The 104,391-nt window shown below is 58.5% G+C and overlaps 11 protein-coding genes, 1 long non-coding RNA gene and 3 other non-coding genes across 20 annotated transcripts; 8 read left to right on the top strand and 7 right to left on the bottom strand.

The window, feature by feature from the left end:
• Nucleotides 1–635: 635 nt before the first annotated feature.
• ZNF598 (zinc finger protein 598, E3 ubiquitin ligase) lies at nt 636–11,626 on the top strand. 2 transcript variants are annotated; one of them, XM_069570533.1, is made up of 12 exons: nt 636–960; nt 5,796–5,908; nt 6,433–6,562; nt 6,729–6,940; nt 7,044–7,261; nt 7,686–7,794; nt 8,393–8,583; nt 8,754–8,838; nt 8,972–9,741; nt 10,201–10,345; nt 10,444–10,594; nt 10,683–11,626. In XM_069570533.1, the coding sequence occupies exons 1-12, from the start codon at nt 733–735 to the stop codon at nt 11,034–11,036; spliced, it is 2,706 nt and encodes a 901-aa protein (XP_069426634.1). In that variant the 5' UTR covers nt 636–732; the 3' UTR covers nt 11,037–11,626. The 2 variants fall into 2 exon arrangements, with proteins under 2 accessions (XP_069426634.1, XP_069426633.1); XM_069570532.1 differs by having other exon boundaries at nt 7,686–7,803.
• Nucleotides 11,627–13,318: 1,692 nt separating this feature from the next.
• On the bottom strand, nt 13,319–17,678 carry SYNGR3 (synaptogyrin 3). The gene is made up of 4 exons (XM_069570531.1): nt 17,418–17,678; nt 15,327–15,564; nt 14,875–15,017; nt 13,319–14,788 (listed from the first exon to the last, which is right to left on the bottom strand). The coding sequence occupies exons 1-4, from the start codon at nt 17,514–17,516 to the stop codon at nt 14,579–14,581; spliced, it is 690 nt and encodes a 229-aa protein (XP_069426632.1). The 5' UTR covers nt 17,517–17,678; the 3' UTR covers nt 13,319–14,578.
• A 2,541-nt stretch (nt 17,679–20,219) lies between these two features.
• On the bottom strand, nt 20,220–23,191 carry GFER (growth factor, augmenter of liver regeneration). The gene is made up of 3 exons (XM_069570530.1): nt 22,265–23,191; nt 21,801–21,997; nt 20,220–20,911 (listed from the first exon to the last, which is right to left on the bottom strand). The coding sequence occupies exons 1-3, from the start codon at nt 22,514–22,516 to the stop codon at nt 20,749–20,751; spliced, it is 612 nt and encodes a 203-aa protein (XP_069426631.1). The 5' UTR covers nt 22,517–23,191; the 3' UTR covers nt 20,220–20,748.
• A 1,286-nt stretch (nt 23,192–24,477) lies between these two features.
• Nucleotides 24,478–27,490, top strand: NOXO1 (NADPH oxidase organizer 1). Of its 2 annotated transcripts, none has more exons than XM_069570529.1 (8): nt 24,478–25,418; nt 25,510–25,590; nt 25,750–25,825; nt 25,921–26,101; nt 26,225–26,406; nt 26,524–26,637; nt 26,834–26,951; nt 27,051–27,490. In XM_069570529.1, exons 1-8 carry the CDS (start codon nt 25,353–25,355, stop codon nt 27,301–27,303), a joined length of 1,071 nt encoding a protein of 356 aa, XP_069426630.1. In that variant the 5' UTR covers nt 24,478–25,352; the 3' UTR covers nt 27,304–27,490. The 2 variants fall into 2 exon arrangements, with proteins under 2 accessions (XP_069426630.1, XP_069426629.1); XM_069570528.1 differs by having other exon boundaries at nt 25,020–25,418; nt 25,507–25,590.
• Nucleotides 27,491–27,581: 91 nt separating this feature from the next.
• TBL3 (transducin beta like 3) lies at nt 27,582–33,774 on the bottom strand. Its single transcript, XM_069570527.1, has 22 exons — nt 33,583–33,774; nt 31,978–32,029; nt 31,788–31,883; nt 31,654–31,701; nt 31,405–31,546; nt 31,235–31,319; nt 30,980–31,150; nt 30,822–30,897; nt 30,644–30,737; nt 30,386–30,567; nt 30,139–30,280; nt 29,984–30,042; nt 29,799–29,902; nt 29,306–29,453; nt 28,990–29,220; nt 28,828–28,898; nt 28,598–28,754; nt 28,455–28,513; nt 28,206–28,309; nt 28,043–28,114; nt 27,801–27,959; nt 27,582–27,722 (listed from the first exon to the last, which is right to left on the bottom strand). The coding sequence occupies exons 1-22, from the start codon at nt 33,660–33,662 to the stop codon at nt 27,613–27,615; spliced, it is 2,442 nt and encodes an 813-aa protein (XP_069426628.1). The 5' UTR covers nt 33,663–33,774; the 3' UTR covers nt 27,582–27,612.
• Nucleotides 33,775–35,249: 1,475 nt separating this feature from the next.
• On the bottom strand, nt 35,250–39,492 carry RNF151 (ring finger protein 151). The gene is made up of 4 exons (XM_069571462.1): nt 39,451–39,492; nt 38,677–38,822; nt 38,281–38,377; nt 35,250–35,723 (listed from the first exon to the last, which is right to left on the bottom strand). Exons 1-4 carry the CDS (start codon nt 39,490–39,492, stop codon nt 35,250–35,252), a joined length of 759 nt encoding a protein of 252 aa, XP_069427563.1.
• A 744-nt stretch (nt 39,493–40,236) lies between these two features.
• LOC138429243 (uncharacterized) lies at nt 40,237–41,544 on the bottom strand. The gene is made up of 2 exons (XR_011252751.1): nt 40,619–41,544; nt 40,237–40,340 (listed from the first exon to the last, which is right to left on the bottom strand). It is a non-coding gene; the product is annotated as an uncharacterized lncRNA (long non-coding RNA).
• On the bottom strand, nt 40,416–40,542 carry LOC138429832 (small nucleolar RNA ACA64). The gene has a single exon (XR_011252920.1). It is a non-coding gene; the product is annotated as a small nucleolar RNA ACA64 (small nucleolar RNA).
• RPS2 (ribosomal protein S2) lies at nt 40,688–43,009 on the top strand. Its single transcript, XM_069570524.1, has 8 exons — nt 40,688–40,865; nt 41,021–41,200; nt 41,284–41,373; nt 41,718–41,825; nt 42,081–42,254; nt 42,341–42,500; nt 42,721–42,812; nt 42,893–43,009. The coding sequence occupies exons 2-8, from the start codon at nt 41,024–41,026 to the stop codon at nt 42,971–42,973; spliced, it is 882 nt and encodes a 293-aa protein (XP_069426625.1). The 5' UTR covers nt 40,688–40,865; nt 41,021–41,023; the 3' UTR covers nt 42,974–43,009.
• On the top strand, nt 41,878–42,011 carry LOC138429820 (small nucleolar RNA SNORA64/SNORA10 family). Its single transcript, XR_011252908.1, has one exon. It is a non-coding gene; the product is annotated as a small nucleolar RNA SNORA64/SNORA10 family (small nucleolar RNA).
• LOC138429821 (small nucleolar RNA SNORA64/SNORA10 family) lies at nt 42,527–42,654 on the top strand. Its single transcript, XR_011252909.1, has one exon. It is a non-coding gene; the product is annotated as a small nucleolar RNA SNORA64/SNORA10 family (small nucleolar RNA).
• A 188-nt stretch (nt 43,010–43,197) lies between the features above and the next one.
• On the bottom strand, nt 43,198–45,766 carry NDUFB10 (NADH:ubiquinone oxidoreductase subunit B10). Its single transcript, XM_069570525.1, has 4 exons — nt 45,291–45,766; nt 43,930–44,068; nt 43,596–43,735; nt 43,198–43,358 (listed from the first exon to the last, which is right to left on the bottom strand). Exons 1-4 carry the CDS (start codon nt 45,436–45,438, stop codon nt 43,255–43,257), a joined length of 531 nt encoding a protein of 176 aa, XP_069426626.1. The 5' UTR covers nt 45,439–45,766; the 3' UTR covers nt 43,198–43,254.
• Nucleotides 45,767–47,422: 1,656 nt separating this feature from the next.
• On the top strand, nt 47,423–54,636 carry RPL3L (ribosomal protein L3 like). Of its 3 annotated transcripts, none has more exons than XM_069570521.1 (10): nt 47,423–47,620; nt 48,349–48,541; nt 49,917–50,085; nt 51,199–51,334; nt 52,574–52,760; nt 52,855–53,015; nt 53,205–53,306; nt 53,790–53,885; nt 54,126–54,245; nt 54,498–54,636. In XM_069570521.1, the coding sequence occupies exons 2-10, from the start codon at nt 48,502–48,504 to the stop codon at nt 54,552–54,554; spliced, it is 1,068 nt and encodes a 355-aa protein (XP_069426622.1). In that variant the 5' UTR covers nt 47,423–47,620; nt 48,349–48,501; the 3' UTR covers nt 54,555–54,636. The 3 variants fall into 3 exon arrangements, 2 of the variants coding, with proteins under 2 accessions (XP_069426622.1, XP_069426621.1); XM_069570520.1 differs by lacking the exon at nt 47,423–47,620 and adding an exon at nt 47,645–47,879; XR_011252750.1 differs by lacking the exon at nt 47,423–47,620 and adding an exon at nt 47,800–47,879 and having other exon boundaries at nt 53,744–53,885.
• A 193-nt stretch (nt 54,637–54,829) lies between these two features.
• Nucleotides 54,830–59,624, top strand: MSRB1 (methionine sulfoxide reductase B1). The gene is made up of 4 exons (XM_069570526.1): nt 54,830–55,200; nt 56,896–57,044; nt 57,359–57,473; nt 58,762–59,624. Exons 1-4 carry the CDS (start codon nt 55,146–55,148, stop codon nt 58,791–58,793), a joined length of 351 nt encoding a protein of 116 aa, XP_069426627.1. The 5' UTR covers nt 54,830–55,145; the 3' UTR covers nt 58,794–59,624.
• Nucleotides 59,625–70,462: 10,838 nt separating this feature from the next.
• Nucleotides 70,463–76,619, top strand: HS3ST6 (heparan sulfate-glucosamine 3-sulfotransferase 6). 2 transcript variants are annotated; one of them, XM_069570522.1, is made up of 2 exons: nt 70,463–71,007; nt 75,868–76,619. In XM_069570522.1, the coding sequence occupies exons 1-2, from the start codon at nt 70,595–70,597 to the stop codon at nt 76,481–76,483; spliced, it is 1,029 nt and encodes a 342-aa protein (XP_069426623.1). In that variant the 5' UTR covers nt 70,463–70,594; the 3' UTR covers nt 76,484–76,619. The 2 variants fall into 2 exon arrangements, with proteins under 2 accessions (XP_069426623.1, XP_069426624.1); XM_069570523.1 differs by having other exon boundaries at nt 70,475–70,977.
• The last annotated feature ends 27,772 nt before the right edge of the window (nt 76,620–104,391 follow it).

Raw genomic sequence — 104,391 nt, 5'->3', positions numbered from 1 at the left:
CCTCTCCAATGGACTCTGAACTCTGTGTTCAGTGCCTATGGAAACGACAACAGAAGGCGAAAACTCCCTCTGGACAGGCCATAAATTTTTCCATACCTATCGGAGTGTAACCTCAGGCTTATTGATTATCGGCCAACTGTTTAACTCCTTGAGCACATAACACGTGAATGATGGGGTTATTGGGATTGTATTTACCCTTCCTTTGTTTATGTAAGTCTCAAGGAATTTGAAATGATGGGTTCAGACAAGTGCACATGGGATATAAAAGATTTTCACAAATGCTGGTCCAGGTCCTTGGCCAAGAGGAGACTCCACCTTGGGCCCGCTGGTGTAATAAACTGCACTTCACTATGTGCATTGTCCTTCTGAGTGAGTTTGTTTCCCAGAACACGTGGCTACAACAGTATGACCTATCAATATTTGGGTCATAGGTTGCTCCGAGAAGAGAGGGCGGGCCCAGGACAGAGGCCTAGGCGGAGAAGCCGGATGTCCGCAGCCTGGCGCGGGGACAGCGGCAGGCCTCCAAATCGGTCGCCTCCGCCTAGAGCGCCCAGGGCGAAGTCGCCGCTCTAGCTCGCACCTCGCTGAGGCGGAAGTCGCGCACGCACTTCCGCCGGGCGGGCCCGTTGCTGGGCGGGGCGGTGACGTCGCCCCCGGAAGGGGCGGGCCCGCCGGGAGCCAGGCTGTGCGGTGCGGTGCCGCGCCGGCCGGGAGGGGGCCGGATCCCGGACCATGGCGGCGGCTGTGGCGGCGGGCCCGGAGGGGCGGCGCGCGGCCCAGGAGGCGGCGGCGGCGGCAGCACCTGAGCGGGGCGGCGGGAGTTGCGTACTGTGCTGCGGGGACCTGGAGGCCACGGCGCTGGGCCGCTGCGACCACCCGGTGTGCTACCGCTGCTCCACCAAGATGCGGGTGCTGTGCGAGCAGCGGTACTGCGCCGTGTGCCGCGAGGAGCTGCGCCAGGTAAGCCGCGCCGGCGGGCAGCGTGTCGGGACTCCCGGGCGGGCGCGGCCCGGCGGGACGACGGGGCACCCGGCGGCCGGAAGGGGACTTTGCCTTCCTGGTGTCCGGCCGCAGGCCTGGTGGCGCCGGCTTCCGAGAGAGAGGCCCGGCGCGGCTGCCTGTCGTGGAGAGAGGGGGGTCCCCATCGTTGGTCCAGCTGTGGGCCGTCTGGGCGCGGGAGGCAGGCGGTAGTCGAGGTCCCTGTGGGCCCAGAGCCTGCGGGCTTTCCTGTTGACCCCTAGGACTCTTGCCAGGCCGCTGGAAGGGGCATGGTCAGAGCCGGTGCTCCCCGACTCGCTCGGCTTTGGGGGTTTATTCCTCAGGGGTCTCCATCCCGGTGAAGGCAGCAGGGAAAGTGGGCACCTTCAGAGGCGACCTATCCCGGGAGCAGAGGGTCAGTCTGGGCGTTTCCAGGTTAGCCGTGTGTCTGGGTCTCTCTGGGTGACGCTGAGAGAACTCCTTCTGAGACTGGCATTTTCATCTACTAAGTGACTTGTACTCAGACCTGCCACCCAAGGGGAAAGCGAAACCACTGAGGTCTCCTCAGGGTGCCTGGTGAGTGGGGATAAAAGTGTTAGAAGCTTTCATCCTCCTTGCCAGTTTCAGCTGGGAGGGGGGGGGGCTCGGCTCCAGAGTGGAGGGTCGGGAGTTTCTGACTGTCCAGACTTGGAAGTCCCAGTGAGGTCAGAGGGCATCATCTCTGCACCGGCCCCCGCCGGCCCCACAACCCTCCTTGCAATGCCTGCTGCTTGGGGGCACTTAGCTGGAACTCCCTGGGTTTGCTGTGCTTTGAAATTTGTTTGCTTCCAGAGTTGTGAAACTCTCCTGGGATGTGAATGGAAAGCTTGGGGTGGTGATACCTGTCAGGGAATCTAACTTTCTTTCTACAAGTGATGCAGAAACGACATCCTTTTTTCATTTTTTTTTTTTAAGTAGACTTTTATGTTAAAGGAGCCAAGCAAATGCTGTAATCCCATGAGCTCTGTGGGCATATCCTGTACCCTACCTGAAGAAGACATTGGGAGATGCTGTCAGTCTGTGATGGGGTGGAGCAAGACAGACTCGGATCTGGGAGAGGTCTAGGGTGCAGGAGCAGTCGGTGAAACTGTGGATCTGTGTCTTAGTCAGAAGGCTCCTCCCAACTACGCCAGAGCCTGCCTTGCAGGCCAGGCTTGCGTGACGTGACGTAACTCTTGAATGACCAGGTTTCCCAGCACACGTGTAGCTTCCTGGCAGTCAGGCAGGTAGGCAGGCAGGCGCAGCGGAGTCTCCATCCCTGGGCATTGCACGTCTCATTGAGAAAGTAAAGTGTTAGTCGCTCAGTTGGGTCCAACTCTGTGAGACCCCATGGACTGTAGCCCTCCAGGCTCCTCTGTCCATGAGATTCTCCAGGTGAGAATACTGGAGTGGGGAGGAAGTAAGCAGACACCTATATATGGCTCTCATAGCTAGCATCTGGCCTCTGTCATTCCTTGTGGGTCCCACACCCTTCAGGTGCTCTGTGGCAAGGGGGCGTGGACATGAGCTGTCCGGCTGGGGTGTGGTTTGGCATCAGGTACCCCAGCCAAGCCGCCTTCTACCAGGCCTGCTCCAAGTTGCTTGGCAGCAGGAGGAGGTTCTGGGCAGTTTGGGAAGATGATGCTCCTCTCTGTGCATCCGGCTTCCTCCCATGCTTGGACTTGAAATCCACCCCACCCCACCCCCATGCTTCCCTGGTTGAGTCCTGCACTGTCCTCTGAATTCATCCTGTGTCCCATGCCTGCTCAGAAACTTCTGAACCCTGCCTCTCTTCTACCTCTTCTATGGGACTAAGCCTCTAAAAAATTGGGAGGAAAGCACGCCAAGATGCTTTGTGGGACAGGGCAGCTTTGTTCGCTTAATTCCTGCATCTTCACCTGGCGCCTCCCTTGGCTGACCCGGGGGACAGCCCTGCAACTGCTGCTCAGACGAGGAGCCAGATGAGTCAGGATTGCCCAGCAGGTGCTCATGGTGGAGGCCTAGGCTCCTTCCTAGCTGGTGGGCAGTGGCAGCACCGGGCCGCTGACTGAGACTGATGTCAGGTCCCGGGGTCCTGCCCCCTCTTGCCTGATCCTGTCTTTCCCACTGGCCACGTTCTTCTGAAAGACAAGTCTCGTCTTGCTTTCCACCTGGCCCTGATCCCGGGGATGTCAGAAAGGCTTGACGGGGCTGCTGTACAAAGTGGGATGTGTCTGAGCCAGGAGGGACCTTGCAGACAGCCTGGTGCAGCCCCTCTGCCCCATTTCATAGGCAGGAACTGGGAGGGAGGCCAAACCTGCTGACTCTGGTCGTGCTCCCTGTTGTCCTGGCTCCTCTTCCCCAGGGGGCCGCTCTCACCCTGGTCACGGCGGACACCATTGTCTTCTGCGCTCACTCTCCGTGAGTGCTCCCTGCTCGCTGGGAGTGGGGAGCAGCAAGGCCCTGGGCAGACACTCCCCTGGGTGGGGAGTCCAAGAAGGCTTTCGCCCCTCTCTCCCTCTCATCAGGGCCTCATCCTTTTGGGGCCCACCCAGGGGCACTCTTTCCCACTTGATCATTTACTGCTTGGCCCACCCAGGGGCTGCCCGGAATGGCCCATCCTCAAGTGTCTAGGCCTGGCCTGTACTCTATCCTGGGACCCCTCCCATCCCCGGAGTGGGGGGTCTCAGGCCCCCATACCCTCCTCCTTGTGCAGCTATCCGTTCTTGCTGCTCGCCTCACCCTCTCTTGAGGCAGGGACACTGGCTGCTCCCGCCCGTCATCTGGCCCAGTCCTGGGGGCCCTGTGCTGCTCCCAGGCTGTGTGCGAGGGGCAGTCAGTGTTGCCCCGTCCCACCTGCCAGCCTGCTCACCTCATTCTCAAACGAACATGGCCTGAGCCTGCACGCCCACGGCCACGTTCCCTTCCTAAGCCTCTTCTGTACTCCAGTCCCTTCCTGAGCCTGCCCAGTGTCCCCCTTTGGCCTGGCTCAGTTGCGCCCAGCCCGGACTGTCCCACCAGACTGCTCCGGAGGGACAGACCCCCCCTAAGCTGATGGTCACCCGGTCCAGTGAGGGTACTCACATCCAGGGACAGACTCCACCTGTGGTGGATCGAAGCGGCACTCTGAGTGGAGGGGCCTCCCCACACCGGTGTTTCTGGGGAGGGATATCATTTCTCTGCTGTCTGCCAGCCCGGGACACTTTGGAAGCTTCGGGGCGTCCCTCGAGGGCTGGTCATGGGAGCTCGGTGTCCTGGAGGCTGGCTCCTGTGCTCTGCAGCGCCAGCAGGTCTTAACAGTTTGGGGCCCTGCACCTGCGGGCACCTGTCCCCGGGCACGAATGGGGGATCTGTTCTGGAAAAGCACCCCTGGGAGTGGAGGCAAGGCAGGGCTGGGCGTGGGCTTGCTCTTGGAGTGCAGATTCCACGAGAAGAGGCCAGTGTGTGGCCCGGGCCTTTCCCACGTCCCTTCTGGACCTGTCGGGAGATCCTGGGCAGAGGGTATAGGGTGAGCCTTGGAGGCAGAGCAAGATTCCACTGTGAAGACAGGCCACAGGAGTGCGGCTGGTGTAGCTGGGGCCACAGCCCCCACGTCCCTCTGCCTGGCTTGCCAGCGTGGTGATGGGAAGAAAGGTCTGCGGGGCCTGTCATCCCCCCACCCCTGGACCCTCAGGTCGGGCGTGGCTGGACTGGGACAATTCCTTTGGGGCGGGAGGGGGCAAGGCTTGGCTGCCCCCAAACAATGGGGCATGTCCTCAGAAGTGGAGGCTAAGCTCCCCATCTCCCCCCGCCCCGCACCACCAGAGCCCCCAGGAACCGGTTTTCACCACCTTGCTCTGGTGGCCGGCATAACCACTCAGTCTCTCCAGCCAGTCCTCCGTTCCCCCAATTTCATGGCTGTTCTGGTTTTAGACATCCTCTGTAGCTGGGCCTAAATATAACAGGGGTGACCCTGACGTGGCCTTTCCCAAGGTGAGGATGTCCCCTGGGTGTGCTGGCGCAGACGCTGAGCTGAGGCGAGTAGCCAGCTCCAGGCCGGGGGCAGTGGCAGATCAGAAAGGCGCTGAGCAAAGAGGTGGGCCCATGTGGTCTTGGTGGTAGGGTGGGGAGGATGGGGGGGCCGGAGAATGGGGACCCCTGCAGGGAGCAGGGCCCTTGTCAGCTCAGGGGGACCTGCGCCTGCAGGAGGGCCCTGGGGGCCAGGCTGGGGTGACCTTGTCCCGCGTCATGGTCTGGCCCAGCAGCTTTACTGAGTGCTAGAGACCCTGAGAAGCGGCCAGCTGCAGAGTTTCATGTCCATCATACCAGCTCAGCCGTGTGGCACCCCCAGACCGAGCAATTAATGGGGAGGAAGCTGGCCAAGAACAGCGGGGCCATGACCAAGTCCTGGGGGGGCACCCCCTCCCGTGACATCACAGAAGCCTCATGGGAGAGGAGGGCGGCCAGGTCTGATGCACTGTCGCCTGATACAGCCTGGCGGGCGGCAGCCACTCTTTCCTCAGCTGCTCCTTGGAGTGTCTCTTCTTCCTCCTGAGCCTGTTGTCCTGTGCTCAGCACCCGTGTGATTGAGCCCCCGGTGGCCGTCTGTCTGATCCGTCACTGTCCCCGGGCAGCCTGTCTGTCTAGGGTGGGTGGGGTCACTGCCCCCTGGAGGCGTGGCCGGCTGTTGCCTCTCTGTCCCGGCCGCCCTCGGGGGGTCTGGCTGGGTGTGGGGAGGGGCTCCAGGAGGGGCCCTCAGTGCCCCCTTTGCTTTCGGCCTGACGGCGCCCTGCAGTGGGTGTCCGCAGCCTGCCCAGTGGTCCCTTTGGGTCTGGTTTCAGGTGGTCTTCGGGAGGACACTGCCTGCCTTTGCCACCATCCCTCTTCACCAGCTGCAGCACGAGAAAAAGTATGACATCTACTTTACAGATGGAAGAGTGTTCGCCCTCTACAGGTGAGAGCGGACTTCCTAGCCGGGGTCCTGTGGGGCTGCGGGCGCACTGCATCCCGCCTGTGCTCCTCGCTTCCCTCGGGGGTGCAACGTCAGGGCCTGGCGGCTGGTTCCTGTCCGCGGGCTCTCCTGGGCTCTCCTGGAACGGGGATGCTCACAGCCCCCTCCTGCGGTGGTGGTGGAGGTGGGGGGTGTGGCGGGGGAGTTCCAGGGTTCTGTGAGGTGCGCCAGAGCTGGTGCGAGTCAGGTTCTTCACCTGTAGAGGAAAAACGCCATAAGGGGTACGGTCGTCTTGGGGGTAGCCCCCGTCTTCCAGGTGGGGGTCCATCCCCTTGGCCGGGGCCTTGTCTGGCTCAGGCCCCGGCGCTGTCTGATGCAGCAGTCCGAGTGCCCGCCCTCCTGGCCCTCGCTCCCGGGGTACCTGCAGGGCCGCGGGGGGGCGGGGGGGGCGTGGGGTTCTCGTGCTCCCTGGGGCTGGTGGTGCTGAGTGTCTGGGGGGCGGGGGGGCTGGCCGGGTGTCTCCCCAGGCAGCTGCTGCAGCACGAGTGCCCACGCTGTCCTGAGCGGCCGCCCTTCAGCCTCTTCGGGGACCTGGAGCAGCACATGCGGAAGCAGCATGAGCTGTTCTGCTGCAAGCTGTGCCTCAGGCACCTGCAGGTGAGCCCGCCTCCCGGAGCCCCGCCGCCCCTCACTTCGCGGGCCACCAGGTGGAAGGGCCTGGGCCGCACTGAGGCCACTAGAGGCTCTCTGCGCCGTGGGGCCGGGGAGGGGCGGGAGGCCTGGGAGCCCGCCCACTCCCGCGCCCAGCGCCCCTTCCCTGCAGATCTTCACGCATGAGCGGAAGTGGTACTCGCGCAAGGACCTGGCTCGGCACCGCATGCAGGGGGACCCCGACGACACGTCGCACCGCGGACACCCCCTCTGCAAGTTCTGTGACGAGCGCTACCTGGACAACGACGAGCTGCTCAAGCACCTGCGTCGTGACCACTACTTCTGCCACTTCTGCGACGCGGATGGGGCTCAGGACTACTACAGGTGGGCACGGCGGGGCCCGGGGTGCCACAGGTGGGTGTGGGTACATGGGGACTCCTGGACCAGGCGGGCCGGCGCAGGCCCTGCTGACGCCCGGTCCCCGCAGTGACTATGCATATCTGCGCGAGCACTTCCGCGAGAAGCACTTCCTGTGCGAGGAGGGCCGCTGCAGCACCGAGCAGTTCACTCACGCCTTCCGCACGGAGATCGACCTGAAGGCCCACAGGACGGCCTGCCACAGCCGCAGCCGCGCCGAGGCCCGCCAGAACCGCCAGATCGACCTGCAGTTCAGCTATGCACCGCGGCACTCACGCCGGAGCGAGGGTGAGCGGGGTCCCCGCCATTTGCGCGCCCTGCAGGCCTCAGACCCAGGCCCTGACCCGACCCCTCAGCGTCAGCAGGGACGAGGGACACAGCCGTGAGCACGTGCGGACGGGAGCTCTTCATGCGGCCTGGCTCCCAGAGGGCCTCGGCTCTGCTGTGCGGAGGTCCCTGGGCCTCTTCTCTGGGTCAGGAGGATTACTGAGTGCCTGCTGCGTGGGAGTCCCTCCTGGGACGGTGGGGCCAGGACCCCCAGGCCCCTCTCTCATCCCAGTTCCTGCTTGATCTGGTGTGCGGGCCGTAGGGGCCCGGGGCCACTGTGACCCCTGAGAGGCGTCTGTGCCTGCCCCTCGGGTCCACGCTATGATGCACAGGGAGGTCTCTGCAGGGTCCGGCCTGGGCCTGACTGGCTGTGTGCTGGCTGCAGGGGTCATCGGCGGCGAGGACTATGAGGAACTGGACAGGTACAACCGCCAGGGCCGCACAGGCCGGGCCAGCGGCCGCGGAGCCCAGCAGAGCCGCCGAGGAAGCTGGAGGTACAAGAGGTGGGAGGATTTGCGAGTCGCCAGGACCTCTGTCCACCTGGCCTCACCAGAGGCTGGGGCATTGTGGACAGCTGGGCTGAGACAGGCGCTGGATCAGGGAGCTTGGCCTTCTGGTCTCTGTGTCCCAGGCATGGCAACAGGGCCACTTAGTGTCCTGAGTGGGGTGTTCTCCTTTCTCCGCTCATTTAACCAGGGATGCCACGACCCTACAGACGGGGGTGTGAGGGGCCCCAGTCTCGGAGGTGCAGTGCAGGTGTGCCAGGAGGCCCTGGCGTGGCGGACACATGCTCTGGCTGGGCTGCCCCCGTGTCCGGCTGGACCGAGGCATCTGTGGTACCCAGGCGCTGCCCCAGAGAACTGGGCTGGGTGTTTCCCGGGCGCTGGAGCCCGAGGTTGGCGGGGAGGTGGTCCTGCTGTCCCCACAGCGCCCTCGCCTGGCCAGGGAGGCCGGGCTGGCACCTGTTCCGCTGGCTGCTGGCAGGCTGGCCTCTGAGGTCCCGGCTTCCTGGGGTGAGGCCCCTCCCTAGCCCTTTCCATTGCGTCGCTGTAGTCCTGGGCCTGGCCCAGCCTGAAGGCCTCCCCATCCCAGGGAAGAAGAGGACCGAGAAGTGGCAGCCGCCATCCGGGCCTCGGTGGCCACCCAGCAGCAGCAGCAGGAGACGCGCAGGACTGAGGACCGGGAAGAGGGCGGCAGGCCCAAGAAGGAGGAAGTGGGGCTGCGGGGTCCCGAGGAGGCCCGCGGCCCCCGGCGCCCAGCCCGGACTCCAGGCGAGGGCCCAGGTGAGCAGCTCCCCCGCAGGCAGGCCCACCCTGGCCCAACAGGCGGGATGTGGGCTCCTGACCACAAGGTCAGTGAGAAGCCACTGCTCTCCAGTTGGTCACCCCGCCAGGCCTGATCCTGCCCCCTCGACACTGTTCAGCTCTGACAAGGGTTCTTGTGTGTCTCGCAGGTCCCAAGGAAGCCTCCGCCAACGGTCCTATCAGCCAGGAGGCCTTTTCCACCACTGGCCCAGCTGCAGGAGCCACACTCCCAAAGTACACGCGTGTGGGGCTGGGGCTTCTACGGAGGGTTGGGAGGGTGGGTGTGGACGCCAGGGCTCCTGCAGAGGCAGGGGCCGGGGCAGGCCAGAGCCCACAGGCTGCTGACCCCTGTCCGCTTTCTGCACAGCGCTCTCCCACCCCCCACTTCGAAGCTCAAGGATGAAGACTTCCCCAGCCTCTGTGCCTCCGCTTCATCCTCGAGCTCTGCGGCAGCCGCCCCAGGCCCTGTGGGGCTGGCGCTGGCTTACCCTGTGCCCGCCAGAGGCAGGACCACCTTCCAGGAGGAAGACTTCCCTGCCCTGGTGCCCTCTGCCTCCAAGCCTAGCAGCGCCCCCACCAGCCTCATCTCTGCCTGGAACAGTGGGGCCAGCAAGAAGGTGGCGCATCCTGCCCCAGGGTCCCAGTCCACCAGTGGGGCCAGCCAGCCCCCCAGGAAGTCTGGCAAGGGGGGAAAGGGGGGCAAAAAGGGTGGGCCGCTGCCCGCAGAGGAGGTGGAGGAGGATGGCCGTGCAGGCCTCACGGCCCAGGAGCTGCGGAGCGTGCCCACGACGGTCGCCGTCTCCTCCCTGCTGGCCGGGGCTGCCACCCAGACCTTTACCAAGGTCAGCAAGAAGAAGAAGATGGGCTCCGAGAAGTCGGGTACCGCGTCGCCCCCACCCCCTGACAGAGAGGGGCCCCCTGGGGCCGAGCTGGCCCCCACGGCTGCCCCTGGCAGAGCTGAGGGGCCTGCCACCGTCATCGTCAATGGACACTCAGAGGGGCCGGCCCCGGCTCGGAGCACCCCCAAGGAGCCCCCTGGGCTCCCAAGGCCCCTGGGGCCACCCCCCTGCCCCACGCCCCAGGAAGACTTCCCAGCGCTCTGTGGCTCCTGCCCACCCAGGATGCCCCCACCTCCAGGTAGGTGTGCTGGGCCCAGGCCTGCTACGGGGCCCTGGGAAGGGGCCGCGGTAGTAGAATGAGGCTCAGGGTGGCGCAGGCAGGCAGGGAGGCCGTGTAGGCCCTTCCCACTGCCTCTTAGCCTGGTAGCCAGATCTGGATGCAGGCGGCAGGCCTGTGATCCCGTGGCCATGGTCTGCCGTATGGCTCCCCTGCGCCCTTTCTTCCTGCAAGTCGGGGAGTCCTGGCACCCTCTGGAGATGAGGACAGAGCAGTTAACTCAGGCCAGGGTTTGCCATGAGGAGCACAACACGCGTGCTGGCCCTTGGCAGCGTCAGCGTCAGCAGGCCCTGGACCCACTCTGTGGGGACGGGCTGCTCTATGGGGAGGGGCGGCGTGGGAAGTGGGGACCAGGGCCTGCCTGTGCCTGACCAGTGAGGTCACGTCCTGGGACCTTCCCATGCACCCCACGCCCCGCAGGCTTCAACGCCGTGGTGCTCCTGAAGGGCACCCCACCTCCGCCGGGCCTGGCGCCCCCCGTCAGCAAGCCACCCCCCGGCTTCTCCGGCCTTCCGTCTAGCCCCCACACGGCCTGTGTCCCCAGCACTACGACCACCACGAAAGCGTAAGTGTGGGCGGGCCCCTGGCCCCGTGCCCCCAGGGGAGAGTGCCCTCACCTTGGGCCTCCCCAAAGGCAGAAGCCTCCACCTCCTTCCGATTCAGACCCAGGCCAACGCCTGTGCCCCGGGCCTACCTGGTCCCCGAGAACTTCCGGGAGAGGAACCTGCAGCTCATCCAGTCCATCAGGGACTTCCTGCAGAGTGACGAGGCCCGCTTCAGCAAGTTCAAGAGCTACTCGGGGGAGTTCAGACAGGTCAGGCAGGCAGGGGTGCAGGGGGCTGGCCCGGCCACCGGGGCCCAGGCCGGGGCCGGGCGTGACTGGGTCTGGCTCTGGCTGGCAGGGCGTGATCTCTGCAGCCCAGTATTACAAGAGTTGCCGGGACCTGCTGGGGGAGAACTTCGAGAAGATCTTCAACGAGCTGCTGGTGCTGCTGCCCGATACAGCCAAGCAGCAGGAGCTGCTGTTGGCTCACACGGACTTCCGCGGCCGCGAGAAGCCTCCCGGCACGAAGGCCAAGAAGAACAGGAAGAGCGCGTGGCAGGCCAGCACCCGGCAGGTGGGCCTGGACTGCTGTGTGTGCCCCACTTGCCAGCAGGTGCTGGCGCACGGCGATGTGGGCAGCCACCAGGCGCTGCACGCCGCCCGGGACGATGACTTCCCCTCCCTGCAGGCCCTCGCCAGGATCCTCACGTAGCTCCGATGTAGCTCCCGCCAGCGCAGGCAGGAGCCACCGCACCCACAGGCCTCCTTTCTCCCCGTCCCCACCCCCAGGCAGCCCGTGAGGCCACCTGCTCAGGCCCCTCAGCTGGCCGGCTCTCCGGGATCGCCGGGAAGGCCCGCCATGACTTGCTGGCACACCCTTGTGGGGGATCCCTCTGGATTCCTCCTGGAAACTAGAGAGACCCCTGCCGCAGCAGCAGGCTGCTCTGGGTTTACGTTCTCATGCGCTGGAGGGCACCGGGGAGGGAAGGGCCAGGTGCCGGGACCTGTGTGTGCTCTCAGGGCTGGTGGCCACAGTGGCCCCTTCCTGGAGCCCCGGAGCCCTAGCGCTGCAGCATCGCGGTCCCTGAGCTAGGGTCCATGGGTGCTGGAGTCAGATATTGAGTGTGTTGTGTAAACAGTTGGCTGTTTCGTGACTAAAGAACGTTCAGGATTAAAAGACACAAAATTGTGCTACTTGAAGTTGAATCTTTTTATGAGACTAGCTGAATCTGGGATCTCCAATTGTCTCTGAACTTTTATAAGACAGTTTATCTTCAAATAAATTTATTTTGCAATAATGCACATAGCTGGTGTTCTCAGCTTCTCTGCATTCTGGGGTCACCCCACTCAGAGTGGTCAGACACTATAGCTTAGGTGGTCTCAGTGAGTACTGTGGGCCAGGGGTGCGAGGCCTGTGGGGAGAGGGGGGCAGCCAGGCTCTGCTCACAGGCAGAAGCAGCTGACCCCGGGCCTGGGTCTTGGAGGTAAGCACAGCCCAAGCCCTCCAGGAGCAGAGCCAGCCATGCTTGACCTACACTGTGTACCCAGTAAAACTGTCCTTCCAGAACCCAGGAGTCACACAGACCCAAGGTTTACATCCACGGGCCACTGAGAGAGCTTCTAAAGTAAACTCCAGCAGGAACCATTTAGAAACGGATCCAGTATTCTGGAAACGAACCAGGCATGTGCTAAGATCTCCCCATTCTGCCACAAATACATATAAATAGTAGGAATCAAGAGCTAAACACATAGCCACCTCCAGATGAGGCAACATCCTTACTTGAGAAGAAATGGAGATGTCTTTCTGAAAGAAGCAGAAGTGGGTGGGCACTGCCTGTCTGAACCTGAGGGCCTACCTACTTATGCTGAGACTGGAGCAAGCTTCTGGGTGATGGCTGAGCTTCGGCGCCTGCTAGGAAGCAGAGCCGTCACCCTCTTCGCTCTCCATAGGGCTGCTAGGAGGCCACCTGCGTTCCCTATCACACAGGAGAAGCCCCCCGTAGCTGATGCCCTCTGAAGACAGCACAAGCCAACATCCGCAAAGAGTAACCTAGAAGCTGGGCTATCTCACTCATGATACTAAAAACGCCGATTCTTAAAGAACCAAGAACCATAACAATACCAAGCAACAAAGCCTGATGACAAGCACCACCCTGAGTAGTTTATGTTAACAAGTTCATGTTAACACCTACTGCACCTTAGCAGCTACTACACTTACTGCAAGGAGATCGAAACAGTCCATCCTAAAGGAAATCAATCCTGAATATTCATTGGAAGGACTGATGCTGAAGCTGAAATTCCAATACTCGCCCACCTGATGAGAACTGACTCACGGGAAAAGACCCTGATGCTGGGAAAGACTGAAGGCGGGAGGAAAAGGGGACGACAGAGGATGAGATGGTTGGATAGCATCACCGACTCGATGGACATGAGTTTGAGTAAGCTCCGAGAGTTGGAGATGGACAGGGAGGCCTGGTGTGTTGTAATCCATGGGGTATCAAAGCGTCGGACACGACTGAGCAACTGAACTGAACTGCACCTTTGACCATGGGAACTGCTCTTCTCTGGAAGGGTACAAGTTGAGACCAAGCTTGAACATGGCCAAGCCAGAAAGAACCCCAGCCCTAGGTCCTGCCTGCTTCCTTGAATCAACTAGAAGGTTAACCAGTAAGAAATGAAAAAGTAACTGAAATAAAACTCCCAAAAGATGAATTCAAAAGTCAGCAAGACCAAGCTGGGGATGTCTCCGAAGGGGAGCTGGCCATGGAACGTGGCTCTGGACACTGCATGGTACACAGGGCAGGGGTCTCAGGAACAGGAGGTGGTAAGAAGGGGCCATCTGGAGAAATCGCAACGGTTTTCCCTAGCACTCTCCAGAACAGGGGCATCAGCCTGGTCTCTACCTCCAGGCCCCCTTCTGGATTCTGGGCCCTGGTGCTCTTTGGGTCCCAATATCCGGTACTGGAGGGGCAGGAGTGGAAAGGTCACAGTAAACTCATTTACCATCTTTATTGTAAAGAAGTTGCAGTTGGAACATGGGACACTGAAAATACACAATCACGGATTGTTCTTTCAGAAGAGGGAAGGAGAGATCCATATATACAAAAATTGTAAACATGTTCACTTAAATATCCACAAATAATCGGTCTATGCTACAATGTACAGGGTTGTCACTCAACTGCAACTCCTGAGAGAGGCATCTGTCTGTAAGAATGAACGTGGCAACCGCATTTGGTATTGACTTAATGTGAAAAGCCAGCTTCGAGCAATGCATGAGTACTCAGCTATGCAGAGGGACTCCCCCCCACCTCGGGCTGGGCCTTAAAGTGGGGTGCAGTGTGGGGAGCTGGACTAGTCGAGGAGGCCTAGGTAAAGGGGTTTGCAAGGAATGGCCATCTCCAGGGCATGGTGGGCAGGTGGAGCCTCGAGACCTCTCCTCGTGGGGGGCGTGTCCTGCAGGCATCCAGTGTCTGGAGCTTCCCTGGGGCAAGGTCTTACTGAAAGGCTGCGCGAGAGGGCTGATGCTCAGGCCTACAGCCATGTTGTGCTTTCCTGGCCAGAGCTGCCCGCAGCCCAGCAGGGGCCTGGGCTGAGGCAGGTAAGGGCTGGAGCTGGGACCACAGACAGAGGGGCTGCTTGTGGGGAACTACAAGGTGAAACCTTTAGACTTGACCACAATCACAACATCCACAGGGCCGGGCTACTCTAGTGCACCTGTGAGAGGAAACGGGGGCAGCTCCAGGCAGAGCAGGGGGCCCCGCAGGGTGAGACACCAGGGCAGAGTGAGGACCACCACTATCCACGGGGACAGGGGATGGGGAACTGGCCACGCTTGCCGGGCCACAGGGTGAGGGCAGTGTCCCTTCCCCCAGGCACCCCAAGTCCAGGGCAGCCCCCGCATCCGGCTATGGAGGGCAGCTGAACCTCTGACCCCGGAGTGGGCAGGTGAGCCCTGGCTGGCTCACGAGGGGAATGGCTCCCTGCCAGGCTGGCCCATTTGAGGCTGGAGGACACGTGCCCAGGGCCATGATATTCCCTCCTCAGGACCTTTGGCCCTGAGCTGGGGACTAAAGGGACCGGAGGAACTTGGGGGGCACAGCCAAGGCACCCTGGAGGCCACTTTCTCTTGGCCCCAGATGACCCACAGCATCCACTCCCAGCTGCTGGGTCGGGAGGACCTGAGGGAGGCCCCAGGAGGCCTTGGACCCTGCATGGGTGGGACAGCCTTTGCGCCTCGTCTTGGCCTGCTGGCCTCTAGTAGGCAGGGACCTGGTACCCTTTGGGGCTGGTGTCCAGGGTCTCGGTGAAGGGCGGGCTCTGATAGGTCTCCGTGCCTTCCACACCGCTGCCCACCGGGTAGCCCGGGTAGGTCTGGCCTGCCCCAGCACCCAGCTGCTCGGTGGCAAAGAGCGACATGTCGGTGCCCAGACGGAACCGCTGCAGGGCCTTCACGGTAAGCGCCACCTGAGGGGGAGGCCGGGGTCAGCCAGGGCTGACCCTGCCCGGACCCTGCCCGAGCCCCAGCCCCGCCGCCAGCCGGCCGCACTCACCCAGCTGAGGATGGAGAAGAAGCTGAAGGTGATGACGGCGCGCGCCGCGTCCCCTGCCTGCGCCGTGCCCGGCCCGGGCGCCGTGCGCTGCCACTGGTTGGTGAGGAAACAAAAGCCCACGAACCACAGGAAGGACCAGAGGCCTGCGGGACGGCGGACTGACAGGTCGGGGGGCGCTCCACGCAGGCGCCGGGCCCAAACAGGAAAGAGACCCCGCCCCTGGGCCTGTCCCTGCCCACTCGATGAGAACCGCGCCCCCGGCCCCGCCCCGCCCGCCCCCGCCCGCCCCGCCCCGCCCGCCCCACCCCGCCCCGCCCGCCCCACCCCGCCCCGCCCGCCCCACCCCGCCCCGCCCGCCCCACCCCGCCCCGCCCGCCCCACCCCGCCCCGCCCGCCCCACCCGGCCCCGCCCGCCCCACCCGGCCCCGCCCGCCCCACCCGGCCCCGCCCACCTGAGAAGCCGAGGTCGAGCAGCACGGCGCGCCGCCGGTCGCGGACGCTGCTGATCTGCTGGAAGCGCACGTCGAGCAGCAGGAAGCTGGCGCAGGCGAGGAAGGCCCCGAGGCCGAGCGCGACTCCGAAGCGGCAGGCGCCCGCGTTGCCGTTGAAGACGCAGCGTAGCTCTGGGCCGCTGTCGGCGTTCACGTAGCCCTCGTTGACTATGGGCCCGAAGACGGCGATGGAGAACACCTGCGGGCGGCGGCGGGAGGCGCTCAGGGCCCTGCGGTACCCCTTAGGTCTCCTAGCCCACCGTGAGCGCCCATGTGCCCCTGAAGCCCAGGATCCATCTCGGAGGGGGGCGGTGTCTTCAGGGACCCCTCCCTTAATACCTACCTCAGGTGTAGTAACTGTAGACACAGCCTTTAGTGAGGATCTACTGTGCACTGTACTTAAAATGGCTACATGCCTTATTAGTGCATGGAATTCTCCGAAACAACCGCGAAGGTGCCACGGTTCTTATCTGCTTTGTAGATAGGGAGTTCGGGGCTCCAGCAGGTGAAGTGACTTGTCCAGGGGTCACATGGTTGGTAAGAGCCAGGGCTGGCATTCGAGCTGTGTCCTCTGTACCTTGTGGAGCCCGAAGTGTCTCCCATGGCCCACTCCAGAGCGTGGGGACTGGATCTGTGACCCCCAGGCTTGAGTCAGCAGGGTTGGGAGAGTAGATGTGGAGTGGGGAGAGAGGGGGCATGGGGCACACAGCAGAGGGACAGCTGCACAGAGTTGTCAGCCAGGACCTGAGTGCACCCTGCCTTCAGCATGCCCGAGCTGTGCAGTCTTGTTTCCCAGCATGCCAAATGTAGCAGGCACGACTCATGGGGTGGCTGTGTTAGAAATAATGCCCACCCAGCATCCTGCACTTTGTGGGCACTCCGGTCTGGGATTAATCATCAATACCAGCCATAAGTTCTGGGGTTCAGTCATACCTCAGTGCCCTGTGGCTGGAAGGCAAGGGAGGTGGTGTTAAGTGTTAGTCCCTCAGTCATGGCTGACTCTTTGTGACCCCATGGACTGTAGCCACAGTCCTTTTAAACTGGATGCTGCTCTTGGAGCCTTGGGCAGCCATCTGTTTCTAAAAAAAGAAAAGACCTCCAATTTCAACTTCATTTTTCTCCTTTCCTGCCCAGCTCCTAGAGACTAAGAGGGAAACCAAAGTGCAAGATACTGACATGTACCTCCCAACTGGTCCACCAGTTGGGTCAGAGCTGGAACCAGAACGTAGGGTCCCTACTATCTGGTCTAGCCAGAGTCACTCCACCCCAGGGCCCCTGCCCTACCCTGAGCACCACCCTCCTGGAAGACAGGTGAGTAGATGCCAGCACCAGCTGCCAGCAGGTGGGCACAACCCAGAACTTGGCATTCCACGTTCCGTGTCTCCTGCCTGAACGGATGGGAAGGAAGAACAGGCCACTGGACCTAGGGTTGCTCCAGTAGGCTAGCCTGCACCAAATCTGCCCCTCCCACACCACCTCCAGGAAGCCCTCCCAGTGCAGAGCCCCTTCCAGCTGCCCCAGGCAGAGGAATCCCGAAGCACCTCCACCCCCAACTCAACGGTTGCAACCGGGGGGTCCTGGGAAGGGCCAGTTTCCTTCGAAGGAGCCTGGAGGATGTGCGCGCAGGAGAAGCAAGGGGGAGCCTCGGCCAGATTCTCTCGGTTCCGGTAGCCTCTCCTAGTGCTGAGGCTGAGCGCCCAAGCCCTCCGCGAATCCCGTCCCCACCCCTGTGCCCGTTTCCAAGCGTGAACACAGGAAAAACGGAGCGAGGGCTGAGGAAGGGCACTGAGTTAGACCTAAGGAAGAACTGGGAGGTGGGTGCGGCGGGTGGTGACCCCTCAAGGTCCCCGGCTGTCGCCGCCGGCCCCTCCCCCGCCGGCAGGTGGGCGCACCCAGCCCGGTGACGTCACCCTAACCTGCGGCCGGCGGGGGAAGGGCCGGCGTGGATGGGGAAGGGGCGAAGGGCAGGGGCAAGGCAGAGGTGATCGGGGTGCGGTTGGCGAGGCGAGGTGGGAGGGGGTATCGGGGCGGGGGCTGGGGCCGGCCACTCACCCAGGATGCGACCCGCAGCAGGGTCTGGGGCCGCCGCGCGAAGCTCACAGGGTCCAGGGCTGCCCCCGCGCGTCCCGCGCCGAACGAGCCTCCCTCCATGGCCAGCCTGGGCGGACCGCGCGCACCCGGGGCCCTCTGTCCGCCTGTCCGTCGGGCCGGCCCCACCCGAGGCCGCCCGGGGATGCTGCGAGTGCTGATGCTGCCGGTGCGGCCAGTGCTGCTGCCGCCGCCGCCGCCGCCTTTCGGGAGCGCGCGCCCGCTGCGGCGGGGATGCGCGGGGCGGCACCGAGCCCGCGCCCCCCCCCACCCCCGGTCCACGCGCGCAGGGCTGGAGACCTCACCTCCCTCCGCCCCGCCCACTTTCCACCCCCGGTTGGCACCGCAGGACCACCCCACCCGCCAGGAGACCACTCTACCCGCCAGTCCCCACCAGGAGGCAAGGTCAAGGGGCCGAGTGCCCCCACCCCAAAAATAGTCCGGAGTCAGCAGGGCCCGCAGACACTGGGCTCAGCCTTTGCGGTAGCCACACGGATAGACGGACGGTCGTGACCCTGCTCCTCTGAACAGGGCCCGTTGCTGAGTATATAAGGAAGTAACAAACCCAGGGTTCCAGTGTCTCTCCCCAGCCCTCAGGGAAAGAGAACCCAGCTTCCATGAGTCCCCCTTCTCCTTCAGAGGATTCCAGCCTCCCTAACCGCATGGGGCACTTCTGCCCTCAGGGCACTGCCCAGGCAGGCAGAGCCCAGAGGCCTTCCGGGTTGGAGGTGGGGCGCCTCTGCTCTTATCCTGTGGCTGGAAGTGGTCCTGCGGCGGGTGCCCACTGAGCCCCCTCCACACTCCTGGGTCTCCCCAACTGACTTTTGGCAGTGGGGAGTTTGGCAGAGCGGGTGCCTGGCTCCGTTGCACACCTGCTGGGTTTCTTCCAGAGATCACCCAGCTTGGGGTTGGACAGGGTCCCTTCCTTCATGGTCCTTCCAGGGCGCTGGGCAGGGGCCCAGGTGACGCTTGTTCCTGTCCAGGACATTTGAGGAAAGTCCACATTCCTTGAGCATTGGCAGGGCCTAGCATTCCACCACCCTCTGTGGAGAAGGGGACTCTTTTTACCCCCTTTCTTCAGATGGTAAACAGCCAGTCCGGGAGTTCCCTGGCAGTCCAGTGGTTAGGACTCGGCACTTTCTCTGCCAAGGCCGGGTTTGATCCCTGGTCAGGGAACTAGTAAGATCGCGTAAGCTATACAACGTGACCAAGTTTGTTTGTTTGTTTTTTAAAAAGTCTGGTTTAGTTCCTTGATCCCAGAAAGTGAAGAGCCGGGATTGAAACCCAGGTCACTACCATGCCAGGACAGATGACGCCAGTTTCTATCCAGGACATTGAGTAAAGGTGTGACCTGGTTGACTTGATGCTTCATGCATCTGGTCCCACACCTCTCACCTGCCAGCAACAGTTCCGTCTCATCCATCATTCATTTCCCCTTTTACTTGATTGGTTACATCGGTGCCTAAACCTGCTACTCCCTTCCACTCCTGAACCCACTTCCCTCCAGCTGTCACTGCTCCTTTTAGTCCCAGGGGCAATTCAGGCACTGCCATCCTTTTCCAATCCTCCTGGGCACACTCTGACGTCACCCTCTCCTCCTGTTCCTCCTACTTCATGGCCCCTTTTCTTGTCTCTTCCTGTGACCTTTGAGCTTAGGAGTCCCCGTGTCTGGTCCTGGGGCTCTTCTCCCTGCTCTGTGCTCACTCTCTTGGTCTCCATGCTCACAGCTTGAGCCAGGACTTTCCCTTGAACTTGAGTCCCTCTTGTTGTAGCCTGGAAATCAGTCTGCTGCAAAGTTAAGAGTTTTATTGGGAGGTGAAACTTTGAGGAAGCCAGAGTTAGGGAAGAAGGGAAGTGAGGAGAGCCAGCATGGAAGGCGTGAGCTGACCATAGCCCTGCTGGCTCCCAGCACGAAGGTCCCCCTGTGCTGGGGGCGTCCATCTGGTGTACCAAAGAATAGCGACTTCTCCGCTGGTTGCCCCTATTTCTTTGTGTCACCTGGCCCCTCTGGGTAGCCCCTGTGGAAGCCAGCACCCCTGTGGAGCCAGTGTGGTGAAGATGCCGAGGAGAGGCTGTGCTAAAGGCTGGCTCTTGCCCAGGAAGGGGCTGAGACATGCTAGGGAGAGGTGACCAGAGCTTTATGACCACAGGGGTGGGGCACACTCTTGCTGGGCCATCCCAGCTGGGAACCAAACCCTGGGAATGGGTGTGGTTGAGAGGATCTGGGAAGGCCCTAAAGCTGGGTCTAGGTCACCCCCAAACCTGCACCACTCATAGCCTTCTCATCTCACTGACACACTGGGCAACTCCCTCCTTCCAGTGGCTTGGGCCAGAAGCCTGTAGTCACCTTGGACTCCACCTTCAGAATGTATCCAGTGATGTCTGCCACCCACCCTGGGGTGAGCTTCCCTCTCAGCTGCTGTGGAGTAGGTGTTCCTCCCTACTCTCGGCCACCTCCGCCACATTCCAGCTCAAGTCACACCTTGCCGTCCCTCCGCTCCAGATCCTCCACGATGCATGTTTGGTCAGAGCTGGGTGTCAGAACCACATCCTTACTGGGGCCTTGAGGACCTTCTGTCATTCAACCTCCCCTCCTCTGATCCACTCTCCCTCGGCTCCAGCAACTCAGCCTCCTGTTCCTGAATATCCTAGCCCACCCTGGCCTTGGAAAGGCCCCCTTCTCCTGGGGAGCCAGAACCCAGATAAGGAAGCAGCAGGCCTGTCCGCTGTTGCAAGTCCCAGCACAAAATACGCTGAAGCCAGGGCTTCGGTCATTTCTCCAGCATTTTATTTTGGTCTTGAGTTCCACGGAACCTGTAAGGCCAGAGGCCGGATTGGAGGTGAGCAGCAGAGTTCGGCCCATAAGCCTCTTTCCTGATGTGCAAACAGCGCACAGCCTCCGGGGCTACAGTCACTATCCCACGCTGTCCCTCACTACAAGGTGGGGAGACACTGGCCAGGCCTGAGGGGCGAGATGGTGGTGCCCAGCCAGGCCTGTGGGCTTCCTGTGTGGAGAAGGTGGCAGGGTGGGTGAGCAGGAGGCCAAATCCTGAAGGGAAGGGACGTCCTGGGCTGCCCCTGCCTCCCGTCGATAGCCTCACAGGCCCACAGTGAGGAGGCCACCACTGAGGTGCCTGCATCGGGCTCCTCCACTTCTCCTCCGAACCGGAGAGGGAGAGGGTTCCCAGGGCAGGGTCTGGGGACCACCCAACGGAGACACCACCGGCTCTGTGTGTGATGGCACTTTAATGAGCCCCGCCCCCTCTGGCCGGGCCTCCCCAGGCTCAGCCGCTGGCTAGTCACAGGAGCCATCCTTCCAGCCGTCGCGCCAGCGCTCGTCCACCAGTGAGCAGTCGAAGTCTGGCTTGCCCAGCTTCCGGTTCACCTCGTTGTGCAGACGGCAGAGCCACTGGGTGAAGCTCACCCGAGTGCGCGTGTCTGGCTGGTCCCTGTATATCCTGCGTGAGGGGGAGCACGTGCAGGAGGGGGCAGGCTGTGCTCCCAGCATGCCCGCCCCACCATCTTCCTGGCTTGCCCAATCCAGGGAAGAGAGCTGGGGCCTAGATTTAGGGGTGCCCTCATGCTCTGAGGAATTCCCAGAAGGGAGCTGACCCTCCAGCCTCAAGTCCCAGTTGACTCTTAGGCCTGCTCCAACCCCTACCTAGGGCACGTGGCAAACCCTGACAAGAGCCCCGGGCAAGACATTAAGGCACAAGGTCTCCGCTTTACAGCCTGATAACAATCAGGAGGCCTCACCCCAGCGTCCCTGGCCCCAGGCAGCGTGTGGAGGGGCAGGGCTGGAATAAAGGCCTACCTGAAAACCAGGTCTGCTTCTTCACACCTTTGGCCCTGCCACACCACCTCAGCAAGAGACCTCGTATAAATAAATGCCCAGGCTCCAAACAGCAAGGGCTGCCCTTTTTACCCCACAGCCAGCCCAGAAATGCTTATGGCTGCCAAACAACAGTTCTTGGGCTCCCCAAAAAGGTGGCTCTTGGAAGCAAAAGCAGTGAGTTCCCAAGGCCTTGAAACTGAAGGTCCTGCTCCAGAAGCTAGACAGAGTGGAGTCCCTGGAAACCTGCCAGAGTCTTCATCAGTGCTAAGCAAGGGATCTCATGAGAGTAGCCCTCCCGGGGAGGGAGCTCCGTGGTTGCAGAAAGCAGCAGCCCCCAGCAGCAGCCCCAGGCCTGGCCTTTAAGGAGAAAGGCGATGGCTCCAGAATCCCTCCGCTGTTGGTGGTCCCTAGACAACCCGCTGCCACGACGGCCTCTACTTCTCTAGGCTCCCCTTTATGACATCTGCCAGGGGCCCCAGACCCAGGCTGCACACTCTGCAGACACGACTCACCTTTTCCTTATGTCTTCGGCACACTCTTCACACGGGTAAAACTTGGAAAATAAATGTATGAACTGGGCCATATCCTGCTGTTGCTCTGGGGTGGGCAGGTCGGGGTAGTAGGCAGCCAGGGTATGGAGGACAGCCCAGCTGTTGCGGCCCAGTTCCTCGCGATCCTGAGGGCAATCCTCCCTAAACTTGCTGTCCCGCTGTGGAAGGAGGCCGACCAAGGGTCAGTTCGGTTTTCCCCGACCAGAAACCTACAAAGTTCCCTATTTTTTTTTTTTCCGCCCCAGCCGGAGACCCACTGACCGGAGAAAAAGTCCTGGGGCCGATCCAGCCCACACATGGCCAAGAGCCAAAAGGCTGGGCCTACCTTGGGGGCACGGTTAGGAAGCGCCGACCCCCGGGGAGGGGGCGGGGAGCCTGTCCAGGGTGCCCGAGGACAAGGTGTGGGGGCCCCCCTACGCCTGCACCTTCTGCTGCGTGCGCATCCACGACTTGAAGTCCACGCAGGCCCGGCAGGGCCACCGCGGGGAGGCGAGCTCGGAGGCCGGAGGGTCGGACGCCGGCCCCGCGGATGGCGCCCGGGCCGAAGCAGCGGCTTTTCTCCCACCTGCGCCGCGGCCGCGCGCGTCCGTCACCAGGTCGTCCGTCACCTCGGAGCGCGCGCCGCCAGGAAGGAAGATCCCAGTGCCGAAGCGGCCGCGCTCGCTGGGCGCCGCCATGCCGCCCGCGCAGTGCCTGCCGGGCCAGCGCAGCCGCCACGACCGCAACCAGGCGGGCTCCAGGCCAGCGCGCGCGCCGCCGCCGCCAGAGCGCGACCGCAGAAGCCGGGCGCGCGCGCAGCGGACGCGGAGCTGGGCCCGGGGGCGGGGCCCGGTGCGGGGGCGCGGCTGGCGGCCCGGGTCCGCGCCCCGGGAGATGCAGGAGTGCGAACTGGGGACGCGCCGGAGGCCCGAGCCGCGGTTTGCGCGGCGCCGGAGCGCCGAGCCTTAGTCTTGCGCCTGGGCCTCGTTCCACCGCCCGAGCCGGTCTTGTGTCGGCCGTAGCACAGCTCCCGCTTCCTCGAGTATATCACTGTGTTGTGGATGACGACCCATGGGAGCGACGCGGCTTCGGGCTGCGGCCTTCTGGACCTCCGTGTTGAGGCCCGCGACGGCCTCATCGCTCCGCTCCGACCTTCTCGCGTGCCTGCGGCTTGGCTCTGTGCCCTCCGCTGGGGGCGCGCCCGGGACCGGTGCTTGGCGCCTGGGCAATGCGGGGCGGGGCTGTGAGCGCACAAAGGGCGGTGCAGCTGAGGGTTCGGCGAGTCCGCCTAGGCGACCGGCGCCATCGCCATGGGTTCCCGCCTAGGCTGGGCGGGTCGAGCCTGCAAAGGAGGAGGTGCGTCTCTGGACTCCGGGGAGCACTGAGCAGCCCCTCTCCTCTCTGCTCAGCCCCACAGCCTACCTGAAGGGGTTAAACCCAGGTGGGGCGTGGTCTCAGGGATACCACTGCTTCCATAGGTACTTTAATTCCACATGTACATTAATATGCACATTAATTGATTCTGCAAATACCTGTGTAGTGCCTGATCTGTCTTTAGCACTGCTCTAGGCTCTCGACAGGGCCAGGAGCAAGATTCGTTCCTCCCTGACCTCCTCAGTCTAGTGGTCAAGACGGAAAAAACAAGAGTCACACTAATAAGTGTTTAGATACAAGCTGTGATGGAGGCTATGAACAGGGTGTGTTAAATCTAGGAGGCCTCCTTGAGGAGTTGACCTTTAGGCAGAGAGGCCTGAAGAATGAGAAATCAGCTGAGGAAGGTTGTCAGAGCCAACGTAGGAGGGAGGAGGAGCTTGACTTCCTGCTTGGGCAGAAAGGCCAGTGTGGGACAGGACCTGGGAAGGGTGGTGTGAGCAGAGGTCCTGAGGTGGCCAGGAGCCCACTGAGGACACCATCAACTGACCCAGGAGCTGGGGATGTGTGCTGAGGACCCTGGGACAGTGTTGGGAAGTTTGGGGGAGGGTACCCTGGCCTGATCCCATTTCGGTTTTGCATAGATTCTTCTGGAGAGTGGATTTCACGACAGCAAGTGAGGACCACAGGCTTTGAGGGGGGAGCATGGAGCTGTTGTAGTGGTCCAGGTGAGAGGTGAGGGAGGGAATGTGGAGAGTGTGGAGAGCATCTCAGTTGGGGGGGGGGTGGGGAACATGGGTCAGCCATGCAGGGAGGGGCTGCAGCGTCCTTCTAGGTCCCTGGCTGTGAGCACACTGGCCCTTCAACTTCTCTGTCTTCCAAGGGAGCAGGAGCCGTCCCACTCTGTACCCTACCAGGCCAGCGGCCCCCACTGAGATTGCCAAGAGTGTGACAGCTGGACTGAAGGCACTTTGTAAAAATTAGGCCTGTGTCCACAGGTGTTCATTGCCTGGGCCAAGACCAGGGGAGGTTTGAAGGCTTCAGAGAGCGCCTCTGGCTGGACAGATGCACAAAGGCCTTTTGTCAGGCCGGGGTGGCTTCCTGACCCCTCCCTCCCTCCAGGGCTTGGGTGGAGGAGCTGGGACTGAGGCCCACCTGCCAGAGTGTGACTGAGGGAGGAGGGGAAGGGCCGTCAGAGTGCCGCCAGGCTGGCCGCCCCTCCCAGCTCTCAGAGGTGTGGGCGGGGGTAAGGAAGAACCCCTGCGCGCCAGGTTTGGATGGGCTCTCGGCTCCCCTGTAAGGCGGTGGTCCCGAGATGTGGCCCCCGGGCGCAACGTCTGGGGATTCTAGGGCCTTCCCTTCAACGCCCCAGCCAGTTGGGGGAGGGTCACTCCTGACCTCAGAGGTTGTGTCTGCAGCGCACTGATAAATCATGAATTCAGAGGTGATTCTCAGAACAGTCCTAGCCATTCCCAATTCCACCTCACCATTCCCAATGCTAGTGACTACAGATGGACCCTCTTCATCCTGCTGCAAGCCCCTCCACCACAGCAGGACCTGTGGGGTGGGCCTGTGAGGTCTGCCTCTCCCCAGCAGATGAAGAAACCCTGACAATATATGTTTAACACAAATTTCCTCCTCTGCCATTTGGGGACATTAAGAGACCTTTCCTCCAATGTGAGGATTAAGCCAAACAAAGCACTTAAGAGCCTTTAATATTTTCCTGGTGACGACTACAGTCAGCTCAGGGACAGAGCCAGGGGCACACCAGGCCACTGGGCGGCTCTGCCCAGCCTGGGCACCAGCAGAGCGTGGCGAGCCGGGAGGGGTGGCCTGGCGGTGCTCTAATGGCCCTTCCTTCCCCTCCTCCCCCCACGCTCACACTCTGGCAGGAACCGCCCCCCCACCGTCACTGCTTCCCCTCCTACCCGGGGAGCCCCATGCCCCTGCCTCCCCAGGTGAGGGGTGCGGCAAGGAAGCGGGGAAGGCCCCAGTCAAGGGCAGGGTGGTGCAGCCAGGACTGGGGCACTGCTGGGGAATTCCAGCCTTCCGGGTGCCCAAGGCCTTCCCTCCTACCCCCATGGGCAGGGAGGTAGTGGGACCCGGGGTCACGCCCAGCAGACTCCCAGAAGTCCCTCACGGAGATCTGGGGAGGTCACCAGGATGGCGGGAGCCCGGCACCCGGTGTGTGTGAGTGGGGCAGCTCTGGTGCAGACAGACAGGCTCCAGGTAGGAGCCCATGGGACCCCTGCCAGCCCCAGAGGAGGTGGGGGAGCTCCTGGCCCAGCGCCTCCAAGATGCCGCCAACCTTCCCCAGCAGGCGTTCGCCTTCTCCGTGTGCTGGTCCGATGGCAGCGACAGCTTCGTGCGCAGAAGCTGGGAGGACTTCAGGAGACTCCACGTGAGTCAGCCACCCGACTTCCCCAGCAGCCTGACCCACGGGAGACCACCCACACCCTGCCCTTGTGCCCACTCAGGCTTTCAGCCAAGGGACCCCTGCCTGCCCTCCCAGGGGAACCTAGTGGGCCCTCGGAGACCAATGATGCCTGTTCTCGCTCAGAAAACCCTCAAGGAGACCTTCCCGGTGGAGGCAGGCCTGCTGCGGAGATCTGATCGCGTTCTCCCCAAGCTCCCAGGTCAGGCCAGCAGGGATCCAGGAGGGTGGGGGCGGCAGCAGTGGGATGTGAGGAGCCTGGGCGGGGCTCCCACAGCTGCCCCGTCCTGCCCGCAGCCGATGCACCCTGGCTGGTGCTCCGAGGCCGCACCGGCCGAGGCCTGGCCCGCCTGCAGCTGCTGGAGGCCTACCTGAGGGCGCTGCTGGTGGCCAGGGAGCGCGTGTCCCGCAGCCCAGTGCTCACTGGCTTCTTCGAGCCACAACCTCCGGACTTGGAGCCTATGCTGCCACCCGGCAGGTGCCTGCCCCGAGGACGGGGGAGGAGTGGTGGGGAAGAGCCCACAAGTGGGGAGGCTTGGAGGCTGGACGGGCCTGTGGGAGACACCTGACACCTCTCCCCTGCACCCTGGGCCCTCACCAGCCTGGTGATCCTGCCCAACCCGCAAGAGCCCCCGCCAGGCCCCCCATGCAGCCCTGCCATCCGCACCCTGGAGGCCCAGAGCCTGCGCTGCCTGCAGCCCTTCAGCACGCAGGACACTCGGGGCCAGCCCTTCCGCGCTCAGGCCCACGAGGCCCTGGATGTGCTGCTACGACACCCCTCAGGTGGGCTGATGCCCCGCAGGTGGGCTGGTGGCAGTCAGAGGGACAGGCCCTTCAGCCCCTGGGATCCCAGCGGGCTGCAGGAACTGAAGACCCTGCCCATCCCCCTCTCGGGCACAGGCTGGTGGCTAGTGGCAAACGAGGACCAGCAGACGGCGTGGTTTCCTGCTCCCTACCTGGAGGAGGCGGCCCCACACCAGGGACAGGATGGGGGACAGCCCCTGGGGTTAAGTGGTGAGACTGACCCTCCTCCCCACACCCCCGCCGTCATGGGGCAGTGTCCAGCGCACGCTGGGGGAGAGGCGCCACGGGATGGCGGGGGTGACGGTGGCCCTGCAGTGTCTGCTTGGTCCCACTGGGCTTTAGAAGGGGTCTCTGGTATTGAGAGACCTCTGAAGCCCCATGGTGACCACCCAGCGTCTACCCCCAGGGTCCCAGTTCTGTGCTGTCTGCGCCTATGAGAGCAGCCGGGCTGATGAGCTGTCCGTGCCCGCAGGGGCACGCGTGCATGTGCTGGAAGCCTCTGACCGAGGCTGGTGGCTGTGCAGGTGTGTGGGCTGGGGCTCTAGCAGCCGGTCTGGTGCGGCGGGGCGGGGCGGGGTGGGGTGGGGCGGGGCCCAGAGCCAACCAAACTCTTCGTCCTACAGGTTCCGAGGCTGCACCGGTCTTCTCCCAGCTGTGACACTGCAGCATGATGGGCTGGGCACCCTCCTCAGCGGGCCGTGGCTCCACCATGGGGCTGATGGTGCAGAGGGCGGGGAGGGCAAGGCCCATGGCTCCCCCAGGTCCCCCCAGGCCGTGATGCTTCCGCCTCCTGTGCCTGCTCGGCCACCTCTGAGCGCCATTCAGAGCCGCTGCTGCACCATCACCCGTAAGGCACTACAGCAGGGAGCCCCCTGAGAGAGTGTGGCTTATCGTGGAGGGCGGTGCTGTGCACCCCAGACCCCAGGGATCACCCCAGGCTCCAGAGCCCAGGGATGACGGCTAACAGCCACCTCAGCCTCAGGGCCGTGGGAGGAGCGGTGGAGGTGGGGCTTGCTGGGCCGCATGCCCCTGGTGTGCCCTGAGTAAAGCTCTCCTGACTGACCGTGCCGTGTCTGTGTTGAAGGGCAGGTCTGGGGGTGGGCCACCTGTGGCCCAGGACCGGGGGTGAGATGAAGTCAAGACAGACACAAGGAGCCAAGACAGCAGAGTCCGTGTTTCTGTGTTTCAGAGGGCCGCGGGGGCCGCGGGGAGGGTGGGCAGCTTCATGTTGTGCCATAGGAAGTCCAGGAAGGTGGCTGCCTGCAGCGTCCGGCTGAGCCGCTGGAAGTGCCGCTCTGGGGGAGGATCGCAGGCTGTCAGGGGTGGCCGAGTGTGGCAGACGGCCCTGCCTGCCCCCCGGCCGGCCCACTCACCAGTGTAGGGCAGCAGGCCCTCCAGCGAGGCCCGTACACCATCGTAGGCCAGCAGCTCGTCCGGGGCCTCATGCCGCAGCAGCACGCCCAGCACTGCCTGGGCCTCGTGGCAGTGCCGCGAGTTGGTGTTCCACGTGACGCAGAAGCGCAGCAAGGCCTCTGTGGACAACGGGCACAGTCACACCTGCCCCCATGCCCCCAGCCTCACGAGGCCCCATCCGGCCCCCCTGCCCGCCCCAGACCTTTCTGGTCACGCCGCAGTTGGAGCACCGTGGTCTCTAGCTTCTCGCAGGACTCGGGGTCCCTTCGGATGGCTGCGGGGGGAGGGGAGGTTGAGCCCTAGGAAAGGGGCAGCACAGACCCCAAGAGACCCCCCCACCCTGTGCAGCCCGAGGCAGCACCAACCCTGGATGACGGTCAGCACGGTGTGGGGCCGGTCCAGGGAGATGGCCAGGCCCAGCGCCCGCAGGTAGCGCTTCTCGTGGAGCAGGTTGTCGAGCTCTTGCTGCCTGGAGGGCAAGGAGGGGACAGGGCACAGGGCCCCTGGGGAACCTGGCCAGACCTGACCCCCGCCGGGGGCGAGCAGGGTGGCTGCTCCAGAGAGGAGGGACCAGCGTGCTGACTCCAAGCTGGGGGTGGGGAGACCCTACTTACTTGACCACCTGCTCTTCTCTCTTGGCCTGCTCCTCCGCCTGCTCCGCCTCGGTCACGTCCTAGGGTCAGACCGGGGTCACACTGGGCTCAGACTGGCCCCCACACTGCCCTGCCCACTGCGATGCCCTCCCTGGCCCACACACCTTCCAGAGGACGACGCGGGAGTCACTGGCACCAGTGAGGGCGCGGTCATCTAGCCGGCTGCAGTGCAGCCCCCAGACCTTGTCCTCGTGAGCATCCAGTGTCCGCACACACTCGTTGTTCTTAATGGTCCAGAGCTTCAAGAGCCCGTCAGAGCCGCTGGGGTGGGGGTAGGAAGGGGTTCAGCCTGGGCCCACCCAGCACACCCCGGCCCTGCCCACCCCCCACTCACCTGGACAGCAGCTGCGTGCCGCGGCTTACGAAGGCCACCTTCAGCACAGAAGCGTCATGCCCCTCGAAAGTCTGTGGGCGGGGTGGAGGGGGGGGTGAGGCGGGGGGTGGGGGACGGGTCTGGGGTGGAGGGGGTGCCAGGCCTGGGCCAGGGGTGGCTCACCTTGAGGCAGCTGAAGTCCTGCAGGGCCCAGAGCTTGATGGTGCCGTCGGCCGAGGCTGTGGCCAGTACCTGGTCCATGGGCGAGAACTGGACGCACCAGAGGCCGCGCCGGTGGCCCGAGAAGGTGCCCAGCAACTGGCACTGTGGCAGGGCCCAGAGTTTGGCCGTGCGGTCCTGTGAGCCCGTAGCCAGCAGCTTGTCGTTGGGGGCGACAGCCACACTGTTGATGTCCTGGTAGCGAGAGCAGGCAGCCGCTCAGACCCCTGACCTGGTGAGGGCCTGGCCACAACCCCACCCGGGTGCTGCGTGCGGTCACCTTGTCGTGGCAGCGCTGTGTGGCCTGGGCCTGCAGGAGGACAGGGCCACCCTTGGGGCCTGTGCCCTTGGACAGCAGGGCTTCAGGGAGGGGCCAGAGCTTCACAGTGCAGTCCTGGCTGCCCGTCACCAGGAACGTCTCCTTCAGCCTGCAGCCGGATTTAGGGGAGGGGAGACACCTGCTCAGCCCTGCAGCAGAGCCCCATGGCTCAGGCCTGCCAGACCTCAGGCCAGAACGGGAAGCCTGCCCCACGACTGGAACTGCTACGTGGCCCCCACCCCGGCACCCCTGGTGACTCAGTCCAACAGTGGGACCCCTCCCCCGGGCATCGCTCAGTGTCCTTTTACCCACCAACCTCAAGGCTACTTCTAAGGAACCGCAGCCCCTTGGGGTGCCCTGCCCCAGCCTCTGTTCCACACCCCTGGGCTGGAGACTCAGAGAGCAAGGCGAGAGCCGCCTCTGCCTCTGCGACACCCCTGGCCCTGACCGCTACCTGGAGCAGCAGATTGTGCCCACGCTGTGTGTGTGCCCAGAGCCCTGAGCCACACAAGCCACCTCGCCAGCCTTGTTCATCCTCCAGACGCGGATGCTCTGATCCTGGGGATGCGAATGGTGAGGGGGCGGCTGGGCAGGGCTTCCCCAACCAGTCCCTGCCCCCCAGCTTCTGTGGTGTCTCACCTTGGCACAGCTAGCAAAGAGCCGCCCCTTCCGGAACACATCTAGGGCCAGGACAATGTCTGGAAGAAAATGGAGTGGCCGTGGCTAGAGGTCAACTGAGGCCGGGCCGGGCACTCCATCCAGGTAAGGGCCTAGGGCCTGGTTTGTGCCCTCACCTGTGTGGCTGTGGAGAATCTGGCAGGCTGAGGTCTGTAGATCAAACACCTTCAGGCAGGGGCTGTTAGAGGCCACGACAACGTGGGAGTCTTCGGGCCCAAGGAACCGGACATCCAGCACCTCCTCGCTGTACCCGGCGAACTGTGGGGCAGGAGGGACACGTGGCAGGCTGGGTGAGTGATGGCGGGGGAGGGGGCGGGGGTTTGGCGCTGGGGCCAGGGCCTAGCAGGGGCAGCGCCCGCGCACCTGTTTCTGCAGCCGCAGGGAGCGAGCATCGTAGAGCAGAAGATTGTGGTCCGCAGTGACGCTGAGGAGCAGGCTGGCGGCGCGGGCCAGGGCGCAGTGGGTCAGCTCTCGCCCCGGGCCCGGCAGCCGCTGCTGTGCATGGACACACCGCCCAGAGGCCGCCTCCCACACGCGCAGCACACCTGTGCAGGCACAAGGCCACTGGGACATAGGGTCCACGGGCCCCCGCCCCCTCCTGCCCGTGCCCGGCCCACACACCTTGGTCGCCGGCCGTCAGGAAGTGCAGGCCCGTGGACTTCACACCCAGCTCCGGTGCCGGCTCCTCCGGCAGCAGCACCGCGGCCTCCAGGCTCTGAGGACAAGCAGGTCAGAGATGGAGCCCCCAGCCCCGTCGCCCCTCCCCTCCCACCGCCCTCACTGGCCCTGGCACCCCCACCTCAAACACCGGCACGGTCCTTGTGGCCTGGAGGCTCCGCAGATCCCAGACGACGCAGATCTTGTCCCGGCCCGAGCTGGGGGGGACACCCGCCTCAGTGCCCGGGCTGCGGCTATGGCCCTCCCTTCCCTGCCAAGGCGGGGGCGCTGGGCTCTGACCTGAGCATGGTGTGGCCGTCGGCGCTGAAGGTCAGAGACGTGATGGCACTGTAGTGGGCAGTCAGCACGGCCAGGCACGACCGCTCCTGCAGTGACCACACGCGGACGCTGGTGTCTGTGGCCGAGGAGAAGAGCAGCAGGCGAGTAGGGTCTGGGTGGAAGGCCACCAGGCTGCGGGCAGGCGGGGCAGGGCTGTGAGCTGCACTGCCCTGGCTGTGACGCCCCCCACCCCCGCCCCCCACCGCGCCGACTCACTGCACTACGCCCGGCGAGCCCCGAAAGTGGTGTGTCCCATAGGACTGCACGACGTCCCAGACGCGCACGGCCCCGTCACAGCCGCCTGTGGGGGTGGACCTGAGGTGGGGGCGCTGTGGGCCCAAAGATCCCCACCTGGCTCGCCACCCCCAACCCAGCCAGGGTCCTACCTGTGGCTAGCAGTGTGGAGGTGGGGTCGAAGGCCATGGTGGCCACAGGGGCTGTGTGTATCGCCTTCCACAGGCGGGTGACGCTGCCCTCCCGCCAGGCCCACTGAGCCAGCAGCAGGGCCCGGCTGGCTGTCACCAGCACCTAGGGGAGGACGCAGTTCAGCTGGGGCACGGCTGTGCGTGCCATCCTCACCCACTCAGTCTGGGTGGGAGGTACCGGAGCCCACCTTCTGTCCTGATCCCACATACCTTGTCATCGGGGCTGAGGTCAAAGGCAGTGATATCCTCCTGGTCCTCCTAGGGGTGAGAGTGGGTGCGCAGGGCACCATGAGAACAGGCTGCCATCCACACCGGCCCCTCGCCCCGATCCTCCCTGCCCTCACCTGCTCCAGGCTCCGCAGCACGGCCCCTGAGGCCACGTCCAAGATGTTGACTCTGGTGCCACAGACACAGAAGAGGTGCTGTCCAGTCTGGTCCAGCTGGGGACAAAGGAGTCTCAGCCAAGGGAACACCCTGCAGCCCCATGCTGCCGCATCACCCTGCTGACCCCCCACCCCACCCTGGGGCAAGTACCTGCACCTTCCCGCCCTTGTAGAAAGGCTCGATTTTGCGCTCGACAGCATAGCTGGAGGGAAGACAGGGCGAGAGAGTGAACCATCACCCCGTGGTCCCCGGTGCCTAGCCCTGTGCTAGGTGCTCTCCCGGAGGTCAACCCAATAGGGCCCTGCCCTTGAGGAACTTCTGGGAGGGCTGGGATTCTGGTGTGAGTGTGTGTGCACACGCACGCGTGGTGGGGTGATGAGCTCGTCTGTTCCCTCTTTACCCCTCTCAACCACATTGGGAGGTGGGCGTTAGTACCTCCTTGTTACAGAAGATTTGGGACCCTGAGCGGGTCAGTGATCCACACGGGCCCAGGGAAGCAAAGGCAGTCCAAATCTTCCCAGAGACTCCGGGTGCCTAGCAAGCCAGGCCTTGGACGCCCTCTGCTGGCCATGGGAGGCCAGGCCTGGGTACCAGTCCAGAGCAACATCCTCTTCAACATCCTTATCCTTGAGGTCCAACACCAGCCTGCCCTTCCCCAACCCCAGTCTGCCCCTCCCCAACCCCAGTTCCTTCCTCCACCCCACTCTCCAGGAAGATTATCCTCACCCCTCCCTCTCGGCTACTTCCTTGCTTGTCCAGGCCACGGCACTCTCCTCTCTGGGGAGCTGCTACAGCCTCTTCACTACTCTCTCAAAGCTTGCTCCCAGAGAGGCGTTTTAGAACACAACTTGTTTGTGCTGTCCCCTGCCTTGGAACCCTCTCCTCTCCTTACATGTTGCCAAAAACCTGCCGTGAGGGGTCTCTGCTGATCCTTTGTGTTCACACAGGCTGTTCCCTATTCCCAGCCTGGCCCTCTCTGAATTTCCAAGGTGCCTGGCTAATTCCACTAAAGGAAGCCTGACGGCCAAGAGGAAGCTGGAGGCCCCCTGAGCCCGCTCGACCACCCAACAGAGGCAGTCTTGGCATCAGGGCTTCCCCTTGCTAGTGCTTGTCACACCCACTGATGGGAATGATCTGCTTGATAGGTTTACCCCATCAGACTCTGCTCCTACGTCTTAGACTGAGTCTGTCTGGACCCTGGAATGAGCACTTAGATATTCAACATAAATTTGGGGATTGCATAAGCCCGGGATTCAGGGACTCCTGGACACGGAGGTCTAGCTCATCTCCTGACCTCTCTTCCCAGTCCTTGAAGAAGAGAGACAGCGTGTGAAAGCTCCCCAGGCCGCCTGGCCCAAAGGTGACTCTTCTGCCACCGTCTGGGCGGTGGGGACTCCCACCGTCCAAGACCAGCCTCGACTCTTCCTCTCGCTTCGGGATCTCTTGTCCCCGCCCCCGACCGACCTGCTTCAACTTTAGGTCGAGGAAGTTAGCTGCACCCGGCTGGGCTCCAGGGCCTGCCCTCCGAAAGCTGAGCGCTGTCAGTGCCTGCGCTGCCACCTGATGCCGCAGCCGCGACGCCGCCGCCCGCCTGTTAGGACCCAGCCCCGTTGGTACCTCATCCCTCCCCAAACCGATGCGTGTGGGACCCACGCCGGCGCCTTCGCTACTCCGACTGCGAACCCGGCTCCCTCCCTCGGCGGCGCGCCCAGCCCCAGCGGCGGATTCGCCCCCAGCCCCAGCGCCCCAGCTTACTTGGACTTGAAGCGGCCCACTCCGGCCGCCGCCTCAGCCACGTCGCCGGTGCCACCGCGTGAGGGAGACCCGGGAGCCATTCCGCACCTTGGGCTCGCAGAGATGGCGTCACCGCCCACTGCTACTGTGACGTCATCGGCCCCGCGACGTCGGCGACATCTTTGCTGCAGGCAGAGGCGTGGCGTCAGGAAGCGGAAGATGGCAGAGGCGTTTCCGGCCTGGAGGGTGGGGCGTAGAGAAACGTGGGAGCGGCTGGGGCGGGAGGCGTAAACTGGCAGGGTGCTGGAGTCGCCAGCCGCCTGTCTTTTAAATGGAAATTTGAAAAGGTTTTCGTAGGAGCTAGTTATTGAAGTAATCCCAAGACTCCTGCCCCCTTGGCGTTCTGGGGTTTGGGTTAAGCGCGGTGGGTTAGCAGAGCCCTGAACCGGGCTCCGCCTTAGCGTATGGTATGAGAAATACCGCAGGTACACTACTTCAGTTTAGTCGCTCTGTCGTGTCCGGCTCTGCGACCCCATGGACAGCTTCACCAACTCCCGGAGTTTGCTCAGAGTCATGTGCATCGAGTCGGTGATGCCATCCAACCATCTCATCCTCTGTCCCCTTCTCCTCCTGGTAGTAAATCGGGCGATTTCGGAGTCGTTCGAATATTGATTGAGCACGTTCTCTGTTCTAGGCACTTAGGAGACACCAGAGAAGATACCGTGCTAGTGAGGTGAAGGCTGGGCAGAGGAAGGGCCCTTGTTAAGTGGTTAGTGACCTGGAAAGAATGTAGCAGGGTGAGGATGGAGTGGAGTGCAGGGGGCGCAGCTTTAAACTGGGCGATGAAGGAGGCTTCCTTGTAAAGGTGAACCGCGAGCAAAGCCCGAGGTTGGTGAAGCAGGGAGCCCTCTGATTATCTGGGGGTACAGTGCTTCAGACTGAGGAACAGGCAGTGCAGAAGCCTGGCATTTAGAAACAAGCCGGTGTGGCTGCAGGGAGTGAGTAGGAAGGAGAATATAAGGAAGAAACAAGATAAGGAGGGATCCTCGGGAATCACTGTGAGCAGTTGGCTTGTACTTTGACTTCAGGGGTTTGAGCTGTTTGTGCTACTGGCTGCAAAGCCAGGAAACAGATTGGAAGAAGCTAACTGGGAAGGAGGACTGGGAAAGGATGGTCAGGGAAAACCTCTGCAGAAGAGACAATCGAGTGAGAAAAAATCAGGCAGAGAGCCGAGGGGAAAAGTCAGTGTGAGGAACTGGTGGGAAAGAACTTGGAGAGGTCCATGGGAAAAGCTAAGGTGCCTATTTCCCCTGCTGCTGCTGCTAAGTCGCTTCAGTCGTGTCCGACTCTGTGCGACCCCACAGATGGCAGCCCACCAGGCTCCCCCATCCCTGGGATTCTCCAGGCAAGAACACTGGAGTGGGTTGCCATTTCCTTCTCCAATGCATGAAAGTGAAAAGTGAAAGGGAAGTCGCTCAGTCGTGTCCGACTTCGCGACCCCATGGACTGCAGCCTACCAGGCTCCTCCATTCATGGGATTTTCCAGGCAAGAGTACTGGAGTGGGTTGCCGTTGCCTTCTCCGTATTTCCCCTGAGAGGAGTAGTTCCTGGAGGAGGCGAGGTGAGGTCAGCAAGCACAGCGGTAGTGAGGCGGCCAGGCCTGGGCTCTGCATTTATTTACCGTCTATTTACAAGGTAGCTTGGCCCTGGGGCCCCCACACCTCAACCCCAACGCTGCCTTCTGGGATGGCCTCAGCCTCTTGCGGGGCACCCATAAGCAGGGGGTCATCTTCCTCCAGGAAGTCCGCCAGCTGCCGGCGGATGATGCCGGTGGTCCGGTGCATTTTGCGCATGTGCCGCAGCAGGCAGAGCACCAAGGTCCGGCTGCGTCGCTGGCGCTGGCACCAGGCCTCTCGCAGCTCCCGGTAGCAGTTGTGGTTTGCCCGCTCGGCTGGGCCCAGGGTGGCCCCGCAGCCCAGGGAGCAGCGATGATGGGCACCGTGCTGGCAGTTCTGCCTGTGCTCGGCCAGGGCCCCACGAGGCACCCGCGACATGCAGCCTTCATTGGGGCAGACCGTCAGCTCGAAGGGGCATGAGTCCTGGTGTCCCTTGCGGTGGGCCAGGGGGCACGTCACCTGGCAGCCAGCCTCGGCGTTCCTGCACTGGGGGTGGAGGAGAGCATCGTGTGAGCCAGACCAGGTATGGGACAGCGCCAGCCACCCCCAAGAATCCCCCATCCATGAGGTTTCACTGACCAGGAAACACTGAACTGGCAGCCGCCCAGGCTCTTAGGCTACCAATGATGTGGTGGAGAGAGGGAAACTGTAGCCAATGCTTGAAGGTAGGAAAAGTCTAGATCTCAGAGGAGTGGGGACAGGAGGTTTAGAGAACAGGGAGTTACATCGTTGGCTTGGTCTAGTGGGTTGTATGTACGCCAGGCTTTTTTTCTTCTTTTTTTCTTGGAATTGAACCCAGGATATAGCAGTGAATGATCACACCATCGTGGTTATCTGAGTCATGAAGATCTTTTTTGTATAGTTTTTTTGTATTCTTGCCACCTCTTCTTAATATCGTCTGCTTCTGTTAGGTCCATACCATTTCTGTCCTTTATTGAGCCCATCTTTGCATGAAATGTTCCCTTGGTATCTCTAATTTTCTTGAAGAGATCGCTAGTCTTTCCCATTCTATTGTTTTCCTCTATTTCTTTGCCTTGATCACTGAAGGCTTTCTTATCTCTCCTTGCTATTCTTTGGAACTCTGCATACAAATGTGTATATCTTTCCTTTTCTCCTTTGCCTTTAGCTTCTTTTCTTTTCTCAGCTATTTGTAAGATAGCCACGATGGTGTGATCACTCCCCTAGAGCCAGACATCCTGGAATGCAAAGTCAAGTGGGGCCTTAGGAAGCATCACTGTGAACAAAGCTAGTGGAGGTGATGGAATTCCAGTTGAGGTATTTCAAATCCTAAAAGATGATGCTGTTAAAGTGCTGCACTCAATATGTCAGCAAATTTGGAAAACTCAGCAGTGGCCACAGGACCAGAAAAGGCAATGCCAAAGAATGCTCAAACTACCGCAAAATTGCACTCATCTCACACGTTAGTAAAGTAATGCTCAAAATTCTGAAAGCCAGGCTTTAACAGTACATGAACTGTGAACCTCCAGATGTTCAAGCTGGATTTAGAAAAGGAAGAGGAACCAGAGATCAAATTGCCAGCATCCATTGGATCATCGAAAAAGCAAGAGTTCCAGAAAAACATCTGCTTTATTGAGTATGCCAAAGCCTTTGACTGTGTGGATCACAACAAACTGTGGAAAATTCTTCAAGAGATGGGAATACCAGACCACCTGACCTGCCTCCTGAGAAATCTGTATGCACATCAAGAAGCAACAGTTAGAACTGGACATGAAACAACAGACTTTTCCAAATTGGGAAAGGAGTGCATCAAGGCTGTATATTGTCACTCTGCTTACTTAACTGCTATGCAGAGTGTATCATGCAAAATACCAGGCTGGATAAAGCACAAGCTGGAATCAAGATTGTCAGGAGCAATATCAGTAACCTCAGATATGCAGATGACAGCACCCTTATGGGAGAAAGTGAAGAGCCTCTTATTGAAAGTGAAAGGAGAGAGTGAAAAAATTGGCTTAAAACTCAACATTCAGAAAACTAAGATGATGGCATTCAGTCCCATCACTTCATGGCAAATAGACGGGGAAACAATGGAAACAGTGAGAGCCTTTATTTTCCTGAGCTCCAAAATCACTGCAGATGGTGACTGCAGCCATGAAATTAAAAGACGCTTGCTTCTTGGAAGAAAAGCTATGACCAACCTAGACAGCAGAGACATTACTTTGCCAGCAAAGGTCCGTCTAGTCAATGCTATGGTTTTTCCAATGGTCATGTGTGGATGTGAGAGTTGGACTATAAAGAAAGCTGAGTGCCAAAGAATTGATGCTTTTGAACTGTGCTGTTGGAGAAGACTCTTGAGAGCCCCTTGGGCTGCAGGGAGATCCAGTCAATCATAAAGGAAATCAGTCCTGAATATTCATTGGAAGGACTGATAGCTGAAGTTGAAACTCCAATACTTTGGCCACCTGATGCAAAGAACTGACTCCTGAAAAGACCCTGATGCTGGGAAAGACTGAAGGTGGGAGAAGGGGACAACAGAGGATGAGATGGTTGGATAGCGTCACGGACTTAATGGACATGAGTTTGAGTAAACTCCAGGAGTTGGTGATGGACAGGGAGGCCTGGTGTGCTGCAGTCCATGGGGTCACAGGGTTGGACATGACTGAGTGACTGAACTGAACTGATGGCAGTGAAAGTGCCAAATCCTAACCACTAGACCAAAAAGGCACTCCCCAGCCAAGGTTGGTTGTTTGTTTTTGTAATCTCAATTTCTCTATCTATAAAACTATGAAGCTGGAGAGCAATGGCACCACAGCAGGCTCTCCATCCTTTATAATCCCCATTTTACAGCTGGGGCTCTTGGAGCCCAGAAAAGTTAGGTAACTTGCCCCAAACCACACATCAAGTATATTGTAGAGAAGTGACTCACATTCAGCCAGTTTTGATAACCCTAAGAGGAGCAGTGTATTGGTGGAATAGAAACCCTCAGTTCTGAGAATGGGGTTCTTTTCAACCCCTCTGCTGGCTTTGCCCCAACCCATGCACAGGGGAGGAGGGTAGGGTGATGGGAGGGGGTGTTCTGAATTACCCTGACTTCCAAGCGGCCAATGATCTTCTGGAGATTATTCACATGGACCATCTTTCTCTGTCTCACCTCTTTCCTGCAGCATGGACAGGTCTTTTGTCTAGGAGACATGAGTGGGGGTGATGATTGGTTGTGGAGGTGGCAGCAACATGCCTCCCCTGGTGGCCCTTCCTTCTCTATAGCTGGAAGAGGCATAAGAGGGCTTTATAGGGAGCACTCAGCTCTGAGGCCAGGGTGCAGATTCCATAGGGCCCCAGCTCCTATATTAGCGTCCCAGGAGTTTTGGCACCTGAACCTAATGGCCACCATGACCCAGTTCTTGGCTGACCTTCCTCTCTTCCTAGGAATGGCCCCGCAGCCCCGCCCTTGCCCCCGAGCCTCTTGGGTGCCCAGTAGCACCTGGCTAGCCACCGGAGGATGCATTTCTTGCAGAAGATGTGGCTGCACGGCAACCTCACCGGCCTCTTGAAAACTCCATGGCAGACAGAACACAGCAAGTTGCAATCGGGAGGGCTGGTGAAGAGGTTGAGATCATACCCGCCACTCTGCAAAGGCCAAGCCTACATCAGGGCCTGGCTGGGACCAGGATCTGACTCCCCACTCCGCATGCCCAGAAAGGGACTCCAGGAAGCTTTGGGTGGGAGGTGGGCCACATAAGAACCCCAAGTGGAGGGTTGGATCAGCACCCAGTGTGAGGGGGCCTAAGATCCCCCACTTCTACCAGACCCAGCTGTAGAAGCTGGCCGGGGCCCTTGAGTTAGACCTAGGCCAGAGGTCTCTGGAAGGTCTCCTTGTCCCATTTTGGGCCCTGTACCCCGTTGTGCAGATCATCTCAGTGAGGAGTGGGGTCCAGCCTGGGCAGGTCTCTGAAATTAGGCACAAATCTAAGAGCTCACCATGATCTGTGTCTGGACGGCAGCTCCACTGAAGCCAGGGCTCAGGAGTCACCATTTCATAGCAGGAGCAGGCCTGACATCACAGGAGCATTGTCTAGCTCGGGCCAATCACAGCCCTGGCCCAGGGTACCTACCACCTGGCTCTGCTCCCACCTTAAGAGCCTCAGGGGTAGGGCAGCTCATAGCCAGGACAGGTCTCTGGAACCCCTGACTTCAGGGTGGCTGACAGTTGACCTTCAAACAGCACTAAGGCTGGAACCAAGCTTCCAGGGGATACTTCCTCACAGCTGAGGCGCAGGGTTTGTTTCTCCTTCCTCATGTGTTGCCGCCCTGGTGGCAGGTCCCCAAGAGTTCCGGGAGCTTTAGACACTGACCCATCACCAGGCCTCTTGGGATCAGACCCACAGTTATTTCCAGGGTACAGACCAGGGATGAGGACCTGATTTCTGTGGTACCAAAGCAGTGGCCTAGGATGTGGAGAGCCTCCCAGAGCCTGTTCTGACCACCTGGGTATGCCTATGAGGAAAGGCATGGATGGGTAAACCAATTCCAACTTGGGAAACTACCATATTCTCATATAGGAGGCACAGAAGAGAACTGGTTTCCATGCCACTGGGTGTTTGCCCAGGCTTAAATCGCTCAGTCGTGTCCAACTCTTTGAGACCCCATCGACTGTAGCCCGCCAGGCTCCCCTGTCCATGGGATTCTCCAGTCAAGAATACTTGAGTGGGTAGACATTTCCTTCTCCAGGGGATCCTCCTGACTCAGGGATCAAAGCCGGGTCTCCTGCACTGCAGGTGGGTTCTTTACCATCTGAGCCATCAAGCAAGGCAGAGTGTAGAGTTCATCAAATCCTAGAAGATTTTGGAGGGTAGGACCTTAGGAGTCACCTGCCAACCTTCAAGACCGGGTTCTGTCCCTGTGTGGCATTCAAAGTAGAGCCGAGATGGCTGGAAGAGAGGTGACTCACAAAGTTATCTCCACTGCACACCTCGGGCCGAGCAGCCACAGATGCGATTTGCAGTCTGATAACGGGGGGACCAAGAACACACACACACATGGATAAATTAAATCAACAGCTTTATTGAAAGATGAAAGGAAAGCCCCCCTATCCGCCCCCCGACGGTCCTGGCGGCGTTGGCCTCAGGTTCTGAGGATCCAGCTGTCCTGCGGGTGGAAGACGAGGTTAGATACCAGAATCCGAAACACGCCAGAGGCCGCAACCGAGCCCGGAGGGGCGGCGGGTGTCGGGGCCTGGGTTTCACATCCCCACATGGAGAAGCGGGCAGTGAGCTAAGGCCTCCGGTGGCTCTGGGCGCCGAATCTCACCTGCGGCCGTGGTCAAAGCCGAAGGTGATTTTCAACCAACGCCGATCTCCCAAACCGCCCGCCCCAACACCTTCGCGAACAGCAGGAAGGCAGCGGAACCGCGGCAACAAACCTACCTGCAGACGGAAAAGAAAAAGTGGCGCCGGCGCGAGCCCTTATATGGGTCGCGCAAGTTCTGGGGCCGCAGACACGCATGTGCACACAGAGCTCGGTGGAGGCGGGGCCCCACGCAGCCAATCACAGGCTCTTTTATATACTCTTGGCGCAGCGCCATTGGGGCGGGGCAACTGAGATCTCGCGACCCTTGGCGCCTTATAAAGACGCCGTCGCGCGCTGTCTCTCTCTTCTTCTTCGTGAAAACACGTGAGTGGTTTGTCTGTGGCTGTCGCAGATGGGCCTGGGCCGCCATGGGACGGGGCCCGGGATGCTGCGCCCGCGCTCCGTTGTGGAGCCCGGCCTGGGCGCCCGAGGCGGCTGTACATGCCAGGACTGGGCTCACCGACTGTTTCTTTTTTTAGCAAATGGCGGATGACGCCGGTGCTGCGGGAGGGCCCGGAGGCCCCGGGGGCCCCGGAATGGGAGGCCGCGGTGGCTTCCGCGGAGGCTTCGGTAGTGGCGTCCGGGGACGGGGTCGCGGCCGGGGTCGCGGCCGGGGCAGAGGCCGCGGAGCTCGCGGAGGCAAGGCCGAGGACAAGGAGGTAGGTCTGAGCTGCGCGCGTGAGGCGGGCCCTTAGGCAGCACCGGGGAGGAGGCCCTGGTCACCTGCGCCTTTTTCTCGTAGTGGCTCCCCGTTACCAAGCTGGGCCGCCTGGTTAAGGACATGAAGATCAAGTCTCTGGAGGAGATCTACCTTTTCTCTCTGCCCATCAAGGTAAACACGGGTCCTCATCTTGGATGGGGCCGTGGTCTGCAGTCGAGGGGGATCTCTTGTTGGCCAAACGTTTAGAGGTTCTAGACTTCACTTTCCCTGGTGGCCCAGACGGTAAAGAAAATATCTTGAGTACAGGAGACCCGGGTTTGATCCCTTTGTTGGGAAGATCCCCTGGAGAAGGAAATGACTACTCATTATTTCTTGGAAAACTCCATGAGAAGGGAAGCCTGGCGGTCTACAGTCCATGAGGTCCTAAAAACTCCAACACAAGCAACTAACACTTAGAACTCCCCTTCAGGTGTTCTTTTTTTTTTTTTTTTTGTAATGGAGTTTATTTGTTGCAGGAGTCTGAGATTATTGACTTTTTCCTGGGAGCATCCCTCAAGGATGAGGTTTTGAAGATTATGCCTGTGCAAAAGCAGACCCGTGCTGGCCAGCGGACCAGGTTCAAGGTATCCCAATCATCATACCTTCCTGGGCAGTTTCTGTCAAGGGTTTCGTGAGACTCTCTCAGCTCTGCATGGTTGCACTTGTTGTCACACGTGTGACTTTCGTCAAGGGGAGAGAGAGGAAGGATCTCCTCGGGATCTCAGATTGGCCTCCTGGTGGCCAGTCTTGCCTTGAGGGGCGCAACAGACCCTGTGTGGTGGGTGGTTAGTGATGCTGTGGCAGCCCCCGGCCCCCCACCCATGTCAGTCTCTCTGCAGGCGTTTGTTGCTATTGGGGATTACAACGGACATGTCGGTCTGGGTGTCAAGTGCTCCAAGGAAGTAGCCACTGCCATCCGTGGGGCCATCATCCTGGCCAAGCTGTCCATCGTCCCCGTGCGAAGAGGCTACTGGGGGAACAAGATCGGCAAGCCCCACACGGTTCCTTGCAAGGTAGGCTGGATGCTCATGCACAGCAGGGCTTGCGGTGGTGTAGACTGCTGCCTGTCTCGTCCCCTGATGTCTCTACCCCTCCCCAGGTGACTGGCCGCTGCGGCTCTGTGCTGGTGCGCCTCATCCCTGCCCCCAGAGGCACCGGCATCGTCTCCGCCCCTGTGCCCAAGAAGCTGCTGATGATGGCCGGCATCGACGACTGCTACACTTCTGCCAGGGGCTGCACTGCCACCCTGGGCAACTTCGGTAGGTGGCCCGCAAGCCAACTCCAGCTTCTCTCAGCTCCGCTTAACCACGTTCTGTATGTGGTTGGCGTATTTTGGAGAGAGAGAGAAAGGCCCTCCTAATGCACGACAGACTGGCCCACAGTGGCCTGTTTGTTCCTAGGAGTGCAACAGCCTCTATCTCCATCTGGGGGTTCATCTCGAGTAAATTCACCAACCTTCTCCGGTTTTCCCTTTTTCAGCCAAGGCCACTTTTGATGCCATTTCCAAGACCTACAGTTACCTCACCCCTGACCTCTGGAAAGAGACGGTGTTCACCAAGTCTCCATATCAGGTAGCGCCCGCCCCTACCCTGTTGAAGAGCAGAGGAGTACTCTGTCTAGCTGCACAACTAAAAGTGTCTTGTTTTTCTAGGAATTCACTGACCATCTTGTGAAGACCCACACCAGAGTCTCCGTGCAGAGGACGCAGGCCCCAGCTGTAGCCACCACATAATTTTATAAAGGGAATAAAGTGAATGAAACCAGTTTATAGTTATGTCTTGTCAAATTTTTTTGGCTGTGCTATGGGGCTTGTGGGATCCTTCCCAACCAGGGCTTGAACCCAAGCCCAATGCAGTGAAAGCCACTGGACTTAGGCTCAGTGGTGGCTGAATTTGGACGGGAAGTAGGACCAGTGAGATGAAAAGTGTCTGGGAGCTGAAGGTAACAGCACAGGCACAGGCTCTATTACTCTTTATTTTAGCAACAGTGACAGACAAAGGTGACACAGCTGCCTCAGGCAGCAGCAGCCTCTTTGGTGGCTTTTCTCTCTGCCAGCATCCTCTGCTTCTGCTTTGCCAGGCACTTCCTGGCAGAATAATGGGCTCCCAAGTCGTGGTCTGGGAAAGAGATAGGGAGGGGAGTTATGGGTCACTCCTGTCACGAGGGGAACTTGCCTTTTCTCTTTGCAGGGAGGCAGGTCACTGAGCTGACAAGACAGGTAGGGTGACTCTTTACCCTCCAGAGACTGGCCTAATTAGTAAAGTGTTTAGCACAGCCAATGTGGAGACTGGAAGTAGGGTTGGGTGAGAGAGGCAGGACGGCCTGGGGGCCGCTGAGGGGGAGGGCTCACTCACAGCGGTCCTGGTAGGCCTTGACCACCTGGGTGAACTGCTGCAGCTCCTTGGCACAGTTCTGCCTGTGGCTCTCACCTTCCCTCTGCTGACAGGCCTTCAGCCTTTCCTGGATAATGTTGACGATTTCTTGATCAACTTTGCTGAAAGGAAAACAAGGAAGATGGTCTAGAAGGACTCCTTTCCCTGTTCGGAGAGAGAGTGAAATGAAGGCAGCGCTTGGGAGCCCTGTGGTCTGGCCTCTCCACCCATAGCTTCCCAAGGGCATGATGGCCCCCAGCAGGGTACATTCATTGTGCCGGGCTCTCACTAAACAAGCCCAAGGGGGGAGACTTACTAATCTCTTTTCCACTGCATTTCTGCTTCAAACATGCACAAGACGTCCTTCTCGTGGCACTCTGTGATGTCCGGCACGCGGCGGAACTCACGGTGGTAGTAGTAATATTTGTTCTTGGCATGCTGCCGCTCAATAAACTCTGCAAAGAGAAAAGCCCAGACCCAAAAAGGTTACTGGTTTGGACAGGTCACAGTCTGAAGGGGCTCTTAGCTTTGTATTCTCGTAAGCCGTGGAAGTGGCAGGTTTCCCAAATGTTCCCAGTTTTACAAAGACGCAACTGGACTCCCAAAGAGGTGTGGGAGGGCTGGCAGCCAGTCCTGGAAAGGACTGGGCTACAAGTGGACGTCTGCAGTTTATGGAGAGGTCTATAAGGCAGGCACCATCCTTATCTCACCCTGTCCCCACAACAACCCTGTATACAGCAGGGCCTTTTCATTTTCAGAGAAGACATCCAGGCTCTGAGATGGCAGGATTCAGAGTCTGTGCTCTGTAAGCCCCCACCTGCTAGTCCCTCCTGCTGGCCCACCTCCCCAGAGCACGGGGACTCCACTGTGGAGGCAAAGAGGCCCCGACAGGGAGCCATCAGCAGGACTCTAGTCCCAGTTCTGCCACCACTGACCTTCGGTCTCAACTTCCCCATGCGTAAATGAACAAGCTGGACCTAGTGAGAGAGATCTCACCTATCTAGACAGAGAAAACACTTCCTGAAAAACTGCTACTCCTGTTTATTCCAAACCTTGGCGCGGGCAGGCATCTAGTTCCTCCACCAAAAAGGAGCCACCAGAGCATGCTATGCACCCCAAATGTTTCGGTGTTGAAGGAACGGATTAACTGCACGGACGCATCACCTGGCGCCAGTGATTAAGGGCACAGTGCTCTGGGTGCTGCACCCCACGGAGCTGGGTGACCAAACAATGCCTTTAAAAAACATTCACCTGGTTTGGACCAGAGATGGCGGCATTTGGGTAGCTCACGGAAGGCAAGTTACAGTACACCTCGGTGGGAGGGCCATTTTGTAGGCCTGCGAAGGGGCACCAGAACACCTCTGCACCGCAACAGCCCTCCGGGACCGCCTGCAAAATGCGGTGCATTTTGCGGGATGTGCAAAATGCGGGATGCCCAGCGCGCTGGGAGAGTGGGGTCTAACAAGCCTCTCGGAACGCAGATGACTTCGGTCCGCAAACAGCCCCTAATACGTGAGAAGCCTGAGCCCAGGGGTGCGTGGACCGCTCCCCAGGGGGCAGGGGCCGTACGGGGCGGGGGTAGACGGGGGCCGTCCTGGGAGGCGAGGAGGCCTGGGGTGCGGCGGGGTCCGCGCTGAGTGACCGGGGCGGGGGCGGGGGGCCCGGCGGGGCTAGTACCTCTCACGAGGGTCACCGGCCGGTCCACGAGGAGGTCAAAGGCTTTCGTAAGGTAGGTGATAGGGTTGGGCAGCGAGGTCTGAGGCGAGGGCGCCGGCGTGCGGCGCGGGGGCTCCGGGTACACGTCCTTGTCCCAGCTGTCCGGCATGGCTGCGGCGCGCGGCGGGCTCAGCCCTCAGACGCGCTGCCCGGCCTCCACACAGGTCCTGCGGCCTAGCTCGCCCGCACAGAGGACACCCGAGCGCGGCCGCGCTTGCGCAGGACGGCCGGCGCCCGCGGGGCACCATGGGACTTGTAGTTTGTCCGGACTGCCCAAGTGTGGCCTCGGGACGATTACGGGTTCTCCGGAGACGCTTCGCGGCCGGCGCGAGCGCCCCCGCGTGGGATCGCGGCGCTATCGCATACGCGAGGAGTGCCTGCCGTGCGCTGGGCGTTGCTGTCAGCGGTGAAGGAAACAGAGGATCCCTAGTTTAATTCTGGGAGCAGAGAGACACTTTAATAAGTCTAAGTTAAAAAAAAAAAAAGTAGTCTAAGTAAGGATTAAGGAAACCACTCATTTCAGATGCACGTGCCAAGTGCAGCAGGGAGCAGGATGGTGAACACACCAGGATGGCGAACTCAGTTCCAGAAGAGTGAAGTCAACAAACAAAGCAAACTACCAAACATCCTACTCTACCAGGAAGCCTTCCTGGGTTGTCCGTTCCCTACAGCCCTCTCTGGGCCCCACTGTCTCTGCCAGGGCCTCTCATGGACTGGCTGATGCTGGTGAGCTTGCAGGACGCCTGGGGGAACGGGATGCTGCCTGAGGCAGCGCAGGGTGTAGGCTTTGCCCCATCTACCCCCACCTCCACCCCCACTAGTGGCTCCTCCCCTGGATACAGGGCACTCTCTTCTGGTTCTGAGAGTTCCATCCTGGCCCTGAGCACACTGTTGTCCCCTTGAGGCCAGCTTCACTGACCAGGGCCTTGCTGGCTACCCTCTGTGATCTCCATACCTGGTACAGCCACTGGCTAGCACCAGGGAGGATGGGTGCTGGTCACTTCCTGCCCACAGGCTGAGGTAAGCCATTAACTCTATGGACACACAGAATCCAGAATCCCAGCATCCTCAGATCTTCAAATCATGAACTCATAGTACTATCAGAGTCAGCAAATCATAACACTGGACTACAATGTCAGACTGAACCAGGGGACCCAACGGCGGTGGGCCAGAGGCATCACCATGACAGGAATGAGAGAAAGCAGAGTTCACTACTTCATTAAGGGAAAGAGCCCAGATGATGGCTTTCTGCTGCCACCCTGCCACAGTCAGACTTGGAGATCATGCAGCAGAAAGAAAAAGGCAAACTAGAAGGGGGAACCCAAGAAGCTTCATGGCTCTGTGTCCAAGCCTCTGACCCTTGACCTGTGTGTCTGCAGCCCCTAGCACGTGCTCCCTGGCGCAGCACAAGGGTGTGTGCCCTTGGCCCTGAATCTGCAGCATGTCCCTTCTCTGCTTTCTTCCTTCAGAGAGTCCCTCTCCCCGGATCACTTCTGGGCTGAGGGGGTTACTGCTGCCCAGTGATTTTTTTAAATCCCAGCCCAAAGGATTAAAAGTAGCATTGTCATTTAAAAACAATGACAAAAATGAAGAGTTGTAATATTTCATTAGCACAGAATTTTAGCACCCAGGGATGCAAAGTCTACAAACCATGCAGAGATCTCTCAGGCCTATAAAAAATCTGATTCTGGGACTTCCCTGGTGGACCAGTGGCTAAGACTCTGTACTCCCAATGCAGGGGGCCGGGTTCGATCCCTGCTTGGGTAACTAGTTTCCCCATGCTGCAACTAAAGATTCTGCATGCCACAATGAAGACTGACAATCCTACACACAGCCACTAAGAGCCAGTGCAGTCAAACGAATCAACAAATATGAAAAAATCTCTTGCTCTAAAGTTAAAAGGCTTTATAGCCATAGACTTTTTGAATAAAAAAAAAATAGGAGATTTCAATCTCCTTTTCATTCAAAACTTAGCTTCAAAATGTAAGTTCAAAAAAGTATCTAAGAGTTCTCGGCTCACAGCTACTAGAGTCCAGCAGCCTTGACATTGAATCACACTCTGGTGATCTCTGGGCACTCATCCAGCCCTCGCCGTCTCCCCCCAGTTTGCCCAGCTCAGGCTCACAGCCCTCAGGACAGGCCAGGAATCCACTCAGCTTCAAGGCCAACAAACTGGACGAAGACTGTCTTAACGGCAGCTGCCAGAGGAAAGCCCCTCAACCTGGGCTCCTCAGCCCTCTACCAGGCCAACTTGCTCCTGTCCTGGAGGGTCCCGTGAGGCAGAAGACAAGGTGTGTGGCCGTCACAGGACCCTTGGGGAAGGAGTGCCAGCCCTGGCTCCAGGTGTCCCCCCGGCTGCCCCAGCTGCCCCCCTTCACCCGGCCCCGGGCCAGGCCCGCTCTTGGCACCAGAGCCCACACCCGCCACGGGAAATGACAGAGCTCCCCTGCCAGGGGCTAAATCTGGGCTCTGGCCACTGTGCATCCTGGCCCTGCCACTCGACCTCCAGCGCCTGCTGGGAAGGCCCCTTCCCTTCCTGAAGCCGCCATGGTCAGTGGGCTGTGGGGTGGGGCGGGGCGTGGATAGAGGCCTCCTGGGGAGGGGCAGGTGGGCTCGTGGGGTCTCTCCCAGCAGAGAAGGTCCTTGGGCCTGTGGAGGGGTCAGTGAGTAGGGGGACAGTGGGAGGCCTGGGCTCAGGCCTCCGGGACGGGCAAGGTGGGGGGACGGATGACAGTGGCCCCCTGCCTCTGTGCCCTGGCCGCAGCGAGGATCTGCTGGGCCCGGCAGGGCAGGACCACTGAGGCGGGGAGCCTTTGGGGGCCAGGGGCCGAAGCTGGCTTTTTCCCCAAGACACTGCCCTCGGCGAAGCCTCCCTCCTTTCTCGTGGACGATGCAGGCCTGGAGGACCACCGGGTGCAGCCTGGGGTCTGCGGCTCACTTCTGGTCTGGACTGTGGGACCGTCTAGCTGCCCCTTCTGGGGAGACCCCAGCTCTGACCTACCTCCCCTCCTGCCCCTAGTCCCACCGGAAGTTCTCTGCCCCCCGGCATGGACACCTGGGCTTCCTGCCACACAAGAGGAGCCGCCGGCACCGGGGCAAGGTGAAGACGTGGCCTCGTGACGACCCCAGCCAGCCTGTGCACCTCACGGCCTTCCTGGGCTACAAGGCGGGCATGACGCACACTCTGCGGGAGGTGCACCGGCCTGGCCTCAGTGAGTGCTGCCAGGGGCCCTGCCAGGGGCGGGGGCCGGGCAGAGCACCCCGGACCTCCGGGAGATCTGGAGGCCCTTCTGATCCCAGGAGCCACAGCTGGGCTCACGGAGGGGGAACAGCCCCAGAAAGGGTCAGATGCTGACCGCTGGCCACGCCCCCAGAACCCATCTGTCATCGCCCCTGGTTCACAGATGAGGCAATGGAGAAGTTATGAGCTGGGATTCAGGGCAGGCGCGGCAGTATACCTTTGGTCTTGAGATTATCGTAGATTCACGTGTGGTTTTAAGAAGAATGCCACGTACCCTGAAGGTTTCCCCAATGGAACCATCTCCTGTAACCATGGTACTATGTCAGAGAGTGACGTGCAGGATTCTCCTGAGTAAGATGTGTGTTTATGTAGTTCTGTGTGGTTCTGTCACATGTAAATGCACGTACCCACCACCCTGAGACACTTCATTCCCACCAGAGTCCGTCCTGGTGACGTTTTTTCAGCCACAGCTGCTAGCCCCAACCTCCTGGTGACCCTCATCTGCTCTTCATCTCTTCTGTTGTATATATATATTTTGCCTCAGCACAAGGCTGGTAGGATCTTAGTTCCCTATGCATGCTTAGTTGCTTCAGTCGTGTCCAACTCTTTATGGACTGTAGCCCGCCAGGCTCCCCCATCCATGGGATTCTCCAGGCAAGAATACTGGGGTTGCCATGCCCTCCTCCAGGGGATCTTCCTGTCCCAAGGAAACGCGTCTCTTACATCTCCTCCATTAGCAGACAGCTTCTTGACCACTAGCGCTACCTGGGAAGCCCCCCTGACCAGGGATTAAACTGAAGAAAGTTCAGAGTCCTAACCCCTGGACCGCCAGGGAAGTCCTCTAATATATGGTTTAAATGTACACTTCTTTGGATCAGCCTCAGTAACACCATCTATAAAACTGGGGGTCTGGACCAGTTATAAGTTTCTCCTAGAGCTGTCTGTACTCCACTGTAGGAGGCCAGCCCAACCCTCTGGGGGAAAGTGCCCATGCTGTGGCTCTCCTGGCCCTCTCCCAGGCAGCCTGGTGGGGAAACCGAGGCAGGAGCAGGTCAGGCCTTGCCTGAGATCCGAGTCAGAGCTAGTGTGGACACCTATGGTGGGGTCTTGCCCGGCAGTGACTCCACGCACAGGGCAGAGCACGGAGAAGGGCAGGGAGTGGGGAGGCTGAGGGCTTGGGGCCTGGGGCCCTGTGCACAGGGCCTCTGTCCGTAGCAGCCCTGGGGCTGCGGTGCTCTATGCTCTCGCAGGCGGGTGGGACTGTGGTCGGCTCCTCCACCCTTCTCCTCCCCATGGGACACGGAGGCCCCCCCTCCATGTCTTCTCCGTCTCTGGGTTTCACCCAGAAATTTCCAAGCGGGAGGAGGTGGAGGCAGTGACGATTGTGGAGACGCCGCCCCTGGTGGTGGTGGGTGTGGTGGGCTACGTGGCCACCCCACGAGGCTTGCGGAGCTTCAAGACCATCTTCGCAGAGCATCTCAGTGACGAGTGTCGCCGCCGCTTCTACAAGGACTGGTGAGGATCATTCCTGCAGAGTGGGTGGGTGCGGGGAGGGGTGTCACAGTGAGCAGAAGGCAGGGAAGGGTGTGTGTGTGTGGTGCCTTCACTCCAGGAGAAGACAAGGACTAGAGGCTGGAGAGGAAGCTGTTAGCAGACAAAAAGAAAGCAAACATTCTCCACCTCGAGGTGATGCATGTCAGAGCTGGTTCTGAGCTTCCTAGCAGCCAGGGTGAAAAGGGAAACGACAACTGACAAGCTCATCAGAAAGAAAGGCATCTTTAGGTCTCAAATCTTCCCTGGCATTAAGTCTTGAAAGGGAAGGCCCCCTCCCTGCCTGAGGACCCTCACAGACCCTCCTTCCATATGGAGGTAGAGGCACCGTAGTCTCCACGGGAGGTGAGGGTCCTGGGCCCCAGTGTCAGAGCAGGCTGTGTGACCACAGGCAAGCTGATGGACCTCACCCCACCCTCTGCCATACACACACACACACACACACACACACACACACCACAGACACCATCACACGGGAACAGGACAGGTCCCCGCGTCGTGGGGCCGTCATGAGGATGAGATGAGCAGCGCGTGTCAAGTGCTCAGCACAGAGAGAGGCTGGCAAACGCCACCTGGCCTATGTTTGCTGTTGCAGCTGTGATCAGCTTGCTCCTCGCCCAGGGGCTCTGATCTCTGTGAACCTCAGTTCCTTTGTCTGTAGGATGGGGATACTGATGTCCATCTTCCAGTGTCCTGTGGAGGGTTAGGAATGACGGGGCTTGGGGCCTGGCCAGTCCCGGCTGTTCACTTTAGAAGTGGGCTCAGCAGCTGTGGCCAGGTGGGCATGTGGCCGCAGGCCGGCTGGCACGTCCCATCCCGGGGCTCCTGCATGGCTGCTTACTCTCAGCTCCAGGAGGCAGGGAGGGTACCCACTTTACGGAGGAGGAAACTGAGGCCTCGAGGGTGGGACCTCTGTGCTTAAAGAGGGCGACGGAAACTAGCCCAGGGACCCCAGGGGCCCAGCAGTGCCTCCCCTGGAAAGGGGAAGAGGGCGGACATTTAGCCTGTGCTTGGTGGGCTGTGGGCAGTGGAGGCCACCACCCTCGCCCCACTGAGCACCTTGTGCGCATGGCTCAGGCACAAGAGCAAGAAAAAAGCTTTCACCAAGGCCTGTAAGAGGTGGCGCGATGCCGATGGCAAGAAGCAGCTGCAGAAGGACTTTGCCGCCATGAAGAAGTACTGCAAGGTCATCCGGGTCATTGTCCACACCCAGGTCAGCCCCCACCCTCTGGTCCACACTGGCTAGTCAGTCCAGCCCCCAGGCCTCCCCTCCCCCAACTGGGCTTCCGGGAGCCCTGACAAATGTCAGCCTAAAAATACCATGAGCCCTGGGCACAGGCCCAGGGTGCTGGCTGACCGGTCGCGCAGGCCGCTGGCAGCCTGGGGCTGGTGTGATGGGCGTCTGTGCGCTCTGCAGGCTGCGGGACACCGGTCACACCAGCGTCAACCAAGGCCCCGGAGGCCCCGGGTCTCCTGCCCTGCGGCAGTGTGGGGGGCTGGGGCCTCCCTCTGGGCACATGTGCGTGAACCCCATCTATAAGTAGGGTCCAGGTAACCAACAGCTTCCGCCTTATTCTGGAACATTCACGGAAGCCTTCCATGCCCGTGGCGGTGGCCCTCCCCACCTGCCTCAGTTGCTCTCACACTTGCAGTTCCCGGTTATGTGTGTCATTGGTTAACCTGTCTCCGTGCATGGACGTGAACTTCACGGGCTGTAACTTCCTCTCACTGCTGCGCCTCCAGCAGGTCGTCCATTAGTGCTGGTTGAGCCCTATGCTGTGACCTAACCCAACCCTGCTTCCGCCGGGGAGGTCCCACAGCCTGTGCCTCACGGGGCACAGAGAGGTTTAAAAGCACGTGTCTGACCACATCACCCCCCACACTTGGAATAAATCCCCAGCTAATCCCCGTGAGACCTGCCTGCTCACCTCTCCCCATCCTGAACCCTCCTCCTTGTTCACCACGATCCAGACACACTGGCCCTGTTTCTGTCCCCCTTCCCCCAAACCAGGATCTTCCCTGCCACAGGGCCTTTGCATATGCGGTTCCCTCTGCCCTAGAAGCTCTCTGATCTTCACCTAGTGGATCCTTCTTGTTTCTGATGTCACCTCCTCAGACAGGGCCTCCTTGACCACCCTCACATGCGATGACTGTCTCCTCCACCCTCTATTCCATCACAACACATAAGCCTCTCCAAGAGTTTTCTTGGCTTCTGTTCCCCAGTTGGTTGGTGGCTCTGTGGGGGCCAGGACCCTGTCTGCCTCATGGCAAGCTGTGTCCCCAGTCCCTCACACAGAATGGGGCATGCAGCCACACCAGAGCACAGGGTCATCTGCTGAATGAACGCGTGCATAGAGGCCTGCCAGGGGACACCAGCTGGCCGTGCCATATCTACAGGTGGGGGGGTCGGTGTGACTTTCTGGGAACCAACCGGCCATGTTGCATCTGCCAGATGAAGCTGCTGCCCTTCCGGCAGAAGAAGGCCCACATCATGGAGGTCCAACTGAACGGCGGCACGGTGGCTGAGAAGGTGGCCTGGGCACAGGCCCGGCTGGAGAAGCAGGTGCCCGTCCACAGCGTGTTCAGCCAGAACGAGGTCATCGACGTTATTGCTGTCACCAAGGGCAGGGGCGTCAAAGGTAGGGCCGCGTTGGGGTTGTGGCTCCAGGAAGGCTGCCTGGAGGGGGTGGAGACCAAACTGGCCTCTTAGCCACCAGCCCCTCCCGCCTGCAGGCGTCACAAGCCGCTGGCATACAAAGAAGCTGCCGCGGAAGACCCATAAGGGGCTGCGCAAGGTGGCCTGCATTGGTGCCTGGCACCCTGCGCGCGTGGGCTGCTCCATTGCCCGGGCTGGGCAGAAGGGCTACCATCACCGCACGGAGCTCAACAAGAAGGTGTGTACGCAGGTCTGGTGGGGGGATGTCCATGACCACACCCCGGGGACCCAGACACCTGCCTGGCTCCTGAGGCTCTGAAATGCCTCCTCCAGCGCCTGGGTCTCAGCCCGTGTTCTCATGGGCGTGGACATCTTGCTGACCCCAGAAGCCACCTGCTGTCCCCCACATGCCCTGTCCTCCTGGCAGATCTACCGTATTGGCCGGGGGCTGCACACGGAGGACGGGAAGGTGGTTAAGAACAATGCCTCCACCAGCTACGACGTGACCGACAAATCCATCACGCCGCTGGTGAGAGTGGGCGGCCGAATTGGCTGAGGGGTCTGGTGTGTGTGTCTGGGGCAGGCTTCGGGGGCACCACTCTCCCCAAGAACTCAGGCACCAGCAAGCCGCCGCCAGGTTGGACCAAACCTCTGCCGTTTCCTGCATCCTCAGCGTCTCCGCTGCAGACAGCATGTCCTCCAGCTGCTGTCCCAGCATTCGGGGTGCAGCAGCTCCGACTCTGCCCTTGGAGCCAAGCTGCCTGGGCTCACACCCCAGCTGCGGGATGTGGCAGCTGTGGGGCTGGGAGCAGTGACATCACCGCCCGCCCCTAGCCTCAGTTTCCCCCTCTGTAAAATACAGAGTTTTAAATAAGACAGTCGCAGGACAGACTTAGGGTCTGGCTCAGAGACTGTCCTGAGGTGGTCTAGAGTGTCACCCCAGGCCAGTTCCCCTACTTTTCTCAGCCGCCCCTAAACCCAGAGCCTCTTTTCTGGACCTACGTTCCCTCAGGGCGGCTTCCCACACTACGGGGAAGTCAACAACGACTTCGTCATGCTGAAGGGGTGCATCGCGGGCACCAAGAAGCGGGTCATCACATTGAGGAAGGTCAGTGCCAGGTGGCGAGCGGGGAGTGGGAGCCCCATGGGCTGTGGAGTGGGTTGGGGGCAGGGGGCTGGCCTGCCCAGTGCTCCAGCCCGCTGCAGGAGGGCAGGGTGGGGAAAGCAAAAAGGGCGGGGTTCTAACAGAAGGTGGGTGAGTGAGACCCTCCTGTGTGGACTGGGGGTGACAGGAGGGGCTGAGTGGGGACCTCCCGCCTTGTTGTTTTCCCTCTCCCACGGGCCCCAGTCCCTCCTGGTGCACCACAGCCGCCAGGCCCTGGAGAACATCGAGCTCAAGTTCATTGACACCACCTCCAAGTTTGGCCATGGCCGCTTCCAGACAGCCCAAGAGAAGAGGGCCTTCATGGTGAGCCCATCCGCCTTGCTCTCTGGGGCTCAGACCCCACATCCCATCTGCCCCAGGGTGGGCATCTGGGGCGCGCATGCCCCTGCACTCATCCACAGAAGGGGCTTTCAGGGGTCTAGTCCTGGGCACGTGGTCTTGCCGGAAAGGAAGCAGGGGAGGGACCGGCGGGAGGGGGCGCGGGGCTGGCTCCGAGAACCCAGGCGGCTGGTGAGACCCTGTGACTTAACCCTCCTCCTGTCCCTCGCCCCCCAGGGTCCCCAGAAGAAGCATCTGGAGAAGGAAAAGCCGGAGACCTCGGGAGACTTATAGGCAGGATGGGACGGAGGGGGCCTGGAAGAAGCGCGGCGCAACCCGCACTGGTGCCCTAGTCTAATAAAAGCCAGAGGCAGTTCTTCCGCGGTGTCTCAGAGTTGGGGGCCACGGAAAGGCTGGTCAACAGCCGGTACTCCAGGGCTTAGAGCCGGGAAGGGAAGAAAGCTGACATGTCTCCCGGTTCTCTGCAGCCGCCGCCAGGTGGCGGACGCGGTCGGCTGCGCGCCCTGCGGCTCGGGGCGGGGCCTCGGGAACCTCAGAGCCAAGGTCCTGGCTGGTGGGCGGGGCCAGCTGGAAGATGGAGGGGGCGTTTCCTCGGAAGGGCCCTCCCTGAGGCGGAAGTCGAAGCGCTAGCCTCGGGGAGGGATTGGACCACGGAAAGGGGCGGGGCAGTGGCAGGCGGGCCCTGCGAGGGTGTCTCGCATCCCCGGACGTGATTGGCTGCCTGGGGGAGCTGGGCCTCCGGGCGCCTGGGCCGGGTGGGGATCAGAGAGGGACTGGTTCTCGCTGGGCGGGCACAAGCGGCGGGTCCTGAGTCTGTCCTCGGATCCGTCGGAGGCGTCGCCGTGCGGTCGTCCCTCCGGCGCCATGTCGTTCTGCAGCTTCTTCGGGGGCGAGATTTTCCAGAACCACTTTGAGCCGGGTACAATCTGTAACTTCTGGGAGGACAGCGGGCCGGGCCGTCGCTGCCCTCCGGGTGGCGGTGGAGCCCCAGGAACGCGGGACGAGTGTGGCCGCGCGGGGAGGAGCGCATGCGGGGCAAAGGCTATATGGAGGACGGAGGAGTCTGGGGGGCCTGGAGAGAAGGGGTTCCCCAGGAGAGGGAGACACTGGAGAGAGCGCAGGCCTTGAGTGCGAGCGTGGCCCTTTCCGGGGAAATCTGTGCGGTCAGGGTAAGCGCGGGTGGCGACGCCTTTCGGGGTATCCGAGTCAGGATCGGGACTTTAGAGGGACGCGCTGGAAGGTCCTGTCCAGGAGCAGCTCCTGTGACTGGCTCCCTTTCCTTGGGGCATCGCCCGGTTATGACCCCAGCCCTTTCTCCTCCGCAGCTCCCCAGACCTGCGGGGTGAGCTGGAAAGCACAGAATGTCCTATTGGGATCCAAATGTAACTGCCTGGGTGCCTCCCCCGCCTTCTCAGGGGGCCCAGGGTTGGGTAACCAGGCCAGGCTCCCAATGGCCAGTCAAGTTTGACTGGACAGCCTGGGCCAGCTAGGAGGGGTGAAAGGTGGGGGGTGAGTGGTTGGTTGGGGCATGGCCCACCCTCAGCCCTGGCCCCAGGCTTTGAGAGATCAGGTGAATCACATTCTGGGCTGTGCTGCCTGGTCATAGACTAATTTGGTAAAAATGTGTCCACAGGCAAGACTAGAGCTGCGACCTACCCCTGGGCGGGGTTTCTTGGATGTCAGCTCTCTAGGGGCCTGGGCTGTGACACCTGGCGTCTCTGTGAGCCAGCTGCGACATTAGGACCCTCTGGTTGTGGGACTTGGGGTTGCCCTCCAGCTGCTCAGCCACACTAGAAACCTCACTTCCACAGCACCTCCTGGTTCCTCTTTTCTTTCTCAAGTTACTGGTAAATGCTGAGTTGTCATGGACTCCAGGGAGACTGTCTCTAGGCCGGGCAGGGGGCAAAAGGTGACTCAGTACCCCTTGAGGGACCCCCAAGCAGTTTCCTGTTCTGCAAATCAATTTTGCGACCTTTCCCCTCCCCTCCTCAAGGTGATCTTTTGGGGATAGTTTAAAACCCATTTTTCTCCCTGCCCCTCTGTCTTCCTGGGCCCTCTGTCTGGACCGGAAGTATTTTTATTGGGGTCTTTCTTTTCCTGCTTGGAGAGCAGGCCGGTGGCTGGGCATCCTGCTCAAGGCTTCTTTGGGCAGAGGGTCAGCCGTGTGGGAAGGGAGGTGGGCTAGTGGTGGTGGGGCCTGTTTATGTGTTTGGGGGGGCAGAGCTGTGTCCTCATCAGACTGCCTGGGTTCCTTCCTGACTGCACACCCTGTAGCTGAATGTTTTGTATGCCTGTACCTCAGCTTCCTCATCTGTAAAATGGGAACATTTGCGTCACAGGGTTGTTAAGAAGAGCCAGTGAGATAAGTGTGAAAAGTGACTCTCCTGGTCTCTGGCACAGGCTCAGAACCATTCAACATGAACTCCATGCCGTGTCTCCCCCACAGAGTCGATTTCCAGGCCTGTGGGTGGTGGGTGGGTGCGTGGGGAGGATGTGCAGCCCACCTAGTAACCCGGGCCCTGCTGTCCTCTCCTGGGGTCTCACCCGGGATTTGGGAGCTCACCCCTGAGGCGCTGGAGCCAGCATCTCTGCTCTTGCCTCCTTTCCACCCCAGGTATCTACGTGTGTGCCAAGTGTGGCTATGAGCTCTTCTCCAGCCGCTCCAAGTACGCACACTCGTCCCCATGGCCGACGTTCACCGAGACCATCCATGCTGACAGTGTGGCCAAGCGGCCAGAGCACAATCGGCCTGGAGCCATAAAGGTGGGTGGTAGCAGCAGGGAGGCAGGGGAGGGGTGTTGGCCAGGGGGACCCGGAACTGGCCCCTGCTTCCTGTTGCTCCCCCTCAGCGGCAGGGGCCTAGCGTCTGTCTATTCCAGGCCTCTGGCCTCAGCCTGGGGAGCTGCCACCCCAAACTATTGGGAGACCCTCGGGGCTTGGTGAGGACAGGGAAATGATGGCTTTCCAGGGAGGCTGTGAGATGAGGCCTACAGCAGTTACCTTGGGGAATGGGCGTGAGGACCCCTGGTGTGGGGGCCATGGCTGTAGCTGTTTTTATGGCTGCCTTGTCTCCCCAGGTATCCTGTGGCAGGTGTGGCAACGGGCTGGGCCATGAGTTCCTGAACGATGGCCCCAAGCGTGGACAGTCCCGCTTCTGAATTTTCAGCAGCTCCTTGAAGTTCATCCCTAAAGGTGCGCTTGCTTCCTGGCACCTGGGCACAGGCCTGTGTACACTTTAGAGGGCCAAGGGTACCCTGTTCTTGTTCATTTATGGTGACAGAGGGTGGGGGCACCAAAGCACACTGCCTAGGTTCTGCCCAGGGCCACTGGAGGGTGGCTGCGGGGCAGGGACAAAAGACAGCTGTCTTGCCTCCCACGCCGGTTGATGACATGCAAGGCAGCACAGAGGCTGAGAACCAGGGCTGTGTGGCTGCAGGCTTGCTTGTCGGCCTGTCTGAGCCGCCTCCTCTTTTATGTAGTGGGCGTGATAGCAGAGTCTTCTTCACAGGCCTGTTGAGACTGGCTGCCCTAAAGTGCGCTGGGTCCTGGCATGCAGTAGGAGCTAGCAAATGTGTCCTTGTGTTGGCACTACTCATCATTGGTAGACATTTAGGGGCCATTTTTCATTTGTGTGCATTTTATCTGAGCTCCCTGGTGGCTCAGACAGTAAAGAATCCTCCTGCAATGCAGGAGACCTGGATTTGATCCCTGGGTTAGTCTGGAGAAGGAAATGGCAACCCACTCCAGTACTCTTGCCTGGGGAATCCTATGGACAGAAGAGCCTGGTGGGCTACAGTCCATGGGGTCACAGTCGGACACGACTGAGCAGCTAACACTGTCTGAGCCCAGCCTCCTCTCTGGCCCTCTGCTCTCCGCCTCCCCGGCCGCCCTCTGAACTTCTCTGCACTCTTTGTAGCTCAAGTGCCTCTCCTCGTTTGCTGCCCACAGGACTGTGGCCAGCCCCTAACTCAGTTTTTGTTTTTTAAATATTTATTTCTTTGGCTGCTCTGGGTCCCAGTTGTGACATACAAGCTGTTACTTGTAGCATGTGGATTCCAGTTCCCCAATCAGGGATCGAGCCCTGGTCCCCTGCAGGGGGAGCACAGGGTCTTAACCTCTGGACCACCAGGGAAGTCCTCCTAGTCTCAGTTTTATTCTCTGTAAAATGGGGTTGCTAATAGCACCTGCTTGTTCCCTCACTGTGGTGGTTAAATGAAGGTGTCCGTAAGGGCCGGCATGTGATGAAGGTTTGATAATACCTTGTCTTTCTGTAGTTATTCGTCCTCCAGGACGTGTAGAGGAAGGATAGACTCTGGGTTATCCCGCAGTCTCAGCGGATGAACCGGGCACACAGATGCCCCCAGGCTTGGGGTCTGGGTCCTCCTGGCCTCCCTGAGCTGCAGGCTGGAGACACTGGGATGGCCCAGGGAGTAGTGTCAGACCTGTTAACAGCGACTTGTTTTTCTCTCATTTCTTTTAGGCGAAGAAACCTCCGCCTCCCAGGGACAGTAGGCAGGCTGCCCATACCCAGATCAGGTGGACACCATCTGATGCCACCCACCTCAGTTGTGGAGCTGCAGACATTCAGAGCAGGGGTGTCTGGGTTGGGAGAAGGGGTAGCTGAAACCTCAGGAAGACTCCCGAGCCCTTGGCTCTGAACAGGCTCTTGCTGGGAAGAGAAGAAGGCTCACACTCGGCTGCCAGGACGGGCCCTGCTGTTGGCTCACACGGGGTCTTGGGGTGTGGACTCCAGGCCTGGTCTATCTTTGGATGATGCTGCAAGCCCCACCTTCCTTTCCTGTCAGCCCACTGCCCCCTCGCTGCCTCTCTGGACTCAACCCATGGGGCCCAGCCCTGAGATGGCTCCGCCCTCACCAAAGCTCTTGCCTACCTTCTCCAGGCTGTGCCAGGAGATAGGATGCAGACAGGGGTGGCCCTGCCAGCTGCCCCAGCCCGGTCACTCTATGATTCTCTTTGGCTAAACCCTTGCAGGTGGCCAGAGTGGTGATGACCTGTGACCCGCTGGGGGAGCAGGCAGAGGGGATGGACTTTGACCTCGGTTACAGAAGGAGAAATCCCGAACCCGGTTGCATCATCTGTGCAGATGCAGCTTTCCTCACTCGGGCTTAGGAAAGCAGCTATTGCTTCATCACCTTGACAGTGTGAGGCTGGGGACCCTGAGCTCACAGCCTCCCATCAACCCCTCCCGGTAGACAGTGAACAAACCTCACTGCATGTGCTCTGAGGCGCCTGCCATCGGCGGGGAGGAGGGGTAGGGTGAAGCCCCTTCCACCTTGAATCCTCTCTAGAGTAATCAGGAGACCAGTAAACAAATGGAACCCAGGCTTGCTGTCTTTGTTAACAACATCAGGAATTACAGGATAGCTGCTGTCATTGAACTGGAAGCCTGGAATGCATGGGAGTCACTGGATCCCAGGGCAGCAGGGCCAATGGTGGCTCACCGTGCCAGTCAACAGAGTCAAAGCAGCTGTCAGAATAATCTGACTCGCACAGAATTACAGAGTCGGCCAGTTGGGCAGGGTGCTTCTCAAAGTGAAGTAGATTGGAAGTCTGATCTCGATTGATCTGTATGAGCAGAGATCTAACTTGAATCATAAAGATGATTTCCTCCTTGCCATTTCCTCCTCCAGGGGATCTTCCTGACCCAGGGCTTGAACCTGCATCTCATATGTCTTACTTTAGCAGGTGGGTTCTTTACCACTAGTGCCACCCTGGGTGCCCTGTATGAGCAGAAGTCTAACTTGAATCATAAAGACAGACACTAGACTCCTCTGTCAATTCACAGGCTTGAACCAGTTTGTGCCAGGTCACTCAGTCATGTCTGACTCTTTGTGACCCTATGGACTATAGCCCACCAGGCTCCTCTGCCCATGGGATTCTACAGGCAAGAATACTGGAGTGGGTTGCCATTTTCTCCTCCAGGGGATCTTCCCGACCCAGGGATCAAACCCACGTCTCTGTCTCCTGCATTGCCAGGCAGATTCTTTACCCACTGAGCCCACCTGGGAAGCCCTTCAGCCAGTTTGCATGCCCAGAACCCTTTGAATGAATCAGAGCCAGCTGAGTGGTCAGCAGGAACCTCTGGGCTCCAGGGCCAGGAAGGACCTTGGACTTTGCTCACTTCTCCCAGTACCCCTGGCTCTGCATCCTGGCTAGGGTGACCTCTGAGCTTGAACTTGGCCCAAGAGCAAGCTGGCCTCCTGGGGCAAGCTGGGCCCATGTGTCCAAGCCACGCCCCTGTGGCTGCCCTTTGGGCTCAGAGCTATAGCACAGTGGGCTGGAGGGCTGGGCCTGGTGATGGTGAGACTTATAGGGGAGCTGTGACTGGCAGTGCTTGATGCCTGCACTCCAGGGGCCCCATGCTCATTTGTCCAGGGTGGTAACTGGGGGCTGGCAAGCAGTGTTCTGGGAGGAGGGGAGTGAGGAGGGTGAGCACCAGGACCCCAAGGTCCCCTCATACTTCGAACCTGGAAGTGGATGGCCCCTGACAGTGTTTCTACCAAGGGCTGGGTGGAATCACAAATCCACCCCAGCCCCCTGTAGGATTGCATCATAACCTCTGGCCTGCAGCTGCAGTTCCTTCTTGAAAACAAAAGGCTTTTTGAGAGCCCATCCCCCTTTGCCCCCTACCCGTTCCTGCTTCTTTGCCAGGTGGAGGCCTTGGGACACAGCCTTTTGAGCCAAGGGTTGCATTCAGGGGCAGATAGCTCCGGGTGCTCTGCCAAACCCAGCCAGCAGGCCTGGGCATTGGCAGGGCAGGGCACCTCGGGCAGGGGACCAGTGGGACTCTGCTGATCCCCAGCCTGGAGGTGTGAGTGGATGCAGTCGCTTCAGCCGTGTCTAACACTATGCAACCCCAGGACTGTAACCCACCAGGCTCCTCTGTCCATGGGATTCTCCAGGCAAGAATACTGGAGTGGGTTGCCATGCCCTCCCCCAGGGGATCTTCCTGACCCAGCGATTGAACTTGCGTCTCTTTTATCTCCTGCATTGGCAGGTTCTTTACCACTAGCGCCACCTGGGAAGCCTGGAGACGGCTCAGTGAACACAGAGCAGATGACTGAATTGATGATGCCTGGGGCTTTCGCTCATCCAAGGCTTTCATTTCTTCTGAGTGACAAGTCCAGTGCCAAGGAGAGCCATGACCCTGGTGAGGGTGCTACTCGGGTCCTGTTGGTAGGTCTCAGGACCTCCTGACACCCGGCATGCATGTGGGCAGGGGCCGCACGTGGAAGGTGCAGAGGTCCGTGAAGGTCACCACCAAGCCAGCCACGTGCCCCCACCCCATCCCAGGCCCTGCTCGGGGGGGCTGGCGCTATGATCCCCTTCCGAGTCAATCGGTCTTCAACGTCCCCTCTGGGATTGGGCCCAGCGACCGTGCGCAGTGCGGACCGGCAGAGGCCGCTCAGGCCCCAGGAGCGCCTGAGCAGGTCTGAGCGGCGCGGCACTTCCCCGCGGCGCCGCCGGGGGCGCTGCGGCAGCAGCTTCGACGGCTGGGCGGGTCCCCGCGCCCGGCTCCCGCCCGCGCCGCGCTTCCCCGCCGCACCCAGGAGTCAGCTCCCCCATCGTCCCGGTTCCAAGACGCGCCGGCTCAACAAGCCAGTGTGCCACAACCTCCACCACGGGCAGAGGACTCCTGGCGTCCGAGGGTGCGGCGGAGGTGCCTTTGGTGGGCTTCAAGGCATTTACTGCTTGGGGTCCAGTGGCTGAAACCCCGCACTTCCAATGGAGGGGACCCAGATTAGATCCCTGATCAGGGAACTAGATCCCACGTGCTGCAGCTAAAGAACCCGCATGCCACAGCCAAGATCAAAGAGCCCACATGCCGGCAACTAAGACTTGGTGCAGGGAAATAAATAAATAGTAAGAAGTAAAAAGTTTCTGGTTGAGACTTCCTTGGCAGCCCAGTGGTTAAGACTCCTTGCTTTCAGAGCAGGAGGCAGGGGTTATGCTCTGGTGTGGGGAGAGCAGTGGAGAGCCGCGGAGGCCCAGTGTGCCCCCTTTCGGAGTCCGCAGAAGCAGACAGAGTTGGGGGCTGGGAAGATGGTGACTGATCCCTCCCAGCCCCAGCCAAGCCCCAGACCCTTCTCCAGGGCGTTTGGGTGGGACCCACCTGCTCTGATGTCCCCAGTCTCCTCTCTGTGGCCCTTCCACACCTTCATCGTACCTGCTGGCCCACGCTGTGTGGTTAGTCGCTCAGTGTCTGACTCTGTGATTCCGTGGTCTGTAGGCCATCAGGCTCCTCTGTCCATGGAGATTCTCCAGGCAAGAATACTGGAGTGCGTTTCCAGGCCCTCCTCCAGGGCATCTTCCCAAGACAGGGATCAGACCAAGGTCTCCCGCACGGCAGGAGGATTCTTTACCATTCAAGGGGGCACCAATTCCTGAGGTTCCACCTCCCACCTCTGTCTCTACAGACAGCTCCCAGCTGTCCCCACCAGTGTGGTCTTTGAAAAATAATCATCAGACCAGGTAACGTCCCTCAGTGGTTCCCTCATGCTCTGCCTGCCAAGGCTCCGCAGAACCGCCTCTGGGGCTTGATCCTTGATCCCTGACTCCATAAGTGGTAGCAGAGTTATTTATTTATTGTAACTGTGTTGTTTTTATTACGCACATCATCTGCACCCAAACCCCCTGTGCCTGGGCCTCTAGACCAGGCAGATTCCACTCTAGAATGGTGGAATCTCATTCCCTCGATCTTTCCCAGCATCCGGGTCTTTCCCAGTGATGCTGTTTGCCTCAGGTGGCTAAAGTATTGGAGCTTCAGCTTGGAAAGATTGAGGCCAGGAGGAGAAGGGGGTGACAGAGGACGAGACTGTTGGATGGCATCACCTACTCAATGGACATGAATCTTGAGCAAACTCTGGGAGATTGTGAAGGACAATGAGGCCTGGCGTGTTGCAGTCTATGGGCTCACAAAGAGTCGGATACAACTGAGCAACTGGACAACAACAATCTCTTTCCCTACCCCAAAGCGTGAGCCCTGAAAGGGGGCTACCTGTGGCAGCCCCAGATGAATGTGCATCAAACCACACTGCCCCTGCTTGCTCCCTCTGAGGGGGCCACATAGTCTCAGGATGAGTGAACCACACATCTGTGTGAGTGTATCCATGGCCTGGGGCAGGCAGGAACCCCAGGACCACTTGCCACCCTACCCCTGGCCCTGGACTCTGCTAGAAGAGCTTAGGGGTAAGATGCGCAGGGAAGATGGTTAGTGAGGTTCTGGCAGCAGACAAGAGGGGGGAGCTGCCGGGGAAGGGTTACCTGCCGATAATCTCCTTCCGCCCCAGCCCCTCAGCTCCCCCAGCACCTGTGTCTAGGTGTGACTTGCTCCTTGTAAAACCGTGGAGATTATCTGTGTTTCAGCCTCTGGCTTCATGTCTTATCATGTTTCATCTCCAGTCAGGAGGTTTACAAGCTCCTGTCGGCTTCAAAGGGCTTGGCAGCTGCACTGCTAGAGGCTGGAGCAGAGACGAGAAGGGCCTGTGGGCTCTGCTCCCCGAGGTGCCATCTGCCCGCTGCTGGTGGCTTTCTGGTCCCTTAGTCTCGGGCGGTGTGGGACGTTTGTGCTTCGTCTCTGAGGCCGGAGCCTCTGGGGTGCACCTGGAAGTTGCAGGACAGGGAAGCCAGTGCCAGAGGAAGGACAGTGCTGACTGTATGGGGACAAGGGTGGAGTCACTGTTCTCTGAGGAGGGTGTGGCCGTCAGGCTTGAAGTTTCTGTTGTCCAAGCAGGGAGTTTGTCACTTAGCAAAGGGTCTGGAGGGGAGCAGAGCAGAGTGCAAGGCATGTGTCCAAGATGCTAGGCCCTGGGCCTCTGGGCTCTGGGTCTTCCCAAGCCCCAGTTGAACAAGCCTGGCTGAATGCCCGTCTGCCCGTCTGTCTGGCCAACTGTGGGCATGGGGTGTTTCCCCTGGAAGCGCAGGGGGATGGGTGTGAGGGGCTTGGGCCTCCGTGGGGGGCTGTTCCCTGGCCTTGCTGGCTGTGAGTAGGTCACTGGTGTGCAGGGAGGTTCAAACTTGGGGCTCTCCACACAGGGCAGGGGATGGTGGCAGGGGCCAGTGCTCAGGCCTCTGAAGCCTCTCTTGTCCGTGTGCACGTGAGCATGGTCCTGGCCCTTGCAGAGCATGGGCTTCCTGAGACTGCACTAGCCCCCCAGCTCTTGATGGAATGTGTTCAGCCCATGGGGGCCCCCTTCAGGGCACAGACAGACCTGGCCACAGAGCCCCAGCAGCCTAACGTGGGGGTTCTTGGATGACTCCTAGGCTTCCTCAAGGCTCCGAGAGGCCGGGCATGCGGCTGCGAAGCTGGAGAAGGTGAGGGGGACAGAGGGAGTCCTGTTTCTGTGGGCGCCCCTTTCTCCTCTCTTTAGACTCACCTGGGGTCTAAAGGCTGTTACCAGCCCTCTCCTTTGTAAGGCTGGGACTCCCAGCCTATGAGGACTGTTATAAACGGATGGGCCAGGCTGGTGGGCGGGAAGCAGTTTGCAGGGCCCACTTATGCGTCCTGGGCTTGGAGCCCCGCCCTCTCCTGGGGAAGCAGGGCCTCTTTCTGCCGTGCCCACCAGGAAAAGGGGAGGGGGTGAGGGTGGCTGGAGGCAAGCTGGGGCCATCCCGGCTCGGCTCGGGAGTCGGGTCTGGCTCCTCCTGGCAAACCCCGGGGCCCCAGGCAGGCTCGGTGCATAAGTGCGGACACTCCTAGGAATCCTGTCTGCCCTGCAACCATTTCTGTCCTTCTGTGTCCTCACGTTTAGCTGGTCTCTGGGAACAAGATCCTGCTGCTGCTGCTGTGTCGCTTTGGTCGTGTCCGACTCTGTGACCCCATGGACTGCATCCCACCAGGCTCCTCTGTCCATGGGATTCTCCAGGCAAGAATACTGGAGTGGGTTGCTATTTTCTACTCCAGGGCGTATTCCTGACCAGGGATGGAACACGACTCTTTACCACTAGTGCCACCTGGGACACCCTGGGACTAGGGAGGCCCTTCCTCTCCGGCCTGGTCCCCAGGAGGACAAATTAAGAGGTACTCAGGGCTCCCAGGGTGGGAGCACCTTCAGGGCTCCCCTTCTTGCTCCAGAGTCACTGTCACATGCCCACTGCCTCTGCATCATGAAGAACTTGAAAGCCAGGCACCCAGAGAGGTGGGGGCTGGTGTCATCTCCGCCTCATAAAGTAGGAGAGTGAAGTTCAGAGAGGCTGGCTACCTGCCCAGGTCACACGCTGGGAGGAGCAGAGCTGGGCCTGAGCCTGCCGTCATCGCCGAGAAGCCTTGCTGCCGGCTCTGTGCTGCGTGGCCCCCTCCCCATGGCCTCCTGGCCCTCACTCCCTACCAGACTGAGCTGGGCTCTGGGGGTGGGTGCGGTAAGTGGGGAGACATCGCTCAGGGGCGCCTCCCCGGGAAGGAAACCGCATCCTCTATGTGCTCGGGCAGACCCAGCATCTGAAGTGGAAAAACCCCACACAAATCAAGGACAGCTGGGCCCACCCTCGGCCTCAGCCCCCTCCCCTCGGCTCCCCTCGCAGACTGAGGAATCCCAGAGGACTGTGGGTCTGGGGGGTGAGGGTGTGGTTCTCAGGGAGGAAGTTTCTGGAAGCCCCGCATGTGTGAAATATCCCCCAGCTGTGCCCCATGGAGGGAGGGGCTGAACGGTGTTATTAATCATTTTCCAGAGCAGAGCTGCACGCCCTGCGATGCTGCCTCTGGGGGCCTGGGCTGGGGAGGGGACAGCCTGGGAAGGAGAGGAGCATGGGGGAGGGGGATCCACACCTAGACTGTCTCAGACACACATGCAGTCAGTCACTCAGCCACTCAACAAAGGGTCGTGAGCGCTGACCACGCTTAGGCATGGAGCCACAGAAGGGATCAAGACTGACTCCATCCCTGGCCTTGCAGAGTGCATGGGTAGGTGGAGGAGGTAGATGGGGATCAAAATCGCCCGCAGGGAAATCATTACCGTCTGCGAAGGAGACGCAGACACAGCTGGGATAGCTGGCTCATAGACCTCTGAGGCCAGGCTGGACTGTCCATCCACCACGACCTTGCTCCTGGGACTCCCTCCCTGGGGTGACCTGCTCTGGCCCTCCCCCAGGGATGCTGTGTACTTGACCCAGCTCAGTCCACCTCCTCTTCCACACTGTCCCTGCTCAGGCCCTTCTGCCATATTAGATCCAACTCCTCTGCATGTCTGATGGCTGGCCAGGCAGGGTAAGCAGATGGACTCTTGCCTGGCCCCTGCCTGGGCAGGGCACCCAGATGAGGTGAAACAGGAATTGAAATTGGGCCATGTGGAGCCCTCAAAGGAGAGATCAGACTGGACAGAAAGGCCTGGTTGACCTCTGTTTCTTTCTGGACAGGAAGTGTGACCAGACAGGGCAGCAGTTAAGCCACTCTCTTAGGGCACAGGGACAGCCACTCACCCTGAGTCCCCATGGCCTACTCTTCTGGGGCCCCAAAGTGACTTTTCACCATGGGGCTTAAAGGGGCTGATCCACCCTCCCTAGGTCACACAGCCAGTGGGGAGCTGGGGCTGGACTCTGATGGCAAGGCAGGGTGGAGGGGCCACTCAGACATTCTGGGGAGGAGGGAAAGCAGCAGCCCTGAGGTTGAGTACAGAGACGTAGATGCTGAAACTTCCATATTTAACCTTCAAAAGGACTCTTCAGGGAGTTCCCTGGTGGTCCAGTGGTTAGGACCCGGCACTTCCACTGCCAGCTCCTTGGTTCAATCCCTGGTGGGGGAACTAAGACCCCACAAGCTTCATGTAGTTAAAAAAAAAAATGAAAGAGGACTCTTCATAAAGGGATAAACATAGTTACCATTTGACCAGGCAATTTCACTCCGAGGTATACACCCAGCATAAACAAAACTTATGCTCATGTGAGATTTTGTAAATGAACGTTCACAGCAGCATGATTCTCAGTAACTAAAAGGTGGGAAAAAGCGCAAGTGTTCACCAACGTGGACCAGCCACAGAGAGGAGTATTATGCAGCCACAAAAAGAGCAAAGCACTGGCACTCACACCACAGTATAAACGACCCTTGAACGCACTATGCTGAGTGAAAGAAGCCAGCTGCAAAAGGTCATATAATGTATGATCCCACGTATATGATACGTGGAGAAGAGGCAGATTCAGAGACAAAAAGTAGATAGTGGTGGCCAGGGGCTGAGTGAGTGGAGAACTGGTGCTTTTAAACTGTGGTGTTGGAGAAGACTCTTGGGAGTAACTTGGATTACAAGGAGAGTCAACCAGTTCATCCTAAAGGAAATCAGTTCTGAATATTCATTGCAGGGACTGATGCTGAAGCTGAAACTCCAATACTTTGGCCACCTGATGTGAAGAACTGACTCACTGGAAAAGACCCTGATGTTGGGAAAGATTGAAGGCAGGAGAAGGGGATGACAGAGGATGAGATGGTTGGATGGCATCACCGACTCGATGGACGTGAGTCTGAGCAAGCTCTGGGAGCTGGTGATGGACACGGAAGCCTGGCGTGCTGCAGTCCATGGGGTCGCAAAGAGTCAGACACGACTGAGTGACTGAACTGAACTGAGCTTCTAACAGGTATGGGATTTCTTTCTGGAGTGATGAATATGTTCTGGAATTCATTGTGGTGATGGTTGTACAACACTGAATTTGCTGAAAACTGTTGAATTTGAGAATGGTGGCCGAATTAGATGGCCGAATTGCATGGTACAGGAACTGTGTTTCAGTGAACCTCTTCCTTCAGAGTCAGGATAGAGTTTTCCACTTTAGGGACCAGAGGTCTGGGCTGGCAGGAGCCTGAGGGCAAGCTCTAGAGGAGGAGGAGGCTGGGACCCACCTCCTGGGACGGCCTTGGCTCTGCACGTCCTCCACCTCCCCACTGGCTCCCATCACTGTGCTCTCCGAGGCTGAGCCTTCCCCTGGCCGACTGGGATGCTGTCCTGCCACTTGCCTCACCGTCATCTCTAGAAATCCTTCCTCAGCCCCTCCCTCCACTCCCATCCTTCCACTGGCTGGTCTTTATTGAGTGCCTGTCGGGTACCAGGCTCCATGGGGTGCTGGGGATACACTGGTGAACAAACATCCCAAGGCTGCCATCCTGGATGTCCCCAGATCTGCACCCACCCCTCACCTGAGAGGGCTTCCCTGATGGCTCAGATGGTAAAGAATCCACCTAAAATGCAGGAGACCCAAGTTCAATCCCTGGTTTGGCAAGATTTCCTGGAGAAGGGAATAACTATCCACCCTGAATATTCATTGGAAGGACTGATGCTGAAGCTGAAGTTTCAATACTTTGGCCACCTAGGATGTGAAGAGCTGACTCATTGGAAAAGTCCTTGATGCTGGGCAAGATTGAGGGCAAGAGGAGAAGGAGATGACAGAGGATGAGATGGCTGGATGACATCACCGACTCGATGGATATGAGTTTGAGCAAACTCCAGGAGAGAGTGAAGGACAGGGAAGCCTGGTGTGCTGCAGTCCATGGGTCACAGAGAATCGGACACAACTTAGTGACTGAACAATGACAACTCACCTGGGAGCCAGGTGGTGGGTGGAGATAGGGGATCAGCTGCCAAACACTGAGCAGACAGTTGTCCCTGGACATCACTCCCCCACCCGCAGCGTGTTCAGCGTCCTGCTGTTCTTGGCGAATTCTTCCTGGAAAGTCTCCAAACAGGTGTGTGTGTGTGTGTGTCTGTGTGTGTGTGTGTGTGTGTGTGTCTGTGTGTAGGGACTAAGGGAAAGGCATTCCCAGGGGGAGTACAGCCAATGCCTAGCCAATGCTGGTGCTGGGGCAGGGAGACAGAGGGGCCACCAGGGTTTAAAGCTGGAGTTTGGAGCCCTGAGAAGTGGTTGCTGAGGTTGTGGGTGGGTGCTGCAGGTGGAGCGGGCAGCTCTAACGAGAGCCAGACTGTCTGGAACAAATCCTGCTTTAAGCTAGACCAGAAGAAGAACTTCCTGTGGCCCTGCGTGTGCTGGCATGCACCTGAGATGGTGCTGTGCCAGCACTGCGACCATGGGGCTCCTGGCTGAGTCTTGCCTGACAAGCAGGTGCAGCTATGGCATCTGGGAACTGGGCTGGGGCCCTGGTCAGTGGTTTTCACCCCTTGGCTCTGCAGGTGGGTCGTGGAGGCCCCTGCCCCGGGGGAAGTGCTCCAGGGGTGCTCTTAGGTCTGGATACCATTAGGCCCAGGAGCGGCCCATTAACCAGCAGAAGCTGGGGCGTTGGTCTCTGGGCACTGGCTGGGGGAAGCCTGGCCTCTTTGAGGAGTTTATGCCCACCTGCCCCAGCCCTGAGGCCAGGAAGGCTGGGGAACAGGCAAAGGGAGGACACAGGTTCCATTCTCTGTTTCCCGGGGGCTGGCTTGCCCTCTCCTGGCCCGGCCTTCCTTGTGCTGTGCTAGGGGCTCAGTGGGCCTGGGGGATCAGAAAACTCCCTGAGTGTCCAGTGCCCAGCAGGTCTCTACTGGGATGGGCCCTGAGTCTTCCTGCCCCTCAGAGGAAGCTCTCTCAAAGGACACCTGCTCCTTCTGGTTTCCCCAGCACAGATAGGTCTCCTGAATCCTTCACATCTCCAATATAGCCGCTTCACCAGCGTCAGAGATGGGTCACTGACATCCCAGAGGGACACCGGGGGACTAGGCTGCACATACAGACAGGTGGAAAGGCTCAGGAGACTGAGGTCTGAATTTCACTGGGCCTGTTTCCCCTGAGCATCTCTCCCAGACTTTAAAATGGTAATCAACTTGGCTAGTCCTCTCCAACCGCCCTGTCCGTGACCCTGGCTCAGGGCAATAGTAAACCGATTGTCAGCAAGGTGCGCCGGGCTCCCGCCGCAGACCTCCCACCTTCCGGGAGCCCCTCTGAGCACCAGGACCGGAACCGCGAGCTACCTTGACCCACTTGCTCCGCCCGCGCACCTGCCGCGCCGCCCGGGGCGGCGATCGGCCGTGTAGGAGCGGGTCCTTTGGACAGCAGCGCAGTCCTGTCACCGTCCTGCGGCCGCCGCAGCCGCATCCCGAGCGGGCTGGGGCCTGGGGTCTCCGAGAGGGCGTGTCAGGCTAGTCTCTGAGGCTCCGAGTAGCGCCCGGGGGTGCTGGCGCGTCCAGGGATGAGCAGCGGGCTAGGCGGGGCGGGGCCTCTGGGCGGGGCGGGGCCTCCCGCCCTCGCACCGGTCCCGCCCCGCTCGCAGAAGACCCGGCAGCAGGGCACAGAGCAGAAGCCCGGCGCCGGCGGGCTGCGCGCGGCCCTGGCGGGGATGTGCGCCCTCCTGCAGCCCGCGCTCGCAGGCCTGGGCGCGGTGCGGCCCCATGGCAGGTAGCGGCGGCCTGGCCGGCGGGGCCGGGGGCAGCCAGGGCACCGTGGGAGGGCCCGGAGCCGCGCTTCGGGCGTCCCGTGCGCCTTTGCTGTTCGCCGCGCTGGTTCTCGGCGCCTACTGCCTCTGCGCCCTTCCTGGACGCTGCCCGCCGGCCGGCCGGGTCCCCGCGCCGGCCCCTGCGCGCGCCGAGCCGCCCCGCGCATCCCGCAGCCCCGGGGCGCCGGGTCTGCCCGTGGCCAGTGGCTCGGGTCGGCGGCGCTTCCCGCAGGCCCTCATCGTGGGCGTGAAGAAGGGCGGCACGCGCGCCCTGCTGGAGTTCCTGCGGCTGCACCCCGACATCCGCGCGCTCGGCTCGGAGCCCCACTTCTTCGACAGGTGCTACGAGCGCGGCCTCGCCTGGTACCGGTGAGCGCCCGGGCCCGTCGGCCCCATCGGTTTCCTGGCGGGTGCCTTCGGGAAACGGCGTGGTGCGCTCCAGGGGCCTCGCTGGGGACGCGGCGGGGCGAGGACTCCGGGTGTCTTCTGGGGCTGAGACCAACCTGCGTGCGGGTTGAGATTTGACTTCCTGCAGCGGATTTTATGGAAAAGAAGATGAGTGGCCGTGGGCTCCCAGAAACTTTGAAAACTCCGGGGAAAGCCTGGGCTAGGGGGTTAGAGTGTGATTCCGGCTGAGTAGTTTCGAGCCACTGGGGTCTGAGGCGCTTTGGAAATGTTTCGTGCTCAGTCGCACCTCTCTGCCGCATCACTCGGGGAAGGAAAGCCTGTCTAAACTCTGGTCAATTACCTTATGCAAGGGCCTCCCACTTCCTTGCAGCCTCCTAGAAGTATCTGTCACCCCATTCCCACTCCAAGATCCCTGATCCTGGAAAGAGGAATCCTTCTCCTCAGTCCTGGGGGTCTGGAGAAAGTCTGGTCTTTACAAAAGAGGAGGGTGCCTTTGAGTCAGTGTCCAGGGATGGGAACTGGGACCCCAACTTCATGTCACGGGGCTCTGTAGCCGCCCTCACTCCCACCCGGTATGGGCTTTGTGGGGTGGAGGAATGAGGGGGGCACCAGCCCCCACTGAAGTAGCCTGTCCTGGTGGCTGATCGAACACTGGCCCCTCCCTGCGGAGTGAGTGAGGCCCGGCCTTCGGTGTCCTATACTTTTCCTTGGGAAAATGAGAGCTTACAGATGGAGAGTGAGTCACCCCACTCCCTGTGGCACCCACCTCATCCCCGAGCCCAAACCTAGCCCCTAAGGGCCAGCGAGGACCCTGCCTACGGTCACCTGGTGAACAAGCAGCGAGTGGGGGGTGGCAGGACCCAGACTCTTGACCTCCATGTTTACCAGGCTTTCTGTACCCAGACTCCACCCTGCTTCCATCCCCTTTTAATCTTTGCTTTTTGCATCAGAATCACTCAAGGATTTGCAGGGTTCCCACTGAGAACTGAGGGTCTGGCTCCTGAACTCTGAAGGATGGCTGTGTTTAGGGGTCTGGGAAGTTGTGTGGTGATGGGGGAGGTGGGTCCATCCTTGGACCCGAGTGTCTGAATCCCTGCGTTCTCGGCCACTGCCCACTCTGACAGTGCTCCAGCGTCCCAGAACATCCTTCATTTACCACTTCTGTGCACATGAGGAAGAGGGAGAGGGGAGGGAGGAGGGGAAGGGGAAGGTGGGGGAGGACACACTGGTAACCAAAGTGCAAACCTTAGAGCTCGGCCTGGATAGGCTAACGAGGGAGGGGCTGCCAGGGGTGTCTAGAGCTGGGTTTAGACCTAAAAGTGTTCTCAAAGAGCTGGGGATCTTGAGACCCCCATCCAGACGGGCCCTCCCTGGGCACACACTCCAGCTTTGGGGGACTGGTCTGGGGAGCCTAAGGGGCCTGAGAGGAAGCCAGCTGGATCCAGACTCCGGGTCAGGTCTTCAGCTCTAGGGAGGGGTTCTTGGGTCCCTGGCATCCCTGAGGCCCGAGATGAGGGGCGGGGTGATTCTTGTCTGTTTAAGTGGTGGAGGAAGAGTCCTTCCTTCGCCCAGCCTCTGTAGGGGAAGGGCGGCACCGTCCCTCCTGTCCCTCTAATCCAGAGCTGTCCCTTGGGGCTGGCTAGCGCTGACCTCTCACTGCTGGTGCAGGCCTGCACTTCTGGAGGACATGTGTCCACATGCCCTCCAAGGGACGTGCCGACACGTGCACAGCTGGGCTTGGTGTTGCTCACAGATATGTGTCCCTGAACCTGACTGTCCTTCCAGCCAACCGTGTGTGTGCAGTGAGCCTCTGTAATCCCACCCCTGCTTAAGTCTCCCTAGCTGCAAAGAGGATGCCCAACCCCCGGTCAGGTCTGCTCTCAGGACCCTGGACCCAGCCTCCAAGGCTCTTTCTGGGCGGTGGTTTGGAGCAGTGAGCAGAGGAGTGGCTAGTGCCCCGGTTGAGTTTTGGGGACACTCGTTCCTTCTGGACTGTGACCAGGCGGTGTCTTGGGCCCTTCCTTTGGCCTCGGCAAGCGTCCTGGGCTGCTCAAAGCTGACCTTGGCCAAATCAGTCCCCCTCCCTGGGCCTCATCTCTTCCTTCAGGCTCTTGAGAGTCCTCCTCCTTGGGGACTGAGCCCCTCAAGTGTCTCACACAGCCCTTGTTCATCCATTCGCTGACTCACTGATCACCTTCTGTCTGGCAGAGGCTGGGGCCACACAAACACCCCAAAATCTCAGTTCAGCAGGAGTGCCCTGTCTGGGGGCAAGTGGGGACTGTACTCTGACTGTGGCATTTTGGAAAAGCAGACAGACCAGGAGGGGTGCAGGTCTGGGAACCCCCTTGACTCCTGGTACTGTCCTGTTTCACATGGGAACCCTAGCTGGTTCCTGATGAGTCCCAGGGCCCTCGGGAAGGGGCCCAGGGGAGGTGTGAGACATGGAGGAGGGGCGCTGAGGTGGAGGGAGACTGAGACAGAGAGGGGTCCGGGGAAGAGGGGGAGCTGAGGCGGGCATGGATGGCCCCCCAAGGCAGAGGGGCATCCTGAGGCAAAGACAGAGTGGGGGAGTCACTCAAGCTGGATGGAAGCCACAGGGAAATGCAGACCAGATGAGCAGGGAGCCCGCGTTGGGGAGCAGCCCGTCAGATGTTGGCCGTGGGGGGTCAGAGTCCTGCCCCTCTCATCCTCTCCCCCTTCTCCCCCGCCCCCCAGGAGTCCCCATCCCCACCTTCCTTCCTGCCCGCCTGCCTGGGGGTCTGGCTTCTGAGGCCCATGGTGGGGGCAAGTCATTGATCCCAAAGATCTTAGCTTTCCAAGCTGCTGTGTGGCAAGAGTGGGCACCCCACCCCATCCCATCCCTCTTCCACGGTGGGGTACCTTCCTCTTCCTTGGAGAGAAAGCAGCAATGGGCACTAAGGCCCATCTGTCTCCCTGGCTTCCTTGCAGCCCCTCCCCCGAGGCGTGAGGGGGTGGGGCTGGCTGCTCAGAATTGGGCTGCCTGTCTAGGGACCAAGAGAGGGTGCTCCTGGGGTCACCAGGCACCTGGGGAGGAAGCAGATGGGAAGGGGTATCAGTCGGTGAGGAGGGGTCTGGAGTGGTCAGGGCTGGTTCCCTCCCTGCGGGGGGTGCTGACTTCTGGTGGGGTCTGTGGACACTGGCTTCTGTCTGTGGGTCTCAGGGTCGAGGTCCAGTGTGGGGAACACCCCTCCTTCCGGCCTCCCTCTTGTGGGAAGAGGGGTTCCCTGAGCTGGCCATCCCAGGCTGCAGCCCTGGACCCGGCCCTGGGCCTTGTCCCCACCACCCGTCTCTTTGAACTCACCCTGCAGTCCCCACCTGCATTCCGGGCTGACACCCGCCTCCCAGCAGCTGCAACACAGGGGTGGGGTGGGAGCCCGTGCCCTCCCTAGCACTTCCTGCTCTGTCTCTGAACCTCAGTGTGCCTGTCTATAGATGGGGCAGTGACTGGTGTGGTCACTCCTGGGACGTCGGGGAGCAGAATTGTCCCCCATGACTTCTGTAGACTGGCTCTGCCCAGGGCTTTATTTCAAGGGATGGGGGCAGCTCCCGAGCCAAACAGGGGTGTCGGGGGAGAGGCAGGACCCCCGGGACCCCCACATGCACGTACTCCACTCCTGACATCAGCATCCTCCAAGCTGGTACCCCAACTCATGTGTCTGTCCACCCGGCAGAGCAGAAGAGTGGCCTGCCTCCCGGGGCCGAGTCTGGGGTCGCTAGGCTGGCTGAGACCTCAGTCCTGTCCTGTGTGCCACCCTCCTGCGGGGGCCAGTCCTAGGGGCTGTCCGCAGGGACAGAGCAGCTCTGTCAGAGAAGTGGGCAGAGACCCCCCCCCGCCTCTGGAGCGCAGGTCCCAGCCTCTGCCTCTGTTGACCTAGTTCCCTGCCCTCCCTCGGAGCTGTTTGCTCAGCTGGCCCCACCGCTGCACCCTGCCCCACCCCACCCAGCTCTACCAGGTTGGCAGGGTGGCCTCGGGACGCTGCCAGGGCGGGGTGCTGGGAGGGCTTCTCCATGGCTGGGGTGGTCAGGGCGCTGTCACCTGCCCTGGGATAGGATCAGTGCCCCCAGCCCTGGGCCAGAGAGAGGGGACTGCTGAGAAGGCTGCATGCAGCCCTGCGCTCTGGGTTCCCAGAGGGGTCTGGGCAGCCCTAGTGGCTGAGATGGGTCCTCAGGCCGCCTCACTAACTTCTGCAGTGTCCTGGGCTGGGCTGTGGCTTTCGGCTTTCGGGGGGTGGGGAGCAGGTTGGGGAGAATTAGCAGGGCTGCCTTCAGAGGCGGGGAGGGGCGATGCGGGGGAGTGATGGAGAGGAAGGAGGGACACCCTTTGCTGGGGACATTGGTCAATAACCAATGACCTAATTCAGGGGACGCCATGAGCCACTTAATGAGAGTGTGACGAGGGTAATTACAGTGCAGGGGCCTACGGAGGTAGGGGGGACAGGTGGAGCCTTGTGGGTGGTAGGCCTGGGGCCCTTGGCCTCATGAGCGCCAGGTCTGGGGTGAGAGGCACCCGTGTCAGGGTTGGGGTGCAGCTGAGCCCTGTGGGGGTGTGAGCAGCCTTGCAGGATGGGCCCCACTTCCAGCCTGAGCTGAGGCTGAGCACCCTCATGGCCCACACCCCAGGCTGCCCATGCAGGCACTTTGGATGGGTGGGCCTGGCAGGGTGGGCAAAGGGGAGGCTCAGCGACCTTGTAGGTTTGGGGCTCCGCTGGTGGGGGCAGTTAGTCCTGGCCCTGGGGCAGATCTAGTGTGGGAGGAGGGCCAGCACTCATTCATGCCTCCTCTCCACACTCCGTCACGCAGGAGCCTGATGCCCCGCACCCTGGACGGGCAGATCACCCTGGAGAAGACCCCCAGCTACTTCGTGACACGGGAGGCTCCACGCCGCATCCACAGCATGTCCCCAGCCACCAAGCTGATCGTGGTCGTGCGGAACCCCGTGACCCGGGCCATCTCCGACTACGCGCAGACCCTCTCCAAGACCCCGGGCCTGCCCAGCTTTGGCGCCCTGGCCTTCCGCCGCGGCCTGGGCCCCGTGGACACGGCCTGGAGCGCCGTGCGCATTGGGCTGTACGCGCAGCACCTGGACAACTGGCTGCGCCACTTCCCGCTGTCCCGCTTCCTCTTCGTCAGCGGCGAGCGCCTGGTCAGCGACCCCGCTGGGGAGCTGGGCCGTGTGCAGGACTTCCTGGGCCTCAAGCGGGTCGTCACAGACAAGCACTTCTACTTCAACGCCACCAAGGGCTTCCCCTGCCTCAAGAAGGCGCAGGGCAGCGGCCGGCCGCACTGCCTGGGCAAGTCCAAGGGCCGGCCGCACCCTCGCGTGCCCGAGGCCGTGGTCCAGCGCCTGCGAGCCTTCTACCGGCCCTTCAACCGCAAGTTCTACCAGATGACTGGCCAGGACTTCGGCTGGGACTGATGGGGCCTGGGCCCACACCCTGTCTGCGGACGCTCAGTGACCTTAATTCATGCCCATCACCCGGCCAGAGCAGACCCTGGGCACACGCTGGGCAGAGAGAAATATTTACAAAATAAAGTTGACATCTGTGTTCTTCTAGGAGCCCTTAAGGGTTGGAGGGTAGGGCTGGAGGTGCCACCTCCTGGAGGTAGAAGTGGAAAGTGAAAGTTGCTCAGTTGTGTCTGACTCTTTGGGACCCCATAGACTGTAGCCCATCAGGCTCCTCTGTCCATAGGCTTCTCCAGGCAAGAATATTTGAGTGAGCTGCCATTCCTTTCTCCAGGGGATCTTCCCAACCCAGGGGTTGAACCTGGGTTTCCTGCATTGCAAGCAGAGTCTTGACCATCTAAGTCACCAGGTCAGACCCTCTGGGATAGGGGACAATCATACCGGCTAACGTGACCGGAGACCATCCATACCAGGAGTGGACAGAAACCCGATCCTTACCCATCCCTTGAGGTGGGCAGTGAGCTTGGCTGCCTGTCACAAGCGAGCAACTTAGGCTCAGAGAGGTTAGGGGCCCGGTCGGTGACACACAGCTCTGCCCTGGTGGCTCTGGAGACCACGCTCAGGCTCTCTTCTCAGCCCTGGGAAGCCGAGCTGGGCCGTCCCCTGTTCCAGGTGGGGAAGCAGAGGCACCAGCTTGCCCACCTGAGCTGAGTCTGTGCGGCTCTCCAGGCTCATCTCCCAGCTCACTCTGTGCCCCTATGCCCAGTGGACACCTGTTCCTGAAAACCTGGTGGACTCTCCAGACAGTGGGTGCGGGGGACTCCTGTGTGCAGAGTGGTTCTTCTGACAGCCTCCAGGCAGCTCCCTGCACAGCCCTGCATCACCCCCCAGGCTCTGACCATCACAGGCCCCACCCACCAGACTCTGCAGGGCACGCCCACTCCCCCGGCCCTCTGAGCCCCACTTCTGTGGTGTTTATCCAACTTCCTCCCCTGAGGATGGGCAAGCAAGAATGCCCAGCTGCAGCCCAGCTGCCAGCTCGACTCTTAACCAGGGTAGGCCAGACTGGGGCAGGCTGGGGTGCCCAGTCCATCTGTCTTCCCCCAGAAACCCAGGGCCCCCTCAGTAATGATTTTCACCTGCCCCTGGCCATAGTGCTGTCTGCCAGGTGCCCACCAGCTGTCCTGACTGTGATCTCCTGGACCCCTTAGGCCCAGGCCTGGCACACCCTGGCCCAGTCCTTGGGTCCGTGTCAAATGGCCAGGCTGGGCCAGGGCTGGTGGAAACATGGTGGCAGACGTGGGTGGATGTGGACATGCCCACAGCCCCATCCCCCCAGAGTCAGACTCCTGATCTGGGTGTGGGGGAGGGCTGGCTTGTCACAATGGTGAGGAGGGGTGACACCCTGCTCTGGAATCCTGCTGGGTGCGGAGCACCGGCCTTGGCAGCTCTGCCCCACTCCCCAGTCTCCCAGTTAGGGCTGGCACGGGGCAAGAGGGGAGGCAGACAGCCCTGACCACTGGCCCTGTGGCCAGCCTGGACCTTGCGTGTTTCTTCTCCCAGGACATACCCTTGTGCAGACTTTCACCACCTCCTGAGTGGACGGCTCCAGGGGCACCTCTTCTGTTTTCCTGCGATGAGCACTCTGCACACATGGCAGCCAGAGGGGCATCTTCAGAGTAACCCAGATGCTATTATTTTAAAACCCTCCAATCTCCCCACCCTCTTGCTTCTAGAATGAAGGCCAGATGCTTGACTGAAGCTCTTAAGGCCCTCCGAGGCGTGTCCCTCTGCCTGGTCTCTGTCCTTCTCTAGCTAGCCTCCGGGCTTCTCCCTGTTGGCTCCTCCCACCCACCAGGACCTTGCCTGCCTCAGAGCCTTTGCATGTGCTGTTCCCCCTGCTGGGGATGCTGTTCCCTGCAGAAGGTATCAACTGAGAGGGAGGCAGCTCTAGGCCCCGCAGCTGAACTCTCAGCTGGCTCATTTCTCCCAAGAGGTGCTTAGAATTCCTTTCACGAGCCTGCCACGTGACCCCCTTCTCCTTCCCGAAGCCTCCTGGATGTAGAGCTGGTGGGGGCCCTAGCTTCTCTGGTCTGGGGGCCAGGCCCCACTCAGCAGGCAGTCTGGGAGCAGTGAGGAGAAAGGTGGACAGGCTTGCTCTGCTCAACCTTCTGCCCGTGGAGACCAGGCTGAAGGGCCAGCGTCCGGCACCCAGTACCCAGCTGGGCCTCGGGAGGCCCTGAGGGGAGCGTGGGGGTCTCCCGGCTGTGCATGGGGGCAGGGCTCCACGGGAGAGCCTCCGGCCTTTAATTAAAGCCCCTGAATTTCTTCCCCAGCTGTTCAGTGGGTTTTCCATGTTGGAATGTTCCAGATGGAGTGAGCAATGCTGATTCAATTACCCTCTTCCTGTTCCTCCCAGTGGAGAAGGGGATGTGGGTGGGGTGGGGCTGGGGGCTCTTCACAGCCCTGGGTGTCCGGGAGGGGCTTGGAGCTGTCTGGGGAGGTGGCTGCTTCAAACTTGGGGGTGCTTTACCCCAAGTCCTTCTAGCCATGGTTGGTACTGCTTCCCGCGGCGCGAGGACAGTGTTCTCCACTCTGAGCCTTATAGGCACTGGAGAGCCCGAGCAGACCCTGAGGGCCTGAGTGGCCCCTGTATCAGCCTGGAGACCCAGATCCAGCCTTCCCATTGACCCCCAAATCCTTTTCTGTCGTGCGTCCTAATTCTAGATGAGGGGAGGAGCCCCTCAGTCCTGGCAACTTTTTTTTTTTAATATTTATTTATTTGGCTGCATTGGCTCTTTAGTTGTGGCGTGTGAACTGTTAGTTGGGGCATGCGGGATCTAGTTCTCCCACCAGGGAACGAACCCAGGGCCCCTGCCTTGGGTGCACAGGGTCTTAACCACTGAACCACCAGGGAGGTTCTAAGTGCCGGCAGTTTGACTCTCATCCTCCTGCCATCTGTGGGGCCCCTTGTGCTCCTGCCCGGGGCTCTCTGGCTCTGAAGTCGCTTTTTCTCTTTCCTGCGTGTCCACCTTATGCTCCCTGAGGAGAGGGACCACCTTCCAAAGTAACAGGAAAAGCGCAGGGGCGGGGGCAGCAGGTGCCTCGAGTGGGCGGCAGACAGGGGAGGTCAGGAGATGGAGGGCTGGGTAAGGAAACTGCCTGTGGGACAAGCCCTCTGTGGGTACAGGAGAGTGGAAAACAAGTGTGCAAATAAACTGCTGTTGTACAGCAGTGTTCATGGCTGCTCTCTTCTCAAGGGCCAAAGGGTAGAATCAACTCGTGTTCATTAATGAGTGAAAGAATAAACAAACTGTGGTCCACCCATAAGACAGAATACTATTCCACCATAAAAAAGGGTGAAGTAGTGATAAACCAACAACACTGGCACACTTGGAAAAATCTCAGTGAAGGAAGACAGTCACAAAGGGTCACATAGCTTATGACTGCATGCATAGGACGTTTCCAGAACAGCAAGTCCATACACGGAGACAGGAAACAGACCAATGGTTTCTAGGGGCTCAGAGACTGGGGCAGGGCCTGGGGGTGAGCACTTAATGGGCTGTACAACCCCGGCTCTGCTGTCGGGGAGGTGCCCTGTCCCCAGCCACATGTCCCCTATCTGCGCCCCCAGCCCTCAGCTGAGATGGGGCCCTCCACAGATCTCTCTTCTCCAGCCGCCTGGTCCCCGAATGCTCAGCCTAGCTCTCCATTCCCGGGAGTTGCCTGGCTGGCCTAGGTTCCTCTCCTTGCCCCTTGGACAGCGAGCTGTGGTGAGTGAGGGACTCACCTGCCTGTCTCCTGCCTCTCAGCTACGCTGTCTTGTGCTGCCTGCTGTCCAATGTCTGAAAAGTGTGATTTTGCAGGGTTTTGTCCCGTTTTTCAGTTGTTTCAGGCAGAAGGGTAAATTCAGCCCCTGTTACTCTATCTCGGTCGGAAGCAGAGACTTTCATGTCAGAGAGAAAGACGCAACTGTGTCATCCTGAAGAAAGAGACCAAACAGCCCTGGCCGGGCTCTGGACCTGCTGTTACCGTGAATGGGACACGTCCCCTCCGAGGATCCCAGGATGGGCAGGAGTGGCTCCCAACGGACTTTCTGGGGCAAGTCTGACCACTTTGACCCACGCTGGGACTGGCCGGAGGCATGTGCCCACCACGGTGCCCACGGTCACTCACCCGTCCCTCCTGCCTGCTCCGTCCGCATCTAAGACGCAAGGAGGGTCCTGACACCTAGAGGGGAAGGAGCCTTTGGGTCACGCCGCCCCTGTGGGGGGAGGAAGGAGGGAGACGTGGGCTCCCTGGGCCTCCGAGGGGCCAGCGTGCACAGGCCTTGCCATCAGAGAGTCCAGCTCCAGGATGGGCCCACGCAGACTGGTGTCATGGGAGGTGGCTTTGAGTCCACACACCTTGTTATCAGTTGCACTGAGCTGTGTGTGGCCCTTGACTGTCTCCGCAGGCTCAGGGGGCCATTGAGGGCCTTGTGGGGCCAGCACCACCTGGAAGCAGGGCGTGGTTCTGAGTAAGACATGCCTACGGAAGGGGCTGTCAGGTGGAGGGGCTCCAGGTTCTGGGAAGAGGGTCTTGGGGCTTCTTGTTCAAGACGTGGGGTGAGGGGCTGATGCTGGCTGGAGATGCACTGTCTAACACGCTGGGGGGCACGTCTGGCCCCCGTGGGCACGCTCTGCTCCTTAGAGTCTCGGGGACTATGTCACCTCTGGGGTCCCTGGTGCTTCCGAAGGTCAGAGGGGTCCTCCCAACCTCGACTTGGCTCCAGAAGCCGCCTGCAGGTTGTCCTTTCCTCTGACTTCCGTCTGGCGGTGGACATCTCGGACCTGCAATCAGATCCAGAGGTCCAGGCTGCAGACCAGCTGTCTCAGATTGTGCCCTTGGGGTTTTCATTCATGGAGGTGAATGGACTGGGTGATGTCACAGAGAGCCCAATGCCATTAAAAGAACTTCTATTCATTTATTTATTTTTGGCCGTGCTGTGCTGGCCTGTGGGATCCTGTCTTCCCTGATAAGGATGGAACCCATGCCCCTTGCAGTGGAAACATGGAGTCTTAGCCACTGGACTGCTAGAGGAGTTCCATCAAAGAATATTTTTATTACTTACATTTCCCAAGAGAGAAGAGGCATGCCACGCCATGCTGGGCCACCTGGGGAAGCACCGCACCAGCGTTGGCCCAGGAGGAGGAAAGAAGCCAGGGAGGCTGAGATCACAGCCTTGGCTGGGGCTTCCCGGGCAAACACAGTATAAGGGGACAGCCCCAATGGGTGAGTGTGTTCTGGCAGAGGGGCTGACCCTCTTTGTCTGGTCCCTGGCCTGGGTGACTTCGGCAGGGGGAGGGGGTCGACACTGGCATGGTGGGAGGGTTGGAAGTGCAGGGGTTCACAATGCAGGCTCTGGGTCCAGGGCAGATGTGAACAGCTGTGGCTGGCAAGTTGGCCCTGAGATTAATGGTGCCATGCAGGCAAGCATGGAATCTAAGGAAACAGTCAGAACACCAGCCTGGTGTCCTTTTGTGCCAGAGCTGTCCCTTTCCAGCCCTGGGCCCTTGCTAGGCCCTGGACCACAGCCCTCATGCTGGGCTTTTGTCTTTGACGTGAACTGTGTTCTGGGACATTTTGGGTCTTGTGCCGCTGGAGCCTTGGGCTGGGCATGTGTTCGAGACACAGTGTCCACTGGCTGGGCACAGCAGCTCCTCACAGCTCCTCCCACCCCACCACACCCTGCTCCCCTCGGAGACTCTTTGGTCTGCTGCCAGGGCAAGGGTGGCAAGCTGGCCTGGGGAGGAGAGATTTGCTCACAACACTGGGTGGGGTTTGAAGGTGGATATGCTGGTGCAGGCCCAGGACAGCTCTTGGAGGCTGGCCAGTGTGTCGGGGTCTGGAGGCAGGGCACCACCCTCTGGACGAGGGCTGCCCGGCTGTATCTCCTGACAGCTGAGGGCAGAGCCTGGCTCTGAAGGCCTGGCTCACTGGGGCCTCTGTCCATGATGGCCACCAGGAAGACCCATACATGAAAGCCAAGGAAACCCTCCAGGTGTGTATGGATTGCAGACCACTGACCTCAGGCATTGTCTCTGACCCCAAGCCTGCTGCTCTGAGATGGTCAGCACCACCTTTCAGAAATGAGGAGACTCCTCTAAACTGATCCCCGGCACAGGCACTGCCCAGACAGCCAGGGCCGTCAGACAAGAGGCTGGGGTCCCTTCTCCTGCTCAGAGCCAAGCTCCAGGCTTTGAGGCCAAGGAATTCCTGCTTAATCTGAGCCACATTGCCTGTGCTTTCTTGGAAGAGCCAAACCAAAACAGCCAGTCAACCAAGACAGTTAATTCAAAACCGTTGCCAGGACAATTCCGTGCACTAGGGCGCTAAGCGAGGGGAGAGTGGGGTGCAGTCAGGCCGGGGAGAACAATCAGAGATCTTGTTCTCCAGTCTCTCCCTCCAAGGCCTCCTGGCGGCTCTGAGCGCCCAGGGAAGAGCCTCCGACCCAACAGCCGCCTGTGGGTCAGATCCTGTCACCCGCTTCCGTCTGCCCCGGGGGAGGGTGGGTATCTGAGGGAAAGCCAGTCTGGAGAGGAGCAACCACTGTGGGGAAGTCTGCCTCCCATGGGAGAGGGGGAAGGAGGGAACGGCTGTTGGAGCAGGCGGACCCCTCCGCCAACCACGCCGATTTTGAGGGGTGGGGAAGCCTCTGGAAATGGTCTGGACTCTGGTGGAGAGTGGGTGGCGGGAGCCCTCTTGGGCAGGGATGTTTGGTGCCTTCACCGCTGGCTGGTCCTGCCAGATGTGAAGTGGGGAGAAGTACACAGGCGAGGACAGAGCCTGCTGGGGGCCCAGAGGCCTCGGCAAGGCCTGCAGGAAGGAAGAGGAGAAGATCCAGGATCCCCTTTATCCGTAGGGAGTTTCGAGAACTCCTCGTGGGGGCTCAGAAAGCGCCCTGAAGCTGGGAGATTAGAAAGAACGGGACAGAAGGAAAGGAGGCAGGGGACCGCTCGCATTTCCTGGGCACTCGCTCTGCACCAGGAATTGGCAGGTGTGAGTACTGAGAATGTGTTGAAAGTACTGAGTGCGCTGCCAGCGTCGGGCAGATGCTCAACTGGCCCTATTTTAGTTATCTGGTAGCTTTACAGCTGAGCAAACCGAGGCCAAGAAGGGACACGAGTTACCGGCAGCAGGCCGAGCACACACCCCAGGATCGTCTACCTGTGGCTCAGGCCCTGGACGCCCGTGCTGTGGGGTGAGGTGTTCAAGCGGGTGCCAGTTTGGAGAAGAGGGGGAAGCAGACCCTCAGGGCTGGTCCTTGGTGGACAGGCATGGTAGTCAGAATTCTGAGATGGCCCCCATGGTCTTCAGTCCTCGGTGTGCATGTCCCAGAAGACCCCCCTCCCCCTAAGCATGCACCTGATGGATGTCATCCTTGTGACTTACTTGCTACTCAGTTATCTTTGAGTTCATCATAAGGAAGAGTGTTCTGGTTGGGCCTCGCCGATTCAGGTGTGGTGTATCTAGGTGATAAACACCATGTCGAGCCAGACAGAGGCGATGGTTTGCACAATGCTGTGAACGCACTGAAATTGAAAGTGAAGTCTCTCAATCACGTCCAACTCTTTGTGACCCCATGGACTGTAGCCTACCAGGCTTCTCCATCCATGGGATTTTCCAGGCAAGAATACTGGCGTGGGTTGCCATTTCCTTCTCCAGGAGATCTTTCCAACCCAGGGATTGAACCCAGGTCTCCCGCATTGTAGGCAGACGCTTTACCATCTGAGCCACCAGGGAAGATGCCGCTGAATTGTTCCCTTTAAGATGGTTAATTTTATGTGATGTGAATTTCATTGCAATAAAAACTGAATAAAGGACTTCCCTGGTGGTCCAGTGGGATTCCCAGGTGGCACTACTTATAAAGAACCCACCTTTGACCCCTGGGTTGAGAGGATGCCCTGGAGGAGGGTTTGGCAACCCACTCCAGTACCCTCGCCTGGAGAATCTCATGGACAGAGGAGACTGGCAGCGTAAGGTCCATGGGGCCATTAAGAGTCTGACATGACTGAAGCGACTGAGCATGCACACACTGGTGGTCCAGTGGTTGAGACTCCACACTCCCAATGCAGGGGGCCTAGGTTTGATCCCTGGTCTGGAAACTGTTAACAGATCTTGCATGCTGCAACTAAGACCCGGTGCAGCCCTCCCCACCCCCCAAATAAAACACAGCAGTACAAAGGGAGTGGCTTAGCGTTGGCTACCGCAATAAAGACCCCAGACCGGGTGACTTAAACAATGGACACATTTCTCAGCATTCCAGACGCTGGAAGTCCAAGGCCAAGGTACCGACAGATCTGGTGTCTGCCCTGCAGACAGTCGTGTTTCTCGGTGTCCTCGCTTGTGGGGGGCAGAGGGAGCAGGCAACACTAGCATCTGTTCTCGTAAGGGCGCGATCCCACCCTCACGACCTAGTTACCCCAAAGGCTCCACCTCCTAACACCATCACCTGGGGAGGTGAGGATTGCAACAGGAATTTGTGGGGACACACAGTCCCTAACAGCGGGTCTAGGAGGGAGTTACAGAATAAGCCAGAGAGAGTCCCCTTGCTGGCCTGGAAGAGAGCCGACAGTGCACTGCAATGGGCCTGTGAAGGCCGCCTGCAAAGGAGTTGCCTGCCTCCAGAGCTGCGGGTCGAAGCTGGCAGCCAGCGAGAAAACGGGCCTCCGTCTGACAGACGCAATGAAACATCAGTAGCCATGGAGCTTGGGAGGGGTGCCTGGATCTCAGGTGCCCCTGCCCCTCAACCTGGCTGACCCCAAGCTAAGCTCCAGGGAGCTAAGCTCCAGTGTGCCCAGCTCCACACTGGGCCAAGTTGCTAAATTTGTGGTCATTTGTTGGTCAGCATAGAAAACTTAACACGACAGAGTGGCCAGTCAGAAAGAAAGTTCTGAAAGAGAGGAGCAGGGCTCAGATGGGGTTCCGCCCTCACTTTCTGGACGACAAGGTGTGGGGGAGACTCTGGAAGCCACGGGGCAGTGACTCATTTCTGCCCGGGGGCCCCCAAGGGTGGGCAGACCCCGCTTCAGGTCACCTACCCTACTCCCCCTCCCTGAAGGATTGGGAAGCCTGGCGCCACTCTGTGTGAGACCCTGTGGGGTACCGTCTGGTTTCTATTAAGTATCATAAGCTCGCTATTAATTCCCGCCAGAAGCAAGCATTTAGTCCCTGTCCCTTTGTAAACACAGATGCTCTGGGACACGGGTCCCCGGGTTACGGGGAAGATGTGCAAGGTCTATTCCAAGTCCCCAGCTGCACCGCAGAGCCGCTGGGCTGGAGGACAGCTCCAGGAGCGGTAGGAGCACCAGGGCCAAAAAATCCCGAACCCGATGACAACACCCTGGGCTCCTGCCTGTGGCCACATCAAGCCGGAGCTGGTGGACAGTGACAGGAGCGGCCTGTGTCCTCTCCGGGCAGCGGCTGGGAGGGGTTGTGTAAGGGTGTGTGTTGCCGCCGGGAACTTCCCTGGGGACCTTTCTAGTCCTGAGACACGCTTGGCGTGCTTCAGGCAGACCTCACTCTTTGGGGCCTGAGGTCATCCAAGGGACTCTCTCTCACAATCCTCCCACAGCCCTGGACGTGAGCGGAGTGGGAAATCGAGACTTTTCCCAGAGGGAGTCTCCTGCCTCAGCAGACAGGAAAGCGAGGAGTCCACAGGAGTTTCCCTGCCCAAGGGGTCTGTGGTGGGTTGAATAGCATTCCCCCGAGTCCATGTCCACCCAGAGCCTGTGAGTGTGACCTTATTTAAAAATGGGGTTGTTGCAGGCACAATTAGTTAAGGATCGTGATATGTGAGCTTCCTGGGTCCTTTTCAGTGGTGAGGACACAGAGAGACACCCAGAGAGGATGGCCATGTCGTGAGTGGGGCAGAGACAGCAGGGAGGCTGAGAAACACCAAGAATGCCTCGTGACACCAGAGGCTGAAAAGACGGCAAGGACTCTCCAGCACCACCCCAGCCGTCAGAGGGAGCCCAGCCCCGCGACACCTGGGTTTCAGGCTTCCCACCTCCTCGCAAGTGAGAGAATAGATCTCTATTATTTAAAAACATTTTTTAAAAAATTTACTTATTTTGAGGTTTCCCTGGTGGTGCAGTGGTTAGGAACCTGCCTGCCAACGCAGGAGACATGGGTTTGATCCCTGGTCTGGGAAGATCCCACATGCCGCGGGGCAGCTAAGCCCATGCACCGTGACTCCTGAACCTGCGCTCCGGAGCCTGGGAACCACAGCGACTGAAGCCTGGCTCTCTGCACCTGGAGGAGCCGCCACAAGCAGAAGCCTGTGCACTGCGGCCAGAGAGCGGCGCCCGCAGCTCAAGTAGGCCTGGGTTGGCAACCAAGACCCAGTGCAGCCAAAGATAACTAAGTAAATGAATACAATTTTAAAAAGGTTTTTTATTTCCTTATTTTGGCGTGCTGTGCAGCATGTGGGATCTTAGCTGCCCGACCAGGGATTGAACCTGCACCCCCTGGCAGTGGGAGCTCAGGGTCTTAACCTGGATCCCCAGGGAGGGCCCTGTCAGCTCTTTCTTTCTTTTTTTTAAAAATATTTATTTAATTTTGCACATGCAAAGCACAATTCTATAATTTTTTTTTCTTCGGCCACGTGGCATGTGGGATCTTCATTCCTTGACCAGGGATTGAACCAGCAGCCCCTGCATTGGGAAGATGGCGTCTTAACCACTGAACCAGGGAAGTCCCCCCGTCAGCTCTTTCTAACGCTGGGCTGGGGTTCTGCCTCACCCCCACCCGGAGCCCCCTCGCTGGCACAGAGATGTGGGCTTGGCCATCCTGTCTAGGCCCGGTCGCAAGCCTCAGTCATGGCCTCTCGCCTGCAGCCTCTGAGGCCCTCTTAACTCGTGCCGACCGAAGGAGAGTCCTCGAGGGAAGAGCCGTGTCTCACTCCGGCTCCGTGTGGGCCCGGCCCCCAGACGTGACTCCGTGCACGCCCCGTGGACCCCCGACCTGTGTTTCCCTCCCATAAAGAGGGAAGAGAAAGGCCCAGGCGCAGGGAGCCCGGGGGAAGAAGGGTTCAGGGGGGCAGCTGCTGGTCAGCAACACAGCCACTGTCAGAAGGCCCCTCTCCGTGGGCTCCGTGGACAGAGACCCTCAGAGTCTGTCCCCTGACTACCCCCAGTGCCCTGGGCTGGACTTCCTCCCGAGAGCTGCTCACGCAGGAAGCCCTAAGGAAAGGGAGGCACTTGTGGGGCTGCGGCAGCCCGGGTCTCTGTCTCGGTGACCACCCATGCCTTGATGCCATCTTCCCTGTGCCTACCCTGCTGGCCTCTTCTCTCTCCTCCAGGGAAAGCCTGACTCCAGCCACCCCAGCAGCCGGGTCTGCCTGCTTCCAGCCTGAAGCTCAGGGGAGACACCTTGGGGACCACGTGGTGACTGGCACCGAGGTCCTGATGAAGATGGTGTGACCTTAACTGCTGGTCACTGGAATTTTCATGCCCATCACGGTGACGTGGCTGACAGGCCCCCCACAGAATTCGCCTGCGGCGCCCCCTGCATTCACAACCTGGCAAGATTTGTGGGTGCGCCCCCGCCTCGTGGGGCCGAGGGGTGCCAGGAGAAGGAGGGTGACTCAAGCACCCCTCCTCCCATTCCAGAAAAAAAAAAAAATCAAAGCCGAATCCCGCTCTGGGAGCGAGTAAAAGGCGAAGTCGTGTCTCGCCGGGGACCAGGTGTGGGTGTTTAAATCACACCCGAAGCCCCTCGAGTCAACTCTACTTCTTGTCTGCAGTCTCTCTTCTCTCTCTTTCCTTGTTTTGGAGGGGTGGGCAGGGAGTCCCCGCCTCTCGGCTCCACATTCGGGTGGCTTTGAATCAAGAAGACAAGCACAGATCTGTCCGGCTTCCTCTTAGAGGGCCTGGTTCCCTGAAGCCCCCTCAGTCCGAACGGTGGGTGGAGAAGCTGAGGACAGGGGCACAGGGTCACATGTCTGGTCGGATGGGCGGGGCACCTCCTTGCCCTGCAGGAAGTGCAGGGCACAGACTGACCTCGTTCTCTGTCACAGGTGCAGATGGGGGTAGTGGCACAGAGTCTCGGGGAGTGAACGCACACCTGTCTTCCCCGCTGTGCACTGATTTTGCCAGGACTTTGCAGCTGCCTTGCCTCCAGTGCTCCTGAGCCCTTGTTTCATGTGTCTTGGCCCTCAGGGCCTCTGGACCCTGCTTCTTTCTCCTTGGGCCAGGGAAAGAAAAAAGAAACTCTGACTTTTCGAGACCCCATGGACTATAGCCCGCCAGGCTCCTCTGTCCATGGGATTCTCCAGGCAAGAATACTGGGGTGGGTAGTCCTTTCCCTCTCCAGGGGTCTTCCCAACCCAGGGATCAAACTCGGGTCTCCTTCATTGCTGACAAATTCTTTACCATCTGAGCTGCCAGGGAAGGACTTTTTGCTCTAAGCCTGCCAGGGAGAGCTCCTGGAGAGAAGCGACTGACTGGATAGTGGCCGTAGCAACAGGGTCTGCTAGGGCCAAGGCAGGCCCTCCCGCTGGTGCCGGTGCCCGGGACCCCCTGCCTGCCCTCTGCTCTGCGTCTCTGCATCTCAGTGCAGAGGGGGTTTCAGTCATCTTGGGGCAGGGGGACCGTTGCTCACGCACAGCACAGCACTGCTCAGCTTGGGCATCAGTGTGGAGGGCAGAAGGCAGGACGGGGGGCAAAGGGAAGACAGTCACTCTGGGAGGTGTCCCGGGCCACCACACAGGAGGGAGACTCTGGACACCCCCACCCCCACCCACCCCGGCCTAGCTGTTTCAGCTGCCGCTCGGATGCACCCGAGGAGGCCTTGTTGGCTGCTGTTTTCACAGAGAACCTTGATTTCGATCATTCCTTAAGCATGTGCCGGGGTGCACCACATACCAGGCCATGTGCCAGGCTCTGGAGGTGCCTTTTGAGCAGAAGTGGCCCTGGCCTGGCAGAGGACGGGGTCTGTCTGCAAAGGAGACAGACGATAAACAGTCACCCCGGCATCCACAGCCCAAAGTGCCAGGAAGAGGGGACTGGAGGCAGGGGTGTGTGGTCCCCTCAGATGTCCCTGTCCCAATCCCTGTGTCCTGTGAGGATGTCCCCTCCAGGGTGAAGGCTCCGCAGATGGGATTCAGTTAAGGAGCGGGGAGCGGCCCGTGGCCCAGTGTCCTCACGGGGTCTTAAGAGAAGGAGCCAGGAGGGTTGGAGTGAGAGGAGGGGTGAGGGCGGAAGCTAAGGTCTGACTGCTGCAAGGAAGGGGCCCTGAGTCAAGGGACACAGCGACTCATGAAGCCAGAAAGTGGAGGGAATGGATTCTCCTCTAGAGTCCTCAGCAAGAACCAGCCCTGTGGACACTTCGATTCTAGACTTCTGTCTTCCAAGACCGTAAGAGAAATATGCATTTGTTATAGCAGCTGCGTGCTCAGTCACTTCAGTCGTGTCCAACTCTTTGAGACCCCATGGACTCTAGCCCACCAGGCTCCTCTGTCCAAGGGATTTTCCAGGCAAGAATACTGGAGTGGGTTGCCGTGCCCTCCTCCAGGGGATCTTCCTGCCAGTAAGAGGAAGCAAATATTAATACAAGGACTCGGTGACATTCCCCTGAGAAGTGATTTTTCGGGTTGAGACCTAAGAAATGAGAGGAGTGATGGGCAGAAAGCACACGTGGGGTTTTCTGGCCGAGGGAAAGGCACGGGCGAAGGTCCTGAGCTAAGAGATTCTTACGACAGCAGTTCTCAAACTTTCTGGTTTCAGACTCCTTTTTTTCATTTAAAGAAATTTATTCATTTTTTTTTCAAGACTTCTTTTGCACTCTTAAGAATTATTGAATCCCTGGTCGGGGAGCTAAGATCCTACATGCCTTGCAGCCAGAAAATCAAAACATGTAACAGAAGCAATATTGTAACAAATTTAATAAAGACTAAAAATGGTCTACATTAAAAAAAAAATCTTCAAAAAAATTATTGAAGACCCCAAAGGGCTTTTGTTCATGTGTGGAGTAAAACCAGGGCCGGTTAGGTAATTTCTGGAGCCTGGTACAAAATGAAAACGTGGGATTCGTTTTAGTTTTTTTCAAAAGTAGGAAGAAAGTGCCGTTAAAGGTACTAAAATATTTAGAAAGCTTTCCCCTCTTTTCCACAATCTCTTTCTCTCAGGCTCACGCGCATGCACTCAAAAGTGTCACAGGTGATTTTATTTGCTATTTAATGTCATTCTAAGTAATGCAAACAATTAAAATTTAAACATTAGGATGACTTTTACCATCTGTCTTTGTATCCTGCAGTGAACTGGTATGCAGAATCACTGAAATTAGATTTGTGTTGTTCAGCTTGTCCCCAGAGGGAGCCTGGAGCAGGTCATACACAAAGGCTGGGCAGGATCATGAGGTCTGGAAGGAGCAAGAGGCATAAGGCTGGCCCAAGGCAATACTTCCTGGGCCAAGGACCCTCACAGGGTCCCCTACACCCCACCCTGATGGGTCTCTCCAGCTGAGGTAGGAGATTCCTCCCCTGTGGACAGATACTCCAAAAGAAGAGGAACAAGAGAGGAGTTGAGCCCTGCCCAGATAAAAGATTGCTGTTGTTCAGTCGCTCAGTCGTGTCTGACTCTTTGCGACCCCATGGACTGCAGCACGCCAGGCTTCCCTGTCCTTCACCATCTCCTGGAGTTTGCTCAAACTCACGTCCGTTGAGTCAGTGATGCCATCCAACCACCTCATCCTCTGTTGTCCCCTTTTCCTGCCTTCAATCTTTCCCAGCATCAGGGTCTTACCCAATGAGTCAGTTCTTTGCATCAGTTGGCCAAAATATTGGAGTTTCAGCCTCAGCATCAGTCCTTCCAGTGAATATTCAGGACTGATCTCCTTTAGGATGGACTGGTTTGATGTCCTTGCAGTCCAAGGGACTCTCAAGAATCTTCTCCAACACCACAGTTCAAAAGCAACAATTCTTCAGCACTCAGCTTTCTTTATGGTCCAACTCTCACATCCACACATGACCACTGGAAAAACCAGATAACAGGTAGAGACCACATAGTCCTCCTTCTCGAAGTCAAGGAGAACTTTCCAACTACACGTGAGCAGAAAGGCTCCAAGTAGATAGTGCTCAGTGTCCAGCTCTTTTCAGCCCCATGGACTGTAGCCCACCAGGCTCCTCTGTCCATGGAATTCTCTGGGCAAGAATCTGGAGTGGATTGCCATTTCCTCCTCCAGGGGATCTTCTCAGCCCAGGGATCAAACTCACGTCTCCTGCATCTCCGGCATTGGCAGGCAGGTTATCACTGAGCCTCCTAGGAAGCCCAGAAAGGCTCCTCAGAGGTCAGAGGGGAGGAGGTGCCGCCTCATAGTGAGTGATGCCAGCCAGAGTCACTAGCTGGACCAGTACATAAACTCAGGCTGCAGCAGCTTCCCTGCCAAACCCCAGGGCATGGAGCTCAGTGGGACCACATCTCTCCTCCCCTCTCATCTGAATACTTCCACTGACTTCCTTTCCTAAATTGTATTCACCTGTGCAAATATTTGTGGTGGGCCCAGCCTGCCTCCCGGTCCTTCCTGGCTGTCCTCGGTGGCAGCCGGAGTCGAGCTGCGCTCTGGAGGGCAGCATGATTCACAAACACTGCCCGTTCAGGTCTTTGCCTCTCCCCAGGGACACGCACCATTTATTTCTGCCTACAAAGCGTGCACACACAGGTCCTACTTTAAAAGCGATCAAGAACAATACAACTGTGCAATCATGGAGCTATTGCAGTTGGAAGCTGCAATTCATGGTCAGTCAGGAGAACACGTGGGCTTCCCAGGTGGCTCAGTGGTAAAGAACCTGCCTGCCAATTCAGGAGATGCAGGAGACCTGGGTTCGATCCCTGGGTGGGGAAGATCCCTTGGCGGAGAAAATGGCAACCCACTGCAGGATTCTTGCCTGGAAAAGCCGATGGACAGAGGAGCCTGGCGGGCTACAGTCCATGGGGTCACACGAGAGTTGGTCAGGACTTAGCGACTGGACACACACACATGACAATGCTTCCATTTGCTAGCCAAGAGCTCCCGGCCACTCGGTCACCTGCCAGTTTGACTCCGTGTTCTCTCTGTGATGCTGCTCACCTGCTTCTAGGGTTCAGACCCCAGAAAAATGGCAGAACACACCACTATCCATGGGATTCCCCCAGCTCTCCCGGACTGAAGGTGCTTAACCCTTCCTGCCCTGGAAGTTAACTGCACTGGACCCTGGTTCAGTGGAAATAAAATATTTTATCTGTTGTTTGTAGGCGCCTGTGCTGGGCGGAGAGTCCCGGGCTCTGGGGTTTGTCTCCCCAGCTCTGATCCCATGCTGCAGGCAGCTCATCCATGTGCACCTTGGACACTTGGACAGAAAAATCAATGGTTTTGCTCTGCTGACAAAAATGCTCCTGACAACTCAAATGCAGGAGGACCATTAAAATACCACAGACACAATTATTTACTATGAAGATGTAGCTATTGATTTAACAGTTATAAGAATGAAATGCAGGAAAACAAGAGACAGCTGGGGGTAGCAGACTTTCCCCAGGGGTGGCCCCGGGGGTGTGGCAGCTTAGGTGGGGGAGAGCTGAGCTTTTTTTTTTTTCACATTTGAAAAACTTTTTATTATGAAATAATTTTAGACTCACAGAAGACTTGCAGAGATTACTCAGGGGGTTCCCATGTCATGTGCCACCCAGCATTTTTCTCCTGATGTCGACGTCTTGTTTGACTGAGTACGATGACCAAGAAACCATTACGGACATCGCACACGTCAGTGGCTGCGGACTGCGTTCAGATGTCATCAGCTTTGCTCCTAATGTCCTTTCTCTGTCCCAGGGCTCCACGTTGCATTCAATTGTCATGTCTCCTTCTCTGGTCGGTGACAGTTTTGTAGTCTCTCCTTTCCCTTTGTGACCTTGATCTTTTTTTTTTTTTAATTTACTTATTTTATTTTTGGCTGTGTTGAGTCTTAGTTGCGGCATGTGGGATCTTCCTTGCGGGGCAAGGGCTTCTCTTTAGGTGAGGCACGTAGGCTCGTTAGTTGAGACACTTAGGCTTAGGTGCCCCAAGGCATGCGGGATCTTAGTTCCCGGTGTCCTGTGCTGGAAAAGTGAAAGTGAGAGTCACTCAGTCCTTTCCGACTCTGAGACCCCATGCACTGACTGTAGCCCATCAGGCTCTCCTCTGTCTAAGGGAATCTCCAGACAAGATTACTGGAGTGGGTTGCCATCCCCTCTTCCAGGGGATCTTCCTGACCTAGGGGTCAAACCTGCGTCTCTTACATCTGCTGCCTTGGAAGGTGGGTTTTAAATCACTGGACTACCAGGGAAGTTTTGTGACCTTGATCCTTTTAAAGAACAGTGTTCTTAGGTTTGGTAACAAGTTCCTCAAGTTGGTTTTGTCCGATGCACTCTCTTGGTTGGGCAGAGAAGTTCTGGATTTGGGTTAAGAATTTCTCAGGGGAAGTGATCTTTAGCGTATCCGCTCATGGGCTCCTTGGGTCTTGTTCTTGGCACTGTAAGCCTTTGTCCCCTAGTTAAGGTGGTGTCTGCCCCATACAGTGACTATTTCTCCGTCGGCAATGAATACACATTGAGGGAGGTAGCTTGGAATCATACACATATCCTGTTTCCCACACTTCTACCCACTCATTTTAGCGATGCGCTGAGCGTTCGGTTCGAATTCCAGACATTCTCTGAACATCCTTTCCCCGTCCTCTGCAGAATTAAACTCAAGCTTCCAAAGGTCTGCAGACGAAGTCTCTCTAAAGTCCAGGAAAACTGTCACCAAGTGGGCACGTCAAGGTGACGCAATTACAGAAGCGGTTCGAACAGACCACTCTAGCCCATGCTCCCAGGAGAGAAATGACCTGTGGGCTCTGCCCCCGTCTTAGGTTCTGGTCACAAGCGTGACTTTAGGGTTGGATCAAAAGGCGCCTGCGTCTTCAAGCCCATGTCGCTGCCACCAGCGTGTCATTTTTGTCAAGGAATGCTTGCAATTAAGGAAGGCGGCAGGGCTGGCTGGGAAACCAATTACAACAAACACGTCAGGTGTCGATAGCGCAGCCCAAACACAGCTCCGCTGATGGACGCCAATCACCCTCCGCACCGGCCTGCCAGCCTATTGTTGACACTTTTGGGGACCACCGTAAAATGTCAGTTTCCGTGCCTCTCCAGGCGTGCTCGTATAGCGTATGCCTCTGCCATCCCTTGGGTCATGTATGCAGGGAACCAAGAAGGTGCTTCTTTTCATTTTATTTCATTTATTTTTGGCTGTGCTGGGTCTTTGTTGCTGTGCGAGCTTTTCTCTAGCTGCAGAGAGGAGGGGCTACTCTTCAGTCGTGAGAAGGCGTCTCCTCTTGTGGAGCCCGTGCCTAGAGCCCCGGCTCAGTAGTTATGGTGCAGCAGCTTAGTTGCCCTGTGGCATATGGATTCTTCCCGGTCTAGGGATTGAACCCGTGTCCTATGCACTGGCAGGCAGATAGATTCTTAACCACTGGGCCACCAGGGAAGTCCCAAGAGGGTATTTCTTGCTGCCAGCGTCGGCTTTGTTCTTGGATGTCAGGCTTTAAAAAAGCATATAAAGAAAGGACTCCCAGCAGCAGAGCCCATTGAAGGGATGGCCCTCACTGACCTGGGCAGGAATGGCTCTTCCCGCCTCTCAGTCCCGGCAGGTGAAGTTCCGCGGGCTGCCGGCCACCTTCAGAGATGGGCCCTTCACCCCAGAGCCTCCCAAGGTGGGCCACTCTGCGGCCAGACGCACTGCACCCAGCTCCTGGGGTCTTCCCTTCCAGTGGCTGGGTTCCGTCCGCCGAGTCCTTATGGGACAGGGCCCCACAGCAGTGACCTGAGGGCAGGGGTCATGTGTCCATCTTCCACCCCAGAGCCTCGTCCAGGGTCTGACCCCGAGTCTGTGCTCAGGAAACCTCTGTGGAGGCGAGTCACTGGAGAGTCTCAGCAGAGACGCTCGCTTAAGCCCGAAGCCTCTGGAACCTCTGGGATGTTCCCCAGGAGATAGCCCTGCCTGCTGGGCACTTGATGTGGTGAGGGGGCAATGGGCGCGGCGCTTGTCACGTCCTGCGTCAGTTAAGTGTCTGGCTGGGTGCTGCCCTTGGGAGGGTCGGGAGTGGGGCGATCCTGTGGGGGGCCTGTGGGCAGGAGGACGGGTGAGGGCGTGTGTGGTCCTCCCTGCAGACGCAAAGGCACAAGCGCTACTCAGGGACGGAGAAGCTTGCATCTCGTGAGAGCAGGTCTCAGCCCCCTTTCCAGGGCTTTCAGCTGAGGGGCTGGGGCGTTCTTTTTTAATTTGGTGTGTTTGCTGGTGGAGGTGGTGGTGTCTGGGCTGCGACTGTGTCCCTGGTCCCCAGGGGCATGACAGGATCCAAGGCAGAGCAGGCTTGCTGATCAAACCAGGCAAGTGGGATGAGCAGGAGATGGCTGACCAGGTGGGCTCCAGGCAGAGCCTACTAACAGCGTCCGGAAGGAGGCCCACTCCAAACCTTGGTGCTGGTGGGAGCTCACAGGCCACGTTCAGGGTCGTGAGTGCCAGAGGCTGTTCACACTGTGACATCCCTTCTCAGACCCAGTTGTTCAGTCGCTCAGTCGTGTCCGACTGTTTGTGAGCTCATGGACTGCAGCATGCCAGGCCTCCCTGTCTTTCACTGTGTCCCCGAGTTTGCTCAAACTCATGTCCATTGAGTCAGTGATGCCATCCAACCATCTCATCCTCTGTCACCCAATTCTCCTGCCCTCAATCTTTCCCAGCGTCAGTATCGTTTCCAATGAGTTAGTTCGCCATATAAGACTTCTTGAGTTTGCTTTGCCAGAAGTCTTTGTAAGGACTCTTGGGTTGGACTTTCAAAAGCTTCTATTTCCTAAGATATGAAAACCAAGTCCAAGACGCTCTCTCCATTGGATTGCATCCTCAGACTCTATACATTTGGGCAAATTCCTCTCTACATTAAGGGCTGTCCTGAATGCCCTTCCTTATCCACTAGGCCTTGTACAGGGGCTGTTTTCCTGGGATGAATTTATGGGTAAAACAAACTTTTCGTCCTTAAAGTGGCTGGTCTTATCTGATTCAGTGATTATCATCTCTACCATGACCCTCCAACCCAGCCTTGGGGGTACAAAAATGTATCCAATTATATCCTGGTAAAAGATTCTTATTGAGCCTGTGCAATGAAATATCTCATGAAAAGTAAGAGTTTCTGAATTCAGTGAAAATCATACGTCATTTTTAAAAGTTTCATTTTGGCTCATGAAAGCAGAGTTTGCTGAAATTCTGTGGATTTCAAATTGTTTAAGAAGAGAAAGGGGCTTGGTGGTAAAGAATCCACCTGTCAGTGTGGGAGATGCTGGAGCTGCAGGTTTGACCCCTGGGCTGGGAAGATCTCCTTGTGGAGGAAATGGCTGTTCACTCTGGTATTCTTGCCTGGAGAATCCCATGGCCATAGAAGCCTGGTGGGCTGCAGTCCATGGGATCACAGAGTGGGACAGGACTGAGCGATTGAGATTGCGTGCAAGAAAAGTCTTCTTCATATATCCAGAAAATGCAATATTAGAACTACGCCAACCATATTCCAAACAAGTAATTGTAATAACAGTTCCCTCTAAGCTGTTTTCCTGTGTGACTGATTCTTTTTCTGCTGAACCTGGGGTCTCATGAAGCCTTTATGATTCTCCAATAAGAGAGTCTGGAAATCCTGACTCAAACAGTATCATCTGAAAGCTGCTTTAGTAGCCTCAGCTCCAAACTGTTCTCAAGAGGTCATTCTGTGAAGCAGCGATAATTTCAGACAACCTGCTACAGTCCTTTTTCCGGGAGATTCTTCCTTATTGAAGGCACAGGCTCTGGTCCATAGCTTACAGGAAGATATCCACGCAAGCATCAGAGTAAAACAAAACTATCTGTGGACACCGAGACTGGGTGACTCTGGTTAATTTATTAATGATAATTTTAAAATCTGAAAGGTCTGATGAGAGTTCATAATAAGAATAAATGCAACTGCCAAGGAAATCTGATTGGCTCTGGGGCATGCAAAGCAAGATCATAAAACCATTCCAAAAAAATTTTTAAGACAAAATGTCTCTGAGCCTAATGACTAAGCCTGTTTTCAAAGAAGACATTGAATATTACTTCTTATTTATAAAAGTGAATGGACATAAATTTTGTAAATGAAAAAACATCTCAAGACAGAACATATAGTCATCCTTAGAAATAATTTTTTTTTTTTTTAAACAAGCAACATCAAGTGGAGAGATTCAATAAGTCTGGAGGAGATGTCTGCATGCGGGCGGGCTCAGTCACTCAGTTGTGTCTGACTCTTTGCAACCTTGTGGACTGTAGCCCCTGCCAGACTCCATGGGATTCTCCGGGCAAGAATACCAGAGTCGCCAGTGGAGGGGTTGCCATACCCTCCTCCAGGGGATCTTCCTGACCAAGGGATTGAACCCGTGTCTCTTGAGTCTTCTGCATAGGCAAATGGGGTCTTTACCACGAGTGCCAACTAGGAAGCCCGAGGAGACGTTTATATTCTTATAAAACTTTGTGGGTAGCTCACATGTGTATCACCTGTTGGGAATCTCTGGCCCGCTGAAGATGCTGAATTCAAATGGGAAAAGTTAGGTTGAGGCCATGTCAATATTTTAAATGGTAACCGAGCTTGTGATTGCTGACTCAATTCTCTTGTTGACAAACACAGGCGAAGTACACCTGGGATGCTGATAAATCAGGACACGTGACAGAATTATTTCACAAGAGTTCTGGTCAATATTTTCACTGATGTTAGCGTCTATTATGAAAAGCATGTGCATGAATAAGGATCCACGGAGGCTCCCACACAGCGCACCAGTCCTGAAATACGTGACTAACATTTGCCTTTGCAGTCCGCGCTTGCTGCGAGCTAAGGGTCTCTTCTGATTCTGCACCTCTTCCCATGAAACGCTGGATGCTAGTAACATAAGAAACAAACCTATTTATAGCACCATTTTTTTTTTGGCCCCACCCCGTGACTCGCAGGATCTCAGCTGCCTGACCAGGGATTGAACCCCAGGCAGGCCACCACCCGAATCCTAATCACTGACTGCCAGGGAATTTCCTGCAGGAGACCAAGTCTTGAAGACTTGTCTTCACAACTCATCCGTGTTGAAGCATGTATCAGAGCTTCATTCCTTTCTAAGGCTGAATCATCTTCACCAAGGTGAGCTTTCACCTGGGACTTTCCCCATGGTTTGGTGAGCCAATCCGATGCTGTTAAAAATTTACAAATGTTGGAGGTAACACACACCTGGGGCCTAGTTCTTAAGACACAGATATGGTTGCAACTGTAGACATTCTGGGTTGGGTGGTCTGGGGTGTGGCCTGGAGAGCAGATGGTTTCCAAGCTCCCAGGTTGTGAATGGGTGCCCTGGGGTTTACTTCTGAGAATCCCTGAGGGCAGGAAGCAGGAATCAGGAATCAGGGAAGGCTCCCTGGAGGAGGCAATATTCAAGCTCCCCAAAGAGGGGAGGCCTGAGGGAAGGCATGGGATAAAAAACAGCATGGAGGGTGAGAAAAAAGAAGCCTGAGGTCTCCGGATGGCAGTTGATATCTTTTGGGTGCAAGTGAGGAAAACAGCAGTCCAAACAGGCTTACACACAGGGAGTTTACCACTATCAGCATCAGCCTCACTCAGAAGCTGGTTAGAAACACAGGACCTCGGCCCCAGCTGGCTCCCCTGGGATGCAGGTCTTCCTGTTAACAAGAGCCCCAGGTGGTGATGTCTCTAAACCTGGAGGTTTGAGAAGCATGACTTCAGAAGACAGAAAACTGAGACTTGAAACAATATTCTGGCTAGTGGTCTGACTCTCGCTACCCCTTGCACTGCAATCCGCTGGGCTCCTCTGTCCTTGGGATTTCCCAGGCAAGGATCCTGGAGTGGGTTGCCATTTCCTCCTCCACGGGGTCTTCCTGACCCAGGGATTGAATTTGCATCTTCCTGTGTCTCCTGCACTGCAGGTGGATTCTTTACAGACTGAGCCACCAGGAAAGACTAAAAGAGTGTCAGTTTTTGTTTTTTTTTTTTTCTACAAGCTTCTGATTTTAAGCCTTTGCATAAAAGTGCTGGAATACTACTTTCCTGGATCCAAGGAGCACATGAATGGCACATTGTCACACGTGGGCCCTCGGAAACCCAAGGAGGGACCAGGGCTCACGCCTGAATTTTCTTAGGTTTACCCTCCAATCATGGCTTCCCAGGTGGCACGAGTGGAAAGAATCTGCCTGTTAATGCAGGAGACATAAGAGATGTGGGTTTGATCCCTGGGTCAGGAAGATCCCCTGGAGGAGGGCACGGCAACCCACTCCAGTATTGCCTGGAGAATCCTATGGACAGAGGAGCCTGGCAGGCTACAGTCCACAGAGTTGCAAAGAGTTGGACACGATTGAAGCGACTTAGCATGCAGGCGAATTTGCAAATATGGAATCTGCCAGTAATGAGAACGGATGGCCTGTATTCGGGGGAAAAAATGTTTTTTATCATCGTGAATTCCAGCTGAGAAGTAAGTCTGGAATTTGAAAGTTGAATAATTTTGAAAGGCTGATTCCTCTTTTTTTTAGTTGTATGATCTGGGAAAATAAATGCCAGCCAATGGGGAACAGTGCCAATCACACCTGGCACTCTATTGCCGATGCTGCTCCCTAACTGGGGGCAGTTCAGCACACCACATCGACTCAATGGGCAGCCCCCCTCCCCTGGCTCACCCCCATCTAGAGACCCTCAGAGATCAGAACAGTGCCAGGCAGTGGGAAGGCTCCAAACAGCATGTGACACATGGATGGATTTATGAACGAGACAACCTGTCCACAAGGGTGTCGGTTTTCCTACTATCGGAAAAAACTCCCACAAAAGAACTTTTTAAAGGACTAGAACAAAAGGAAAAAAGAAGAAATGCCTCACAGCCCCGGGCCTTGTCGACTGTAGCCCTCGAGCAGAAAGGACCACATTGAGCCTCATCAGCCTTTCTCTGAAAGCCAGCATCCGAGGGAGCGGAAGGTCGCTTACCCTAAAATCTGATAAAAGAATCTACTATTCAAAATGGCACAGTTAGGCGCACAGCCTTGAAAGGAGACACGAGCCAGATGTTCCCAAGGTACCCTGGAATGATTTTGTTATCTCAAGGAGACAGTAATGTTTGTGAGGAGTGATGGGATAAGACAGCCGAAGATTTTCTGTCCTTCGAATGTTTATAATCACTCCCGAGCATCCCGTTGCTCCGTTCAAAGTCATCAGCAACAAGGGCAGGAACAGATGCGGATTCTCTGAAGGAACTCCACGCAACACGCCCCTTCCCTGCGGCCGGGAAAACTGAGACCACCAACCCACCTGGACTGTCAGTGAGGGTGCAGATTCCCACACAGGGATCCACTGATTATGAAGACAAGGGCCCCTCAATGGCTGGGTTGAATTCCTCCAGAATTCAGCTCCATCTACCTGTCACAAAAAATCCGAATTTGTGTATTTCAGAAGACTCGGCAGGATTTCTTTCCAGCAAACACCTGGGAAATCAGAATGATTAAAAAGCGTCTGCTGGACTTCTCCAGTGGTCCAATGGTTAAGAATCTGCCTGCCAGTGCAGAAGACACGGGTTTGATCCCTGGTCCGGGAAGATCCCGCGTGCTGAGTGCAGGTAAAGGAACCACATGCAGGTAAAGGGACTAAGCCCGTGCACCACAACTGCTGAGCCCACGTGCAGCCCCTGAGCCGCAACTACTGACGCCGGCTCACCCTAGAGCCTGTGCTCAGCGGCAGGAGAAGCCCTGCAATGAGAAGCCCGAGCAGCTAGACAGTAGTTCCCGCTCCTCCCAACTAGAGAAAGCCCGCGTGCAGCAACCCAGAGCATCCATAAGTAAATAAACAAAAGCACCTACTGCAGATGTTTTTATCAGCTGTGATGAGGGCAACCAGTGCAAAAGATTCCTAAGGAGCAGCATCTATGAGCCAAATGTAGTCTTAAAGGACAGACCTCAGAACTTCCCCCATACCCGTGCCTCAGGAATCACTAAGCAGGTCAGACTCATTCTGATGGTGGTGGTTACACAATCGAGGGATACAAACACGTGTGTCATTGTTTTCGGGAGTGAGTCCCATTCCCTGTTCTCATTCGGGTTCTGTTACCTGCGTCTCTTCCGCAGATCCCTGGCCAGGGGCTGGACGTCCTGGAGCCATGAGAGAGGGCACTTGGGGAAAAGAAGGAGATACTCGAGGAAACAATACACAGTATTTATCTAAGTCTGCGAGGAGATTGCAACCTGTGGGGTTGAGGCGAATGATGGACGCGCTGTCTCCTGCTTCATGTGGGTAGCTCTAGTTTATACACCTTTAGATTGCCTTTGGGAACCTCGGATCGGAGGCCAGGCAGCTGGATTTCATTGATACCTCCATCGCTCTTCCTCCCAGCGGCCACAGCCTGGCCCAGCAACACGGTGCACACAACGCTTTGACTTTCAGACAATAAAGGGAGGGTCTCTCACAAGGAAGCTGTCTCAGATACAGTCTGTGTGTTCCGCAGTGATTTCAGCGTTGATTGGAGAAGAAACATTCCTCTTTTTATTTTTTTAGGCTGACAACACGACTGCCAGCAGAGCCTTTACAAAACAGGACATAGCCTGAAACAATAATATTAGGTGTTTCTCTTACAATGCATTTACGTAGAAGGATCCGGATGTGTAAGGAAGTATAATTAGAACATAATTTTAAGAACTCAGCAGAACCCAATACATCTCAGAAATGGCTAGCATATGGGGGTGGGGTGGGAGGGAGGCTCAAGAGAGAGGGGATATATGTATACTTATGACTGACTCACATTGTTGTACAGCAGAAACCAACAGAACATTGTAAAGCAATTATCCTCCAATTAAAATAGAATGGATGTCCACAATGAGGTACCACCTCATGCCAGTCAGAATGGCTGCTATCAAAAAGTCTACAAACAATAAATGCTGGAGAGGGTGTGGAGAAAATGGAACCCTCTTACACTGTTGGTGGGAATGCAAACTAGTACAGCCACTATGGACAACAGCGTGGCGATTCCTTAAAAAACTGGAAATAGAACTGCCATATGACCCAGTAATCCCACTGCTGGGCATACTCACTGAGGAAACCAGAACTGAAAGAGACATGTGTACCCCAGTGTTCATCGCAGCACTGTTTACAATAGCCAGGATGTGGAAGCAACCTAGATGTCCATCGGCAGATGAATGGATAAGAAAGCTGTGGTACATATACACAATGGAGTATTACTCAGCCATTAAAAAGAATGCATTTGAATCAGTTCTAATGAGGTGGATGAAACTGGAGCCTATTATACAGAGTGAAGTAAGCCAGAAAGAAAAACACCAATACAGCATATTAACGAGTATATATGGAATTTAGAAAGATGGTAACGATGACCCTATATGTGAGACAGCAAAAGAGACACGGATGTAAAGAACAGACTTTTGAACTCTGTGGGAGAAGGCGAGGGTGGGATGATTTGAGAGAAGAGCATTGAAACATGTATATTACTATATGTGAAACAGATCACCAGGGTGCTCAGGGCTGGTGCACTGGGATGACCCTGAGGGATGGGATGGGGAGGGAGGTGGGAGGTGGGTTCAGGATGGGGGGGGACACTTGTACACCCGTGGCTGATTCATGTCAATGTATGGCAAAAACCTCTATAATATTATAATTAGCCTTCAGTTAAAATAAATAAATTAATTTAAAAAATAGAACGGATGACCAATAAGGACCTACTGTATAGCACAGGGAACTCTGATCAATTTTACATAATACCATAAATGGGAACAGAATTTGAAAAATGAGACCTGTATACGTATAACTGAATCATTTTGCTGTACACCTGAAACTACCACAACATTGTAATCAACTGTATTCTAATATAAAAGAAAAAGTTAAAGAAAAAAAAAGAAATGGCTAGCACAATCCAGTGTTCTGTCAATAAAACTGGGGCCCCGCTGGGGATTTCGCTGGTGATCCAGGGGCTAAGACTCTACACTCCCAATACAGGGGGTCTGAGTTTGATCCTTGGTCAGGGAACTAGATCCCCTATGCTGCAACTAAGATCTAGTGTAGCCAAATTCATTAATTAATAAAACAAACTGGGACCCGTTTAATGCAACTAGAAAGGGAATAACTCCTGGGGACAGGCCTGTGAAGAGGGGCTCATGGAGCCTTTCTCTTGACCTGGTGCAGAAGCTCCCCCAGGGTCCCAGCCATACAACACTATTGTGATGTTAGCAGCGTCACAGCCAAGGACAGAGCAGGAGTGCGGAGGGACAAGCCACCCTCAGGCCACTGACCTGGGGATCCCGTCCACCCTGCAGAGGCAGGAGAGAGAACAGACTGAGTATGTGGCGTCAGTGGCCCAAGCTTTGCATCCCCCTCCACCGTTTGCTCGGGGCCTGGATCCTCATGACCACCTTCCTGAACCTCTGTTTCCTCGATTTCAATCAGCAGGTGATACAGTGTCACGTCCCAGGTCATTCTGAGGCTCCAGTTAGCAATGCCACGAAAGGCTTCATTTTAAATACTGGGGGCAGCAGCATCTGTGGGTCCATCAGGCGAAAGGCATCAAAAAAAATACCCCAAGGGGTGCTGCCTGTACTTGGGCTGAATGGTGTCTCCCCCACAAAATTCACGTCCAGTGGGAACCCCACACATGACCTTATTTGGAAATGGGGTCTTTGCAGATTAATCTGTTCAGATGAGGCCATAGTGGACTAGGGCGGGCCCTGAATTCTGTGACTGGTGTCCTTGTAAGAAGCCCCAGGGGAACACAGACACCCGCAGAGGGAGAGGGACACGTGACCTCAGGAGTGGAGATGGACGTGATGCAGCGACCGACCGAGGAGGGTCCAGGACCACATGC

This window comes from Ovis canadensis, chromosome 24 (assembly GCF_042477335.2).
Source record: "Ovis canadensis isolate MfBH-ARS-UI-01 breed Bighorn chromosome 24, ARS-UI_OviCan_v2, whole genome shotgun sequence".
NCBI classification, from domain to species: Eukaryota; Metazoa; Chordata; class Mammalia; order Artiodactyla; family Bovidae; genus Ovis; species Ovis canadensis.
The sequence above is the reverse complement of the archived record's forward strand: the minus strand, read 5'-3'. Positions and strand labels throughout refer to the sequence as shown.

Bases quoted from the DNA above. Each gene is read 5' to 3' on its own strand.
- SYNGR3 (XM_069570531.1), bottom strand. From the start codon at position 17,516: ATGGAGGGAGGCTCGTTCGGCGCGGGACGCGCGGGGGCAGCCCTGGAC. The intron at 15,018-15,326 runs GTGGGCGGGGCC...GCCGTCCCGCAG, and splicing joins GCTCGACCTCGGCTTCTCAG to GCCTCTGGTCCTTCCTGTGG. The intron at 14,789-14,874 runs GTGAGTGCGGCC...CCTCCCCCTCAG, and splicing joins TCTTCTCCATCCTCAGCTGG to GTGGCGCTTACCGTGAAGGC.
- TBL3 (XM_069570527.1), bottom strand. From the start codon at position 33,662: ATGGCTCCCGGGTCTCCCTCACGCGGTGGCACCGGCGACGTGGCTGAG. The intron at 30,281-30,385 runs GTGCGCGGGCGC...CCTGCCCCACAG, and splicing joins CCCTGCGGCTGCAGAAACAG to TTCGCCGGGTACAGCGAGGA. The intron at 28,115-28,205 runs GTTGGTGCTGCC...CTCCCCCCGCAG, and splicing joins CGTGCTGACCGTCATCCAGG to CCATCCGAAGGGACCCCGAG.
- NDUFB10 (XM_069570525.1), bottom strand. From the start codon at position 45,438: ATGCCGGACAGCTGGGACAAGGACGTGTACCCGGAGCCCCCGCGCCGC. The intron at 43,736-43,929 runs GTAAGTCTCCCC...TTTTCCTTTCAG, and splicing joins ATGCAGTGGAAAAGAGATTA to CAAAGTTGATCAAGAAATCG. The intron at 43,359-43,595 runs GTGAGTGAGCCC...TCTCTTTCCCAG, and splicing joins CAAGGCCTACCAGGACCGCT to ACCACGACTTGGGAGCCCAT.
- RPL3L (XM_069570520.1), top strand. The intron at 53,016-53,204 runs GTGTGTACGCAG...TCCTCCTGGCAG, and splicing joins GCACGGAGCTCAACAAGAAG to ATCTACCGTATTGGCCGGGG. The intron at 53,886-54,125 runs GTCAGTGCCAGG...CACGGGCCCCAG, and splicing joins GGGTCATCACATTGAGGAAG to TCCCTCCTGGTGCACCACAG.
- ZNF598 (XM_069570532.1), top strand. From the start codon at position 733: ATGGCGGCGGCTGTGGCGGCGGGCCCGGAGGGGCGGCGCGCGGCCCAG. The intron at 5,909-6,432 runs GTGAGAGCGGAC...GTGTCTCCCCAG, and splicing joins AGAGTGTTCGCCCTCTACAG to GCAGCTGCTGCAGCACGAGT. The intron at 10,346-10,443 runs GTAAGTGTGGGC...CTTCCGATTCAG, and splicing joins ACTACGACCACCACGAAAGC to ACCCAGGCCAACGCCTGTGC.
- RPS2 (XM_069570524.1), top strand. From the start codon at position 41,024: ATGGCGGATGACGCCGGTGCTGCGGGAGGGCCCGGAGGCCCCGGGGGC. The intron at 41,201-41,283 runs GTAGGTCTGAGC...TTTTTCTCGTAG, and splicing joins GCAAGGCCGAGGACAAGGAG to TGGCTCCCCGTTACCAAGCT. The intron at 41,374-41,717 runs GTAAACACGGGT...TATTTGTTGCAG, and splicing joins TTTTCTCTCTGCCCATCAAG to GAGTCTGAGATTATTGACTT.
- NOXO1 (XM_069570528.1), top strand. From the start codon at position 25,353: ATGGCGGGAGCCCGGCACCCGGTGTGTGTGAGTGGGGCAGCTCTGGTG. The intron at 25,419-25,506 runs GTAGGAGCCCAT...AACCTTCCCCAG, and splicing joins TGCAGACAGACAGGCTCCAG to CAGGCGTTCGCCTTCTCCGT. The intron at 25,591-25,749 runs GTGAGTCAGCCA...GTTCTCGCTCAG, and splicing joins AGGACTTCAGGAGACTCCAC to AAAACCCTCAAGGAGACCTT.
- HS3ST6 (XM_069570522.1), top strand. From the start codon at position 70,595: ATGGCAGGTAGCGGCGGCCTGGCCGGCGGGGCCGGGGGCAGCCAGGGC. The intron at 71,008-75,867 runs GTGAGCGCCCGG...TCCGTCACGCAG, and splicing joins CGCGGCCTCGCCTGGTACCG to GAGCCTGATGCCCCGCACCC.
- RNF151 (XM_069571462.1), bottom strand. From the start codon at position 39,492: ATGAGGAAGGAGAAACAAACCCTGCGCCTCAGCTGTGAGGAA. The intron at 38,378-38,676 runs GTGCTACTGGGC...CATGTCTCCTAG, and splicing joins ATCCTCCGGTGGCTAGCCAG to ACAAAAGACCTGTCCATGCT. The intron at 35,724-38,280 runs GTAATTCAGAAC...CTCCACCCCCAG, and splicing joins TTGGCCGCTTGGAAGTCAGG to TGCAGGAACGCCGAGGCTGG.
- GFER (XM_069570530.1), bottom strand. From the start codon at position 22,516: ATGGCGGCGCCCAGCGAGCGCGGCCGCTTCGGCACTGGGATCTTCCTT. The intron at 21,998-22,264 runs GTGCAGGCGTAG...CTCCTTCCACAG, and splicing joins GGATGCGCACGCAGCAGAAG to CGGGACAGCAAGTTTAGGGA. The intron at 20,912-21,800 runs GTGAGTCGTGTC...CCCCTCACGCAG, and splicing joins GCCGAAGACATAAGGAAAAG to GATATACAGGGACCAGCCAG.